The following is a 144,179-nucleotide window of genomic DNA, read 5'->3' as shown; positions in this document are numbered from 1 at the left end:
ACCAACCTGGTCTTCTAAGCCTTGCTTCCCGTATTTCCTTCTGTCTGCTTCCTAGCCTCCTAGATCTGGTGATATATTAGGACTCCCTTCTTTGGCTTCCTCATTTCTGCTTCATTCTTTCAACAGTACAACCTCCCTCGACTTTGGCATTCCCTGCAGCTCTGACATAACACTCTCCAAGCCCCAACCATGCGGATCTAGGAGAGTGAGATTTAGACACATTCCCCCAGCAGGTATATTAATTTTGCTTGCTCAAATTATCTGCTGTTATCTTTTGCTCACTTAATCTACAGATCCACTTTAAATTTTTAAAAAAATTTTTTTTTTCCAGCCAACTCAAAGCCAAAAAATTTAATAGTCATTATGCAAGGGGAGGGGAAGCAAAAGGAGCACAGGTGGTCCACAGAACAGGACACAGGAAACCTCAAGCTATGAGGTCAATTTGTGATTAAGTGGAAAACTGAGGTGATCGGACAAACGTGACACTAATGGATAGCTCGGAAATACTTAGAAGGGCTGAAAGAGGGAGGAACAGATGGTAAGGAAACAAATTAAGGCTGCTGGGGAACCTGAGTCCATGTTAAGCTTAAGTTGACTGTAAAGAAAGTTTTTTTTTTTTAAATTTTTAAAATGCAAGTTAGACATGGGGTGGAGGGTCAGACAGGTGAAGACGAGAATTAAGTGATAGAAAGCTCTAAGGATACTAGCTCCTGGGCACCCAGGGTGCAAACTGATTTGTGGCCGTATAATACTAATGAAGCCACGCTGCTACTTGTCACTTAAGGCAGGAAGCGCACAAAGGAAGTGATGGAAATTGTAAGCCTGCATCCTTATTTACAACATGAAAGCCTCTCCCTCTGGTTCTCAATCATCAGTAGGCACTACTGTGATCTAGTGATGGTTGCAACCCACTCTTTAAAGGCAAAAGCATAAGATTTATAGGGAAAAGCTTCAGCTTTTATAAATTCACTATCAAACACACATCAAGTTGGTTAAAAAAAAACAACTCGTAATATTTTTGCATGAGAATCACTGCAAGGTACAATGTGGCAACCAACCACTTTGGGTCACAAAAGGCCAATCCACATATTGTAAAGGCTTACACAGCATTAGGTTCCAAAGTGTTGGTGTAGACAAAAAGGCTGAAAAGGAAGTTCCAAGTACTTCTCTTTTCAAACAGCAAAGAATAAAAGACATTTTACCTTTCATGCTTACACTTTTACAGGAATACTTAAGGGTAAGGAACAATACACAATTACTCAAAACGATACTGATGGGGTTCAAATAATGCACAATAAGTCTTTCTCAGAATCTAAGATACTTAGAAATATATTCTAATTTGTTGCTCTCTTCCTCCTCCAAAAAAGAAAAAAAAAAATCAGAGTACCAGGTAAGGTACTTCTGCACAGTAAACTGTAACTGTATATCATATCAAATCCAAATATATGTGATTACTGTTTTGCTATGATATGCTATTTTATATACATTGCAGGGAACATTATATATAGGTTATAGAAGTGTCATTTACATCTGACTGGGCAATTTCTGTAATCTCAAAAACTTCTAGGATTTTCCCTCAATAGATTACTCAGATGAAAGGTATGTGCTATAGCTTTCCCACATGCATACACTGATGTGTGATGGAGGAGAGCTAAAACCAAAGGAGTTTCCACCTTCGGTCTCCTTTTAGTCTGAGTTGTCTGATATTAAAAATCAGGTGTGTACATGCCAAGGTAAGTTTTCTTCTGACATTATTATGGGTTGAAGTCTCTGGTTTAGTAGGGGTCAAGTTCTAAATGAAGATTTTCTAAACTTTATACTCGTGTTCTCAGCCGGTATGAGTATTCTGGTGTCTAGCAAGGGAAAGGCGATCACTGAAAAGCTGCCCACAGACATCACATTTGAAGTACTTGTCATCAGCCCTATCGTTGCCACTAGTGCTGGTGCTGGCATGTTCAGTGTAGCGTGAGCTTTCCCCATAGACATTTCCAGGCTCAAATATTATCACCCTGGCATGGGTTTTCAGATGCTCACCATAAGCTGAGTTGGAAGTGAAGGTTTCTCCACATTCCCTACAGTCATAGTATGGTTCTTCAACCTGAATCTCTTGATCTTCACCTTCTTCTTCTGGGTCTTCGATCCCTGCCCCATCTGGCTCATCAGCATCTCCCTCTGGCTCTTCAGCCTTTCCCTCTGGCTCTTCAGCTCTTTCTTCTGGGTCTTCTATCCCTGCACCATCTGGTTCATCAGCATCTCCATTGGGCTGTTCAGCCTCTCCGTTGGGCTGTTCAGCCTCCCCATTTGGCTCCGCAGCCTCCCCATCTGGCCCTTCGGCCTCTCCATTGGGCTCAGCAGCCTCCACATTAGGCTCAGCAGCCTCCACCTCTGGTTCAGCAGCCTCCACCTCTGGCTCAGCAGCTTCTACGTTTGATCCCTGGATCCGAAGAACTTCTCGTGGAACAAGGACATTGGCTTCAACCTCCTGGGCTCCTTCTTCTTCTTCCTCTTCAAGATGAAGCTTCTGATGTTTAGTGAGAACTGTGTTATGAATGAAGGACTTCCCACAGTCCTTGCATTCATAGAATGGTGAATCTCTTTTAGGGGGCTCAGTAAGAAATGAGGTGTGAACGAAGGAGGCCCCATAATCATAGGGCTCATCTTTCTCATGAATTCTCATGTGCTCCCTAAGGTCTGACTGATTGAGGAAGGATTCTCCACATGTTTTACATTCATAGTGTTTCTCTTCGGTTTGACTTCTCTGAAACTCAGTAAGGGCTAAGCCTGGACTGACTGCATCTTCACTTCCCTGGCCCTGCTCCGGTAAATCCTCTCCAGTATGAATTCTCATATGTTCACTAAGGACAGAGCCATGAATGAAGTCTTGTCCACACACGTGGCATTGAAGGGATGTTCCTGCAGGAGGATTCTTCTGTGGGGCACGAGGCCTCCGTGGGTTAATGACCAAGGGTTGCATAAAAGGCTCCTCATACCTTCTATGGCCAAAGAATTGATCTTGCTCATGGATTTTCTGATGCTCAAAAAGGAATGAGCTATGAACAAAAGATTCCCCACATGCAGGGCATTCATAGAGCTGCTCTCCAATATAATCTTTCTGATATTCACTGACAGAATGGGTATGGATTACAGAATGCGTGTACTCACGACTGTCGATGAGATACTCTCTGCCATGAACCTTCTGATGATCCTTAAGGTCTGCGCGATCTGCAAAGCCCAGCCCACAATCCTTACATCCATAGATTGTGTCTTCAGGCTCATCCTGCTCATCCTGCTCGTCCTGTTCATCTGGCTCATCCTGCTGAGGCTCTTCCTGCCGAGGCTCTACCTGCCGAGGCCCATCAAGGCCTATGCCCTGAATAACAGAGTTTCCAAAGAGCTTCCGACCATGGAATTCTTCTCGGGCATAGATTTTCTGATGTGCACCAAGCTCTTCAATGGTGGCAAAGCATTCCCCACACTCTTTACATTTATTGCGCACTTGCTGTTGAGCATAACTCGTCTGTGCTTGCTCTTCGGCGTAACTCATCAGTGATGGTTGTTTAGTGTAACTCATCTGTACTGGTTGTTTAGTGTAACTCATCTGTGGTGGTTGTTTAGTATAACTCATCTGCATTGGGTGTTCAGAGTAACTTATCTGCACTGGGTGTGCAATGTAATTTGTCTGCGCTGGTTGTTTAGCATAACTCGCCTGCACTGCTTGTTTAGTATAACTCGCCTGCGCTGGTTGTTTAGTATAACTCGCCTGTGCTGGTTGTTTAGTATAACTCGCCTGTGCTGGTTGTTTAGCGTAACTTGTCTGTGCTGGCTGTTCAGAGTATCTCATCTGCCCTGGGTGTTCAGCATAACTTGTCTGTGCTTGTTCAGCATAACTTGTCTGAGGGTCAGTAGAGGCTAAGCTGCGAATTACAGATCTTTCATAGTTTTTACTTCCAGAGGGCTTCTTTCTATCGTGAATCTTCTGATGCTCACTGAGGTCGGAGCTACGAACAAAGGATTCTCCACACTCTGGACATTCATAGAATTTCTCTCTAGGGCGAAATGTTTGAGGTTCGCCAAAACGTAGGGAGTGAATTACAGAGGTCTCATAGTTCCTACGCTCAATGTTTTTTTTCTTAGCACGAGCCTTCTGATGTTCGCGGACATTTGAGCCGGGAACAGACGATTCACTGGACCCGGGACTAGTAAGACTTTTCTGAGGTTCGATACGGGATACACTTTGTATAACGGAGTCCTTGTAGTTGTTACTCTTAGCCCCTTCATAAGGGTTCTCTCTGGCAGGAGTTTTCTGTTGCTTATCATGAAGGTCTGAGATGTAAGTAGAGGATTCTCCCTTTTCATCACATTCAACGACTTCATTTCCGTTGTAATTTTTGGGAGGTTTGAAAGCAGCTAAGCTATGGATGACAGACCTCTCATATTTCTTTCCTTCGGAATTCTCTCCGGCATGGACTTTCTGATGTTCGATAACACCTGAGGTCTGGGTAGACTCTGCAATCACTTGTGATTTACTGGGCCCCACTGCACTGTGACTTTTCTGAGCTTTAGCAAAGGCTAAGCTATGAATAACAGACCTCTCATATGGTTTCCTCTCACACGCATTTTCTTTAGTAGGAATCTTCTGGTTGTCATCAGGGTTAGAGCTGATGGTGAACGCCTTCTCGTCCTCGTTTTCAGGTGGTCTTGTTATAGTATGACTCTTCTGAGATTCAGTGAAGGGCACGCTATGAATGACAGACTTCTCGTACCCTCTGCCTTCATAGTGGTTCTTTCGAGAATGAATTTTCTGATGCTCACTGAGGTCTGAGCTTTGCCTAAAGGCATCCCCACCATCTTTAAAGTCATAGAGCTTCTCTTTTGAGTAAGATTTCTGACGCCTTTTAAGGGACTGACCAGGAATAAAGGTTTCCTCACACATTTTACCCTTATTTTCAAATAGGTTTCCTCTAGTATGGATCTTCTGATGTTCTTTCAGGGATGAGCTATGATGGAAGGTCTCCCCGCACACCTTACATTCATACATTTTCTCTTTACCATACATTTTCTGAACCTCATTAAGGGGTGGGCTGGGTTTAAAGGCTTCCCCACGCTCATTATCTTTGTCATCTCTACCATGGGTTTTCTGGTGGTCAATCAGGGCAGAACTATGAAGGAAGGTTTCCTTACACACCTTACATTCATAGAATTTATCCTTTCCATATATTTTCTGAAGCTCACTGAAGGTTGGGCTAGGCATGAAGGGCTCCTCATACTCCTCGTCATTACATTCTGCAAGATGCTCTCTAGCATGAATTTTCCGATGTTCGGCAAGAGCGGCACTCTTATTGAAGGTTTCCCCACACTCTTTACATTCAAAGCGTTTCCCCCCAGCCTGACTTTTCTGGACCTCACTGACAGCCACACTATGAATAAACGATTCACCATACTCATAGAGATTCTCTCTAGTATGCATGATCTGATGTTCGACAAATTCTGAAATCACACTGAAAGACCTCCCACACTCATCACACACATAAGGCATTGCCCCAAAATCAAGTGGGTGTGACTCAGTGAAGGAGGGGGCGCTAAGGCTGCTCATGCTCATGGCTTTTCTCATTTCACTACATTCAAAAGGTCTCTTCCTTGCATAGCCTTTCTGCTCATGAACGGAGCCCTTCCCATCTGTGTCAAACTGATAGCGCCTTTTTCTTTCAAGAACTCTCTTTTTGGAAACAAGACTCGAGTTAAAATTATAGCTTCCCCCAAAGGCATTCCCTTCATAGCCCCTCTCCTGAATCACCGACTCCCTCTTGTTGAATGAAACTTCTTTCCAATCATTGTCTGGTCTTCTGGGGAACCTCTGTGACCGATCATTAGATTCCCTGGCCCGTCCCGATTTGGAGTTGCGCGAAACATCCTTGATGAATTTTTCCATTATCACCCCGTGGGAAGATTCATCTTCACAAATTCCCCGCCGATGGGTTGACTTTTTGGTTTCAGGCATGGTTTTCAGACCTTAAAAGAAACCCCAAATGTAAATACTCCCTAGTCCCTGTGTGAAGTAAGAGTGGGACTTCTGAGATGATGGTGTGAATATAAAATGTAAGAGATTTACCAATATGTACGTACAGCTCCCATCTCACTACCTAAAGTGGCCACTAGCTGCGATCTGCCTAGTGCTTACCTCGACTGGTGCTCGGGTAGGCACTACTTCTCTTTGACCTCGATGAGTGGCCTTGTGTCATGTGGGAGTGGCCATCGTCTTCGGCAAGCTGAACCCCTGTTCACAAGAATAATATGATTTATCACTTATATAGCTATAGTCAAGTTAGGTACAAGACTCATCACCATAAGATGGTGCCTACCTTCCTACAATCCACTAAGCAGGAGGTAGCCCATACCCAACTCCTTGAACGTCTTCTATGTGCAGTCCCACATCCTTACTGTCCACTTCTCAGCCCATTCTAGCCTGAATTTTAATTAATTCTCCTGACTCCACCTAGAAGTCTGTACAGAGACCACCTGTGTCCTTAAATCCAGTGCATCCTTTTTAGTCTTCACCCTTCTGTAACCACCTTTTAAATCCTGACACCCTCTTTTTCACTGGCTTCCATGGTTCTCTTCTTCCTTGACTCTTTTCTCCAGCTGTTCTCTGAACTCCACTGCCTTGCACGTGTCTCTCCTCAGCATCAGACCTGCATAGCCAATTGCCTGCTATGAATGGAGCTAGATGACTTCGAGGACAGTCCAGACGGGAACTCAGGATCCCATTCTACATGTGTATTTGAAAATCTTCACTGCCACCTCTCTAGAAAAAAGTACCAACTCTTGTGGCAAGACACATCTCCCCATTCTCTTCCACCTTGTACAATACATTCTTCACCCAAAGCCAGAATGATTTCTCAAAAATAGAAATCTCATCATTTACTTCTCTCCTTGAAATATTTCAAAGGCTTCTTATTACCCTTAAAGCCCAAATATATTAACATCAACTCTAATATCCCACGCAGCTTTAAAAATAAGGTGACAAAAAGCTTCAATGACTAGGTCTGGAGTAACTGACAGAAGCAGCTGCTTACCCAGAGAGAGCAGCTTCCTATAGTTCTCCATGTTGTCCTGAATCGGGTTCTGAGGCTTCCTGTCCTCAGTCAGGTTCACAACGTCCTGGTATGACACTGCATCCTAAAATACCAAACACAGACCTCTCAATGGAGTCTTTCCGCGGGCATCCAAGAGAGAAGAAATCTGGCAACATGGGCGCTACACACACAAAGATACGTAGAAAGTGCTCACAGTGTTTGGGGTTCTGAGTGATCCAAGGCAAGTTTTACTACGGACCTACTTTGTACCTACCTTGGCGCTATACTCTGAGGAAGATCCAAAAGACGTATGACACATATTCCTTGCCCTCATGCAGCTTATAATTTGGTTGGAGAGAAAAGACTCATGAAACAATTAGAGAACAATAAACAATAAAGTGGGGTACAGATAATCAGTGCTAAATAGGTTTGGTAGAGGGACAGCTCAGGGTTTTGTAGAAGGACTTGGGTGGGACCTTAAGTGGTAAGACTTTGACACAGAGAAAAGAGATTGGTGGGAGAGCTTCAACAGGCCAAACACCAATTATGCGTGGCATACGCAAGGACAGAAGGAAAATGTGTTTCAGCAGACATCTCGTCAGGAACTGTGACTTAAACCTCCCTCCATGGTCCCACTGTGTCCTGTGCTCACCTTCACTGTACAACATGGATACATGGTGGGCTCTTCTAGGTGTGGACAAGTTCCAAATAACCCAGATGTAACTTTAAGTACTGAAAGCCTCCATTTTTTAAGCCTCTTCCACTTTAACGGCTATGTCTCTAAAAATAATTTTAAAATTCCCTGCATTACTCAGAAGAGTCTTTTATGCAGGATCTTACAGGACCTTTTCTTACTGTGCACTAGAATGTCACTGGTTTCAGGGAAGTGTGGTCCCAGGGAGTACCACACCAAGGCCTGGAGACAGACTTAAGGATGGACACAGCACCATGGGAAGCCCGCAGGTTTTGGAGCCAGAGAAAACTCAAGGGTCAAAGGAAAACTGTACCATTTATGAGCCATGCAACCTTGGGAACAGAAATCTTTCTGAGCCTCAGGTTCTTCATCTGTAAAATGGAGAGTTAGGCATCAACCTGCCTTGCAATATTGTGGGTGAGGATTTTCTGCAAAGTGATGTGTTGTTTAAACATCAAGAAAAACTACATAAAGAAAGTGTAAATCACTAAATTACTATGTAAAGATATTTTGATATTAAATTTATTACACTTCCTTTCTGGGAAGTGGCATTATAGCCATATGAAATGTAGCAAAAAAAAAAAAGTGAATTAGATGTATCTCCTATGGAGAAAGATAAATAGGCAAATACACTGGGAGTTAAGATGGAAGCTCATTTATGCAACTGCCAACATCCAGTGATAAAAAGCAAAAACCACAACCAAAACTAAGCAGAGTTTCAAAAATGAAACTCTTTCTAGGTCCAGGCTGAGAATTCCTAGAACAACGAACTAGCACTGCAAACTCGGTACAACTGCCACCCCATAAAGCTAACTTGCATTGTTTTTGCTGGGTGCCAATCTCCTGTCCGACAGCAAGTTCAAGAGCAAGAGCCGTGCTATGCTCAGCTTTGTGACAGTGCTTCCTAAGTCCCAGCACCGATTTATTATACTACGAAGGAAAGTATGGGTGGGAACATAGATGCATTTCTGGTAAGAGGAAGGAAACCAGGGCTCCTAACTTGGGGGATTAGGAGAGAAACAGATGCGGTTAAGAACTTGGGGGGCACAGGGAGTCAGAAGGGTCACCACCCCTGGTGTTGACAGACCCCCAAGGACAATGGCAAAAAGGAATGACTGTTTTTCATATTCTTCTCTCCATTTGCCTGAGTAAAATAAATGCATGTTAAATTTTGAACTACATTGTTCCTATGAAAGAAAAATGATGCTCTGATTTCAAATGAAGTTAATCTATGTAAGTGGGCTTCTCTAAAGCAGTTGGTCACTTTGTATCTGTAACCAAAATGGCATCTAAATTTGCACAAGCTGCAATCAAGTTCCACTCGAATGGGTGCCACCCAGAGAGCATCGTGGCACCACTTCACTTTCACGGCAGGACCCACACGCGTAAGTGATTCAGAGATTTACACACAATGCTAAAAGATGATGAGGATTTTCTGTTGTGTATACCCTCAAGATACAATTTACATCTGCTGCAGCTGCTATTCCTACCACACTGAGTTAGTAGCAATCAGTGGCTTCTAAACTTTTAGACGACACAGACATGGAGCCAACTCTTCCCAGTGTCAAGGAAGGGCATTTTTTTTTAAAGTAGGCCCCACACCCAGCATGGAGCCCAACTCGGGGACTGAACTTAAGACCCTGAGATCAAGCTCTGAGCTGATATCAAGAGTGGGACTCTTCACCAACTGTGCCATCCAGGCGCCCCTCAAGGAAGGGCATTTAAAAAGCAAAATAAGACAAAAGCCAATTACAAATCTCCTATCATCTTCATTTCATAAGAGTATTCTAACACCCCCAAAATAAGGACACTGAAATTTTTCATTTCCCCACATATCAGTGAACACTTAGCTACCGTCTGGCACAGCAGTGCTCGGGAGCCACTGATATTCATCGCAGACCACCTTCGTGGGTGGCAAATGCGTATCAGTGAGACTTTTTTTTTTTTTTCCAAAATCAAGCTTAAGAAAGAGTCTATGATTTAGTATTTTGCCTAGATTCCTACAATTTTGGTCACTTTGGTTTCTTCAACTAAGGCATCAAAATTAGTGACAAACTAAATGTGTCACAAACTTAGATTGTTTTCCTGGCACAAGGACATTTGGGCTGGAGAAACTGAGTCACCTCTGACCCCACCCACCTTCTTCCACATCCCTTCAGCTGCTGCAGGAGCTCTGCTTTCAAGATCTGGACACTACCCATCCTTCCTTCTCATACATACTTGTGGATCCTTGCTTGCCTTCAGGACAGAGGACAAATGACAGACCTCTCAGGGTAGGATACAAAGCCCTCCGTCAGCTGATCCCAACTCATAAATCTCACTGCAGGCACCATTACTAATATATCTCAGTGCACTGGGGTAGACCTGAGCTCTCTGCTTGGCTACAGGACACCGGTGACCAGGCCTACTCATGCCTCAGGCTGTCTTGCGTCTCTTGACCTCTGTGTTCTGGCCAACCTGGCCTTTGTTCGGTTCCTGCCTTGGGGCCTTCACCTGGGATCTCCTGACCCTGACACTTCACCTAACCAACTGTTCCTGCCCTTCAGCTGTCAAATGTTACTGCCTTCAAGATATTTCCTATCCAAACCAAGACCCCCATGACAATTTCTTGTTATAAAAACTCCCAATTTTTCCTTAACGGCACTCTGTATAAGAAGCAGTTACATATGGTATTTATGTGGAATTTTATTTGTGGGATTGTTGAATGCCCTTCTCTGTTGTAAGGCTCAAAGTTTCCAGGGCATCCAGGGGCCTTAATTATCTCAGTCACTACTGTACTCCCTGACCTGGGGGGAACGTCCTTAATAGTAAGAGGAGATGCAGGCTCCATGCACTCAGCTACCCCCCTTCCTCTCAAGCCCTTTCCATGCTGTGGCCCCCCTTCACAATGCCATGTTTTAAGTGACCCTCCTCCTTAAAGGTCAGCTCAAATCCCAAGTCTTTCTCCTGTCACCAATTTCCCCAGCACACTGCCTCTTAAGATGACTGCCATTAACAGCTGAGAGGTAGGCTGTGCCTACCACATGCCCGGCGTCACGTTAAGCACTTCACATATACATATCGCACTCACTCCTCCCAGCAGCCCTGCTGAGCCAATCGCCACATCCATCCTGCAGATGAGGAAACTGAGGTTCAGCTTGCTTAAGTAAACGGTCCAAGGCTGCACACCCAACAGGTGGCAGAGCTGGGCTTAAAACCCAGCTCTCGTGGCTCCAGAGCCTCTGCTCGCACTTGCCAGTCTACTGTATGGCTTTGCCACTTCCCTGGCTCCCCACAGTGGGTCGGCCGGAAAGATCTCCAGAATAGTTCTGTTTCCCTGGCCCAATAAGGAACAACCGACGTGACCAAAGCACGACCCAGATGCTGAGTGGAAAACCCTCTACGTGGATAAATGAGAAAACAGGCAGGAGTCACCCCAGCCACTTGCCACCTCTGGGGACAGGCCTGGGCTCCTTGCAGAGAGTAACTGCCCCCTCCCTACACCCAGCTGGGATTCTAGGGAGATGAACACACCCTCTTGGGAAAGAAAGGCATCTCTGCCATGAAAAGAAGATGGCCTTTCCAGAAAGAGAGGAGACCTAAGCATACCTGGGATCTTGACTCATAATCCATCACAGAGTCCCTACGCTTGCGCTCTCTTTCCATCGCAAAAGTTGTTTTCTCCATCAGAGGAAGGGAAAGATCCCGTTGAGGAAGTCCTGGGAAGAGAAAAGGCATCGTGAAGGAACGAGGCCCATCTAACCCTGCACGCTCATCAGGGATGTCAGAGCTTGTGACTTACTGTTTCTGGGATTCCTGGTGTATGGCCAGCGGTCTCGAGACTCCAGGTCTCTGCTTCTGCCTCTCCGCTCCCGCTCCCGGTCCCAATCTAGCTCCCAATCCCGATTCCGGTCCCGGTCCCAGTCCTGGTCCCATTCCCGGTCCCGGTCACCTGAGAAAGCCAGACATTCAAGGAGTTAACAAAATGCTCTGACACATGTGTTCTCCCTTCATGTGTACACATACCACTTGGGAAAGGAACACTATTCTTGCTCCTCCCTGGAGGAAATGGATCCCACACTGAGGTCCCCAGACTCCTAAGCATGATCTGGGCTCTTCCTATTACCCTAGACCTGGAACACCATTACTGCGGGCTTTGCTTAAGTGGGGCATACTGCAAAGCAAGTTCCAAAGGTTGGTTTAGAGGTTAGAGGTTGGCTTCCCTTCAAACACTTCTGTTGGTTCTCCAGTTCCTACACAGTTGAGCCCACACTCAGGACAATGACTTCAGACCCTCTACTATTGGGCTTACGCCTGACAATCTTAATGGATACATGATGCTACTCCAAAGAAACAAAACACATGCCCTCCCCAAAAGCAAACCTTTTAAAAAGTTCACCGAAGAACCTTTAACAAATAAAATAACTTTTAGAGACAAAGTAGTAATGAACTTTGCCCCTCTTGGGGAGGCTGTGGGCATACCTTCAAACAGCCTGCTGCAAATTTCCAACAGCTTTAAATACTATCTCATTACTTAAAATTGTAGGGGCGCCTGGGTGGCTCAGTCGGCTGAGCGACTGCTTTTGGCTCAGGTCATGATCCCAGGATCCTGGGATCGAGTCCCGCATTGGGCTCCCTGCTCAGCAGGTAAGTGTTTCTCCCTCTCTCTCCTCTCACTCACTCTCTCAGATAAATGAATAAAATCTTAAAAAAAAAAAAAAAAAGAAAATTGTATTTCATGCCATATACTGGTGTCTTCTTTGATATTAAAAATGTCTCATTATGTCATCAATTAATTTACTTTCCCTCAGATCTGTGAGTAGCAGCAGTTGCCCTGGGGAAGGCGCTGCTGTCTTCACTGAAGGCTTCATGCCCACCGTGCACTTTTATGCCATGTGGCAGGCTTGGTGAAAGGGGAAGCTAGGCTGAAGTCTGGAAGCACGCCCCGACGGGGGGCATAACTGGACAGGGTTACTACTCACTGCAGAAAGAAGAGGCGGAGCGTGGTGGCGGGGACTCTGCTCCCTTCCGGCTCATGCTGTCTTCGCTGCGGAGGTCACTGTTGTCGTCTGAGAGGACACCAGACACTGACTTAATGCTTTATCACGTCTTGCCTGTGTTCTCGAAACAGCTCCCCCAGTGGAGTCTGCCCTTGCCCCTACTGCACTACCGGCACCTCAACAGGAAGCTGCAGTGATCAGATCCTCTCATTCCTCAGCCTCCTCCTGCTCCTGGGCCAGCAAGCGGCTGCGACTGCTCCCCCACCTCACCCCTAAACAGCGGCCACCGACAGCTTCCTGGGGTAATACACCCTCTGTTTCACAAAAGGGAGCCTGGACCAGGGTTGTGAGGCCCACAGAGGCTCACCAGTTCCTCACGGAGGCCCTCAATGAAGTGTTGCTTTTCCTTCCCCCACCACCCTAGGGTGGTGGTCCTTAACCAGGGCATTCTACTCCCCAGGCGACATTTGTCAACATCATGTTGTGGTTGTCACAGCTGGGGAGGGAGTGCAACTGGTATCCGTGGTAGAGAGGGACCAGAAGTGTCACTGAATGTCCCACAACAAGCCAGCCCCCCCCACGAAAAAACGATCCAGCCTCGAACACCAACAATGCTGAGGCCATGAACCCCAGGGAGCTCACAGCTCCCCGACGGCCTTCACCACGCTTCTACAAAGTCTCACCTCCTGGCTCATACATCCCCTTGTAATTTTCCAGCAGAGTAACTAGCTTCTCACAGTTCTCTGGCTTTTTTGCCCGCACCCAAGGCTTTATCTTTTCTGGAAGGATGGTCAGGTACTGCTCAAGGACCAAGAGCTCGATAATCTCCTCCTTGGTGCGAGTCTCCGGCTGCAACCAATCGAGGCAGAGGTTTCGGAGTTTGAACAGCGTCTTCCGAGGCCCAACAAATTCCACGTAGAGGAAATTCCGAAACCTCTGATGAAAGAATTCAGGGTCAGTTGCACCTTCTCTTATGGTGGCATCCGGCTCCTTATTCAAGTCACTGTCTAGCTCATACAGATCTGGGGCCCAAGACTTCTTGGGTTTGGTGGCAGACAAGTACTTTGGAGGCAGCATTTTTCTAAGTAAAATTTTCACTGGAGGAACCAAACATGAGTCAACAGGAAAGACGCAGCAGCCTGTGACAGTCAGTACTCAGGGACCTGTAGATCGTAAGGAGATATACACATGTCCCAGAAATTGAGGATCAGGCAGCAGTGTGGGGCTGCCCTACATGGGGCATCAACAATGCTTTGTGAATAGGCCAAGGAGGCAGAGATGCATAAATCCACAATACACAGACACACACACACACAGCACACAAAGTTGGCCTCACACGGGAGCTACAAGCATGACCTCTGGGCACCACTAAGACCTGTTTGAGAGTTAGCTCTGCTACTAACTGGTTTTGTGACCGTGGGCAACTATTCAATGTCCTGGAGCGGAGTCTGTCCCCTTATCTACACAAGAGGAACAAAAGCCCTCAGCCCTTTTAAAACTGTGAGATTAAATAAGTTAATATTCCTAAAGGCCTAACTATCCAATGTCCACACGTGGGAAATGCTCAAGGTGCTAGCCATTACTGTAACTGGAGGTCAATTTTTTTCTCAGCAAAAATGGAAAAGGGGGTACAAGGGAATGAGGACCAAACCTGCCATTTCTGATTATTTCTGAACATCTCGATCATTGCCGAAGGTTCTACTGGCCAGAGTGGCAGAGTTTGCAGGTACGCTCAGGACCCCTTCCCCTCAGCACTGCACATGCTTCTGATGAGTGCCTGTCCCAGAACCCAGCCTCAGGCTCTGCTAACATCACTTCCTCAGGTTTCCTGAGCTGTATTTTATCTCTTAGGTGTTGCAAGTACTTGTCACATTTATTTTTAAATACTGGAATTTATGTGCTCCTCTTCCCACAGCCAACCGTAAAATCTATTAAATGGATCAGAGATTAACTTTTCTATCCCTTATCCTCTAGTGCCAGCCTGACACAAAGTCAGGTATCCACAGTGAAATAATGTATTGAAAATAATGCACACAAACCCATCTTAGAATTGATTTTAGACACAGGCATGTGTTACTACATGCCTGCAGAAGCACAGCAAAGTTTCTGGGGAGAGAGAACATCCTGGGTTAACCTGTATGCCACTGCTTCCGAAAGAGCATTCTGGTGTGTGACACCCCTCACCTGCCCACTTTTCTACCAGCCCCTTCTCAGTATACCCAGACAACTGGGTGGGAACCCTGGTGGGTATATGTGAAGCTCTCTTACAGTGCTGCCTAGTACACTGGGGGGAAATTAAACGCAATACTGGTGAAGCCACAGAAACCCTATACAGGTGATAAACACACATTATTCACATAAACAGTAAGAATATGATAAAGTCGCCATCAGGCTTCTTCATGCTATTACACATTGTTTTCACATTCTTTTGCCTTGATCAATCTTGCCAAAGTTTGTCTCAAAAGAACCATCTTTGATAAACTACCGTACTGTTTATTTCCCTAGTTGTCTTTATTTTTTTTATTATCTGCCCCCTCTTTTTAGAAAAACCCTCTAGACTGAGTATAAAAGCTGACGTTCATCTTTTTTCTAATGTAACCAATTAAGGCTACACACTTCTCCTTGTGGACAGCCACAAATGGTACTAGGAAATAGGCACCATGGGAACAAAATCTAGGTTTGGGTGGGTCAATTAACTCACCTGATAGTTTTGTACTTCTGGCTTTACTTCCAGAGAAGAACAAAACCACATGCAGCAAAAATTCTCTGCTTTTGTTTTAAAAGGAAATCAGTATGTTTAAAATTAAGGTTTTTTTTAAATGTCTAAAGAGAAAACAAGGTGTTTAATTTATTATTTGGGAATAAATGTAGCAAACTCTGCCGTGCTGGGTTCCCCTGGCAGTGATGGGCTTGCACTCTACTCATGCACAAACTTCCCTCCCATGCCCTCTCCCACCACTGTCCTTGGGAGCACCAACCCTCACAAACACACATCCATCATGAAGACCCTCGTGAATGAAGCACTGCCCCCTGACTGCCCTGCCCTCCTTGAAGAGGACAGGCAGCAACAGAGAGGAAGGCTCTAGGTAATTAATACCCCTCCGGACAGAAGACTTCCAAAGCAGGGAAAGGAAAAGGGCAAGTGTCCAGGCTCTGGGGAACTGGTGTGATACTCTAGATGAAAGAACAGTCCTGGCTAAGAGGGACTGCCTCTGACAAGAGCAGAGTTCTCAAAAAGCAGCATGCCTGAATGGCAAAGACGAAAGGGCAGAAAGCCCAAGTCTGCTCTTCGGCATCCAGATTCCAGAGAAAACTCCAGTCCCCTAGAAAACACTAGTCCAACTCCTCAGAGGCAACAGGATACCTGTTTGGGAATAGGATCCTTCCTGAACTTCAGAACAAGCAGCTATCCACAGGAACAGAGTCAAAATGCCAGGGACCTGCAGACATTTTAAGGAAAAAAAAAATACATGGACAAATAAACATTGAAGAAATGTAAAAAGAGTGTCAGAGAATTAATTCTCCAAATGGCTGTGAATTCAGATTGCATTAGAGGTGAGGCCTTTATATATCATATTCAAGAAAAGGCCAATTCCCATGTCATATAAACCAACCAAAGAGAAATAGCTTACAAATTGTCTTATGAAACCAGAATAATTCAAAACCCAAGACAAAGCTAGCACTAACAAACCACAGACCAAACTCAGTTATAAAAGCAGACACAAAAGTCTTTAACACTGTCACTGTAGAACATGCTTCTACAGAGTTCTAGCCAGTTACAACAAGGCAAGAAAAATCTGAGGCATAAAGAAAAAAAGAGCTAAAACTATCATTCACTTATATAAGACTACCCACTCAGATACTGTGAATCAATGCAAAGAGACCTTACAATAATTTAATAAGGAAATCACTTATAACAGACTCCCTAAAAATGTATCAGCAATTATAAATTTTAAAAAATGGGAAGAGAACTCCCATTATAAAGATAAAAAAGACTTAATAAAAGACAACAGCAACCATGTGAATAGAATTACAAATTATATTATAATAATAAAAGACAATAACTGGAGAGACACAATATAATCATGGGAGCTGTATGGATCTGGTGTATCAAAGTTCTAAAACCTCCCCCAAATTAATCTATACTATATGGAACTTCAAAGAATATTAACGTTGGGGAACTTGGTGATGATTCTAAAGTTGACCTGGATCAATATTTTAAAAATTCATATATCAAAAGGCCAACAAACCATACACAACATTTAAAAAATATTTTAACATAATCTCAGGGTAAGAAAATTCTTTTATAATATGCCTAAAGACAGAAAGACTACATAAAAATAACAAATGATGGTTTCGTTTATACCATCAAAGCCAAAGAAATAGAACAAGAAAAAAGATACACTTGGAACCTATGACAAAAAAAATGGATTCATTTAGGAATCTTAGTCTCAGTTGACCATATATAGTCGAGTATCCAGTAGTGGCATGAAAAGTGGCATTTACAAACTAGTAAGGAATGTAGGAATTACTTTGGTGAATGGTATACAGGAAAACTACCCATCATTCACTTAGGGGAAAAGGTCATACTATATATAAAAATGCTAAAACTACAATCAAAATAAAATAAATAAAAGATTACTTTTTAGAATCATGTAACAGGGAAGGGCTCTTTGAACCTGACAATAAAATCAGGAGATATAAAGGATAACTTTGACTTCATATATGTACTTCTTTACTATGTTAACTTTTCTTCCCAGTAGGCACGTATTTGAAACATAAAGCACCAATAAGTAAAAACTATATACATAAGAACTATAGTGTTAAAAAGTTTGATAGGGAATCAACAATTTTTCTAAGAACATATAAATAGGCAAACCTGATCAGAAAGCAGAGGAAAATCTAAGGAAGAAATTTAAAAAGATGAACTGAGGGGCGCCTGGGTGGCTCAGTCGTTAAGCGTCTGCCTTTGGCTCAGGTCATGGTCCCAGGGTCCTGGGATCGAGCCCCACATCGGGCTCCCTGCTTGGCGGGAAACCTGCTTCTCCCTCTCCCACTCCCCCTGCTGTGTTCCCTCTCTCACTGTGTCTCTCTCTGTCAAATAAATAAATAAAATCTTAAAAAAAAAAAAAAAAAAAGATGAACTGATTTAAGGAGCAACCTCCCATAAAATTTCCATGAGCAATGAATTTACCATGTTATAAAAACCTTTCCAGAACACAGAAAAGAGATGGAGGACTTTCTATTCATTAATAATATGACCATTTAAATGCCCTTAAGAATCCTGTCACAAGGTAGAAGCCAAGTTCTACACCAAAAATTCACTCATTTCTTTTCTCAAGAAATTCAGGACTAGAGTAAACAAATTTCATTAAACGTGCTCGTAGATTTTTCTAACCAGGGCAACAAAACAGCCCTTGGTCGGCAAGAGCATTAAAAAAATTAAAAAAATTTTTAACAGGAAAACTTTAAGAAAAGAATCAGACACTAACAACTCCTTCCCACCATGGCAGAGAAAATTCATTTGAGATCTGAGAGTAAAAAAGGGCCTTGAGAACAGAGTAATCATAAAGATGGACTATAAATATGTCTGTACGAAGAAACTGGTATACTCACATAGTGCTTGTGGCAGTGTAGATTCTATAGAGGGCAATTTGGATAACTTATCAAAATTTTAAATATACATACCCTTAGTCCTATAAATTCTATTTCCATAAATTTATCCCAGAGATATGTAATGACATATGTGCAAAATATATTCATTGAAGCATTGCTGACAATGCACAAAATATGGTACATATTCATGTAATGATTATGAAACCTTTTAAAATAATGAGGCATTTGTAAATAAAGAGATATGAGATGATCTCTAAAGTAGTTAAGTGCAAAATGGAACACAACAATGTGTATAGCATTCTAAAAAACTATAAAAACAGATGCATTTGCTTAAACAGATATTTTCTGTATGGATATATATGAAACTATTAATAGTGATTAATAGTGATTGCCTCTGGGGAAGGGAACTGGGGGCCAGGGAGAGAATGGAAACTTACTTTTTCACTGTATATTCTCCTTTTGTTTTTTGTTTTTATTTATTTATTTTTACCATGAGCATGTATTACCTAGTCAAAAAAATAAATTCAAAGTTAAAACAATAAACAAAAGCACTAGTAGAGGCCTTAGAGACTGTGCTGCCCACTGAGTGGGTGCACACAACACTCACACCTAACGCTGAGGGAGTCTTCTCCCTTCCCCTGTCCATCCCACCCTGCTGGAGTCCAAGGTCACACCCTAAATCAGATGGCAGTCAATTTAGAAAAACCCCAAGGAATCAACTTTGGAACTTCTGATACCCAAGAATGACATATGGAAATTGCAGCTATAAGCTAAATATACTCCTCAGGTCTCCAGCAATTATTTGTACATAAATGCAATGCCATCCCCTATCCTAGGGATTCTGCCTCTGAAACCCAACTGACAGACCTATCTGTCCATGTGCACAAAGATACAGTTCTCAAGTGTGTTCACAGAGGCACCGTTGACAACAGCGAAGAACGGGTACAGGGAGGAGAATGCTCAAGCAGAATTCCAACGGCAGAGACCACGGAAAGACCACTACTCAGCAGACGTCAAAATAAAAATGGGTAACAAATTTTCTGCAGCACTATAAAAAGCAACCAAAATAAAGACAAACCAGAAGAGGAGGGGAAAAAATATTTTGCAACATAGATGATAGTTAATATTTGAAACATGAAAAGCTCTTAGAAAGCAGTAAAAAAAAAGATAAATGTCTCAACATGAAAATAAAAATACACAGTTCATAAAGTCAGTGATAAGATCCAACAGTTACATCAGAAATCAAAGAAATGTGAAATATTACAGTGAACATTTTTTTGGCCTATCAAATGGGCAAATATTTCAAAAATAAAAATCAAAAAGAAAAACTGATGTTGGTGAGAAGCTGACTGGTGCAGACATGAACCATGTTTCTGGATGCCGTATTAGCATATGGTTTAAAAACATTAAAAATGCCCATTCCTTTTGAACCAGCAAGTCTCCATCTAAGGACAGTCAAGTAAATAAAATATTAGTAAGAAAAAAATAAGAGCTAAAAAGTTGGCTGCCCACTACAATTAAGTCCTTATATGTGTATCTAATTTCTTTATAAAAGCCAACACCTGCAGCGCTAAAAAGCTGCTGGAGTAAATGACGGCAGGTGACACCATTTTACACATGGAGCCACGGGAAGGGACTAGCACATGTCAGAGAAGTATTACGCTGTCAAGGTGTTACTGCAGAACTGCAGTCCTACCAGAGTCACCAAGGATCAAACTCAGGAAAAGGAAACACGGGTCAACGTCCTCCTACAGGGGTACCTGATGGCAGGTGAGCCCTGTGAGATGAGGTTAGGTGCCCTGCTGGCCCGGTAACCCAACCCTTACCCCTGACTCACTCTATCCTCCACTTGCAGTCCAAAGGGCAACTAAGAGTGGGGCCAGATATGCTGAGTTAGTACCTGCCAGGGCCCCATACTCACCTTACCCTCAGGAAGACCCAGATCCCAGGTGAACTCGTCCTGTGACAGCGCCTCTGGCCAATCAAAAGCATAACTGCTCTACCCACTTCGCCCCCACTTCCCCAGTCCAGCTTCTGCCTCCATGGCAACAGCCACGCCTACCGTTGAAGAAAACAGAAGATACAGGTTTGGAGGTGGCTGAGATGAAAGCATCAAAAAGGTGTCGGCTAAAGGTCTGCCTGATACGATCACATGAAATGTTGAGGACGGGGGGGAACCCCTCCAAGGACAGCCCAGAAAGGCCAACAATACAATTTACCCATACAATGAGAGATGTGCTTGAAGATGCATGAACCCAGTAGAAATGAGAGTGCCCGCACTTATACCCAAAGTCCCTGAGGGCAAGGCCTCTGTTGCCTTTTCCATCATCGTATTTTATCTTCACAGGACTGGCACCAAGAAGGTGTTCAATAAACATTTGTTTGCACTTATACGCAAAAATGTTTAATAAAGCCAATCTAGAAAAGTCTAAATAGCCCATGACCATGAAAGCCTATTCCAGGAATACAAGGAAGATACCCCTATTCCAGTGGACTGTTCTATATGATCGATTAAAGGGGGAAGGGAGGGGACCCCGTGAGCATTGTTGTACGTTGGAAAGCATTTGCAAGCTTCAACAGCCTCTCCTTATACATTCTTAGCAAAAGTAAAACTAGAAGACCATTTAAGAATAAAGATTTATCTCAAATAAATGCAAGGAAGCACATTAAACACTAAAACTATTCCAACTAAAGATGGGGACAAGGAAGGGAAGTCCTCCATCACAACTACTATTCAACACTGTTCTGCAAAAAACCTAGCAAACACAACTGAAGAAAAAGAAATGAAAGGCATCATGTGGAAAAAGCATTATTTTGAGATGAAAAACCTTGTCAATAAATACAAGAAAAGAATCCCATTAATAATAAAATAAATTCCCATAAATAAATTCAACAAAGTATATGCAAGTCCAAATAAAAATGTTTAAATGTACACGAGAACATAAAACAAGTCCTAAATAAATGAAAACATATGCTTTCAGATGGGAATGTGGAAATTGTTGTCAATCCTTCCTTGAACATAAATTAAAATCCAATAACAGGGTGGGGAGCTTTGACGAAATGAGAATCCAATTTTTCTAGATGAATAAATGTACAAAAATATCAGGAGAATTTTGAATAACGTATGTGTGTGGTGGGAGCAGGGGGTTGTCTGTAAAATGACCCAAACATATGAAAACAAAGTATTCTTTCCAACACGATGCGAGTGTTAGGACAAATAGACTAACAGAGCTAATGCAGCCCAAAAACTGACTTGCATCAAAGTATATACACATGTGAGATTTAGTTTATAATAAATAAAGGTCTTTCAGTCAAGAAAGGCATAAACTGTTTAAATACAAACTACGAACTTTCTGAGGACTAAGTAGTAAAATAATTTTAACAAAAGTGGTAAGAGGAGATGGCCAACACTTTAATTTCTGAACAGTTATTCAAGTATGCTTTCCAAGAAGGTTGGAGACAGCCTTTGACATTAAGAAAGAATAATAAAACCAGTGTTGGTGTCTGGCCTCCTGACAAATTCTGTATTTCAACACATCACTGGAAGGCTACGGCCACTAAGGCCAATAACAAACATACTTTGTTCACACCAAAATAAATCAGTGCACTCAAAACACAACATTCCTCCAAAATTTTCAAACAGGAAGGAATGAAAACAGATAAAATCTTTAATAGAATGTTATGTAGCCATTAAGTCATGTTTTCAAAAAGTTCTATCATTTTATTTTCTGATTATAAACAGAAGATAGTACAATGTTCAATTACAGAGTATTTAATGTAGAAACTACAAGCCATACCCATTGATCAAATTTGTTGCTATACTAAACCTTCTAACATCCATATATAGAGTAGCATCTCATTTTTACCCGAATGAGATCACATTAGGAGTTCTGCGTGAGTATGCTTTTTATTTTTTATTTTTATTTTTTTAAGTAAACTTTCTGCCCAATGTGGGGCTCGAATCCACAACCCCAAGATCAAAAGTCGCATGCTCTGCCCACTGTGCCAGCCAGGTGCCCCTTTGTGTGCACGGTAAAACCTAGTAAGTTATGATGGTTACCTTTCTGTACTAGTACATACAGATCTACATCATTCTTTCTAAAGGCCACATAGTATTCCATTCTACAGACACAGTGGTTTATTTACACTTGATGGAAACCACTAACGTAAAAAAACTTTTGAAGCATTAAATTAAAATAATAAGGTATAAAATCGTACAGCACACGTGGCATTTATATGTACGTAAAACAAACGATGAAAACGTCCACACAAAGGAATATAGACAGCAAATATAGCAAATACAGAAAATGTCCACACAAAGGAATATAGACAGTTTTTAGACAGCAAAGCTACAGGTGGAAATGTATTGATATGGAAATTCCTGTAGACACTGGTGAACAGCTACAAAGTAGTACCTGCATACACACAAAGACACACACCCATGTAAGTGGGGACTGGAAGTGGTGGACACGTTCTATGAGCTCTCCCCGCAGCCACCCGTCTCACATCCTACGGACTGCACTCTTGTAGCTTGAGTTTGAAACATTAATCAACTGGGAATGATCTCACTTGTGTTAAAATAAAAGCACACACTAAAACAAACAACTACATGGATATTTAAACATATGGAAGTATGTATAAATTAAACCAGAAGAAAACTTCCATATAAAACTTATATAAAGACTTCATTAACTGGGGAAAATAAAAAAAATAGTAGTAAAAGATACTTCCATTTCTTTTTGTATTTTAGTTTAAATGTTATCCTAACATTTATTATTAACTGGGGAAAATAAAAAAAATTCATTAACTGGGGAAAATAAAAAAAAAATAGTAGTAAAAGATACTTCCATTTCTTTTTGTATTTTAGTTTAAATGTTATCCTAAGTTCACAATTGAAAAAAATTTTTTGAATATAAAATTTGGAAGTAAATTCAATTGCTGTTTGTCTTGCCTTTTCGTTTCTGCTTGTTACTGTTTATCAGCACTCCCTCTGCTGTGGTTGTCCTCAGGACATGGCCCCTGCTTACTGTGACACTTCATTTCCCCCTCAGGCCACCTCACATTGCTCCCATGGAGTCCTCTACTCACTACCTGTATACCACCCTCAAGCCTGGGCACCACTTGGTGGCACTCCACATGCATGCCCTCCCCTCTGTCCTACAGTTCAAACTAAATTCTGGCCACATGGCACACCCGTCACCTTCATTTTCTGACTTGGGGGAGGACCCTCGCACAGCCCTAGTTACTGAAGCTTCTGCATTTCCCTCTGCTCTCTGGAGTAGTACGTGGGTTAAGCAGTAGCCAAGGGCAGGGTCTTAAAAGGTCTGACCACATTTGGCAGACAGGGGCAAAGGTGGAGACACAAAGGGACCAGGCCTGACTCTGGTCCTAGGGGCCAAGGGAGACCACTAATTCCAAGAGAAGGCAAAGAGAGCAGACAAATGATGGAAACCAGTCTCATTCTCCACCCTGGGCGGAAGGGTTTATGGATTTCTAGCTGTTCTTTAACCTCCAAATATCTGTTCTTACACACACCGGACATCTAACCATGAAACGTTACATGCATTATAAGCATTTCACGTGGAGTAAATTTCAGACATGAGCTTGACCACCTAAAACCACAGGACAGCGGTGCTGCCGGGACAACAGTGTTGCCATTGTGGTTTATACGGAAGTTTTAGTGCTATTCTTTAAATGTTTTAAAGCACTTTACTTCTCCATTTCATGAATAGAAAACAAAAATATGGGTCTCACAGTTAATGTAACTGAAACAAAGATGGAATTCATCAGGAATCCCTGCTGTAAGTGTGGTGTCTTTGGCCTCAATCAAAGGATGAATGGGTCAAGTGTTCAACTGAACTGGGAAGAACTCAATTAAAGAACACATATCACAGGCTTGGAAACGTGAGTGGGACATGTAAGGAGAGATAAAGAAATCCTGTGACCCCACTGTTCGACCTCAGGCTCCCCACATCCCATCAGTTGAGACAGAAGCTCCATGAGAGCTTCTACAACCCCATCTCTACTTACTTACTTTGGTCCCTCATCACGGTGCACCTAGATTCAGCCCCCTCACTCATTCTACCTACCTCATCCAAGGGGGCTGGAATTGAGAACTTTAAAGTCAGGAAGCGAGGAAGTTACTTTCTTCATTTCTCAGGGACAGCATGGTGTGCGGTCTCCTCTCTCTTCTCGTTTGCTCCATTCTCCTGCCTCTTTCTGCAGACCGACATTCTCTACTTCAGCATGCACATGGGTAAATGCTGCCCCCGTCCCAGTCCTACCTCACCTCCCGGTGAAGTGCCCAGTGCCGACAGACTAAGCAACCCAAGCTCTCCGAATCTGCAAGTGCACACCACGGCTCAAGTTCTTCTAGGATAGTGGTTCTCAAACTTGGGGGTGCCAAAAGCCATCTGAGGTACTTATGAAATATGTACCTGCTTTTCCAGGTGTGATGATTTAGGAGGTCTGTGGTTCTCCAGGAAAGAGGCATTCAAATAAGCACTCCAGGAGCTATACTTTGAGAACCACTGCTCTAGGCTTAGGTGTCCGGTCTTGTCCAATTGACCATGAGCAGGAGCATACGGACAACAGGGGCTGCTGGGGGACCAATTTTACATGGGAATATCAGCAAAGAGTAAATGACTACTCTCCCTACCACACTGGCTGCGATCTCCACCCTCTGGTCTTTTACATGGCTCCTCTCAGGTAATCTCCACATCACCCTGGGCTTACTCTCTCACATAAGCTCAGCACTTACCACACTGCCGCCAAATTTCCTTGTTGTTGTCCATTCTTGTGGGGTTTCCCCAAAAATTTCAGAAGAGAGGAAGTAGTATCTAAGAGTTTAGTTTAATGATCAGATCCCAAATAGTTCAAGATGAATAAAGCTATTTTAAAGAGAATGTCTTCTGAGCCAGTATGACTTATCTGACCATATTTTAATGTCAATAATTAGCTGATCAGATTTTTTTTTTCCCCCCAAAAGAGGAAGGACATGGAAAGGCAGGCCACAAAGCATGGTTCATCTAACCATGCACAGGAAAGGGCTACTCTAGTCAGACCTAATTTGAATGGAAATTGGGGAGGAAGGGGAGTGTAGACGGGGGCTTCTGGTGTCCTAGTAATCCTACCAAGAGCTTCACTGCAACCAAAAGCTACCTTAGAGGCCAGTGCTATTAAACCTTTTCTGTATCCTCTCATTTGGATTCCATACTCACCAAGCAACCTTCTCATTATGGTTTCGTTTCCCATGTAGGTCTGCCTACAGGGAGAGAATTTGCTGATCATACAAACTTTTGAGGATTTGGGCCCCTGCTGTAGTTATCTCCCACCATAAATTGATAAACCAAAATTGAGAAAACAGGAACATTGTACTTTAGTCACACTATTTTTCAACATAAACTAATACGTCAGTAGGATTTCTGTAAGTCTCCTGAGCTTCAGTCATGTGTACCTACTAACATGAGTCCTTAGCTGAAATAAGGTTTCTGAGTCTCCACAGGCTTCAGCACCAGACACTGGATACTTGGAGCATTCACTGAGGCCAGGAATAAACAATCCATTCCCAGGGGCCCACCTGGGACAGCATGTGAGCTTTTCTCCGGATGATAACACACCATCAGCATAGCCACCTATCTTGAGTTCTCATTTAGCAGATACTGAAGCCAGTGATTATGCTACCCATTTCCAGACACACAAAGTCTAGCATGGTCCTGTCCCAGATTGGGCATAGTGTCCATGTTTGCTGATGGAATGAATAACTTTTGCTATTTTTCTCACTTCCTCACATAATGTGATTCGCTGCACCTTATCTGAAACAGTCAGCAACCCATGAAAGAAGAGTACAGGTCTTACTGAGTCTCTTAGTACCTCTCTCAAATCCATCCACTTCACGTATGCCCCTGCTCTGACCCGAATCCAAGCCATCATCTCTCACCCAGACCTGAGGTGGTCTCCCTGCAACCAGTTTCCACCCTCCCCTTCTGAACCCCACAACCAGATGGTATGTTTAAAACACAAATCTGACTCCCATGTTACTTTCATGACTAAAACAAATGAATGGTTTCCCCCACTATGCTTCATATCAAGCCCATATACTTACCACTAACTGCAAGGCCTTTCACAACACAGCTCCAATTGACCTTTAAAATCCCCACCTTGCTCAAATGCCACTCAATTCTTTCCTTTGCTCCAGGTATCCTAGGCTTTTGGCTCTTATCTCTGGGTCCCTCAGGAATGCCCCTGTCCCCTCTGCTTAGGACTACTCTTCCCAAAACAACTACCATCCTCCTTTCTTCAGAACTCAGCCTTAACCTCAATGACCTTCTCAGGAAGGCCCTATGTGGCCTTTTTCAGGTTAACTGTTGTTCATAGTGAATATTCTCTGTCAAAAACATGAATGATACAATTATTTTTTTCAACGTTTTCATTACCCAATAGACTATGAGCTCCAGGAAAACACTTCCTTTCCCACTCAGGGCCATGTCTGATAGACGAACCGATGAATCTCTCATGTTTCTTTAATCACCCAACAAGAGAGAAAGAGCAGGCCTGAAGGTGCAGCTGAGTGTTGGAAAAAGAAGTAGGAAACTGAAAAGGATAGCATGAGGCCAAGGAGAATTTCTGGCGAACACACAATTCACCAGAAGAGTGAGTTTTCAGAGCACAAACGGCACTTACATGGCTATATGGAACACATATGCAATAGAAAAGTGTCAGGATGAGGAAGAATGTGTTCACTCAAAGGATGAGTGTGGCACTGCGAGAAGGGAATTCAGCTCACCTGGACCTGGCCACCTAGTGTTTGGACCTAGTCCCTCTTCGTCTTGCCAGCTGTCTGTGAGAAGGGTAGAGGCTCGAGAAGGCAAAGCTGGAGAAGGAAAAGAAAACATGAGACACTAAACTTACTTTGTATATACATTCCTCAGGCTGAAAACGACTGCATAACAGGTGCATCTCCACTTCCCCCAGTGACAGAGGTCAAACCAGCCCAGGAAGAAGAGTTCTCCCCCCCCCCCCCCCAGGATGGAGGGGCCCATGGGCATTGCTCCCTGAGGCACCTGTTGTACCTTGGACTGTAATCACAGCCTTTTCCCAATGAGGTTACGTCAGTGGGTGTGTAAGTCTGACTATCTCAGAACCCTTTCTAACAAGCAGAGCAAAATAGTAAAGACACGGGGCTTTGGATTAAGAAATCAATTCAAGAATCCAACTTCCCACTTATTAGCTATGTGACATTGGCTGTCCCTCTAAAAGCAAAGGATTCATGTTGTAGGCAAAGACTGGGAGGAAAAAATAGCTATAAAGTAGTACCATTATTTACTAATTACATGCCCCATATAGTGCTTAACATCTTACTTTTATTGTCTCTGTCACTCCTCCTCACCACAACACTATTAATTTTCTAGTTCCCACTTTACAGAAAAGCAGATGTTCAGAGAACTCAATCTCAGACCTCATGGCAGACTGTTATAGATCATTGTAATGTCATTTTGAAAAACAGAACATCTACTGACATTTTCCATGAAGAACACATGGAGTAGCAACAATATGTACCCCTTAGAAAAGTGAATTAAAACTCCAGTTTTTCCATTTAGTAGCCAGTGATGCAGGGCCAGAAATTTAACCCTACCGTAAATTTAAGTAATCCGAAGAGATTAACTTATATTTGAACCTTAGTACTACTATTATTAAGTAATAACATCATTCCTTAACCTTATATAACATTTTAGGAATTATCAACATGCTCCCAGTGGATTAATACTTCCTATTCCAAGTCCCACTGTGCCTCAGAGCATGCATGCAGTCAATTAGAAGCACCCGAGGGAAGTATCTTCACGATTACAGCTCTACTATATATTAAAACATTGTTCACCAGTGGATGTACGTTCTTAATATTCTCTCACCACCTGGTTGGGAAGGAAGGATCCAACGTGTTACCTTCCCTACTACCTCAGAAAAAAAAAAAAGGTAGGGACTTATAAGCTGCTTTGTTGGAGCTAGGACTCGAAGCAGCCTCCGTGCAGTCCAGCGTACACTTAAAGAACACGGTGAGAGCTAATCCAGTGTTGGAAGCATCTCTGTCCTCCAGAGGACGCTGTGGCAGTGCCACAAGGAGTTCTGCGCACGCGCAGCGCCACCTCACCGCTCCAAGCAGTAGGCCCCGCCCTTCCAGCTCTGCAACGCCCTCCGCCCCCCAAGCACGCCGGACTTGCCTGGAGAGCCTCCTCCCCATAAGCTCCCGTACCACGCCCCTCTCCTAACGGTCTGTAGCTCTGAACTGTCCAGTTCACAGGCTTTCAGACCTTCTCTGCATAAACTCTAGTGCCCTCAGAGCCTCCAAACCCAAGCCGTACGTCCACAGCCTGCCTCCTCCGTTTTCTTGAGACCCTGCCCTTCCCCAAACCTATTACAGCATCTAAATCTGAAGCCCAGGTTTTCAGCCTGACCCTCAGAGCTGTGCAGGTGAGCCCTGCCCCCACATTGCCCCGAGAGCTGGCTCTGGTGTCCTTCCAAGGAAACGCTGAGCCTGCTGCCATGCTGCATGGCCGCTGCGGCAAACACTCTGGGCCTGCCAGCTGGCGCCTGCCCAGCAGCCCTCAGGCTCCTCTTGGCCAGCAAAGGTAGGCCGGGCTCCACAGGTGCCCTTAGTCACTCAAGACACGGCAACGCCACCCTCAGGCCCACCCTGCAACTCCACGGGCATTCATGATGGCGCCTGCGCAGTAAGCCTCGGCAGCCACCTGCCGGCCAACAAACCTACCGCTAGGGTGGGTGTGGGTCTGCGGACCCTGTCTGTCCTTCAGGACAAGACAGCCTCTCCCTCAGGTCACCCTCCCCCGCAGCTCTGGCATCATTCAAGATGGTGCCCGTGCAGTAAGCCTCAGGGGGCCACCCCAGGCCAACATACCTAGCCACCCAGTGGATAGGAGTCTAGTCTCCCGTCAGTCACTCAAAACATGAAAGCCCTCCCTTAGGTGTGCTCCCAGCAATAAAATCACTGATGATGACATCTGCGCACTAAGCTTTAGCTGTCACCTGTTGATCAAGATAGCACTCGAGTGGGTGGGGCTCCACAGGCCCTCTCCTTGGGCCCGCCCCTGCAGCCAGCCCCACTGTCACTCAAGATGGCGCCTGCGCAGTGAGTCTCGGCTGCCACCTGTCGGCCAACAGTGCTGAAGCAAGCCAAGCTCTGTAGCCCCTCCCCTTGGATCGCCTCCCGTGGCCAGCCCCACTACCACTCAAGATGGTGCCTSCGCAGTCTCGGGTGCCACCTGTCGGCCAACAGTGCTAGAGCGAGCCGCGCTCTGCAGCCCCTCCCCTTAGGCCCGCCCCACCCCTCCGCGGCCAGCCCCACTGTCACTCAAGATGGCGCCTGCGCAGTAAGTCTCGGCTGCCACCTGTTGGCCAATGAACAGTACTAGAGTGGGCCGAGCTCTGCAGCCCCTCCCCTTGGGCCCGCCCCCCGCGACCAGCCCCAATGTCACTCAAGGTGGCGCCTGCGCAGTAAGTCTCGGCTGCCACCTGTCGGCCAATGACAGTACTAGAGTGGGCTGAGTTCTGCAGGCCCTCCCCTTGGATCCTCCCCCTGCAGCTCTGCAGGCCTTCAAGATGGCGCCTGCATAGTAAGTCTCGGCCGCCACCTGTCGACCAACAAAAATAGTGCCAGAGTGGGCGGCGCCCCGGAGGCCAGTCCCCGCCCCCCAAGCCGCGCCGACAGGGCCTGCGCAACACACCTCGCTGCTCCTGCGCCCCCAGCACTTCCTCCAGCCAAATGATGGGGCCAGACACACCCAGGGTGCAAACTGTCCCCAGACAACAGGGGAAGGGTGGCCCAGGAGAAAGCACGGGCACGCCGACTGCCTGTAGCCCTGTCCCTCAGGACTAATGGTTCCATGATGGCGGTGGCCGCCGCGGCAAATTTCAGACACAATGCCTGGCTTCAACAGACGCTGATTCTCCAGACCACACACATGGGCCGAGCCAATGGCACGGCCCCCCAGTCACTAGCCACGGTCCATTCTCTGAAGTCAGAGTCCAGACCCCACGCTAGTCGGGGTGGCACCATCAGGGCAAGCCTCTGCAGCCAGACCCTTAACTAGCAAAGAAGGTGCGAAGTAGTGAAGACTCCGCAGCCTTCAATCACTGCATAGAACACGGTCGCCTCAGCAACGGCAGCCCCTGGCCCCGACCGCCGCGGCGGCCACCCAGCCACCATCAGCTTGCGCGGCAAAGCTCAGCCACCCCCCCAAAATGGCGCCAAGGTAGGCGGGGCTCAGCAAGACCGCCGGAGCCAGGCGAGCCGCAGTCTCCACAGCCCCGGCCCCGCCCCAACCCACAGCCAACCAATCAGGACAGCGCCTGTGCAGCCAGCCTCACCGCCCACTCCGAAGGAGGCGCCAGGGCCGGCGGGGCGGGGCGGGGCGGGGGAGGTGGGCCGGCCTCTCACAGCCCAGAGAGCCTACCCCACAGGCACGAACCCTTGGCCCGCCCCTTGCGGCCCGTAGCTCCTCCCGCCGCCACTGCGGCAAAACAGGCCCCGCCCCCAAGGACTGGCAGGGATGCAGGGACGGCCCGAGGGACCCAGCCTGTCAGGGACACCGTGGGATGGACGCAGTGGTCTGCAGCCCCCAGACCCAGCTCTGAAACCTGCCAGCCCGCCACTTCCCCGGCGCCCACCCCGGCTGGCTCGCCTGACAGGAGTCCGCGGGCAACCCGCCCCGTCCCCCACGCAAGATGGCGCGGCCGTCCCCCAGCTCCGAGGCCACCTCAAAGGGACGGCCCGTCCCCGGGACCCCGGCGGGCCACACAAGATGGCGCCTGCGGCAAGCGCGGCAACCCGTGTCCCGGACCCGCTGAGGGAGGACCCTGCCAGGCGACGTCCACCGGCCGCCCCCCTTCCCCAGCTGACCAGGGCCCCGGACTGCGGCGTGTGACCGCCGTGCGCCTCACGCTGCATCCTGACACCGTCCTGATGTGGATGTGCAGGGAGGGCACCAGCCCAACTCACCTCCCCTCACCACACCGCCTCGGGCCTGACCAAGGCGCGGCCCGCGTGCACAGCCTAGCACGCCCACAGGGCCCCTGGCGCCCGGCGGCGCCACCAGCCCAGGGTGGACATGCCCGTTCCTCGGTCCCGACCTCGTCCTCCTGCAGCTCCCCGCGTCTGCACCGAGCCTCTGCGCGCGACTCCTTGTCAGGCTCTCCGCAGAGGCGGGGCTCCAGCGCAGGCCAATCAGCAGCCGAGTTTCCCTCCCCGGGCCCCCCTCGCCACGCCTCTGAGCCCTGCCAATCAGGCTGCGGTTGCCATGCCGACGGCTTGGCGCGAAGGCTGGAGGTTGACGTCAACTGAGCTGACACTAGGGGCCCCTGAGAGGGGTCTGGTAAAGGGGGAGGGGGCGGTGGGCGGGGGTGTGTGACCCCCACACAAAGAAAGGGGGTGACACGGAGAAGGGCCAACTAATGACACCCAACACAAAGCCAACGAAGGAAAAGAAAAATAACGTACATTTGTCCAAAAAGTGAAAATCCAGCGGGCAAAACCGTGTATGTTGAAGTGTAAAGACAAACGAGAAAGTGGGAGGCGACACTTTTCCGCCTGGGACACAGGAAAGACGCGGGACTCACTCCCTCAGTAAATGCGGAGCTCTCGGAAACCAGGACGAGAAAGACCAAGCACGCCAGAAACCTGGGCAGCCAGGGAGGACGCTGGAACTTCGCGGGAAGCACAAATGGCTGACAGACCCGCGGCAGAAGATCCAGCGCTGCCTCAAAGCCGGGAGAGGCGGACGCCGCGGATCCCCGCACGGATCCCCGCCAGCGCCCGGCACAGACCTGCACAGATGCCCGCAGATCCCGCCAGCGCCCTGCACAGACTGCACAGACCCCCGTACAGACCTGCACAGATCCCTGCCGAGACCCCCGCCAGCGTCCCGCACAGACCTGCACAGATCCGTGCAGATCCCGCCAGCGCCCCGCACAGATCCCCGCAGATCCCGCCAGCGCCCCACACAGACTGCACAGATCCCCGCAGACCCTGCCAGCGCCCCACACAGATCTGCACAGATCCCCGCAGACCCTGCCAGCGCCCTGCACAGACTGCACAGATCCCCGCAGAGACCCCCGCCAGCGTCCCGCACAGATCTGCACAGATCCCCGCAGACCCCGCCAATGCCCCACACAGATCCCTGCAGAGACCCCCGCAAACCCCGCCGATACCCGGTACAGACCCCTGGCAGACCCCACAGCATTAGCACAAATCCCCGAACAGACCGCCCCACCCCGAAGACCCCGCCAGCGCCCAGCACAGACCCCGCAGCACCCTGCAGTGCTCCGCAAGCCGCTCCGCAGACCCCTGCCACGCTGGGCAGCAGACCACCGACCCGCAGATGACACCAGGGAGGGGATCAGTAGCTCGGGACAACAGTGAGGGGCAGCTGTCTGGGACTAGGAAAGACCAAGGACTCCCAGAGTTAGGTAAACACATAAGTTGTTCAAGTTTGTAGGAATGAGCTGGTAAGTGTTTTCATTTGTTTGTTTGTTAAGGATGAACCCATCTACAGATAAAACTTGCACAAAAGAATACAAGAAATCCTTAACTGGTTACCTGGAGGGAAAAGGAATGGAGGGGGGCAGGGGAGAAGGATGAAGGAAGGATTTTTTTTCCCTTCTCCAACCCATACTGTTTGAATATCCTTGATAGAAATATGAATTTCTTCTCTAGCAATAAAATCAATGAATTATATGAAATTCACTAATGTACCCTTTGATCCAACTATTCTACTCTCAAAAGACTAAAGCAAAGAAGATAAGCAACGATGTATGAAAGATCATAAGCAAGCATATTCACGGAGCATCATTTCTTATTAGAAAAGTGTACTCTGCCGAAGAATTAAATTGTATTCTGGTAAATCCATACATTGCAATTTTATGTGGCCAATAAAAATGTAGGATTTTAATTTTAAAGGTAAAAATTCATAAGATAATTATAAAAAGCAGGTTACCTACAAGCACATAGAATATGATGCCCAAAATTAAATTTTCTACTTATACTTAGTAAGTATAAATAGAAATCAGTGGTTGCTTTGTTACATTAAGAAGCTCCTGGCTTGGGATGGGGGATGTTTTAAACTCCCCATGTCTTCAACAGTCTCTCCACAGACAGCCACGCCACAGTAAACATAAAAACTGAATGAAAACACTGTGTTTGCTATGCACCTTTGAAACATATTCCCGAGTAACCTCTACAGAAATTCTAGTGGCACCACTGCAAGTGAATGTGGTACTACCCTTAGGTCAGAGGTTTTCACATCTGGTTACCCATTAGGATCACCTGGGGAGCTGTTTAACACTGTAGCTGTTTTGGAGCTTCCGAGGTGATGCTAATGTCTGGTTAAGGTTTTGGAGGTGATTTTAACACATTCTACGGACCCCATCCTCTCTCTCCGCAAAGGCCTCTATCTGCAATACAAGTGTCTCTCTGCATCCTGGACCATTCATTTCCTTCAGATACCACATGCCCTCTGAGCTCCTCCAGCTACTACCCCTTTCCTCAGCACTCCCCCAAAACCTCTCTTGATTGAGTGGTCTTCTGTCACTAACTCAAAGGCCTTACTGCACATTCTCTCCCTCTACTATGCCATATGAGCTTCCATCCCGTCCACACCAAAGAAATTGCTGAGCAATTCCCTATGCAGCTAGGAAACTTGATCTTAATCTCCCTTGATCTTTCAGTAACATTCAACATCCTCATTAAAAGAAACAATAACAAACAAAAACACACACTATCTTATTTTTGGTGACACTGTACCACCCTGATTTTCAACAGCCTCTTCTCCATCATCTTAGCTGGCTTTTGCTCTGTTCAACCTATAAAAGCTCAGAACTCAGTCACTAGACTTCTCCATCAACATCCACTCCCTAGGCAGCAATTTCAGCTAGTGGCATGGTTTAAATATCACCTAGATGCCAAGAGCTCCCACATTTAAATCCCCTGCCACAGAACTTTCCACAGATGCTCAATCTCCTATATCTGTCTGAACAGCTGACTGCTCCACCTGGATATCTAATAGGAACTGAAAGCATTTAAAACAAATATTTAATTTTCCTTTTCCTCATTCTATAATTCTATATATTTCTATAAACAGCACCAGTTGTGGTAGCCAAAAATCTCACAGTTGTTCTTGAGTCTTTTTTCCTTAATATTAGTCACCATCTAATTCATCAGCAAGTCCTGCTGACCCTACTTCCAAGCCATCTCAAATCTGTCCAATGTTTTCCCTCTTCGTGACAATCCTAATTACCATGAATTCCCCTGGTCATTAGCCTACCCACTTGGATCACCTGCTTCCACTCCAAACTCTTCCCTCCCAATATTCTCTACATAACATCCAGGGTGATCTTTAAAGGCGAATAAGATGTCATGTTCCGGCTTGAATTACCTCCCATTTCTTACCCCAGTCGCACTTAAATGTAAGTCTAAAATATGTACCATAAACAAGTTAAAAGAAAAGGCATCAACATCCTTTGCTATGGAAGTGTTAAATACCGATGCTGTAAAATTTAACAATCTCTTCCTTCATATTTCTGCTTTTTATACCTTAAGAAATCCCTCCCCACACTGAAGTCATAAAGATATTCTAATAACCTGAAGTCTTTATGTTTAATTTTCTGTGTGTTTTGTGATAGGGATCTAATTTTTCTCCTGACACGTTTTTGTAGACGGGTAGGCCTGTTCCTAAACTCTCCAGTCTGTCCCACTGGCCCATTTGTCTATCTCTGTGTGTTAACACATCATAGTAATTACTATAGCTTTCAATATCTTGATATCTGAAAGGGCATCTGCCCTACCTTGCTTTTCAAGTGTCTTTGACTATTCTTAGCCCTCCATCTTCAAATGACTTTTAGAATTAGCTTGTCAAGTTTGATGAAATACGCTATTGTGAGGGTGCCTAGCTGGCTCAGTCAGTGGAGCATGCAATTCTTGATCACTCAGGGTTATGAGTTCGAGCCCCATGTTGGGTACAGATACTACTTAAAAAAAAAAAAAAACCTGAAAAAAAATATATCCTATTGAAATTTCAATTTGATTTTAGGAGGTCTTTTTCCCTATTACTCAGCTAATCGGTTATTTTGGGGTTACAATGTGGTATAGCTTTTTTTTTTTTTTTTAAATAATTTCAGGTTTATAGGAAAGTTGCAAAGATAAAGATTCCTCACCCAGTTTCCCCTGATGTTAACATCTTACATAACCTCGGAACATGTGAAAATGAAAAAATTAACATTAGTACAGAACTATTAATTAAACTACAGACTTTATTTGGATTTTACTGGTTTTTCTATAAATGTCTTTCTTCTGTTCCAGGATCTTATCCAGGACACACTGTTACTTCTCCTTAGGCAACTCTGGGCTGTGACGGCCTCTCAGTACTCCCTTGTTTTTCATGACTTCGGCAGTTTTGAGGTATTAGTAAGGTATTTTATAGATCGTCTCTCAATGAGTTTATCTAATATTTTCTCATGACTTGCCTTGGATTATGAGTTTTTTTTTTTTTTTTAAGATTTTATTTATTTATTTGAGAGAGAGAGTGAGAGAGAGAAAGAGCACAAGAGGGGGGAGCGGGAGAGGGAGAAGCAGACTCCCTGCTGAGCAGGTAGCCTGATGCGGGACTCGATCCTGGGACTCCAGGATCATGACCTGAGCCGAAGGCAGTCGCTTAACCAACTGAGCCACCCAGGCGCCCGGATTATGAGTTTTTGAGAAGAATTATCTGCTATTGCTTTTTTGATTTCATATCCAGTGAATTTGCTTACCAGTCCTGTTAGCTCTAATACTTATTAGTCTATAGATTCTCCTGGTTTTTTTGGTAATGTCAATATTTTTATTAATGACAATTTTTTACTCTGACAATCGTAACTCATTCCATTATCATAAGGCATTGGCTAGGACCTCTGAGGTGGGGATACTTCTTACCTTTCACCGTCAAGTAAAAACGTTCACAAGCTTTTTTGTAGAGCCATGTTATTGGGGTTTAAGGAAATTCCCTTAAGCTCTAGTTTTCTAAAAACTTTACCATGAATAAGTTTTAATTTCATACAATGACTTTTCTATATTTACTGGGAAGATTATACTTTATTTTATATAATCTGTTAATGTGGAGAATTAAGGCTAATTTTCTGATGTCAAAACATGTTTGCATTCCTAAACCCTACTTGAGCATGATTACGAGAGTCTGACTTATATACACATACAGCTGGATACTACTGGCTTATATTTCACGTTTGTTTTTTGCATCTAAGTTCTTAATTATACTACCCTTGCCTGGTTTCAGTATCAAGGTTTTACCAGCCTTATAAAATGACTTGTATTGTTATCTTGCTGCTTATATTCTCCACAACAGTCTTTAAAAAAATAAGGTTCTCTGCTTTTTGAAAGCTTAGTATAACTCACTATAGAATTATCTAGATCTGATGTTTTCTTGCATGGAATATTTTGGACTTTGTTTCCTCATAAGTTTGGGACTTATATTTCTGCTTTGTCTTGAGTCATTTTGGTCGTTTATATTCTACAAGAAAACTGTCCATTTCACTTAAATTTATTAGTGTAGAACTATTCACAGTATTCTCTTTGATTTATAATCTCTTCTGCATTGGTAATATGTCACCTTTTCTAGCACTAGTATCATTTAATCTATTCTGATGTTCTTTATCAGTTTTATTAAAGATTTGACAATTTTATAAAAGTTTTTAAAGTGACTTTTGGTTCTTTAACCATATTCCTCTTTTGAATTTAATTAATTTCTATTCATTTTATTATTTCCTATCTCCTACTTACTTGGGTTTCTCTTCCTAGGTCTTGAGTTGCGTATTTAACTCATACACTTTTAATCTTTAATTTTTAACAGATACACTTAACGCTGTAACTTTCCCTCCAAGTACCACTTGACCGGCTTTGCATGTATTTCACTGCTGTTCAGTACTGGGTTATATTGTTTCCATTACGCTTCATCTTCATGACATTAAAGAATGCCTTTAGGTTTCCAAGTTCTGCAAAAGTCTTTTGATTACAGATTCCTAATTTAACTGCATTATAGCCAAATGACATCGCCTATATGTTATTATTTGATATTTGTTAAAACTTGCTTTGTGATCTTAGTATATAATCAATTTTTAGTTGTTCAATGCATTAGAAAAGAATGAGTATTCTGTAAATGTTAGGCTACCAATTTCTATTTGTGTTCATAGGATCAAGCTTATTAACTATGTGTTCACATTTTCAGGATTCTTACTAACTTTCTCTCTGCTTAATATATCAGTTCTAAGTACTTATAATAAAATCACCCATTATGCCTATGGTTTTAGTCCACTGCTCCTGATTAATCCTTTACCTTTGCTTTATGTTTCAAGGCTGTATGTTTAGGTAGAAACAAGTCCATGATTTCCTCTGTTAAGTTGGATATCAAAGAAATTACTCTGGCAGTTTACTCTTAACAGAGGAGTTAATCTGTTTGCATTTTTAATTTCTGATATATTTGCTTGTTGAATGTGCCTTTTCCTTTGCTTATTTTTTCCTTTCTTACTTTCTACTGAGTAGATCAAATTTTCTTTACTCCCCTTTTTTCTAATACGGAAGCTCTCAATTATATTTCGGTTATTTTATTGTCTACCTTAAATTCCTAATTTGTACACAAGTATATATTTAACAGTATAAATAATAAAGGATATCCTGGAATACCTTAGCAATTTATTGAATTTCCTATTCCCCTGTTCTAGTTATTGTCTAGAATTTTAGCTGTATTTTTTAAACATACCAAGATTTTTATATTCAATGATTAATTTTATATTTATTGATATTTTAATAATTTATTAATTCATTGTTTCTTAAATTTCACTCCTCTCTAGATTCATCTTTTTGTTTTCTCATTGAAATAAATCCTTAAATAAGTCTTTTAGTTAGTGTATAAGGTGGTCTATTTAGCTTTCTAAAATTGGCTTTAGAAGACATTTCTAAATGACAGTTTATCTAGGTATGGAATTCCAAGGTGACCCTTATCTTCTCTCCTTATTTTGAAGATATTATTCCGTTGTCTTCAGACACTGCTGAGGAGAAGGTCTGCTATCAATCTAAATGTCCCCCTGGAGCTTTTAGAATAGATGGTATGTATGGATTTATTTTTGTTTATCCTGCTCAGGACTTGTGTGCTTGATGAAGGTCTTTCTTCCCTTTTGGAGAATTCATGCCAGTATGTCTTGGTCAGAATAGCTTTTCTGCCATTCCAATTCTATTCTCTTCTCAACCAACCGGAGTATACTGGCCCTTCTTCATCTATCCTCCATTTATGTTCTCTATTTTTTATATTATTTTCTGGGTTGCTAATTCCTTTTTTTTTTTTTAAAGACACACACACACACATATATTTTTTAATTAAGTCAATTCTATACCCAATGTGGGACTTGAACTCATGACCCTAGATCAAGAGTTGGCATGCTCTACAGACTGAGCCAGCCAGGCGCTTAATTCCTCTTTTTAACTGCATCCAATATAGGGTTTCCCTAGATGTGTTTTACAATGGCTATATATTTTTTTACATCTAAGATTTTTAATTGGTACTTTTCTATAACCACCTTTCTCAAATGGATGAATATTTTATGAATATTATCCTTCATCTTTTAAGAATCTTAAAGTCACACCAAAACTATTTGATTTGAATTGCATTTTGTCAGGAGTGAATTCATGTCCTAGTTGTTGATTTTATTGTCTTGCTTATTACAGGTTTTCCCAAGTTTAACTCAGTGTTTTCCAATTTTAGTTTCTAAGTGTTTCTTCTATGGGTTATCTTTTCCCCCTCCTCTCAGAACTTCTCTTCCCTCCACAGATATCTAACTTTTTGGGGGGTGGGGGGCGGTTATCTCTACCTGCCTGTGAGAAACTTAGTCCCGAGACAAGTTTTATATTATCAACTAGGGACTTTGTGCCATGTGATAAGAGTATATTATTCACTGAACAAGATTTAAGCTTAGGTTGGGTCCTCTCTACATGGTCATGTTTTTCCCTACTGCTACTACTCACAATATAAGCTGGAGCCCTGAGTAACCATCACTAGTTTTTTTTCCAGTCTCATTTTTTGTCAGGACAACTCCACCCCAACCTGTTTGACACAATGAACCTGGGACCTCAATAGGCATTGGGTGCTCCTGGACCTCATTACTCCACAGCAGTCGAATTGTTAACTTCCTCTGCCTATTTTAAGAGCGAAAGTCCTACAGGTTTTTGTCTTTGAACCCCACATATCCTTGTGTCTTTCTCTTCAGTTTTTGATCCACAAAGATGTCATAAATATCTCTATCATTGCAAGTTCATATTAAAAAAAGTTGAAGTGTGAATGCAAAAACTCCCAGCACCATCTCAAAAATAGTATCTTCTAAATTATCTACAGCAGTAATCTCATTTCTTTCCCAAGTGTATAGTGGAGTTCTCCTGAGGCTGACAGACGGAATGCTGAAGCAGATGAGGATTTAGCTATTTTCATTTAAGCCAGATGTTAAAGAGATTTGCAAAGATGTTAAACAATGCTGCTCTCCTCAGTAATCTTTTGTTTTGGGAATTAAGACATTTTCAGTAAAAAAAAAAAAAAAAATGTTGCTTATATTAACATGTAATGGATTTACTACTGTTATCTTTAAATGAATTAATATACATTTATAATTTTTCTGTTTTAATTTCTAAACCCATACATAGTGACAGGTACAACCCACATAAACAGAATTCTTTGGAATCCTCAATCATTTTCAAGAGTGTAAATGGGTGTTAAGACCAAAAAGTTTGAGAACCTCTGGTCTACAATAAATAGATTGGACTAACTGGGTGTTATGATCCCATGGCTTATACAGATCTTAAATACATGGAAGTCTCTCAGTAAATACTCATTCATCCATTCTTTCAACAAATATTTGAGTGCATACTACACATAAGGGCCAATGCTAAGGCTAGGTTCATGGTTCATTGTGAGTGCCACTGAAATGGCCCCTGTCCTCATTCATTTGATAAATATGTCTTCAAGCTTCTGTCTAGCTAGGAAGATACATACAGTAAGTAAGTTGGCAAAATAAACCTTTAAAAATTGTGGTGAGGGGTTTGAAGAAAAAAAAAAACAGGATGTGGAAATGAGCAGGGGTGTGTTTGTATGGCAGTTACAGAGTAGTCAGGGAAGGCTTCTCTGAGGAAGAGAAGCAAAGAATAAATTATAGGAAAGAGCCAGCCAGAAAAGCAAGGGGAATGACATTCTAAACAGACAAAATAGCAATATACAAAGACATAAAGGAAAACAATAGAAAGACATTAGAATGGGTGGGGGATAGTGAGAATGGGGTTGAGGGGCATAAAATGAGGTTGTATAGGTGTGCAAGAGTCAGCTCTTTAGAACTGTGGACCAAGATGATCTTGAACTTAATCCTAAATTAGGATTAATACTTAAACATAAGGTCTGACTTAATCCATTGTAAGAAGACCCATGTTGCTGTATGGAGAACTAGAGATGGGGAAGAGAGGAGGTAGCTGTCTAGGCAAAAGATGATGGTGCTCTGAACTAACATGGTGGTAGTGGAGATAGGGAGAGGTGAACAAATACAATGTATTTTGGAGATGTCCTGACAAAAAATGAAACTGGAAAAGAGATCTTGCTGATAATCTGTGTGCCACTGGCAAGGAAAAAAAGTATCAGAAATGATTCCTATGTTTCTCATTTGGGCAACTTGGTAAATGGAAGTGTAATTTAGTGAGTCTTTGAATTACATGTTTACGGCAGAGCCTAAAATCAAGAGCTCTCTTTTGGACATATTACATTTGAAATGCTTATACTATCAAGTGGAGAGGTTAAGTAGGGATTCTCGAGAGGTCTTTGCTGGAGCTCTAGCTCTGCAAGTCCTCTGCACGGAGCTAGGCTGTTACACGAATAGCCAGGTTAAAACAAACACTACTTTACAAAAGAAAGAAAGAAGTCGGTTCTTCAGTATTTAGGACTCTCATGTATATATTCAGTGGTGAATGGGTAAATATCTTAGTATACAAATTTGTATAAAATTCCTCAGTAATGCAAATCTAACCAGTTTTCCTTAAGGGTAAACTTACTTTTATTTTTTAACCCTCTCAAAGGATGTCAGGACAACTGAAAACGGAACATTTATGTTCAAGGCAAACAACTCTTTAACAAAAACTGCTCCGAAATTCAAATATTAAAATAATAGCTCCCTCAAACAATTAATTATACATAAGATTAAACCTAAACAAAGGGCAACCCTGTCAGAAATCAGTGGTTATAAAAGGAAAATATGTCAAGTCTGGCAGACAGGGCTAAGGTTCAGAACCACCAGAGTTCCTGTATGCCAAGAAGGCTCACCTGCCTACCCAATGTTCTGCTCACATGTTCCCGTCCAAGAGGGCATTGGGCACCTTCTCTCATTGGAAGCAAAAACATTCAGAAGTCAAATTTTCACACGCTAATCAAAATACTTATTTAGAAAGCACGAGGTTATTCACATACTTTTTTCTCAAATTGGTTTATCAGCCAGAAAGCTCTAATCCTGAACTGGCAAAATTCTAGATGCTTATTTATTCAATCATTCAATAAACAGGTATGGAACATCAACAACATCCAGACACTTGGGATACAATGAACAAGGAAACACAGTCTCTGCCTTCATGGGACATATGGTCCATGGATGAAGCCAAACAAATAACCACACAATGTGAGTGACAAGCAGTAAATGTGATAAAGATACACATGTACAATGAGAGAGTCTGACCTGGATCAGGTGCTGAGAAAAGACAGCCTATGCCTAATTAACAGTGTGTACAAAGGTTAGGAGGCTGAGAGGAATATGGAGAGCTATAGAACTAGAATACAGACTGGCATAAGACAAATGCTAGAGAGAGAAGTCAGACCTTATAGGGTCCTGTAGGCCATTTAAGGACTGGAGATCCCTGGCAATCACAACCTGCAGCACACTACAGGAATTCCTCCTAGGGGCAACCAACACTCAAATCTCACCCAAGTCTCCTGAAAAATGGCATGATTTCCACACATACTCACATGTCAGTGCCTCAGATGTGACTAAAATGATATGGAGAAGTGATATGGCTTCCACAGTGAGGTCATCAGGCTAAGCAGGACCGGTTGGTTTTGCTAAAGGCCCATCACAAGATACACCTAAAGAGAACAAGAAAAAGACAATCAGGGCACCTGTGTGGCTCAGTCGGTTAAATGTCTGCCTCCGGCTCAGGTCATGATCCCAGGGTCCTGGGATTGAGTCCCGCATCAGGCTCCTTGCTCAGTGGGGAGCCTGCTTCTCCTTCTCCCTCTGCCACCCCCACTCCCTTGTGCTCTCTGGCTCTCTCTAATTAATAAATGAAATCTTTAAAAAAAAGAAAGAGGGGCGCCTGGGTGGCTCAGTCATTAAGCGTCTGCCTTCGGCTCAGGTCATGATCCCAGGGTCCTGAGATCGAGCCCCGCATCGGGCTCCCTGCTCCGCGGGAAGCCCGCTTCTCCCTCTCCCACTCCCCCTGCTTGTGTTCCCTCTCTCACTGTGTCTCTGTCACATAAATAAATAAAATCTTAAAAAAAAAGAAAAGAAAAGAAAAGAAAAAGACAACCATTGAGATAAAAGTAGAAAATGACTCAGAAAGCAGAAAAACAGCTGGAGAGATACAGATTTTACAAATTCTGTATGTAATAGAATATCCCATATTCTATTACATATAAAATGCCCAAAGGAGAAATATCTTATGGAATGATGTCCAAGATACATTGTTAAGTGAAAAGCCAAGGAGTTGAACACTTCATTTGTTAAATTAAAAGGGAAACATATATCTATATTTGCTACTATATACATGGAATAACTTTGGAAAGACTATTCAGAAAACTAGTGACACTGGCTATCTATAGGGATAGAAACTGGTGACTGGAGATTGCATGTGGGAAGGAAACTTTCACTATATACCCTTTTCTCCTTTTTGAATTTTGAATCACACAAATATATTACTTATTAAAAGTTAAAGCAAACACATTAATATTAAATAAGACTTTAAACTGATACTTATGAAAATTTAATGAAAAGGAACATTTTCAAGGAAAATAAAAATGACCCAAACTGACTACCAAAAGGATAGGAAAAAAAATTAGGAAAAATCTTCTTACAAAGAATTCCTGTGTTAAGATGCTCTCCAATACATTTTAATAAACTAGCACAGGGATTTTCAACTGCGTAAGTTCTATGAGATTAAAAACTAACATTTATTAGCACTTCTTGTGTGCTACATACTGCATCCAGCATTACATGTTCTGCAGCTCATCCTTAAAATAGGTGAGACAGGTGCCTCATCTGTTTTACATAAAAGGAAACTGAACCTCACAGTCTCACTCAAACTTGCATACCTCGTAAATGACTCCAGAGGTCAGGCTCTTCAACCACTATGCTATGTAATTCTATGCTAACACACCGGAAAACCTTAAAGAAATGCATCATTTTCTAGGGAAGCAGAAATTACTTGAAATCTCAGTTTGACTGGAAGTGTCTTTCAAATGCCCAAGAAAGTAATTATTCTTGGTCTGCACAAATTGTTACAGGGCATTAAAAAAGGCAGAAGGCTTGCCAATTCATTTAACTAAATTAGGAGAGTGGCTTTCAAGAACATTTTTCTCACAATGAAAATATGTCACCAGAATAGCTATCTTGTTAAAGTACTTGCTCTGTGGCAGGTACTGGGTTAAGTGCTTTAAAAACGATCTTGGTACCACTTGGAAAACAGTCTTGACAGTTCCCTAAAAGGTTAAACAGTTACCACAGGACCCAGCAATTCCATTTCTAGATGAAATGGAGACATATGTCCACATGAAAACTTATACGTGAATGTTCACAACAGCATTTTCAGAATAGCTAAAAAGTAGAAACAACCCAAATGCCCATCAGCTGATGAATGGATAAATAAACTGTGGTATATCTATACAATAAGAGTATTTGGGGTAAAAAAGAATGAAGTTCTGATACATGCCACAACACGGATCAATTCTGAAAACACTACGCTTAGCAAAGGAGCCAGTCAGAACAGCTCGCTTCCGTTCATATGAACTGTCCAGAACAGACACACCTGTAGAAATAGAAAGTAGATTAATGGTTGCCTAGGGCTGAGGAAGAGAGGAATGGAGAGTGAGGATTTCTTTGCAGGGTACTGCAAACGTTCTAAAATTGCTTGTGGTGATGGTTGCACAATTCTGTGACTGTATTAAACACTACTGATTTGTACACTTTAAATGGGTAATTAGATCTAGATAAAGTTATTGGCAAACATATATATCTGGGTGAATTCTCCCAATAATCATAATGAAACTAGAACGAACATATTTGTTTTATAGATGAGAAATCTGCAGCTCAGAGAGGATGTCATCTCCTCAAAGTCATAATCTAATTGGTTGAGAAAGCCAGAATTCAAACCTAGGTCTTTTGTCTACACTGCTTACTACTTCCCAATACAATCCTATGCAAATACAATGAAAATCTTGAAGAAATGGCCCCCTTTGTTAAGAAAAGATAAACTGGTGACTAATGGGTTCATGAAGGCAATCTCCTAAAAACAAATAATTCCTATGTAGTACTAAGCATTCCAAACCTAGAATAAGAGGGAAGGCTGCCCATTTAAGAACCTAGCAAATGGTTTTCAATCTCAAATGGGTCTTACTTTAAGAGTGCCCTGGAGGATAAAAGTAATAGCTATCATTTATTAAATTCTTACAATGGGCAAAGCCTGGCACCAAGCCTTTAAGTGCATTATGATGGTTAATCCGCATCACAACTCTGTGAAGCAGATACTATTATTATCCAAGTTTTATAGATCAGAGGCAAGGCTTAAGAGGTTAGTTATCTCATCCCAGGTATATGCCAGTGGGTGGTAGAGTCAGGAAATCAAACCCAAATCTGTGAGACGCCTGAGCTCTCAACCACCACTGAGTACATGTCTAGGCTATTAAATTTGAAAGCCATAATGAAATGTATCATTCTTGAAAGGAAGGCAGATAATAAAAAACTTGACAAATGTCAGGGGAGTACTTTCTTGAAATACTTCTCTAGCCCTTGTCTTTTTCTGGCAACTTTCTTCACACTTCTGAGGAACAAATAATTCCTCTGCTTTATAAACTGTACTTCAGTGAAATAAAAAATCTTACATTTTAACAACACAGTTTAACAACACACCACAGGGGTTTTCAACCCCAAATATATCATATTGTGAAATAATAATAGCTAGGGGCGCCTGGGTGACTCAGTCGTGAAGCGTCTGCCTTCGGCTCAGGTCATGATCCCAGGGTCCTGGGATCGAGCCCCACATCGGGCTCCCTGCTCAGTGGGAAGCCTGCTTCTCCCTCTCCCACTCCCCCTGCTTGTGTTCCCTCTCTCGCTATATCTCTCTGTCAAATAAATAAATAAATAATCTTAAAAAAGGGGGAGGTGCTCCAAAAAAATAATAATAATAATAGCTAATGCTAATTGAGAATTTATATGTGCCAGGGATTTTTCTAAGCACTTTATAAAGTGTTAGCTTATTTAATCTTTAAGACAACTGTCTGAAGTGGGTACAATTATAATTTCTATTTTAGGGATGAGGAAAAGGAGGGAGAGTGGTTGAGTGACCAGCCCACAGTCACATGGCTAGTAAGTGGCCAGATTTATTTATTTTTTTTATTTTTATTTTTTAGATTTTATTTATTTGACAGAGAGACACAGTGAGAGAGGGAACACAAGCAGGGGGAGTGGGAGAGGGAGAAGGAGGCTTCCTGCGGAGCAGGGAGCCCGATGCGGGGCTCGATCCCAGGACCCTGGGATCATGACCTGAGCCGAAGGCAGACGCTTAACGACTGAGCCACCCAGGCGCCCCGTAAGTGGCCAGATTTATTAAACCCAAGTCATCTAGTGTCAACCTCTAACACTTAATTCTATTCAACTAACTTTCAGAAATGTGAGATAACTAAAATGTGATTCACTAGACTCCCAACACTGCGCAAGACCTTTCATATATATTATCTCAATCTAACAGCCCAAAGAGAGAGGTATGTTAGTATACAGCCTATCTGCAAGAAAGAATATGATGCTCAGAGTGCTGGGTAGCTTACCCAAATGCATACAATGAATACATATCAGAACCGGCACTTTCTGACTCCAGATCACACCCCTAGTCACTATGCCATGAAATCCTATGGTGGGGTCAGCAAACTACACCCTGCAGGCCAAATCCAGCCCTTTGTTTTTCTACAGTCCACATACAACATGTTGAATTAAAAAGTGGTTAAATGGCTGAAAAAATAATCAAATTAATAGTATTTCTTGACACACAAAAATTACATTAAATTCAAATTTCAATGTCTATAAATAAAGTCTTATTGGACACAGCCACACCCACGTTTACATACTATCTATGGCTGCTTTCATACTACAGTGGCTGAGTTGAGTAATTTCAACAAACATCACATACCCCACAAAGCCTAAAATATTTACTATTTGGCCCTTTACAGAAACGGTTTACTGACCCCCGTTCTCTAGTATTAAATTTAAAACTCTTGGCAAAATGGAAGGGGAGAATATAAAAAGTACCTCCCAAAAGTAAGAAAAAGCATGACTTTGAAGGGTGACTGGAGTAGGAACGGAAACTTCCTTCCAACTTTCAAGGAACAAGCAATTTCTCTGTTCCATGATGTGTTCCAAGGCCTAGAAAACAGTGGAGGGCTTCCCAGCTCCTTTTAATTAACTAGTTCACAGAGGTTTACAATCCCTAAGCTGTTTTAAGTGGAAAGAATTCTGCATAATGAAAATAACAACAGCTGATAGTTATGGAACTTTATGCTGCCAGGTGCTGTGTTAAGTCAAAGACTTCCATTTAATCCTCTTGACAGCAAGAGAAGGTAGGGTGCTATTGTTGTCCACTTCCGAGCATGGAACTGGAGCCTCAGGAGGTCAAGCACGTTGCTCAAGTCACCCAAGTGGGTAAGAGCTCAGGCCTCTAACCCTTGTTTCTGCCTTCAGAGACTACACTCTTAACACCAAACCGTTTAATTTTAACCTAATAAATCTACAAATATTAAGGAAGTGCACAATTTCCTGAGAAAGTATAAAGTACCCAAACTATCAAAATAATACTGGTGGTTGGGGGGAGATGGTTATAAACTTCCTACCAACTCCCAGGGAGAAAATAATTATGAGCCACAAAACGGTCTCAGTCATAAAAAAGAAGTTTCTCAATGAACTTTATGCCCTAGCTCAAGGGTTGCAGTAGCATCCATTTCTTGACCCATCACCCCGCTGTCCCAAAAAAGAATCCCTAAAAGTTAGTTAACAGCTAGCATTTTTACCTGGAGTCTGCACCAACGCACTAAGACTTTCCACGCGATAACTCCCACCTAGGAACAATGACCTCCTGCAAACAGAGACCCAGGAAGGTGAGGGGTCGTCCAGTCTCACCAGTAGCGAGTGAGAGCACCTGGAGCCAAAGCCAAGCCAGGCAGTAAACAAGGTCAGCATCTTTAATAACTCCCCATGATTCTATGGTAATAAAGCTGAAAAAAAAAAAAAATCCTAATTAAATATGCTTGACCCAGGGAAAACAGAAATTGGCAAAACTGAGCCAAACTCACAGCGGGGGCCGGTGCGGCAGCATCCCCACCACGCCCGAGCAAGTCTCGGCAATTCCCCTCAACTCCCGCAGAGGCTTCTGAACCGGAGGCACCTTCCTCGAAGGGAGGCGGGCCCCGCGCCGGGGAAGCGCTGCGGCACGAGGCCCCAAGAGCGGTACCTGAGGAGGGGAAGCCGGCCGCAGAGACCACACACTGTACGACCCCACTGTCGTGAGAGGCCCAGAGAAGGGACGTCCGAAGAGACATCTGGGCACGGGTGGCTGCTGGGGTGGGAGCCCCGCCGAGGGAGGGCAAACCGGGGGGGCGGGGCTGCACAACTCCACACACGTGCTTCAGAAAACCGCGGCTCTGTGCACTTACAGCGGCTGAGTTTTCGAGGATGGGCGCGCCCATCTTAGGGAAGCGGCTCAACGCTCCGACGGTCCTCGTCCGAGACGCCCCCGGGCCCAGGCGTGCTCTCCTTCGGGTCCGCGGCGGCCCCGCACATGCCGGGCTCGGAGAGCGCGCACCGCTGCTGACCGCGGGAACCAGGCTGTGACGCCGGCGGGGGACGCCTGGGGAGTCGCCGCGAGGGAGGGGAAGCCCTCATCCCCACGAGGCCTCGCGGGCCCGCCAGCGACCGCCCAACATGGCGCGGCCCCCAGCCCGGCGGTCCGCACATGCGCCGGCCCGGCCTTCCGGTTGAGCCCCAGTCAGGCCCGCAGAATGCTCGGAGAGCAGTCGGTAGAGCCACGGCGTCGGCGTGCCACGATCTCACAGCCGCAGCTCTCTAGGCCGTCCCCTGCTCCCGGTGGAGGACCGGGTGGGGCCCGAGAACAAGCACTTCCCGCGGGGAGCGTGGGTGCTGCGTGCGCACGCGCGCCCTGGGGCCCCTGCGCAAGGGCGCCTGGGAAAGCCGCGGTGGAGCCCGGGCCTGCGGTCGAGGGGCTCGCGGGTGGGACCGAGGGACGGCCCTTCCCTGTACCCGGGCGCCCAGGGTAGGGCTTGGGCTCTCTGGGGAGCCAGGCAGCGTGTTAGCTAGCCCGGGAGTAAATTCCGGCTTTAGAATTCCATCGGGTCACATTTCCCCTGGGTCGGATGTATTCTGGGGGGAGAGAACTGATTGCATCCGCCCTAGAACGACGGCCCCGCGGGGGCAGGCACGTGTCGGGGTCGAGGGTCCACGCTGCCTGGCGCGGAGGGCATGCTCCGCGCTGCTCTCCCAAGGACTGCATGGCGTCGCTGGAGAGGGCGTGCGGTGTTCCGACTCAGAGTCGCTGGTAAGGGAACCATCCGAGTAGCCCGGTGTGAGAAGGAGGGTTGGCCGGTTTAGCAAATGCAAGTACCGGCCAACCCAGTTACATCTGAATTTCCGGTAAATGACCATCTTTTTAGCATTAGATAGGTCCCATTTGGGCACCCTGGGTTTCCTCTATTTTATCTGGAGCCCTAGTGACGAAGCAGCATGGTAATGTGGGGAGGGAAGATGACTGCGTTCCTCTTAGAAGAAGAAAAAAATGGTATCTGGAATTTATAGATAATGACTGAGCAGATCTGAAGACCGTCCTGGAGAAGCTTTGATTTATAAAGTGCTTGGCCCTCTGCTAAGGGTGGTATTTACGTTATCTTAACTGAAACCTCCGATGCAGTGGGATGATCATTCTTACTTTACAAACGAGGAAAGAGGCTCAGAGATGGGAAGTCCCTTGTCCAAGTTCCCACATTTTTATTCAGTCATCCCAAGAATATTTATTGAGAACTGACTGTGTACTGATTCTGCGTTTTGATTCCACACACAGTCAGCCTCCTGAGCTGGAAAATTCCAGTCCGTGCCCACTCCTCAATCTCCCTCCCTTTCCCCACTCCAGCTGCAGTTTCCATGGTAACAGACTGAACCTGCCTCTCTAGCTAGCAAGAGCTAAGAGCTCTTGAAGGAGAACAAGCCAGAACCGTTGACGTCAACCTAGCCTGGCTGGGGGATGGGGAGGACTGCCTGAAGCCCTAAAGCCTCCTCCATCGGTGGTTTATGCAAGACTTCTGTATGTGTTAAAATCTGTTGTTGAGTGGGGGTCTCCGCGGAAGAACAAAATGTCGACTGTGTGAACCTCTGCAGAGTCCACAAAGTCATAGCTTTTCAGTTCAGAAGCTGCTGCAAGCAGCAGTGACATTAACATCATGCATATTTACCGTTTATTAATTCATTTAGTCTGTCATTCAGCGAATAGTATTTGGATGGGCGGTGGCATTCTGTGTGTCAGACACTTCTAGATTCTAAAGATATAATTGCTGTTCAGACATTCATGGTTCTACCTTTCTGTTCTTTAGAGTCCAGCAGGAGAAACGTGTACTTATTCGTTCATTCTTCAGTATCTTCTGAGAGACCATGATGTGTGAGACGTATACTGGAATCTAGAGGATACAGAGGTGAGTTTTGAAAACAAAACACTTTGCTGCATGGAAATGCTTTTAGTGGGATCGAGGTCAGATGTTAAACAAGATAATCACAAACACAGCAAATATTTACTGAGTACCAACTTTGGTGTCAGGCACTGTTTTAGGCAAAGGAACTACAGCAGTGAACAAGATAGACTTGGTATCTATTCTTATGGAGCTTACATTCTGGCAGAAAAAGAGAAAAATATGTAAATGATTCAGTGTTCTTTCTTACAAGAAATAGTATATTCAACTTACATGGACTTAAAAAAAGAGAATTTATTGGCCAATTTAATTGAAAATGCCAGAGGCATAGTTGGTCTATTTAATATTTATGAACATAATTTATATTATGGCAGACATCTATAGTTTTTCTGCCCAATACTCTTTCCCCCTAATTCTTGCCACAGCCCTCTTTTGTATGGGGAACTGATTCGCATCTGACCCGGGCTTGGTCAGTCACTCTGTCTGTTGCCGTACCCATGGTGATTGGTTCAGGGATGAGCACATGACTCCAGATGAGCCACTCAGAGAATTACCTGGAACTTTTCCCTGGGGGCTATGAGGAATGACATTCTCTTTGCTGGGTGCTCAACTGGTTGGAAGTGTGCCTGAGCTAGGACCATCTTGTCTGCCTACCAGGGAATAAAGCAAGAGAGTTAGAGTCCCCTAGTCTCTCTCCTGCTGCTTAGATTAGATAATGTACCTAATGGGCTTAGCACAAAGTAAGCTCTCAGTAAACATTAACCAGTGTTGTTAGTGATTTACAAAGGGAGCCGTGGGAAGAAATTCTTTGTAGGACTGGAAGACTTGTGGGTTTGTTGACCACTTCAAAGTCCATGTAAATCAGGAGGTTTCTTGGAGGTCATGGAATGAAAACAAATGGAGGTACACAGTGTAGAAGAATGTGTCCTCCAGGCCATGGTGAAGTTTGATGAGCTATCCTGGATTCACTTCAGAACCTAATTCCCTGGATTCAGAACGCTTGGACCGACCCATTCAAACGTTCACTGACACGGTCCTAATACATCCGGGCTGCTATAACGGAACTGTCATAAATTGGATGGCTTATAAACAACAGATATTTCTTTCTCACAGTTCTGGAGGCCAGGAAGTCCAAGATCATGGTGGTGGCAAATTTGGTGTCTGGCCCCAACGCAGGGCGGGGGGGTGCAGTTTGACCCCCAGTACCAAGTGTACCACCTTCTTTGCTGGTTTACCTGCTTCCACTTTTCCTTCCTTCCATTCATTCCCCAACCTAGGCCAGGGTGACCTTCCTAAAATGCAGATAGGACCAGAGGCCTGCTGTAAATTTTGGGGCTCATCTGGGCCTGGTTTTTTTCCTGTATTTCAGGAAAAAGGCAGAGCCACCTCAGTCCCCCTCTGCCTTCTTTCTGGATGGTGAACATGGAAGCCTTGAGAAGGATGGAGCTGGGAGGGTGAGTCAGGATGTTTTAGTCAATGCTTGTTCTTATCTGTCTCCTTTCTCCTCCCCTAGCTTTTCTTTCTCAAGGACCCAGTTTTTCTTGGAGAGGGGAGAACAAGGGAAGAGGGGAGGAGATGTATTCCCAACACTATCTGACTGAGTCTGCCTTTTTCTCTTTCAGGTAGGGCTAGTGTAGAGGGTGTAATGGTGGCCCCCAGAAAGATACATCCTCTTCCAAATCCACAGAACCTGTGAATGGTATCTTATTTGGAAAAAGGGTATTTGCTGATGTGATTAAGAGTTTTGACATGAGATCATCATGGATTACTTGAGTGGACCCTAAATCCAATGACAAGTGTCCTTTTAAGAGTGAGGCAGAGAGATTAGGTAGGAGAGGACGTGGAGGCCGGTGCATTCAGTGGGCAATTTGACGGGGGCAGGACTCTCACCCACCCCTGATTCAGACCTTCGGAAATCGCTCATCCCCCCATGTTGGGATGTGGTGGGGAAATACTTGGATTGCGTCCCTGCCCTGACCAGGGCATGTTGCTTCACTCTGGGTCAGATGGGAGGACGAACCTAGCAGCTAGTGGGCTCTGCACACACCCCTGAATCAATTGCCTGGGAGGGTCTGCACTCACCACGCAGCTGTTCTTCTACAAGGAAGCATGCATTAATTAGCAAAGGAAAAACACCAGGACAGGTCATGAGGGGGACCTTGGAAAGAAGAACGAGGCGTTACATATTCGGGCCTTCGATGCACACTTTTTCCTGTGTTTTGAGCAATTTTCATTTTGCACTGGGCCCTGCAAACTACATAGCCAGGCCTGCTTTCGGGAGTTAACCTCTCTCCTCCCAGAGGGTGGACACAATTGGCTCTGCCTCCTTCTAGAACTCCTCTGCTCAGAAATGTCCACTTAAACATGATCCCGGTCTTGCAGAGGACTTGCTACGCGCCTGCACTGAAGCACAGCTCTTCTCAGAGGCCAGGGCAGAAACTTGGCTGCTGTCCTTGGTCAGTCTCCTCTGCCCACCTGGTGTATCCCATCAGTCACCAGCCCTGCCAACTCCGCCTCCTGAAATAGCTCTCTCCTCAGGCCTGATCTCATTTCCGACACGGTGAAGGCCACTACTACCATGGCTTGCTTCCTACAATCGAGTACGAACTCCCTTGCATTTTTACCCCTTTCGAATCCATTCTCCATGCCTTTTAAAAATGGAAATCAGACTGTCATACCTCTACCTAAAATCCTTCAAAAGATTCCTGCAGTTCTTTCACTGAAGACCTAAGCCCCCACCAAAGCTCGCGTAGAGCGGAGACTTCCAAGTTCCGTTTGGAAGGTCCAAGGAGTGGCAGTTGGCTTAGAAAACAGAATGTGTCTGGAAGCTATGTTTGTACCACCTTATGAACAACTACATCGTATTACTATCCAAAAAACAATGTTCATCAATATGTACTTGCATTGTGTGTGTGTGTGTGTGTGTGTGTGTGTGTGTGTGTGTGTACACCTTGGTAGAGATACAGGGAGGTGGCAAAAGTGACAGTAAAAATATTCCCACTCTCTTATGGTTTCATTCAGGATGTATTTTGGAGTTTTGGAATTTAGTTCAATGGACAATAATCAGGCCGTTTCTCTGTACTGGTCATTGTAAAAGGGATTCAGGACACTAAACTGTTTTATTAGGACATGAAGGGGAATAGACTATCAGCCCCTGAAAATGGGACTCACACGGATGAAAACAAGGATCCAGGGATAACCAGTGGGAAAGACTATTACCAGGGACATCTTTTTCTGGTTTGGAAATGTGGCTGGAATGTTGGACATGTGCCCTTTCTCAGAAGGACTTCCGTCCCCTGTCCTCCCCACCCACACATCCCATACACTGCGCTGCATGCATCGCTTGGTCCCTGCCTGGCATTTGGCTCAGGGGTCGAAGGAACAGTCTGAGCCGGGGCGTTGGCGGGAGGCCCCTGTGGACACTAAACCTGTGTGAACTTTCTGAAGCTCACTTTCCTCAGGGAGGACAAGCTTCAGCCAGAATGTTCCCTCTCACCTGCCTCCAAAGTTCTATACCTGTGCAGAGGTCGATCATCTCTCACCATCTCAAAACCTCTCACCTGGGCCCTTCTGTACCTGGTCCGTCTCCGTGTCTGCGTTGCCACCATGTCTCTCCAGGCAACTGTCTCCTAAATGTGCTTCCGTGGCCCTTTCGATAAATTCCAAGTCCCTCAACCTGGATCGTGTGAACACCTGAGACCGGGCTCTCTGTCCCAGACTTCGCCGTCATACTTGTCTCCTAGCTCCCACGCCTCAGCTGTGATGACTTCTCTCCCTGTTCTCCGTGGAGCCCACGTCCTCCCTCAGGATTTGTCTGTGCTCATTTCCCACGCTTCGTGCCTCGCCTTCTATTTTGTATTAACTGTGTTTCTAGCTTCTGTAAACGTGTTGCTTTGATATCTGCTCTACAGGCCGATAGGGACACACCTTTTCTGGACAACCCAACAATATGCCGGTGTCACCTTGCTTGGCCTCCTGCCTCCCTCGCAGCACCCCCACCACCCCCAGGAGAAGTCCTCTTTCTGGGGGTGTGCTTTTCAAATGCAAATTCATCAATTCAGAGTCTGCACATTCCTCACCACACCCTTACCAGCCTTTCACACTCCGGACCACCATCCCTCTGCTCTACTCACCCCAGAGCCAGGTACTAGAGGACTAGGGACATCCCCTATGCCCCAGGACCCACTGAAATTATTAAAACTAGCCAATCCTACCCTGGCTTACTCTACCTCATCTGTTCCTTCTCTCAGAAACCAGAGTAAAGGATCTTACCCACGTTTTCCCCCTACTCTCTGCCTCCTGACTGGCCCGTGTAGACCTGCATAGCATGGTGGACCCTTCTTGGGAATTGTGAACAATGTCGTTAATGACAGTCATCTTCTGATCTGTTGGCCTTGCTATACCTTAAGTTTTTTATTAATACGCTATATTTTAGAGCACATTCTGATCAGTTCCTTTTAAATAGGTTTACATTCACCCCACACCCCCTGAAATTGCTCTGCTCAAAACTTACTATGTTGTTAGATGCAACGGTCATGTCTCTGTCCTCATGTTATATGGCCATCAACACAACTGACCTCTTTGTCCTTCTTAAAAACACTTTCTTCTAGCGCCTTCTTTGAACCTCTGTTCTCTTGGCTTCCTGGCCCCACCTCATTCCAGCTTTTATCAAAGCTGAAGATGTGCACATCCTTTGACTTTTGCTTTTATCAAAGCTGAAGATGTGCACATCCTTTGACCAGGCCATTCTCCCATTCTCATTCAAGGAGCCTGGATGATGACTCCCAGGAAGGCACACTGAGCAAGGAATGGTAATAGTTTCCAACATTTATTGAGTGCTTAATCGATACCAGTCATGTTCTTAGGCCCCGGGATACATATAGATGAGCAATTCAGGTCATGTTCCTCTTTTCACGGGGCTGACAGTCTTGAGGGGCCAGAGTCCCAAACAAGTTGAGAATAAGGAAGTTCCCACAAGCTTGGGAAAAGACGCACTGGTCTCCAGCCAGGGGAACAAACAGCCATCGGAATCAGTTTTAAACCCATTCAACCGATCAGTGACAACTCGCCTCAGAGAATGCACTTTTTGCAAGCCAAACAATCAGTGTCAGCACTTTCCTTTGGAAAGTCAGCCACTGAAAGAGCCCATCAAGGATGGACTCACTCCGATAAACACGCCTCTAAGTGCCAACCAATCAACAGGGGTCTCACTTGAGAGGCCGCAGTCCTATCGATGATGTCAACCTGTTTGTGTCCCAGAAGGCCTGCCAACCCCTGAACTCCAGATTCTGTATAAAATCAGTCCATCCTGCGCAGAGATGACCCAACTAGTATCGCTCTCCCTTCCTGTGGTAAAAAATCAGTTCAGCAATGTCCGTTGATTTCAGATATTGAGTTGTATTAGTCTGCTAGGGCTGCCATAACACGGCACCACTACAATAGAAATTTATTTTTGCGCAATTCCGCAGACCACAAGTCCAAGATCAAGGTGTCTTCCGGGTTGGTTTCTCTTGAGTCCTCCTCTCTTTTTGGCTAGTAGACAGTTGTCTTCCCCCTTTGTCTTCACATGGGTTTTCCTCTGTCCCCATACATATGCAAATGTCCTCTTCTTCTTTTTTTTTTTTAAGATTTTATTTATTTGACAGAGACACAGCGAGAGAGGCAACACAAGCAGGAGGAGTGGGAGAAGGAGAAGCAGGCTTCCCACGGAGCAGGGAGCCTGATGTGGGGATCGATCCCAGGACCCTGGGATCGTGACCTGAGCTGAAGGCAAACGCTTAACGACTGAGCCACCCAGGTGCCCCAGCAAATGTCCTCTTCTTATAAGGATGCCAGGCGGATTGGATTAGGACCTACTCTAATGACCTCATTTTACCTTAACTATCTCTTGAAAGGTCCTATCTCCAAATACAGTTTCATTCTGAGGTACCAGGGTTAGGACTTCAGCATATGAATTTGGGGGGCGGGGCGGTGTGTATAATTCAGCCCATCACAGAATAGTAGTCTCATTGTGTTTTGACAAAGTAAATGCAGAGCTCCATATATAATTACAGGTTGTTCCTACATTTCTAAGCTTTCCATACTTTCCTGGGAATGTGTCTCCTTCCTCCAGTAGGAGCAACAACGTCCTTATTATCCCTGGTTTTTGGTCACATGCCACGAGTTCTCCATATGAGCAAAATTCGCATAAATTCTCTATATTCTGGATTGCCCATTTATTGCTTGCCTGCCCCTCCTACCAGGGACAATATCAACTTGGGGAATTTAGTGTTCCTTGAGCAGAGGTGGAGTGGAGAATAGTGAAGCTGGGGATGAATCATGCTCTAGCTTTCGCCTCCGGGTGTTTATTAGCCCCAGAGAGTTAGTGTCATTTCTCCCTAGGTGTCCTATCCTCCCACTTGGAAGGTAAACACCTATATGGTGAATTGGGCAGAGCCAGGACCAGTGCACTCCACTTCTCATGGCCTCAGGGTCTAGGCTGGGGTGACGTAAGTGTCCCAGAGTTTAAGGAGGCACCAAAAAACTCAGTGCTAAAGATAAATAATATTTGAATGCAATGTTTTAAAGAATCAAAATGAATGCGAAACAATCCATGATGAATAGTACCAACATTTTAAACGAAGCCAGTCAGTATTGCTGATTTTTCCTTTACCCTCAAGCTCTGACATGATGTGGCATGGCACCGTTACTCATCTGTCTTTAGAATTCTTAAAAAATTTAAATTAGATTTTAAAATCACAAATCAAAAATTTTAATTAAACATTAAAATCTAAAATTTAAATGAGATTAAAAATTTTAAACCCAAAATTTTAGTGAAATTAAGATTTTAAAAATCTAAAATCTAAAAGTTTGATATTTTGGGCACCTGGGTGGCTCAGGTCATGATCTCAGGGTCCTGAGATCAAGCCCCGCGCTGGGCTCTCTGTTAAGGGGGGAGTCTGCTTCTCCCTCTCCTTCTGCCCCTCTCCCCCCACCCTCACTCATGCACTCGCTCACATGCTCTCTCTCTCAAATAAATAAAATCTTAAAAAAATAAAAAAAAATAAAATTTGGATATTTTGTTCACCATGGATTCTTTTGCATTCATTTTGATTTTTAAAAAAACAATCCGCTAAAACGTTCTTTATCTCGATTCCTGAGCTTTTGGCATGCCCTTAAATTTTGCATATGAGGGGAATGCTTCACTCACCTCACCCTGATCCTGGCTTTGCTCATCCTTTCCCATGGCCTCCTTCTTCTCCAGCCCAGACCTCTGATGAGAGTTCTAGAAGCTGACTTCTGGGCCTTCTTGCTTAGAAGGCGTTGAGCACCTAAAGTGCAGCAAAGCTTAGAAGAAGTCCAACCAGGTGTTTTTTGGACAGGACCTTCTTCTTATAGCAATCTCCAACTCAGCAAATGGGCTACCATCCACCCAGTTTCCAAGCCACAGAACCTGGAAACATCCCTGACTATCTCTCACACCTCCCACTTATGGGCTGTACCTTCAAATACACCTTCTTCCATCTGACCTCCTCCCCTCTACTTCTCTCTCAGCCTTCCCATTTTCTTCATCCCCAGCACTGCTCATCCCTTGTCAACTCTTTTTTCTTTAATACTTTTTTTTTTTTCCAGTTTTGTTGAGGTATCTTAAAAATCCTAAGACTCCACCAAAAAAACTGTGAGATCAATGAAGTCAGTAAAGTTGCAGGATGCAGAATCTACATATAAAAATCAGTGTCATTTCTGTACACTAATGAGGAATTATCTGAAAAAGGAAGAAAACAATCCCATTTATGATAGCATTAAAACCAATAAAATACTTAGGAATACATTTAACCAGGGAGGTGAAACATCTCTATGCTGAAAACTATAAGACACTAATGAAGGAAATTGTAGACACAAATAAATGGGAATAATCCTGTGTCCATGGATCCAAAGAATTAATATCGTAAAAATGTCCATATGACCCAGAGCAATCTACAGCTTCAATGCAATCCTTTTGTCAACTCTTACCTCCTTGACAAGGCTTATCCTGCCCTCCCTATTTAAAAATGCAACACCTTTTTTCCTTCCACTGACAAAGACCCCTTCCTTGACCTAACTCTACTCAGACTTTCTGATAAGGCCCCCCCAACCTCAGGCTCTGTCCTTGGCCTGAGTCAGTTTGGCAAAAATTCCCTGCCCTTTGTCTGATCACTTTCAGCCTCTTGTCACCCTGGTCTGCCTTCTGCAAGAATCACCTCTCTCTCTGCCCCTCTCCCTGCTCACACTCTAAATTAATTAATTAACTAATTAATTAAATATTTTTTAAATAAAAAAATAGTTAACCTACCTCAATAATTTTTAACCAACTGACATCCACCCGACTCCTTGGCTATAAATTTCTGCTTTTCCTTATTTTATTCAGAGGTGATCCTGATCTCTCTACCCTACTGCAAAACCCCATTGTAGTAGCTCTCTTGAATAAAATCTTCTCTACCATCTTGGACAAGAGTCCTGAAGGGATGAATGGAGGTGTTAGCTATGGTGGTAATCATTTTGCAACATGTGAGTGTGTCAAATCAACACATTGTACACGTTACACTTACACAATGTTTTATGTCACTTACATCTCAATAAAGCTGGAAAAAAGTGTCACAAGTAAGTTTTTCTTTAACACTGCCTAGCATTCTCTACCCTCTTTAAGGTGATTACATATCACTTGCTAGAACACTGTATAATTTCCTTAATGATTCTGTTTATCTTTTCTGGCTGTCCTCTCCTATTAGAACAGTGATTTTCAGCTTGAGGCAATGTTACGCCCACAGAACATTTGACAGTGTCTGGAGATGTTTTTAGTTGTCATAACTGAGGGGGAGGGGTGTTATTGGCATCTAGTAGGCAGAGACTAGGGATGCTGCTAAACTGCCTACAAAACACAGAGCAGACCCCTACAACAAAAATTATCCAGCCCAGAGTGTCAATCCTGCCCGGTTGAGAAAACCTGCACTAGAACTGAATTCCATGAGGGCAGAAATTTTGGTGTGTTTTCTTCACAAGTTAGAACAGTGCAAGGAGAACCTTCTCCATTTGTGAATTGCCTCCCTGATGGCCTCCCTGCCTCCATATTGCCTCCTTCCAACCCACTCTTCAACAGCAGCTAGGATGTCCTGGTGCAGACTGGAACAGGGGCATGCCAGAAGTCCCCACGTAATTCAAGCCCAGGTGGCTTGGCAGCAGGAACTTGGCCCCTTTTGTGACCCAGAGAATGGAGTGGCAGCCCTGGCTCACACTTCCAGGAGAGAGTGGTTCTTGCCCATTTCCAATTCCATTTCCCCAAAGGGGCCTCCTGGAGGCCCCAGTCCTTCCTCAGGAAAGGAGTTTAGGGGAAGTAGAGGAGTGGAAATGGCCTCGCGCCACTCCCGAACCTACCCTGGCTGTTCTGGTCTTCCTTCCCTGTGAGAAATTAATTTTTTGTTCTCAGGGAGTAAAATCTTGGCTGGGTCATTAGCCTGCACATCTCTTGGGAAGGGAAATGCCTATCATAGTTGTAAGGCAGAAGCGTAGATGTCAATGCAACCCTCCCCTGATCACAGTCCCCATATACCACAAGCCACAAAGTCCTGTCCTTTACGCTTCAAAAGCACCTCCTTCTTCAGACAAGATCTCTCCACCTCCTTTGCTGGCCCCTGGACCTATCCCACCCTTATCCTTCCCCTGGAATACTCCATTGGTCTCCTGATGGTATCCCTGCTTCCATTCCTGCCCACCCTCCAATCAGTTCCCCACACAAATAAGATTTTACCACTCCCTTACTTCAAACCAACTAATAACCCCCACCACCACTACCAACTGCTATTAGAAAAAGAATTGAAGCTCCTTTATTAAAAACCATTAGGCTTTTAAGCAGTGGAAGCCCTAGAATTTCCATTACGAGGGTTTAGGGGAACCATTTCGTTACATAGTATGGGGTGAGGAGAGGCAAATCCTCCACTTTCCTTGAAGCTGTGTTTGTACATTTTTTTCAACTATGTTGCAGTATAAGATGTGAGAACAGGGGGTTATGAATATTGTGAGGCCTGGGGGTGGGGGTACATGTGTATGTTTAAGTATCTACAGAACTGGGTTTCTCAACCTCAGCACTACAACATTGACATCTGATTTTCCTTTGGGGGGTGTGTGTGTGTGTGTGTGTGTATGTAGGGCTGTCCTGTGGATGACAGATGTTGAGCAGTGTCCCTGGCCTCTACCCATCTTCAGTCATGTAACCAAATTTTTCTCCAGACATTGATTGCCAAATGTCCCCTGGGGGCCTGGATTGCCACCCCCCCCCCCAACCAGTTGGGAACCACTGCTATATGAGGTGATAAAGGAATGAAAGTGACATTTTTTCATTGCTTTATAGTAAAACATGGCTTTTATTCAGCTTGAGAAGCATCTTCTATAAACCTTTTGTGGGGTGATAGGAAATGCACTCAGAGGTAGAAGACATGAAAGATGATCAGTATCCTGGGTGTTAGGGGACACTCACTAAAACCAGGAACCAGGGATATATTTGCAAAACAGACAGCTGGTCTTTCACCTTTTTCCATTTTGGAAATGGGCATTCTCTGGAATACGGGCACACTGTGCCCTTCCAAGAAAACGGGTCCCTCCGTTGACTATTAGACACTGATGTGTACATAGCTTGGACTCCAGCAGCTGTTCAGCTCATGAATCGGGGAAATTCCTTGGAAGCCTGTTGACTTGAAATTTTCATCTGGACTCTGGGCCTTGTGTTAATGTTCTGGTGAGATTTCCAGACATAAATTTCTCTCCTAACTGCCATCTTTTTTCTATCCCCGCCATTAACATCACTTTCAGATCTCTCCACTTTTCTGCATCCCCCTTGTTCTGTTCCAAAGCCAGCTGCAATCTTCCCCGCAGTGACGGCCACAGTAGATTCCTATTGCAGCAACTTCTCTTATCCCTCACAGCCGTTCTCCAAAACGCAATCAGACAAATGTAAAAACGCAGACTGTGTCTCTCCCGGCTTGGAACCCTTCCACAGCACAGCACTGTTCCGACGGCTCACACCATCGGGATGGCCACCGTCGACACAAAACAAAGCAGACACAAGTGTTGACAAAGATATGGAGAAATTGGAATCCTTAAAAAAAAAAAAAAAAGAAAAAAGAAATTGGAACCCTTGTGTCCAAAAGACAGAACTTTATCATTCCATTTTTATGGAGTATTTAAAGTGGTCAGATTCATAGAGACAGGAAGTAGAATGATGGTCTCCAGGGCCTGGGGAGGGAAGAATGGGGCATTATTATTTAATGGGGACAGAGTTTGAGTTATATAAGATGAAAAGAGTTTTGGGGGTGGATGGTGGTGATGGTTGTACAACATTATGAATGTATTTAATACCACCAAACTGTACATTAAAAATGGCTAAGCTGGTAGATTTTGTTATGTGTATTTTACCACAATAAAAAAAATTGGAAAGAAAAAAAAAAGAAAAGATAGAGCTTTCAGTCACTCTGAAGGCTTGACTAGGTGGGAAGATCCACTTCTAGGACGGCTCGCTCAAGTGCCTGGCAAGTAGATGCTGGCTGTTGTATGGAAGCCCCAGTCCCTCCCACCCTTATAGGACCACCTGAGTCTCTAACAACATGGTGGCCTACTTCCTCCAGAGTCCATCTTATCCAAGAAAGAACAAGGCAGAAATCGCAATGTCTTTAATGATCTAGCCTGAGCCGTCACACATCACATCTGCAATATGCTATTGGTGACACGGGTCATCGTCCCTGCTCAGTGTGGGAGAGCTTTCACAAAGAGGTGAGGATCACTGAGCGCCATCCTGGAGACTGGCTACTACAATCCGTAATGTCAAAAGAGGGGTGTGGAAGTGAATTCTTAGAAGTGGATTCTTCCCCAAAGCCTCCAGATAAGAGCACAGCCCAGCCCACACCTTGATTTTGGTCTCCTGAGATCCTAAGCAAAGAACCCAGTAGAGCCTGCCTCGAGTTCAGACCTATAGAATTTTAAGCCACTAAGTTTGTGGTAATTTGTTACACAGTAATAGAACACTAATACAGAGTTATTGTCAGAATGGACCATGGACTGTAAATTCGACAAGAAGGAACATGAAGTCAGGTGTAACAGACTGAATGTACCAATAATGCTACAGAATTGTGTGTGTGTCAGGGGAAAGGAAGAAGACCAAAGGAACAGGGGCTAGTGATGAGAACAAGGACTGTCTGATAACAAGATTTCAAACATGATGCAGTTTCCAATGATGATAAAGTCTAGATCGATAGGTAGAGAGGTAGAGGGTTGGAGGGAGGGAGGGTAGAGATGGATGGGTAGATAGATGGATGGACGGACAGAAGGAAGGATGGCTGGCTGGCTGAGTGGATGGGTGGATGGATGGATAGATAGACAGACAGACAGACAGACAGATAATGTATGCATAGAAAAAAGAATGAAGTTAATACCCCTAAACCTTAACAGTAGTTATCCTCATGTTATCTGATGATGGAGAAGAATTTTTAAACTTCTGTAGAGAATTCTGTAGAAAATCTTCAACTCTTTGTTCCCACTGACCAAATACTTCTACTCCGGGGGATTTTCCATTAGGAAGGAAGCAGCAAGGCACAAAAGAATGTGTGTACAGGGATTTTCATTACAATTTTATTTACATTTACACAAAAAAACTGGAAATGAACTGGAAGTCCAATAATTTCTGAAGGGCAAATGTATTTTGGTATGTCCATATAATGAAAATTTAAGTTTTCATGATAAGGCATGTCTCTAAAAATTGTTCGATGAGAATAGGGGCTTATGTTCCTGGAAAAGGAAAGAGTAAGAAAAGCAAAGTGCACACCGTGTAGGTTGTCAAGCTCACAAGGCAGGGAATCAGTTTTGTCTGTTTTGAGGGCCACTATATCCCCAGCACCTGGAACAATGCTTTGCACATAACAGGCACTCAGTTAAAAATTGTCAAATGAATAGTATCCTCACAATTTCATTAAAAGTGGCTTTCATGAGTATATTTTCATGGGGAAAAAATGTGTGAAAATATTCCACAGTGTTTCTAGAATTCGTCTTTCATTGGTCTTGTGGATAATTTTAATTTTTTAATTAATTTTTTTGTAATTTCAAAAGTAGCCACAACGGGCACATACTCCTTTTAGCATGGGAAAAATGAAACAATCTTGTGTGAAAGAGAGAACTAGGGGAGAGGCCATCCTGGACAACATATTCCTTTCAAAGCCAAAACAACTGTGGCGGATTAAGTGCGGGCTCTGTTCTTCCTGCTTCTTCCTGCCGCTAGCCCTCTCCACCCCCACAGCTGTCATTTGATCCAAGGACACATCTGCGGGCTCAGCAAAGGGGGAGACACTGGCTGCCCTCCCTTGAGGAGATCCCTGCCCAGCAACTACTAACCATTTCTATTTAAACATTGTCCCATTTTTAGGGAAGGGTTATCAGTCAGCCACATGATATGCAAGGCGGGAACTGGGGAGCCCATGTCTCGCACATTACGTCGTGCCCAACTATCCCTGTAGATGTCTTCCAAACCTTTCCTCTTTTCCCCCATCTCTATGACCAGACATTAGCTCCAGGTCACTTTGGATTTGAGTGGCTTCAGATGCACTCTGCTTACAGTCGGAAGGATCTCCGCTAGAGAAAAATCTGGTCACATCACCCTCCCTGCTAAAAACCAGTCAGACCCCTTCGGATGAAGACCACCCCCACCCCTTAGCACTGATTGGAAATTCCAGTAGACCCAAGGCTCTGCCCACAAATATTGCTTCTCTTGCAGCTCCTCCCACTCAAGTGGTTTCACTTCTCCACCCCTGTGAAATGGGTATTATAATAGATCCTACCTTAAATGAAATAGCTTGTATGGAGTTCTTCGTAGATGCTGGGCATACAGTACCAAGATAGTAGGATTCTGCCCAAGACCTTTTCCTAGGCACAGTTCAGTATTTCCCAAAACCCTTGTTAGTGCCAGACATTATGCTGGGGCAAGAGGAATCTGCAAAACAGGCTGGGTCTGTACACAGCAATCCCACTTCTGGCTATATCCCCAGCAGAATTAGAAGTAGGATCTCAGAGAGATATTTGCACACCAGTGTCTCAGCAACATTATTCACAATGGCCGAGTGTCAGAAGCAGTCCACTGTCCATCGATGAGTGGACAGATAAACAAAATGTGGTCTGTCCATCCCATGAAATGCTATTCGGCCTTCCAAAGGAAGGACAGTCTGACTCGGGCTCCATAAGTGGACCCTGAGGACATCATGCTAAGAGAAATAAGCCAGTCACAGGAAGACAAATGCGGTATGATTCCACTTCTCTGAGGTCCCTAGAGGAGTCAGAGTCGTAGAGACAGAAGGTGGAAGGGTGGGTGCCGGGGCCTGGGGAGATGATGTCTCACAACGGGGACCGAGTATTTCAGTTTCGCAAGATGAAAAGAGGTTGGAGATGGATGGTGGGGTTGGCCACACAACAGTGGGAATATACTGAACACTACTGAACTGTACACTTAAAAATCATTAAGACGGTAAATTTTGTGCTACATGCATTTCATCACAGTTACCAAAGAAAGCCAGACTGGGTCTGCCCTCTCCATGCTTGTCACGCCGCCCTTCTCGGAGGCCCCGCTCTTGAGGGCCAGACTTGGAGCGGCAGATCTCTTGGCCTGAAACACCTTCCTTCCCGTGGCCTCTCCTTCCTGATTCTGTCTCCACTTTTCAGGACACTTCCTCCAGGAGCCCTTCTCTGATCCCGCCCAGAAGAAGGGAAGTCCCAGCGGTGGGCTGGTAGTGGCCTTCACAGGCTCACAAGCGCCAGTCGCGGTCCTCTCTTCCCAGCTCCACCACATCCAGTGACGTGACCTTGTTAGCTTGCCATCAGCCTCAGTGGGAGTATTTGCACAGTGGAAATCGGCAAATGCTACAGACTATGGTTTTGTTCCCCTGAAGGGCTGCTTGCGAAACGCTCGCCTGCCTACCACGGGGTGGTTTCCCCTTCTGTTGCTGCTCAGCATCCTAGCCCCGCCTGATGGCAACCTCCAGCTCATTCACATGTTGTCGTTATGGACTGCAGTGTCCCTGCGGCCTCTTGCCCCTACAAGACCCTTTCCCCAGCCCAGAATGACCTCCCGTCACCTTGCACGGCACATGCACTGCTCCAGCCACACCAGGGTCCTCCCAAGCCTCTCTCCAGGGGTTCACACTTGTTCTCCTTCTTTTCTGTGTGTTCTTCACACAGACCTTCCCTTGACTTCTCATTTAGGCTGGGGCTTCAGTGTTGTCTCATTAGAGACAGCTAGAAGAGTCCCTTACACCCTCCAAAAATGCCTGTCACCTCCTGGGTGGCCCTAGCTCCACGGTTGACACCCCTTCTTTGATGTGCATAACTGTCTTCTCTAGGTGATTTATAAGGTGATGCACAAACCCGCATCAGGGTCCCTCCTCCTCACCCTTCTGAAGCCTCTCCTCTGTAGAAATTCCTGAGGAACCAGCAGATTACCCTGTTTTCTTCTCTCCAGTCTTTAAATTGAGGTAAAATACACAAAACATGAAATTTACCGTCTTCACCATTTTTAAGTGTACAATTCAGTCGCCTTAAATTACATAAACACTATTGGGAAACAGATCTCCAGACCTTTTTTTATCTTGCAAATCTGGAATTCTGTTCCAGTTAAAACAACAACACCCCACTTCCCCCAGCTCTTTGTCCTTTGATTTCTCTGAATGTGAATACTCTAGGAACCTCACAGAAGTGGAACCACACAATATTTGTCTTTTTGGTGATAGCCTCTTTTTCAGTTAGCATAATATCCTCAGGGTTCATTCATGTTGTAACATGTGGCAGGATTTCCTTGCCTTTTAAGGCTGCACAATATTCAATCGTATGGATACCATTGTGTTTATGTACTTATCCACTGATGGACACTTGTGTTGTTTCCATCTCTTGGCTATTGTGAATCACGTTGCTGAGAATATGGGTGTATTTCTCCGAGACTCTGCTGTCAACTTTTTTGCATGTGTACCCAGAAGTGGGATTACTGGATCCCAGGGTAGTTCTATTTTTAATTTTTTGAGGGCTGTTTTCCATGGCAGTTCCACCATTTTGTAATCCCACCAGCAGGGTGCAAGTATTCCCATTTCTCCCCGCCGTTATAACACTGGGTATTTTCTGTTTCTGTTTTGTTTTGTTTTGTTCTAATAACCACCCTAGTGGGTGTAAGATGCTATCTCATTGTGGGTTTGGTTTGCATTCTCTGATGATTAATGAGGCAGAGCACCTTTTTATGTACTTGTTGACCATTTGCGTATCGTCTTCAGAGAAACGTCTGTTGAAGTCCTTTGCCCATTTTCAAATTGGGTTTATTTACTTGTTGAATTTAGTAGGAGTTCTTTATATATATAATTTGAATATTAACCCATTGTTAGCTCTACCATTTGCAAATATTTTCTCCCATCTCGTAGGTCGCCCTTTCATTTTGTTGATTATTTCCTTCGATGCGCAGAAGTTTTGAAGTTAGTTGTAATCCCGTGTACTTGTGCCTTTGCTCCTGCGTTTTTGGTTGTCACACCCAAGAAATCATTGCCCATTGCCATTCATTTTTTTTAATTTTATTTTTTTAAGATTTTATTTATGTATTTGAGAGAGAGACGGAGAAAGCACCAGCAGAGGAGGAGCAGAGGGAGAGGGAGAAGCAGACTCCCCGCTGAGTGGGGAGCCCCACACCACACGGGGCTCGATCCCAGGACCTCAAGATCATGACCTGAGCAGAAGGCAGGCACATAACCTACTGCACCACTCAGGCGCCCCACCATTAATTTTAAAAGGTATCTTGACTTTGTCAGAGTCCCTGTCCCCTTCTCCGCATCACCACGAGCTCCTGTGACTGCCCAGAATTTAGCCCAGCGCCTGGGACACAGTGTATGTAAGGTACTTGTTGAACAAGTGAATGCTGCACTGTGGGCGTCTGATAGAATTTTATTTATAGTTTACACCTGACTGTCCCAGGCAGGGTCTCTGAATTCCTCTCCTGGGCACCAGGGAGGGAGAGCAGGGGCTCCCAGAGGGGAACCACCTGTCACTGTCCTGTAATATGGTATCGAAGGGATAGACCGTAGCTCCTGGTGCCCCAGAGCCTCCGTGCCAGGGCTGGAAGCTGGGAGCCTTCTCGCTCTTGGATTTGCACAGTGGATGGGGTGAGCCCCTTCTGCCCCTCCCTCCCTGCTCCCCTCCTTAGGGAAGGTTGAGGCTGAGCAGGGCTGGAAAGGAGGGTGCAGGACATTCTGGTTCTTCCTGAATCCTCACTGCGGCTGGAGACAAGCTTTACTGGGTCACCTGCCCCCTGGATATGGAAATATTTATAGGGTCTGTGCTTACCTCCTTCCTGAGTATGGAAACATGAAGAGAGTCAAGGCCTCCCCCATTCCTGGATATGAAAACAGTAACACTTTGTTTCCCTTCCGAACCGATTGCATCCCCTAGATCTTACTGGTATACAAATCCTGTCACTTGGGGGGGTCAGGCAGGGGCTCAGGCAGGCCCCCTGTGCTGAGGTGCAGGCCTCTTCCTGGCCGTGGCCAGGGCATCCAGCCCCAGCCCGAGGGATTAAGGAAAGGAGGCTCCTGGCGTCCCTCAGTCTGGTGTGCCTTGCCTGGGAGCGTCCCAGGAGACACTGAGTGGCCCAGAAGGCTGGAGGCTCCACATCAGTCGGCGACCTGAAGGTCATCAGAGCTGTGGCCTTCAAATTAGGTTACTTGTAACCCCGGAGAAATGCACGCCCTGCAGGGCAGGGAAGAAAGGCGGAAGAAAGGCTGATTGTTTAAGGGAAGCGATTTCCCAGAGAGGCGCCGTGCGGTTCCCCTTTCTGCACTTTACAAATGAATAGCATACCTCTCCCCTGCCCCCCAGTCTTACCGAGGCCCATTGTCCAGGGCGAAGAAAGCCCTTGGGATCCCAAACCGAGCGACAATTAGAAAGACTGTTTAAAGCAGGAGGGAGTAAAATGACCAGGATTTGCTCTGACAAATCAAGGTTAATGCACGAAGTAAAAGGAATATGTTGGAAATAATGCGGTGCCTTCTGTTTTCCAGGACACTTATCCAGGCTTGTGGGAGAAAGGCTTTCATTAGCTTTTGCTGAAAGATGATTGCATATTGCAGCTGCATCTTTGATAGCCAATAAATACTCAACTCACCGTTAATCATTCCTCTGCTAGTTTATTCCTAACAAGCCGCATTTCAGAGGGTATAAATAAATAAACTTAAAAAAAAAAGTGGGGGACATAGTCCTTTTGTAAGCCCTGCACTTTCCTGATACCTTTCTTCTTGAATTTCATTGAATACTGTCTCATTCTCAGCAATAAGTAACATTCAGCAAAGATAAGTTTGTGAGCTAAGCTTTGTTACAGTGGATGCTCACAATAACCTTTTGGCTGGATACTTTCAGAGATTTTTTTTTTCTTCGTGTAGGGAAACTGAATCGGGAAAGGGGGAGGTGGTTTGTCCAATAGCCAAGATTTAAACCGGGTGGTTTGGGAGGAATCGGGCGGCTCTTGAGCTCTGCTCGCGCTCCTTCATTCCTGGAGACTTGCACGAGGAGCAGCCAAGGTCAGGGCGTGGCTGTCTGGTGCTGCACTTGGTGCCACAACTTTCTGATGAAATGTTAGCATCAAAAGGAAACTGCCACCTCCTTCCAGCACTGCCTTCACACCTGGATCTGGGCCCCATGGTCTTCCTTCCCCTGTCGCTGTGTCTGGATGGCTGTGCTCCTCCCCGAGGCCTGCCTCCCCACTTGGTCCCATTCCGCTCTCCAGTCAAGGGCACCGTTTTCACGTTCTCCCCCTCAGCATGACCTCTGCAGCCCCCTGGATGGCCTGACCTCCACGATGATGCTCTCTTCAGACTTTCTTCCCTCCTCGCTGGCTCCAGGATGGTCCCTGGAATCCTCACCTTCTGCTGTTCATTCCCTGGTGACCTTCCTTGGGTGATACGCCCATCCCTGAACCAGTCACTGAGGCCAAGGGGATATACCACTCTCCGGGCCGGACGGGGTCCTCGGCCCCCTCCTGGAGTCAGCGGGGTGGGGATCAGCCCCACCTGAACCGTATGACAGGAGAGTGAGAGAAGGGGCAGTCTCAGAAGAGATGTAGCGAGTGCCTGGGGGGCAAACACAGCACCTGGGGTGGGATGCGTAGTGGCTATTATAAGAAAAGCGAGGAATGCACGTGTGTTCACACAGATTCATGTTTTCCTTCTTCACTCACATGTTTCTGGTGGACTCGCAGATATTTCTGCTTGCTTCTTTCTATGCAACGTTCAGCGAGTGGGTCTATTCATATTTCACACTTATTTGGGGCTGCCTAAATGTGAGGCGCAGTTTGTGTACTTGGTATAGATTTTCTTACTTTATCCTCTATGATCCTATGAGGTCATACTTATTTTTTTTAAATCATCACCTCTGCTTCACAGATGAAGGAACAGGTACAGAGAGGTTAAGTAACTTGTTTCCAGGCACGTGGCAAGTAATGGGTGGAGTTCAGGAAGCATGACCTCCCTTACCCACCATATATTACCCTGTGTCTCGGGAACTCAATTCGTTTTGAATGGAATTCTCATCCAGCATGGCACCCTAGGCACAAATGTCCCTTCGTAGGTGATTCCCCCAAAGAGCAGCAAGTCTTACAGGAGCATCCATTTGTTAAGTGTGTCTGAGAGCGCATCACTGGGATGGCGCCTCCCTCTGCGTGGCCCCATGGGACCGTCTTGGTTGCAAGGGAAAGGAGCCCAGTCTAGTTCACCTTCGGCCCTCTCCTCTGGCACATGGGGCCACTCCGTAGAATGGCAGGGGTGCAGCTGGTCTGAGAGGGTTGCCAATGACAGAAACAACTCAAACTAGTTTAGGCAAAGAGGGGGACTTTCTTGGCTCCGGTAACCAAATCCCAGGGAGGCAAGAGGTGTAGCCATCCTCAGGGTAGTGGAATGCAGCCAGCAGCTGTCTTTCTACCACTTGAATCTGCATGTTGGCAGCACACTGTCACACAAGTCTTCCCCATGAGGTCAGAATGGTGCTATTCCTAGGTTATCCATCTGCGAGGAGGAGTCTTGCTTGCCTTGTCCTTAGAAGGCTCTTCACAGGCCTGGGTTGGGCCACGCAGAGAATGCTCTAATAGGTCACCTGCAATGGGGTTGTGGGTAGAGGAGAAACAGTCCCCAAAATGAGGGGCAGGGTTAATATCCTCAAAGAAACAAGGAGGACTGCTACATACAGTAATATCCACACTGGGCACCAAATCTCATTCGTGGGGCTCAGGGCCTCCTTCTGGGAGGAAGTAACCTTTGAGGCCTCAGCGCTGAGCAGGAAATTGTTGAAAAGAGAGTGGGAGGGACGAGTGTTGGGACTGAGTGGTTGTGTGCCGAAGTCTAGGGATGAGAAAGTTGAGGGAACACAAAGTGGTTTATTCTAACTAGTGTGTGGAGGTGGTAGTGGTGGGGGAAGGTGAAGTGTGGGTACGGAGGAGAACACAGGGAGCCTCACGGAGCTTGCAGTTGATCTCTAAGGTACTGGAGTGCTTTGGGGGGATGTAAGATAGTGCTTACCGACAAAACCCCCTTCTCCTTTTGAAGAACCCTCTCCTCCAACCCTCTCAGTGTATGGGGCTCCTGTGACCTCCACCTGGTCAACAGAAGCCACTTGTAATTGGCTCCAGGACAGACATGTTACTCAGTCTGGGCCAATGAGGGATAGCCCTAAAAGCTCTGTGGGAGGGGTCAGGGAAATCAGAGCCTAGGGACGGAGAGAGACGGATCTCCAATGAAAGGTTTTGAGGACCTTGTTCTGTTTATGCTCGAATCCAACCACCCCTGGGCTTTTCAGTGACCTGATTCAGTACACAACTTTTATTTCCATTTGTTTGGTTTTGCTTTAGCAATTGATATTTCTTTCTCTTGTCACTGAAGAGGCGTTGCTAAGCAGGAGAGAGAGTTAGATTGGTGTTTTGGAAGGATGTCCTTTTTGAGATTAGACAGTGGAATGGAGGGAGCCAACATGGAGGCAAGCAAGCAGTGGGGAATTAACGGTGGAGCGGACTAGAGACTTGGGACCTGTGTCCGTGTGAAGGGTGGTAAAGGGAGGCATAAGCGTGGAGAGTGATGGGAGACGCATTTATGCGGGAGACGTCACAGGACGTGGCAGCTCTTCAAATGTGGGGAATGGAGAAGAGGGAGTCAGGGATGACTCTAATGTTTTTAACCTGAGGGGTGACAGGGCTTAGGATAGGGGTTTTATCTGTCACACGTATTTCAGATGTAAGTGACAGAAAAATGAACTTTTTAAAAAAGATTTTATTTATTTGACAGAGAGAGAGACACAGCGAGAGAGGGAACACAAGCAGAGGGAGTGGGAGAGGGAGAAGCAGGCTTCCCGCTGAGCAGGGAGCCCAACGTGGGGCTCGATCCCAGGACCCCAGGATCATGACCTGAGCTGAAGGCAGACGCTTAACCAACTGAGCCACCTAGGTGCCCCCAGAAAATGAACTCTTAAAGTGAGTGGGAATGTATTGCCTTGACATCTGTAAAGTTCGGCGTACTTCAGGTATAGTTGGATCCAGCATTTCAAATGATGTCGTCAAGATGTGAGCTTTATGTCTCGGGCTCTGGGGCCTGCTTTCCCCTGACCTTGTTCATTCCGCCATAGGCTCTCCCCTCATGGTGGTAAAGATGCTGCCAACAGCTCTAGGCACGGGTGCTGCCAGCCTAGCTGTGGAGAAAGCGTCTCTCTTAAGAGTTCACCCAAGTCCCAAGCCCATCCATGAGTCAGTCCCTAAGATGCTAGTTGCCCAGACCTGAGACATGGATCCATTCCTGGATCAGAAAGTAATGTCATTTCCACTCTGAGAGCGGGGGTGGCTGGGCTCCCTAAATGAAATAGAAAACATTATGACCAAAATAAAGGAGAGTGTTTGTTGGGTGGCTGTTGGGTGGTTTGTTTGTTGGCAAACCAATAAGCACCCGATTCAGTGAGTACGAGATAATTCTGAGTAACCCGGCGTCGGGGTCGGACTGGACTTGGGGATCTACAGAGTGTATGGGAGGAGGTAGGGTGGCATCTTCAGGGAGCCCAGTGGCATTGAGGGTCTGGGGTTGAGGGCAGGATTGAGAGGCCTAGATGTCACTGCCATTCTAGATGGAGCAGTTGGGGAAAGCCTGTGTGAGGAGATGGTATTTGATGTGAGCCCCGCGGCAGGGGAAGCAGCCTGCCCTGATCTGAGCAGAGGGCAGCTTGGACGTGGGAATTACCGTGGTATGATCAAAGAACTAGACGAAGACCAGTGAGGCCGGAGCGCGTAAGTGGTGGGAGCTGGGAGGCAGACCCTTGCAGGCCTGGTAAGTTCCTCGTTGAACACTCGTCCTGGAAGCCATAGCAAAGCTGGAAGCAGAATCGGCCCAGTGTGGTGTCACTGAAGCTATGAGAATTGCCAGAAGGAGGGCAGAGCAGTCATAAATACGCTAAAGAGAAGTGAAGGAGGGAACAGCAGCAAGAAATTTCTGCCATCACCTTCCATGAGTTGAACGTTCAACACAACCCAACCCTACCCAGCCCAGCCCAACCAAGCCGTCGGTTTACTGACGAGAAACCTGTGCTTGGAGTTCTTAAGCCAGCATCTCAAAGCCACAGAACTTCGGGGCTCAGTGAGTGTCAGACCCTCTTCCAGATGCTGCGTCCTGGAAGTGGCAGGTGGGTTAGGAATCTTATGGATTCTAGTAGCCTGCCTCCAAGTTGGGTCTCGCTAAGGCCATTCTGCAAAGAAGAAAATCAAAGATCCTGGAAATCTGACCACCTGGCCGAGGTTACCTGGGCCCAGAAGGCCCCTCAGCTTGAGCTCTCTGAAAAGAAGGGGTTAAACCTTTCGGCCCATTTGTCCTTGGAACCTCAGCTTGCATCCCACCCTGGAACTTTCCTCTGAGCTACAAAGCCAGGACTGCTGCCAAGTCATATATACATTGCCGGGTAGCCAGGCAACGCGGCGCTTTTTCTGGGAAGGCTCACAATGTGGTCACTGTTTTGTAGACGCCAGGTTCCAGATGGAAGAAAGACTTTAATCCCCAGCTTCGCGGCTGTTTGGCACATTTCACTCCTGAGATCCTGCTCAGGCCAGTTTTCGCTCTGACTCTCCAGCTTGGCCATTTTGTCCCATTCCGTTTCTGATGTTTAAATTTTAATCCTTTGCAAGTTGGTTTGTGTCGAGTGGGGAATTGGAGAGGACATTGGAGGGAAGTTTACGCACAAAGAGGGGCAGCAGCTGCCTGGTAAGGTGAAGACTGGAGAGCTAAATAATCAATAGGCGGAATGACAGAAGGAAGAGAAAAGGCCAGGGAAGTTAGTGCAAGAGGCTCAACTTCTTGGTTGATGAGGAAATGCAAATCAAAACAAACAAACAAACAAACACAATGCCAGACTTAACTTTCAGACAAATCCAAAAATTAAAATATTGATAAAGGCCAGGGCTCTCCTACACAGTGATGAGGGTTTTAAGGACATGACCTCTTGAAGGGTGATTTGGTCAGACTTACTAACATTTTGAATATGGGGCACCCTTCTGGGTCAGTCAGTGGAACATGCGACTCTTGATCTCAGCGTTGTGAGTTCAAGTCCCACGTTGGGTGTGCGATTACTTAAAAATAAAATCTTTTGGGGGGGGCCTGGGTGGCTCAGTCGGTTAAGCATCTGCTTTCAGCTCAGGTCATGATCTCAGGGTCCTGGGGATTGAGCCCCACATCAGCCCCCACATCTGCTCAGTGGGGAGTCTGCTTCTCCCTCTCCTTCTCTCTCAAATAAATGAATAAAATCTTTAAAATAAAATAAAATAAAATCTTTAAAAAAAAAACAAAACATTTTGAATATGCATAACCCCTGACACAAAAAACTTATTTCCAGTAATTAATCCTACAGAAGGATTCACAGAAGTGCACACTGGAGTTGGGAATAGTGTTGCAAAATAGTGGATTAGTTTGAATTTGAGTACTTTAGATCTCTCATATAAATAGTTTGCAAAATAGGGGGATACTCTTGTCTGTCGGTCGATAAGGGATGGCAAAACAAGTTGTTTTAAGCAGTTGTCCAAAAGTTTAATGCAGAGCTTGCATTTGGGTACAACTTTGGGTCAAAAAGAGAAAAATACACTCAGGTTGGTAAATAATATGTAGAGCATGTATGTGTATATCTGTATTTACTAACATTTTTGTACACACAAAGAAAATCGCTGGAAGGAAAAAAGTATTTGTCGTGGTTAGCATTGTGGGATGAAAAGTTGTCTGGGATAGACTGTTGGTTCCAAAAAAAGAAAGGTAAAGTGGCTGTACAATGTATAGAATGTAATTTCATTCCTACAAGATAGAAACCATGTGTACGTGCACACACACACACATACTCCTTTTGTGCAAAAAAATTCAAGAGGAAAAAAACCAAGAAAACACTGTGATTGGCCTGTGGAATTGGGTGTGGGGGGCTATTTTCAGTTTTTCTTTCTACATTTCTGTATAGTTTGAAGTTTCTCGAAGATTTTGTACTATCTTTTTAATTTAAAAATATCTTGGGGCACCTGGCTGGCTCAGTCGGAAGAGCATGGGACTTTTTGATCTCAGGGGCGTGTGTTCAAACCCTACATTGGGTGTAGAGATTACTAAAAAAATGAATAAATAAACTTAAAAAAAAAAACTTTAAAAATACCTTTAAGAAACTATCATAATCATATCACCCTAACACAAGTGTTTTTAAGCAGTTTTCTATATGAATCTCTCTCTTTCTCTCTCTTCACACACCTATGTCACACACATATATGTTTATGGATATTATATATTTATCTATATAAAAGATATATATGCACACACGTGTAATGTTTGATAGATGATAGGTGGTTAGAGAGGTATAAGTGCTAATATTTTTGAAGGCTCGTTCTGTGCGAGGGCCATCTTGAGTATCCAAGGGGAGAATGGATTGGTGTTTGTAACTGGAGATTCAGGAAGCTTTGGGGAGCGAATGGATGTCACGGCTATCCGAAAGCTAGGGGCAGGTGGGCTAGCCTAAACTGGGAGCCGTGGCAATGGGAAGACATGGATCGATCTGAGAGAAATTCAGAAATTCAGCTCTGAAAAGGCTGAGATGAAAGGGGGCAGGAGGAGGAGACGCTTGTGGCCAGAAGGAAGGGGGCTTGGTTGCTTGCTGGACGAGGGAGGAAGGGAAGGAGGGAGCAGGGGTGATCCTGAGGTTGAAGGGATGGTGACTCTGGGGTGGGGTGAAGGGAGGCGGGGCTGCTATTGGTCTGGAGCTTGTTGAGTGCGAGGGCAACCAGGCTAAGAATTGAGAAGGAAACAGTATGGCAGTTCCTCAAAAAGTCAAACATAGAATTACCATATGACCCAAGTGGTTCACTTCTGGCATGTGTCCAAAAGAGTAGGAAGCTGGGATTCAAAGAGAAATCTGCACCCCTACGTTCCTAGGAGTAGTATTTGCAAAGGCAAAATGTGGAAGCAGCCAAAGTGTCCATCGGCAGATGAATGGATAAACAACGTGTGGTATGTATGTACAAGGGAACATCATTCAGCCTTGAAAAGAAGTCCTGACATGTGTTAGTTACTACACGGATGAACCTTGAGGATGTTACGCTCAGTGAAGTCAGCCAGCCCACAGAAGACTCATACCGTGTGATTCCGTTTATAGGAGAGATCTCCAGTACTCAAACTCATAGAGACAGAAAGAGGAAGGGTGGTTGCCAGGGCCCAGAGAGGGAAGAATGCGGCATTATTGTTTAATGGGGACAGAGTCTCCATTTTGTAAGACATTCTGGAGACGGACGGTGGTGCTGGTTGTAGAACAGTGTGAATGTGTTTAATACCACTGAGCTGTATCCTTAAAAATGGCTAAGATGGTAAGTTTTGTGTTAGGTGTATTTTGCCACTTTTAAAATGAAATAAAAAGGGCGCCTGGGTGGCTCAGTCGTTAAGCGTCTGCGTTCGGCTCAGGTCATGATCCTGGAGTGCCGGGATTGAGCCCCGCATCGGGCTCTGGGAGCCAGCTTCTCCCTCTCCCACTCCCCCTGCTTGTGTTCCCTCTCTCGCTGTCTCTCTCTCTGTCAAATAAATAAATAAAATCTTGAAAAATAATAATAATAAAGTGAAATAAAAAAAGAGTTGAGGAAAGAGGTCTGGCCACAGTGGAGGTTTGGGGCTGTTACAAAGCTGCCCTGAACGCGTACAAGTCTTTGTATGGACATAAGTTTCCTTGTGTCTTGGGTGAAAACCCGGATTTCACTCAGGCGGAATGGCTCCTGTGAGGTGTGTATGTTATGCCCTTCCTTAATGGTTCATGGGACCCTGGTAGCGTGGGTGGCAACGTAGCAAATAATTTAGTAGTTTTAACGTGCCCCAAATAGTGCATGTCTTTGTTTATCTGAAATTCAGCTTGGACTGGCCGTCCTATATTTTTATTTGCCGAGTCCGGGGCTTCTGTCCTTCTCTCACTTCTCTGAGGTCTCTGCCCAAAGCCCGTCTCCCCAGAGAGCTCTTCCCTGACTCTCTCCCCTAGCCTGACTTACGGAGGAGCCCCTTCACTGTTCTCTGGCACCCTCTCCAGCTCCGTTTGCTCCCCTCAGCCTCACCCTGGGCCTCAATTTGTTTGCTCACTCTCTGTTTCCCCCACTACAGCATCGAGGCATGAAGTTAGGGATCTTGACTGCTGTTCACTGTTTTATCTTCAATGCTTAGAACAGTGCCTGGCACATAGTAGGCATTCAAATGGTATGTTGAGTAAAACTAAACCCCAGCTTCCTCTTGCTACATCAAAGCCCACAGCCCTGCTGATAGTTTTAAACTAAGAACAACGCAAGTCTGCCAAGATCATGTGCACACACGTGTGTCCAGGCAGCTGCATCCAAGGACATGATTAACTGCTAAGCCCCTCTGGATCGATGCATCGCTTGGTCAGCACATTCTCTTCCCAGTAAAGCGGCTGGAAGCCCAATGATGTTATATAATTCTCACCACACCCCATGTGAAGCTAGTCCTCCAATCATTCCAGTTTACAGATGAAGGATTTGAAGCACAGAGCTGTTAAGGACAGATCAAGGTTGAACGTGAGGTTGGCTTTGTTTTGTGGAGTGAATGGTAACCAGGACCCAAAATAGGGATGGAGAGAAGTCCATCTGTGGTGGAGGGATGGAGGTGGTGGCCTGAGTGTACGGAGTCTGAGATCCATCAGTCCGTGGTATGTGGGGCTGGGGTTGAGGAGAGAGATCTGGGATAGGGTCTGCCCACACTGTGGTGGCCAGGCTGTGGCCTGAGTTGAGTACCTTGGAAGGAAGGTAGGTAAGGAAGACAGATGAGGACCCCGCTCCTTTGTGGAACACTTGGCCTCTGCTGGAAGCAATATCAGTTCAGGCTGATCTCAAATGTGCATGTGAAATAAACCTACCACGATAATGGAAACAAGGAAGGGCTTTATTCTTCTTCCATGACTGAGGGTGGACTGTCAATGCCTTCCTCAAAGACCTGGGCTCATTTTCTTCTTCTTCCTCACCTTTCACAGTGTTAAGGTTGTCTTCTTGTGGTCACAACGGCTGCTGCACTTCCAGACATCACGTCCATGTTCCAGGCAGAAAGAAGGGGGAAAGGCAAAATGCCTTCTCCTCCCAAAGCTTTGCTTTTTTTCAGGAACGGGTGCCAAGGTGGGTTTCGCCTGTATCTCATCGACCAGAACTGACTCCCCTGCCCCATTCACGCATCTGCAAGGGATTTCTGGGGAAGCAGGTATTTTTAACCAAGCCACATTGCTGAACAAAATTAGAATTTGTTATTATTTAAAGAGAGAGAGAGAGTAGGATGGATATTGAGTAGGCAAGCCGAGCACCTGGCACAGTTAGAAAAGAGTGGGTGTATGAAAAGCGTCACAGAAAACAGGCAGGTCTCTAGAAGGAAAGCTGAAGACTTTTCACCTTAGGGGTCAAGATGTGGGGGAGAATGGGGAAAGGAATTTAAATACCCCTCTTCTTTACCAAGTGCCTATTACAGGCCAGACGCCATGCCAAGCCTTTTCCTAAATGGTCTTCTTGATGTAGACCGATGGACTACCATCCATTGATGTAGGCATTATCATCCCCTTTTTACAGATGGCAGAAGGAAGTCTTACAGGCACTAAGTCTTGTCGCTGTTGGAATTTCTTGAAACCATTCCTTTATTTATTTGAATATATAGTAAATACACCCAACACAAAGATCAAGAAAGTAGACAAGAATATCCATTAGACAGTGAATTTTCCTTCCCATCCGTGTCTCCCCTACCTGGCTCCTCTCCCCAGAGACAAGCACTGGTCCATTTCGTTGCTCGCTGATTCCGTGTTTGCGGATTCGCCCACTCCCTAAGGTGTATTTTAACCCCCACATCAACACTCACGGAGTTTTCCATCACTCATGGACATGGCAGAGTAGCGCAAAGTGGAGGAACGTCCGTGACCATTCCCAGCTGAGGCTGCACGAGGCGGCTACGCTGGCTTCTTGCGTCAGCTCGGGTGCCCTAAACAGTGTCCCCTCCACAGCCCCGTTAGTGCCCGTTACAGGCCCTGGGGACCAGGGATGAGCGCGGCCGACACAGTGTGCGATGTTGGTGCTTCGTCTGCCTGCCTGCCGAGCGGGAAATGGTACATTGAGGTTGGATTTGGGGTTTCTTTCCCCATGGCTGATGTTGGCCCTTTTCTCACGTGGAGAAAAGCCACTCCTGCTTCTTTTCCGGGGACATTTGGTACTGAAATTTGCTTGAAGAGTTAGTTGTTTGTTAGCCATTTGAATTAGACCCTAGGAGGAGAAGGGCTGTGCCTGGTTCTGCCCCGCTGTGGCGCCCTGGCATCTAGATCAGCGCCTGGCGCAGCGCGGGGTGATTGCAGACAGACCTCACAGCTGCTGCACTGCACTGCTCGAAATCAGACCCACTTTGCTGGACCCCCAGACGGCTGCCTTTGATATGATGAACTCACTCCCGCGCTCGAGGCCCTACGAGGTGGTCTCTATCAAACATGCCCTCCGTCTGTCACGGCCTCTGCTCGGACCTTTCCCCCATCTCATCAATGACAAGACTACGGCTCCAAGGGTAATGAGGAACATCAACCTCAATATCGCATGACTCCTGAGTGGAGGGAAACGGGTTTGAGCTGAGGATGGGCGGACTGGAAAGTTGGTGCGAGTCAAGACAGAGCTGTTTGATTCTTAACACATGGCTCAGTTTCCAGAGGCAAATCAGCTCATCAGCCTACCATGGGACTTTTCCCTCTAGGCTGCAAGGCCAGGTTTGATTCCAAGAAATATATACATCGTGGTGTAATTAAGCAAGGGAACAGTGTTTTTGGAGCCAGGGTGCCATGTGGTCAGTATTCGGGAGACATCTACTTCCTGACGGTAAACAGATCGAAATACACCATCTGTTTTGTAGTTATTTCCTTGGACCTGCTTTTAGTCAGTTTCTCTAATTTTGAGGTTCTGACAACCTTGTTTTCTTTTTCTTTCCTTCTTAGAAAATGACATAAAGCAGTATTTGCTTTTATTTTTTCATGTGCCAGGTTTGATTATTTTGAGTTAATTTACATGCCTTCATTTTTTCCCTAAAAGTAAAAAGCAAATCTTTTTTTCTGTTTTGTCATCAGTGACAACGAATAACAACTTACAAAAGTATTTGGTTTTGTCCTTCAACTGTCAAAGGGTACTTTTTTTTAATTTTTAGCTAGATAGGGAAAAGAAAATTGGTAAGCAAAAGATATGTAAGGTGTGATACTTTTTTCTTAAAATTCTGTTAACTTTGGATCATTCCATTTCTGTTCTTCTTCAGAACATCAGTATATCCCTCTGGGCAGATTCTTATAGGACAGACATGGATTCTAGGGTCTGCTGAAGGAGTTTGCAGTTTCTCACCACCATTCCAGGCTTTAGGGCAGAGATAAGGAGGCCTCGGAAATCTCTTCTTGTTCGTACTGTGAACTCTTGGGTGTGTGCTAACAAATTCCAAATGAGGATGGAATAAATTAGCTCAATCTTGGGATGCCATTCAAAGTGGCTTTATAAAACTCGAAAAGTTGATTTTTTTTTAAGATTTTTTTTTTTAATTTGACAGAGAGAGGGAACACAAGCAGGGGGAGTGGGAGAGAGAGAAGCAGGCTTCCCGCTGAGCAGGGAGCCCGATGTGGGGCTTGATCCCAGGACCCTGGGACCATGACCTGAGCCAAAGGCAGATGCTTAATGACTGAGCCACCCAGGCGTCCCTCAAAAAGTTGATTTAAAAAAAAAAGTTTCTCTTTTATTTTTATTTTTAATTATAAAGGTATTAGGTATTTTTTTTAACAAGGAAAATTAATTTCCCTTTAACGTTCCAAGTCGGTGTTAAGAGACTGGCTGGGTGTTCTTTGACATCTTTCTTTTTCCACTTCTTTAGCTGTCTTGTGGCCTGGTATTTCTAATTATTTACTTAAAACTGCTCTTAATCCTCTCTGCCTGACCTGTTTTTAATTTTGCACAGCCCTTGCTGATCTCTACCCAACTGCTATCAGGGTACACAGAGTTTGATCAGCCTGTGTCTTTCATAGGTACCACGAGCAGGTTTCCACCAACCTCTTTCATTTATGCCAGCAGTCAATTTTTATTCCATGCCTACTATGTTTCAGGCCAATGTCTCCCAAATTTCTGGAGGATTACATCCCCTGAATGTCAGTTCTGACCTGCCAAATCAATTCCATCCTCAATCATTCGGTTGGAAATTTCTGCAGGGTGGATCGGATCACAACCCACATTGGCATCTGATATCTGTTATAACCCCAACCAAAACTTTTCCTTTAACACTCCTTTTGGGGAAACCATTGCCTCCCCAAATTAATAAGTGTCTATTCGCTGAGAGCCAGTTCTCCAAATGATCACATTTTTAAAACTTCCCAATTTGCTGTTTTACCCCAAGGTTTTTCTTAGAAAATCAGTTTGATGCATTTCACTTACTGGAATCAGTTTCCCTTAAAACAATATTTTTGGGCATTTACTATTGACCAGGTGCAGTTCTGGTGTTGAGATTAAAATAGTAAGAAAGCAGAAGGTCTCGTCTGTATGGGGCTTCCAGCTGAGTGGAGGAAACATGCAAGAAGCATACAAATGAACATATAATGCATTAGTAGTATTAAGTAGTCATACAAACGTGGTGTGAAGTAGTGAGAAAAGGCAAATAGTATAACATAACATAATAAAATATATAATATGGTATAATATATGATATAGTATATACTATAGTAATATGTAATAAAATATATAATACAATATATAATGTGGTATAGTATGTAATATAACAATATAATGTTATACATGATATAATGTTATATATAATGTAATAATATGTAATATTGTATATCGTATAATGTGATATGATATAATATGCAATATAACATATAATGTAATACATTATATGATAGTATACAATAACAGTATGTAATCATACAGTATAAATGCACTGTGATGCATGTAATATAATAACACAACATGATACAGAGCAACATGGCATCACACAGTAGACGACAGCAATGTAATAATGGAACATGTCAGATAGTGAGAGCCGCGAAGCAGGTTGGGGGGAGACTGGGAGAGCTGTTTATGTGCGTAGTCAGGAGGCCTCCTCTAAGGGGGCAGCAACCCAGCTGAGACCTGAAGGAGGCCATCAGTTCTGCCACAGCAACATTTGGGGCAAGAGCAGAGGAAACAGAAGTGCAAAGCTGTATGTGGAGACGTACAGTGTGTTCTAGAAATGGAAGGCAGTTTGGTGTGGCGGGAATGGAGGGAGCCAGCAAACAGTGGGTGAGGTCCGTGCAGATCGGAGACCAGCAACAGCTCCCGTCGTGCTTCATACGCACATGTGGGGAGCACAGAGATCTTGTTCTCGTGTAAGTGACATCCTACTTGCGTTTTGGAAAGGCAGCTCTGGCCAGTGTGGAGAATCACCTGCGCAGGGGGAGAATGGAAGCAGGGAGGGTGGTCGTGAAGCTCTGGTGGTGGCCTGGGTGAGACACGGGGGACCTTGAGCTAGGATGGCGTCTCCTCCTTGGAGGAGGTGAGCACTGGTTGGAGCCTTGATATATTTAAAAGGAAAAGTCAACAGGATGGGCTATTGATTGCACTTGGGAGTGAGAAGGAAAGAAGTCAAGGATGACTTCTGGGCAGGGGACCCAACAACTGGATGCGTGAGGCTGCTATTTACTAAGGTGGGAATACTGAGGGGGGCGGGGGAAGCAGGGCATATTGTCACCTGGAGCTGCTAAAACAAAATACCACAGACTGGGTCCCTCAAACAATAGATGTTTATTTCTCATGGTTCTGGAGGCTGGAAGTCCTAGATCAGGGTGCCAGCAGATTTGGCTCCTGTGAGAGCTCTCCTCCTGGCTTTCAGAAGGCCTCCTTCTTGCTGGGTCCACACGTGGCGGACAGAGGGAGCAAGGCCTGGTCTCTGTTCCTCTTCTTACAAGCCGCCAACCCCATCGCGGGGGCCCTACTCTCATAACCTCATCTCAACCCAATCACTTCCCACAGGCCCCAGCTCCCAGCCCCAACACACTGGGGATTAGGGCTTCAACATCCGAATTTTGTGGGGACACAAACATTCAGTCCACAACACAGGGCTAGGAGGACGTCAGGAGTCCTGTGTTAGTAATACCAATTTTGAGGTGTCTGTGTGATGCCCAAGTGCACATGGTGAGTTGCTTACATGAGTCTGGAGCTCAGCAGAGAATTGGGATAAAGATGCCAGTTTGTTAGTATATGAGTTTTCTAGGGCTGCTGTAACAAATTACCAGAACTTGATGTCTTAAAACAGCAGAAATTCATCTTCTCACAGTCCTAGAGTCCGGAAGTCCAAAATCAAGGTGCTAGCAGGTGTGGGTCCTCCTGGAGGCTGTGCCTCATGCTTCTCTCCCGGCTTCCGCTGTTGTCCATCAATCCGTGCTGTTCCTTGGCTCTCGGCTGCTCTGCTCCAGCCCCTGCCTCAGTCATCACAAGGCATTCATCCCGGGGTGTCTCTGGGTGTCCTCTCCTTTTCCTGTAAGGCCATCGGCCCTTGCATTCAGGGCCTGCTCTAATTCAGCATGATCTCCTCTTAGTGAATTACACCTGCAGGAACCATAGTTCCAGCTAAGGTCACATTCTGAGGTTCTGAGGGGACATGAATTTGGGGTTCTGTCCGACCTGGAACCGTGGGTCATTGGCACAGGCATCATACTGAAAATGGTGAGGCTGGACGTCACCCAGGGAGTGCGGGCAGGTAGGGACGTGGCTGAGGGTGGAGGGTGAGCTCTACGGCTGCCCAGCAGGTCAGGTGGTGACAGGAAGGAGGTGCTCACTGCCATGGGAGGAAAACCCAGATCGTGCAAGGTGTGGAAACCAAGTGGAGAAAGGGCTGCCGAGGGCAGGGTTCCACATGTCCATGCTGTCGAGAGATTGGATCAGGTGGACACTGAGAACCAGCGCTGGTTTGGGCAGAGTGGGGGATCCTGGAGAACCGGACAGGAGTGGGTCAGTGTGGGTCGGGGGCAGGAGCCCGATACCAGTGGGTTCAGGAGAGAATATACACGGGAGGAACCGGGGCAGGAGTGAAAAAGTGCTCTGGGTATGTGCTTCCTGTAAAGAGGCAGAGAGACGGGGCAGTTTGCCGAATTACCGATTCACTGTAAACTAATCTCTGTTAAACATTTGCAAGTGTGACAACAGATCCTGCCATGTGGCGGGGTGTTATCGGACTTCAAGTGTAATTTTTTTCTTAAGATTTTATTTATGTATTTGTCAGAAAGAGAGAGGGAACACAAGCAGGGGGAGTGGGAGAGGGAGAAGCAGGCTTCCCGCCGAGCAAGGAGCCCGATGCGGGGCTCGATTCCAGGACCCTGGGATCATGACCTGAGCTGAAGGCAGACGCTTAACCGACTGAGCCACCCAGGCGCCCCAAGGGTAATCTTTTTTTTTTTTGACGTTTTGGTTTCGTTTCAGTTGAAACTAATTTTGGTTTTGCTTTAGCTTTTGTTTCCCATGGGGCAGGTTTATCTCAGCTTCGTAGCCTGGTTTGCAAATCCAGCTTGATTGAACGTCAGATTGTGTGTAATTCTCATTTTAGGCACGGAACATCTCTTACACATTTAAAACATGTCAAAATAGTTATGTGATCGTGGTGGGTAACATAATCTGTCAGTTAAGAGAACTTCAAAAGGCAAAACACAGTCACGAAAAGGGGTTATTGATAGAAATCTGTTCTATCGTTTGTAACGTCCCTGACTTTCCAGACCGACAGAATACTCTTCGTTGAAACACCCAGAAATTCTCATTTTAATATATAAAAATCCGCAGAACACACCAAACTTCAGTTTGGCCCCAGCGAAACAGCTGCAGCCAAACGTGAGTCTAAACAAAAGTAAACCGCCCTAAACCGAAACTAAAACCTCAAGCACAATCATTCTAATGTCCCAGATGTCTCCAGAAGCTCTCTTCCAAGTGGGATTGCTGTAACTGTCAGAAAAAGTTAAAACAAACACATTTTTTGTTGTGGTGGTGATTAACTAGATGAATCGGGTAAATTTGGCCATTTAGGGAATTAACCAGGCAGCAAAAAATGGCCATTTGGAGAATTTAATTTCAGTGAATCAACTTGGAGCTGGTAATGTCTAAAAATCACAGGTCCCATGACTGGGTGTGGGTTTTCAAATTATCTTTAAAATGTTCAGATGCATTCTTCTCCATGGGTGACTTATTTCACTGTACGATAAGGAAAGAAATTCCAAGGAGCAGAGACCAGATTTGAATTCATTTGTTTGGAAAAAGACATTGATAAGCACCGAAACAAGGTCTAGGCACCAGATGCTGTCTCAGCACATCTCTCCGCCGAGGCATGTTGCCGTAGGATGAAAGCAAGCTGCCACCCCAACAACCCGCACTCAGGCAAAGGAGTGATGTTTTTGAATACACAGCCTAGTGCCAGTGCTCCGGGGTCCCCCTTTTGTCTCGCAAAAAACAGACTTAAATCCACTATCCGTTTGCACACCCTATCTGTGCAACCTTTTTTTTCTTCCAATTTTTTGCTTGCAATTTTCACATTCTGACAAACTTATCCCTTCTTTCTTTCTTTCTTTCTTTAAAAAAAAAAAAAAAGCCACAAAACACAGAAACCTGTATTTGTTTTTATTTCTTCAGGGGATATCTTCAGTGGTTCTCAAATTAATTCATATACATTCGTGTGTTCCATTAAAATAAAAAGCATCATCTATTGTTTCTTCTGGTTACAGTCACAGAGGTTAAGAACTTTCTAGATAGAATTTGACTTTATTCTTTGATAGGGAGACGTCTCGTCTTGTTCCCCAGTGTTTCCGATGGATGGACCCAGAAAAGACAGTATGCTGAAGTCAGTAGAATTTGATTATTTATCCTTAAAATCTGACAAACAGAAAACCATCTGATAACTGCAGTTGTTTCCCTGTTTAGGACTTCTGATGGTATGCATTCCCTTGAGTTTTTATTTTATTTTATTTTATTTTATTTTATTTTTTCTCTTAATTTTTTTCAAGATTTTATTTATTTATTTGAGAGAAAGAGAGAGCACGAGCCAGGGGGAGAGTCAGGCAGAGAAGCAGGCTCCCTGCCGAGCAAGGAGCCTTACCTGGGACTCGATCCTGGGACCCTGGGATCATGACCTGAGCCAAAGGCAGATGCTTAACTGACTCAACCAGGCGGCCCTGCCCTTGAGTTTCTAGCTTTCATGACCATTCAAATATGTTGGGACCTAAGTATTAGGAATAGAGACAGGACTTTCAAGGGTCTTCATGCCTGTGCCGTGGGGCTCCCTGCAAACTGCACAAACAAATTCCAAATGAAGCATGTGGAAAACACCAGAAGAAATCAGCTCCGTGTTTTTATTCACAACCATTTGGCTCTATGCATCAATACGTTTATTCAAAACTTTTTTTTCCCCGGTTTTAGTTCAGAATCAGTGTGTGCTTGTTGTAACAGAACGACCAGACAGAGATCTCTGAAGACGGTGATGCAGCCCAGCCTCCTCCATACCAGGCCTGCTGTGAAACTACGAAAAATGCTATGGGTGCACTTCCCCTTCCCGGAGAATCTCACAGCAGCCTCATTTCTGATCAGCTTTTTTTCCCCATAATTCCTTGTTTTTATCACTTACACCTAATTTTGTAGCGATTAAAACTCCTAAGAATTTTGGGGGGTGTATAAGTAATCACTATCAGCCCAGCATACACGTTTTCCATTTTAAATGTTTCCTTCCAGTTTTAACTTGTCTGTGTACCCAGTTGCAGTCAGTGCTGACTTCACTGAATGATTTTTGCGAACCAGGCGCTGTGCTGAGTGCTAAAAGACCTTCTATTTATCAATCCGAGGAGAGGGAGGGCTGCAAGTAGATCTCCTTCTCCTTTCCTAGGTGAGGAAGGTGAAGTTCGGGGCCATGACTTGACGTACCTCGCACCCCACAGAGTGGGGACTCAAACCCTGGTTTGCATATACAAACATAAAACTCGGATGTTTTGCCAGGTTGTTGCAGTTTGTTTCAATTTTTGTTTTGCTTAATGATACCTTGTATTCTGGGCCCCTGGCTGGCTCAGCCTGTGGAGCATGAGAGGATCAATCTCAAGGTCGTAATTCGAGCCCCGCGTTGGGCATAGTAGAGATGACTTAAAAAAACTAACAAACAGGGCGCCTGGGTGGCTCAGTCGGTTAAGCGACTGCCTTCAGCTCAGGTCATGATCCCAGGGTCCTGGGATCGAGCCCCGCATCGGGCTCCTTGCTCCGCGGGGAGCCTGCTTCTCCCTCTCCAACTCCCCCTGCTTGTGTTCCCTCTCTTGCTGTCTCTCTCTCTGTCAAATAAATAAATAAAATCTTAAAAAAAAAAAAAAGCTTTAAAAAAAAAACTAACAAAAGCCCTCATAAGCATGTTTCTAGTTTTTACTAATTAATTTCTTCATTAAAAAATGTTGATGACAGGACTACCGTGTGCAAGGTATGGGGGGGGCCATAAGGGGGACCAGAACATGCCCCCCAAAATATATGTCTCAGGCACACGGATTCTTTTGAGCTAAAGGCCATTGAGAACTGGCAGATTCAGGAAAAGCTCTAAAATCAGGGCACGAGTTTACTGCCTCCCTCTTACTAGCTCTTCTCAAGAGGGAAGGCATTGACCAAACCAGCACAACAGACCTCTCTAAGCCACCCCTGTTTGCCATACCTCTGCTCGTCGCCTTTCCATAACTTGCTTCCCCAGCCCAGAAGCTATAAGCCCTTGTCCTTTGTTAATTTATTCTTAAAGATTTTACTTACCTATTTGAGAGAGAGAAGCAGCAGAGGGGAGAGGCAGAGGGAGGGGGAGAAGCAGGCTTCCCTCTGAGCAGGGAGCCTAACTCAGGGCTCGATCCCAGGATGCTAGATCATGACCTGACCTGAAGACAGACGCTTAGCCGACTGAGCCACCCAGGTGCCTCTCCTTTAATATTTAAACCCAAGTTCTAGGGGCGCCTGCGTGGCTCAGTCAGTTAAGCGTCTGCCTTCGGCTCAGGTCATGATCCCAGGGTCCTGGGATCGAGCCCCACATCGGGCTCCCTGCTCTGAGGGAAGCCTGCTTCTCCCTCTCCCTCTCCCCCTGCTTGTGTTCCCTCTCTCGCTGTGTCTCTCTCCGTCAAATAAATAAATAAAATCTTTTAAAAAATAAAATAAATAAATAAATAAATAAACCCAAGTTCTAATCAGCCTTCTGGGCTCCTCATCCATCACTGGATGCTTCCATGTGAACGTACGTGCGAGGCGCATGGTTCATAAACTTTGTTTCTTTTTCTCTTGTGAATCTGTCTTTGGTCCATGTCATTCGCAAGGCCCCAGCGGGACAACCTAAGATGGGTAGAGAAAGAGACTTCTTTCCTTGCCTTTACTACAGTGCCCCTGAGCCCTTGAAATGTGGTTTATCAGACTCAAAATGGGCTCAACTATAAGTGTGAAGTGCACCCTAGATTTCAGACTGAGAATGACAAAAATAATGTAAAATATATCAGCGCTACCTTTTATATGGAGGACGTACTGAAATGAGACTACTTTGGAGACATTGGGTTCTATAAAATACAGTATTAAAATTAATCTGACCTGTTTCTTTGAATTCTTTTTTTTTTTTTAATTTTATTTATTTGAGAGAGAGCAAGGGAGAGAGAGAGAGAGCGCACAGAGTGAGAGGGAGAAGCAGACTCCGCACTGAGCAGAGAGCCCAATGCAGGGCTCAGTTCCAGGCTCCTGGGATCAGGACCTGGGCCAAAAGCAGATGCTTAACTGACTGAGCCACCCAGACACCCCTCTTTGAATTCTTTTAAATATAGCTGCTGGGAAACTGAAAATCAGATACGCAGTTGGCGCTGTGCTTCCTTTGGACGCCGCTGCTCTGGCCTCTGACTCCTGCCGTATTTTTCTCCTCTGCCCTGGGCGGGCTTGCTGTGCTGACGTGCGGAGTGTTGGGCCCATCACCGCACACCCAGGACAGGTCACCAGCACACTCGCTGGGAGACGTCGTTTGCCAGGCTGTACCACTGAGCACCGTGGGTGAGAACACCAGCTTCACAGCCTTCCTGCTTTCATAAGGCTTCTTACCTTTTTCTGGTTTGCGTTGGCTCAATGTAATTCCAGCGAGAGAGAGAGGTGAGTTCGTGGAAAACGGTGCGGTGGTGGTTCGTGTACCTGCAGGGCTGTGTGACCGTCTCCACCGGTGGTGTGAGAGCGTGTTTATCACCCCAGGGAGAAACTCCATATCCAGCTACGACCTCCCATCGTTCCTTCTCTCCAACCCTGAGCAATCACCCGTCTACTTTCTGTGTCTATAGATGTGCCGATTCTGGACCTTCCCTACAAACGGAAGCATACCACGTGTGGTCTGTGTTGACTGGCTCCCCTCACTTAGCATGATGGTGTTGAGGGCTACCCGTGTCGTGGTTTGTATCAGTCATGCACTCCTCTGTATGGCTGATGGTATTCTGCTGTGTGGACAGACCCCATTTTGTTCATCCGCTCCTCCTTGATGGGCGTTGGGTGGTTTCCACCTTTTGGTTACTGTGAACAGTGCTGCCAGGAGCACACATGTACAGATTTTTGTTTGAACACCTGTTTTCAATTATTTTAGATTTTAACATTTTAGAGAAAGAGAAGTGAAGGGCGCACGTGCACATGCGCCTTGTCTGTGAGAGCTAGGATCCGAAAATCAAGCAGATGGGGTTCGGGCGGGTGATATCGTGCATGCACCCACTGATTCACGCAGCATTTGCCAGCTGAGCACCCACTGTACCGTGCCACGGAGGTGACAGGGAACCAGACAAAAGGGCCCCAGCCCCAGGAGCGTACCCTCCGGGGGGGAAGGCCAAAGAGAACCCTGCAGTGAGGCATGAGCAGTGTGATTTCAGATGATGGTGGGGTCCGTGCAGGACCTGACACAGTGGACGAGGGAGGCCCAGGGGTTCGGTTGTCCTTCTGGGCGGGAGCTGGCCTCTGGGGGGAGGCTCGGATGCTCAGGAGACCGGAGTGTGTGTGTGTCCATGAGTGTGTGTCTGTGCCAGGGGAGAGCACTTCCCCCGGCGTGTCCTGCAGACGCTTAACGACTGAGCCACGCAGGCGCCCTCACAACATTCATTTTTAAGGGAAGACTGTGCCTTTTTCTGACAGTGAATGCCACCTCATCTTCACCCTCAGTGTTTGCATCAAATACTCCCCCCAACCCCCACCCGCAACTGCAACCCAGTTTTCTTGAGCACCTGTTGCAGTGGTGGACCTGTGTTCTTGCAGACCAGAAGTGGACTTGCATGTGTTCAGTTCTGCTTTAGCTCCGATAGCTCTTGCTGTGTGTTCTCCGGAAAAGCTGCGCTGACCACCCTTGCCACCCGCTCTATACCGTGAGCCTGGGGCAGTGCCCTGTCCTCCACGTCTTTAACAACCCTGGATATTATTGCTCTCCTCACCATTCTGTCTGACGGGAGTAACAACCTCTCATTCTGGTTTTGATGTCCAGTTTTTTGGATCCCAAATGAGGTGCTTTTCAACATTCAAGTTTTCTCCTCTCCTCTGCTCTCTCTCTCTCTCTGAGTGCATATCCTTTGCATTTTTATTTTGAGGGTTTTTTCCCTTTTTTTCACCTCTTGGCACTCTGTGGGCTTAGTGTCTAAGTATGTATGTTTTGAATGTATGTTTTGTGATATTTTGACTCATTCTTACTCATGATGGGCTTTTCCCTGCATCTAATTTTTCAGTGTTTGTGGAGACAGATTTATTAATGTTTTCTTTCATATCCATTGGCTTCTTTGTTAAGTTGAATGGGACACTTCCCATCCCACGATTATAAAAGTATTCACTATGCTGTCTTGTAGTGAAATGAGCAAAGGAGCTCTCTACCTGCTCCGGACGCTTCCTCCCATCCTCAGCTCAGACATATACTCGGTGTCCTTCAGCAAACAGCCCCTAAACACAAGATCTGGACCAAAAACTGAACACAAAGGAGGATTTTGTTGGAGCTGATTATTCCTGAGGGAAGAACTAAACCATCTCTGAAAACTGTTAGGATGTCAGCTTGGCCCCAGTTGCCAAATAAAACCCTAGGGCAGTCACCTACCATGGACTTCCCCCCTGATTAATGACCTCCGAATGCCAGGCTTGAGTCCAAGTTCCGTAGACTTTGACATCCAACTCAGGAAGGGAACGGTTTTCCCAGAAACGGCACAACACGGCCAGTATTCTGGGGACATCCATTTCTAAACCATAGCAAGATTGAATACTAGCCATCTGTGTATAGATAATATCCCTGGGTCACATTCGTAGCTCTGGTGTTCTGGGGGGGAAATCTTGTGTCCCCGTTTTGAGATGAGTTGAGTGCTTGTTCCAAATGCCCATTATGGCCTACGGTCCAGTTTTCCCTATGAATGAAGGGTTTAAGTGTTGGCACATCATGGCAATCTACTTCCAGGCGTGTTTGTTGAACTAAGTACACAAACACTGGAATAATAACTCAAACAGTGAGTACATTTTCACTCTTACTCCTCTGCACCTAACTCTGTAAGTCCCTAAATACGTGCATTCAAGGGAGTGTGTGCTTCTTTCCAATACCTGCCTTGTGTGATGGGGTATGATTGCACAATCATGGCTTCGAGGCAAGTCCCATAAGCCTTCCAACCTCCAGCCAGACTGTCCCTGTCAAGGCCCTCTGTGTGGAAATTCTGGAGTCCATCTGCTTGTAGATCCTCATAAAGAACTCGGTATATATCTAAAAAGCAATATCATCTGCTGACCAAATTTCCCTTTGCTAAATCTACCCTGATGCTTGTCAGGAAAATTAACTGAAGACCAGAGATGGTACACAGGAGACCAGTGAAGAAATGTCTGCAGCACACGGGAGAGAGAGGATGGAGAGGTGGCAGAGACGCAGCAGTCAGGGAGATGGAGAAATGTGTCCATAAATAAAGTTTTATTGGAACGCGGCCATGCTCATTCGTTACTATCGCCTGCATTTGCTTTCGCGATCCAGTGGCAGAGTTGAAAAGTTGAGTCAGAGTCTGCATGGCCCTGCAAAGCCCCAAACATTTACTATCTGGTTCTTTACAGAAAAAGGTGCACTCCAGGTATAGGGCCTAATGGTTCAGGACTTTGTGTGGACCCAGCTTCAAGGAAAATTCCACAGAGCCCCTTCCAATGTAGCTGGCGCCCCCAAATTCCTCTAGAAAGAAAATCTGGGGTCACTGTGGTGGTTTGTAGGCTGTCATGAGGAGGGTGGAATTTTTTCTAAGACCAACAGGGATTTCGTGAAAAGGCATCAGCAGGAGGTGGCTTGACCATGTTTTTGCTGTGATCTGAAGAAGAGATCAATAGGGCAGGCGGATGGAAAACCTGTTTCTGAGGCAGAATCAACAAGACTTGGGAATCGATGGACTGGTGGGCTCTGGAGACGGAAAGTTCGCATTGACGTTCATGTTTTATCCAGGACAGACAAAGGACAGTTTTCAGGCGTGGTGAGTGAGATAAAACATTTTGTGTTATTCGGACTAATTGTAACTGTTTCTTTGTTTCCTGGAAAATTTCCTGTTTACTAGAAAGTTTTCGATTATATACATGAGTTGGACTATATTTTCTATTGGGTAGCACTGGTTTAAAGAGAATCGTGACCCAACTTTCTGATTGACTAGGTTTTTTGTAAATGATGTGACCGAATTTGAAATGTGATGAATTCGAAGTGGGTTTTTTTTTAATAAATTTATGGAGGTGAAATTCAGATATTGTAATATTAACTATTTTAAAGAACGATTCAGTGGCATTTAGTGTTACAAGGTTGGGCGACCATCACCTCCACGTAGTTGCAAAGTCTTTTTTCATCACCCCAAAAGGACCCCCCCCCCAGAACCAACTAAGCAGTCCCTCCCTCCCCAGTACCCCTTCCTGGCACTTGAGTGTGTGAGGGGCTTAGAAGCTGGTTGGAGATGGGGAGAGAAAGGAGAGACGTCAGGAGGCAGATGTGAGTGTGGCAGGGAGTGTGGGGAGGGGGGGTATCTCAGGATTTAATGGGGAGAGAATATCCAGAGACCCGAGGGCTACATGGGAAGGTCTTTCTTATCCGATGGGAAATAATGGGGGGAACATGGTCAACCCTGATAAGGCGTTAATCAGGTTGATCAGCCGTGCAGACCAGTGGTTCTCAAGCTGGACAAGTGCCAGACGCACCTGGAGGGTTCATTAAAGTCACAATTCCCCGGGTGCTGCCCCTACTGCTGCATGGAGGGGCCACATTATGCACCACTGTTTGCAGGTGCCCGCTGGCCAGGGCTGCTCAGCCTCCCCACGTACTCCTTCCTCTCCATCCCCAGGGGAATTAGATTCTCCAGATCATACTTTTGTCACGGGGTGTGTGTGTGTGTGTGTGTGTGTGTGTAAGATTTTCAATCACAAGAAGCTGCTCTGAAATTAAGAGCCACAGTTAGGGGGGAGGGGAGGCGTCAGTCCTGCCGAAATCCTCCCCATCCCCCCCACCGGGCAATTTTATTATCAGCAACACCGCTTTGTTCATGCTGGTACCTGCTGGCTTACCCGTTGCCACGGAAACTGCAGCCCCGCGTGGGAGGGGAGGGAACAGTGGAACTGACTGGAATTTTCCAGGCTGTAGAGGTAAATAGGTATGGGTTAGGAAAAAAAAAAAATTCCCAGCATGTAGTTGTCATGTCTGTATGCTTCTTGAAAGAGAGATCAGCAAGTCTAATGATACTCGCAGAACAGTCTTCACTGAGGGGCAGGAATCCAGGCAGTGGGCATTTGATTCCAGCGGACCCCCCACTCATTTAGCTGCTCTCACTAATTGAATTATGGAAGGTAGAAGCCAAAACAGCACCTAAGAGCTGTAAACAAGCAAAGAAAAAAGATCATTTCAGACAACTGCCGAGCAGAGCGTATCTCTCGTATCTCTCGGGGAGATGTGATTGGCAGCTTGGAGGTGTTGAATGCCTGGCATCCTTTTGTGCCTTCCTTCCATTATGCAGCGGTCGTGTTCTTGAGACATGTTCGTGTTGAAACTCGGGGCTCTGATTAGTCTCTTACATGGCTACAGTGTGCTCTGATGTGCATACCCTCTCTTTCATGTGTCCATTCTCTCTCGTTGGGGAAGAGTTGGATTCTGCGCTCCCACCGCAGGTGTTTGCTCTTACAAAGCAACATTCGGGAAGTTGGCCCACAACAAGTATTTGTCAGATAATCACCGTTGCTCTGTCCGCTCTGGCATTTGTCTCCTTGCTCACAGATGGAGAGTTTCTCCAGGGTATTTGTCCGGGAACGAAATTAGCAGCTGCTACGGAATGCATCGTTTCAAACTATCTGTATTCCTCTGTCGCTTTCCGGATGGGTAGTTTGTTTTCTGTGTCTCCCACTAAGAGGAAGCCCCACGAGGGCAGAGACGTGTTCTATCTTTGGTCTCCAAAGCCTTCGGAGTGTCTAGCAGATAGAAAATGCTCAGTACAGTTTGTAGGTGATCATATATAAATAATGAGTGAGTGGATTATTTTTGCAGAGAAGTGGGTTTGTGGCCCATATGTGAGTTTTTATCCTTTTTCATGTAACATGCTCTCAGGACATTAAAGATTCTTCTAAAAATAGCCTTTGTTTTTAAAGAATTGGCTCCGGACATACTTGGGGATATGTTTCATGAACTTGTTTTTCGTTTCTTGCGTTCGTAGACAATGTTATCCTATCCTAACCCCCATGTAGGTGAGTGGCTGGTGTGTGGGTTCAAATGGGCAGGAGTAGATTCCCAGATGTGAAATTATTGCATCAAAGGACACGTGCATTTTAAACTTTTGCAATCATTGCCAGAATGTTTGCCAGAAAGGATGAACCACTGTGTTATCCCACAGCCGGCTGTGAAGATGTCCAGTTTTTCACCCTCTTGTCAACCTTGGGTGGTATCAGGACTTCCATCTTCGTCTGCCTGCTGGGGGTAATGACATTTCATTTCGGTTTCAAAGTCTGGGTTTTGGAACACAGGCAGGTGTTATTTAACATTGGACTAGGAGTAGATCCAGGTTCTGTGGGGCCTGAAGCTTTACAATTTGGGGGACCCTCTTTGAGGAAAAGAATACAAAATGACAAATATGAAAACTTGGTACAGATGTGAAAATTTATTTAGAATCTGTACAGAAATCACAACAAATCCCTCACATCACCACCGCAAGTTGCTCAAATACTATAATGTATCACAAAATAAAACACGACATAAAATGTTTTATTAATTAGCTGATTGATACATCTCTGATACTTTTTCTCCTATGTGGGTTTTATTTTATTTTATTTTATTTTAACTGCACACTCATCTGTTACTTCCTCATACGAAAATAATTTTGTTAACAGAATTCTTCTTAGAAAAATGTAGCCTTTGGTCTAGGATTGTCATACAAAAAGACTTTTATGAGGTACCTAAAGTAGTCAGATTCAGAGACAGAGTAGCATGGTCGTGACCCTGGGGTGGAGGCCGAGGGGAAATGGGGAGTTAGTGTTTAAAGGGGACAGAGTTTTAGTTTTGCAAGATGAGAAAGTTCTGGAGGGGGGTTGCAACAATGTGAACGTAATTACGACTGACACGTACACTAAAAAATGGTTAGGATGGTAAATTTTATATTATGTATATCGTACCAGTTAATTTTTTTTTTTTAAATGAGATGAACCTAAAGAGAGAATGTGTCACTGTTGCAGAATGCAGAGACGGGGGTCAATGACCTCAGAACCCGAGAGGTGGCTCTTTCACTGCCGAGATTAAGGGAATGAGTGGCATATGGTACATTCCTGCAGATTTATCAGTGTTTGTGAAGAGAGTTGTTCAAATTTCACAACAGCTGCATTGTCATATGCTGACCAAGAATGTTGTTCATGGTGCATTACAGTCATTTAGAATTTGTTTCACTTTGTTGAATAACCTCTCAGATAGATGGTTTTCAAGACCCAGAAAAGTACCCCCTCCGGCCCCCCAAAATCTCTCATGGATTTTTATATTATGACAAACCAAGTAAATCCCCATCTCATCAGTCCCTGTCACATTCCTGCAGAATCCTAAAGCTGGAGTTACATTTGGCGTCTGGCTTAGAGTGCTTGATTTGCCACTCCTTTTGTGAGCGGTTCCCCCATTATTTTAATGTGTTCTTTATATACAGTTTTGTTTAAATAAGGCACATTTGTTTTCTCACTTTGACTTTTTTCCCCCTAAGTGCGCATGATGAGTATAGTAATAACACCCATGAAATTTTTGTTAGCTGGAGAATAAATATTCCTTCTTGTCGGGTCTAGTGCATCTTTATTTGAATAATGAATCATCTGAGTAAACGCAGCCTGCTGCACTCGATGCAAAATCTCCATCATCTGTGTATATTTACCCAGTTTGAAAACCTGTCTGATGCAAGTGATGCTATCCCAGTTGAAAACCTTTTAGAAACAAAACAGTGATAGGAAAACTTCAGTGCTCAAAAGGACTAGGCTGGATCTTGTGACGGACTGTGTATTGTCATTGTTCGGTGGACTTTTTGCAAATACCACCGAGCTCACACTTTGGGGGAGAAACACGCAAACACCAGTTTTTCAACAGTGTTGAATACTGCTCATCACCACAGAGCACAGGGAAAGCTCGCGGTCCTTATTAAACACAGCAGATGAAACAAAGCTAGTGCGCACCTCCTTACAGGTTTCTTTTCTTTTTTTTTTTTTTGGTGACCTGAAAGTTGTGTTTTTTTATTTGCTATTGTTTCCATGTTTCTTTCTGCTTTTAATTTCCTATTTGGAAGAGGTCTGGTTCTTATAACAAGAAAAAAATGCCTTGTGCAGTTGTTTTCATGATCTGCATCTCTTTGGCTGTCATGATTCTTTTCCTTATCATTTGATTCTAACAGCGTTTTTAGTTACTTCCATATTTTGAAGCCCCTGCCAGCCTTCTTTCTTTCAGACTGAAATTTGGCGTCCACCAGCATACTTCCTTTTTTGGCACCTTTGAAATCCGATGTGACTGAGAAAGAAACCTAGACAAGTTTGATCTGGAATTCAGTCATACACAAGATCAGGTGCCACGCTTTTTAAAATTGCCGTTACGTTGCATTGGGACGTGCGGGACGACTGTGCAGATAACTGTTTCGCTGTCGCGACCAATGAGTTGACGGGTTGATGAATGTGGGCGGGAATCGTGTCATTGAGGCGTCTGCTTCCTTGGGTAACTTCTCTGTACCGCAGGGAATGTTATGTGACGCTTTGGCCGGAGCCACGGCCTCCCTGAGGATCAGACGCCTCAGACATACATCTACGCGGCTTCACGACCAGCCTCACGTGCTGTTTGTCCATTCCAAGTACGACGGGGATTCTGCTAAAACTTTTCCAGGATGTCCTAATGTAAACACTGCCCTGATGAGTTAATTGCTTATGGAGAAGAATGTGTCTTGACCAGGCATTAATGATAAGAGGTCCTCCACTTACAGATTTTATACTTCTCGTGGTTAGAAAAATTTCCCAGACCTTTGTGCATCAGTGTACGGTTAGCGTGGTATGGAATTTCTGGAGTGATTCTTATCCCAGCATAGCTTCTAAAAACTTTATAGTTATTGATAGATGTGTATATATTATTATACATGATACTGTGTAACTATGTTATAGTTACATAGATATAACCTGATCTATATCTACATATATACATATATCCATACATATATAACCTTATAATAACTAATAACACAGAAATAGGGTTGCCAGATAAAATTTGAATTTCAAATAAACAGTGAACACCTTTTCATTATAGATATATACTATATGTCTTAAATATTCCATGGGACATATTTGTACTAAAAGTTATTTATTGTTTATCTGAAATCCAAATTTAACTGGGTATCCTGTATTTCTACTTGCTAAATCTTGCAACCCTATACATGCATATATTCCACAAAATCTACCCCCCCACTCAACTTGCCTTTAGCTAGGTCCTGAAAATGCTCATCACCACTTCAGTATGGTCAAATGTAAGGTTTTGTTGTTGTTGTTTTAAGGAAGGAGATATCAAAGTAGAAACAGATGGTGATTTCAACCAATTGCATTTAAAATATCTCACTTTTGGGGCACCTGGGTGGCTCAGATGGTTAAGCATCTGCCTTCGGCTCAGGCCATGATCTCCAGGTCCAGGGATCAAGCCCCACATCGGGCTCCCTGCTCAGCGGGGAGCCTGCTTCTCCCTCTCCCTCTGCCTCTCCCCCTGCTTGTGTTCTCTCTGTCTCTCTCTCTCTCTCAAATGGATAAATCTTAAAATAAAATATCTCACTTTTGCAAACTTTACAGAAACACCTTGCTAGACTGTTGAAAGAGGCAAGCAGGGAAGCTTGAAGTTTAGCCTTCCCTGGAAATCTACAACTGTGAACATTTTGAGTCCCCCCCACTTTTTTTTCTATTTTGGTTTTTGTGGTGAGTTGAATAATGACCCCCCCAAATTCACATCCACCCAGAGCCTCAGAATGTGACCTTATCTGGAAGCAGGGTCTTTGCAGATGTCATTAACTAAGTACCTTGAGATGAAATGATCCTGGATTTAGGGAAGACTGGTGCCCTCAGAAGAGAAAGATTTAGACACACGGAGACACAGAGGAGATGATGTGAAGATGGGGCAGAGATTGGAGTGGTGCATCTGTCAGAAAGGCAGCCAGGAGCCCCCCGAAGCCAGAGTGACTGGAAGCCTCTCCCTGAGGGCCTTCAGAGGGAGCCCCGTCCTGCTGACACCTTGGTCTTGGACTCCTGACCTCCAGACAATGAGAGAATCAACCTCTGTTATTGTAAGCAACCCAGTCTTGTTAACTTGCTACAGCAACCCTAGAAAGCTAAGTCTGTGAGAGGAAGTGACATCACTGGTGATTAGTGATGGGGATTGGACTGTCATATGTGTTGGAAGAAGTTTCACCCAGTCACTTAAGGAGTTCCCGTGGTGGGTGTGTCAGCGTGCTGGGGCCGTGTAACGGAGCACCACATGGGGGCTGGAACAACGGGAATTTATTTCCCTCGCTTCTGGGGGCTGGAAGTCTGAGGTCAGGACGTCTGCAGGGTCGGTGCCTCCTACGGACGGCGAGGCAAGGGTCTGTTCAGGCCTCTCCCCTCGACTTGTAGATGACCACCCTCCCCCTGCACGGTTCATGGTCTTCGTTCTATACCTGTGTGTGTTCAGACTTCCCTCTTCTTGCAAGGACACCAGACGTGATGGATTAGGATCCACCCTAAGGACCTCAGTTTAACTTAATTACCTCTGTAAAGGCCCTGTCTCCACATACGGTCACAGTTTGAGGTATTGGAGGTTTGCATTTTGACATGAATTTGTTGGGGGGGGGGGGGAATTGTAGGGAGGACACAATATAACCCATAACAGTAGGATTTTCAATTTTATGTTGTCGGGTTGAATGCAGGTTTTTCTTATGTCTGTTGGCTTTTCCACTGGGTTTGGTGAGATCTCCTCCATCCCATGATTTTTTTTTAAAGATTTTATTTATTTATTTGACAGAGAGCGAGAGAGCACAAGCAGCAGACGGAGAGGGAGAAGCAGGCTCCCCGCCAAGCAGGGAGAACAGGGAGAGCAGGGAGCCTGATGCGGGCTCGATCCCAAGACCCTGGGATCATGACCTGAGCCAAAGGCAGACGCTTAACGACTGAGCCACCCAGGCGCCCCCTCCTCCATCCCGTGATCATAAAACCATTTACCCATGTTTTCTTGTGCTGTGTTCCCCAAACATTGCCTTGTTCCACCCTGCAGACCTCTGAGCGCCAGGAGCTAAAGGAGGGGGTTGGGGGGAGGGCATGCAGCCCTGAAGGGAAACGAGGCTCAGATGGGAAAGGAAGCCACCATCCTGAGAAGAAGCCACTCGAAATTCCACCCTGGCCCAGGTACCAATCAAACCACCCACCCTGGAATCTCCCCCCGACTCATGAGCCACCGGCTAGACTGGAGTCCAATAGTGTACACGTCCCCATCCAAGTCAGGACGGGACTGGTGTTGTCTGATACAACTCAACCTCTGTTCTGAAGATGTCCGTTTCTAAACCTCATCAGATTTAACACCAGGCATCCCAGAGCAGGTTGGATGTCTGGACCCTCTTGGCAATGAGTTCCCTGTGATGGTGGTTCGAGCTGGTCGTGGGGCCTGGCCTGCCACAACTCCTTGGGTGTGCACATTTTAAATCCTCGTGTCTCATGGTAACCTACTCACGGTATGCCTGTTGGGCCAAGCCTAGTAATACTTTAAAATCAACAGTGAGGCACTGGGTGTTATGCACAAACAATGAATCATGGAACACTATATCTAAAACTAATGATGTAATGTATGGGGATTAACATAACAATAAAAAAAAAAGACAAAAAATAAAAAATAAAATCAACAGTGAGGATTCTACTTTCATTATACTTCTTAGATGTGTAAGTGTACACACACATATATTCTGATTTCTCTGGTTCGGGTTTTGCCCTTGGCCAGGTGAGGATTTCCTCGCCACTCTGCGGTAGGTCTGCAGGTGGGAGGGGAGAATCCTGGAGGGCAGGCGGCCAGGGCCGGGTCATTTCATTCCCAGAGGCAGCAGTGGCTGGTGACGGCTGTACCCCCACCGGAATGACTTTGTGGTTCTTGTGATTTTCATGGGGCTACAGGACCTCCCTACTGCCCCACTTTAAAATGTAGGTCTTATTATTCCTGTATGGGAAAGCAAATACATCCTTCCCGTTTGCCCAGGTGCAAAAGGCCAGTGAGAGAATAACATTTATTGAGCACCTACTGTGCGCTAGTCATTTTGCAAGCCCTAAGTGGCTCACCTAAGCCTCAAAATCATCCTAATGAGTGGGCTGCTCTAATAAGAAAGGTGTGATGCGAGTGTCACCAACCCAGAGCCGGCACACAGTAGTTGTGCAATTAATGTGAATCATATTGGCAATCTTAATAATTTTACCTCTTTTTTTTTTTTTTTTTTTAAAGATTTTTTTTTTTATTTATTTATTTGAGACAGAGAGAATGAGAGAGAGAGAGAGCACATGAGAGGGGGGAGGGTCAGAGGGAGAAGCAGACTCCCCGCCGAGCAGGGAGCCCGATGCGGGACTCGATCCAGGGACTCCAGGATCATGACCTGAGCCGAAGGCAGTCGCTTAACCAACTGAGCCACCCAGGCGCCCAATAATTTTACCTCTTAAGAGACTCCAGAGTCGGGACTGTGACCTGCGAGGCCCTGCAGCCCCTGCCTTGCATCCTCTCCATCCTCAGCTCCGGTCTTTCTCTCTAGCTGACTTCCTGCTGACTTTCCTTTCTTCCCTTGACATATGCTCCTGCCTCAGGGCCTTTGCACCTGCTGTGTGCTCTCATGGCTTCCTCCTTTTGTCCATATCTCCCCTTGGTTCTGACACCCTGCAGATATTCCCTGATTTCTTCATGTCACTCTCTCCCATGACCCCCAGTTTAGTGTTCATCTTAGGGACTCATCATCCCAACATCGTTTTATATGTTTGTTTACAGCCCACCTTCCCTGCCAGAATGCCGTTCCAAGAGATCAGAGACTTCTCTTGGTGGCTTCAGCAGAGAGACTCTGTGGAAACTAGCAAATAAGGAAGAAAATGGAACAGTGTCTCTGCAGGGCAGAGGCTCTGCCTGTTTGGGATGTTTTTGTAATTCCTGCCCCTAGCACTGAGTCTGGCAAATAAGAGGGGCTCAATCCCTTCTTATCACATGAGTAAATGCATGAATGTATGAAATGTGGAATAGATTATCCATATCACTGGAGCTTTGGGGAGACTTAGGATTTCTTTTTGTTGTTGTTGTTTTAAAGTTTTTATATAAACGCCGGTTAGTTAACACACAGTGTAATCTCAGTTTCTGGCGTACAATGTAGTGATTCAACACGTCCATACATCACCCGGTGCTCATCACAAGGGAGACTTGTGATTTCTAACAGGGTATGCTGAGACCCCAGAGAAGCCAATTTTGTTTTCTTTTGTACAGACCCTGTCTGATGATGCAATTTTTCATGCACAAATGCTGTGCAAGAGGCATCGATGGGGGGTTGTCTGATGGGCCTTGTCCTAGTCCGCCCCATCCCCCAGCCAAGCTGTTTTGTTTTAGTTGCTTTGCTCTGTTCATCCTGGAGCATTGATGCCTCACTCCGGGGCCTGGCTCTGGCTGTTGCCATGGAAACCGTAGCGTGGGCAGGGGGCCAGGCTGTGGGGATGGAGAAAGAGCCGCAGAGTCTGGAATTTTCCAAGCTCTAAAGGTGAATCCGTGTGGCTTCAAAAACATCTCAGCACCCTCTAGACCTGACCTGTCCAACACGTTACCCACTGGCTGGTCCAGATGGAGATGTGCTATCATCGCAAAACACACGCTGGATTCCCAGGAGTTAGTATTAGAAAAATTTTTTTACATACCTCATTAAAATTTTCTGTATTGATTAATTTCGTCTATTTTATTCTTTTTGCTTTTTAAAAATGAAAGTAGTAAAAAATAAAAGTGCTTACTAGAAACTGTAGTTACATATGTGACCCGAATATTTCTATTTCTATTTGGATAATGCTCTTCTAGGGTACATGTAAGTGAATAAATGAATGAATGAATGATCTCTGGTCAAAACTGGGATTATTACTCACATGCCATTTTATGTCCTACTTTCCTTCTCCACATATTTCTTAAATCGTTAATTAAATATCCTAGCTGAAGGGTGTGTAGACATCATCTCCAGTAGTGAATTAAATTGGGAATTAAGTACAAGTCGTCAGCCCCGGCATTAAAATACCGTTTCTCTCTTTTTTTTTTAAGATTTTATTTACTTATTTGACAGAGAGAGACACAGTGAGAGAGGGAACACAAGCAGGGGGAGTGGGAGAGGGAGGAGCAGGCTTCCCGCCGAACAGGGAGCCCGATGCGGGGCTCGATCCCAGGACCCTGGGATCATGACCTGAGCCGAAGGCAGACGCTTAACAACTGAGCCACCCAGGCGCCCCTAAAGTTTCTCTTTTTTAAAAGCCACCTTTTCCTGACCGTAAAATGCTGCATCATTGCTGCAGGTGAGACCTTTGTGTGTCTCTTCTACGTACGGGCTTCTCATATCCTGCTCTCGTTCACAGTGTCACGGTGGCCCCCATGGAGACAGGCCGCCCTTCCCGACTTCCACCCCGAGCAGATTCCCAGGAACCACGTCGCCGCGGCGAAGGGCATCCGTGCTCGCCTGCCGCCCTGATGGCTCTTTCTGAAATAGTTCCAGGACACTGTGCCTCCCAGATTGCCTCTGGCCTCACCCGAGGGGCCCCTTCCCTCCCACTCTTGCCAACTCCTGGGGTCACTGGTCTGTTCGTCTTTGTCAAGGCGATGACACTTCATTTTGGCCTGGGTGTCCGGGTTTCGCTTTGCTTTTTTAAATTGCAGTAGAATACACATAAAAGGTACCATCTTAACGATTTAGAAGCACACGGTTCAGGGACATGAAGCACGTTCACGCTGTGTGACCATCAGCACCATCCGTCTCCAGAACTCTCTCCAGAACTCTTTTCCTCCGGCAAAACTAAAATACCCATGAAACATGAAGTCCCCACGCCCCCTCCCCAGCCCCTGGCGACAACCTCTCTACTTTCTTCTGTCTCTGTGTGATTTGGGCTCCTCTAGGTACCTCGCATAAATGGAGTCACGCGGTCTTTGTCTTTCACGACCAGTTCATTTCACGTAGCGTAACGTCTCCAAGTGTGTATATGACACTTCTGGCTGATCCCCGCATCTGTCAACGGGCAGACACTTGGTCTGCTTCTCCCTTCGGCGGCTGCTGTGAATGCAAACTCACTTCCAGTTTTGTGGCACAAGGAAGTTGGAGCCCCTTTCGTGTTTCTCAAAACCTTTGCATTTTCTCTGTCGTGACCTGCCTGTTGCATCCCCTTTTCTACTTCCGTAATCTGACGTTCAGCTTTTCCGTGTGGACCCATTGGCACTTTTGGGGTATTATCACTAGAATTCCTTCGATTTTATGTGATGCAGTGATTTCACCCAGTTGATTACTGTGATAGGGGTTTTCATGTTCTTACATTTTTAGTGTTTATGTAATAAGGTTTAATTAATACTCTTTCCTTCTGTGTTTGGACCCTCTTAATAAGGCATCCCCCATCCCACGATTGCAAAACTGTTCTCCTGTGTTGCACTGGGCTCAGAAAAGAACTCTCTCTCTCTCTCTCTCTGCAGACACTGGCCTCCCCGTGCCCAGAAACTCTGGTCCTCATTAAGGCCCCAGACCTCAGTGTTACAGGAGGGATTGGGGCCAGATCTGAAATCAGTTAAGAGACACATGTCTAATTGGAAACTTGTGGTCCTGGAAAAGAAGTAGTTTGGATGTTGCTTCCTGGCCCAATCACCAGATTATATTTTAGTTCAAGGACTCACCGTGGTTCATTAGCTCAGTGCTCGGCTGGAAACCAAACAATACATACATTTCCTCCCTAGCAGGAAGCGGTTGGATTTCTTGGAAACAACTCAGTGTTGACCTCTGTTTCGAAGACATGGGTTTCCAAATCATGAAAATATTTAACACTAGCTATCCTTTTCCCAGACTCCATCCTTCTGTGTTCTTCTTTCTTAGCTTCTCTGTCACCCAGGCCTCATCATCTTCTGATGGACCGAGTGCCTGGCCCCAGACTGGTGCTCGTGTGTGCACATTGCAGATTTTTATACACAATAGCCATCTGGTTCCAGATATGCCTGGTTAAACCGCATTACACAGAGCACTGAAGTCATGGCCGCGTCAATGAGACGGATTTCACTCCGATTCCTCTGTGTACACACACACACACACACACACACACAAACATATGCACATCTGTTCAAAGAAATCATTTGCATTTTCCTAAAGACAGCTTGTGGGAGTCAAAGCATCATGCAAATGGGTCTTAGCGGCAGGGCCTAGAGGCAGCCCCTCCCCAGGCGCTGCCTTTGTAGAAATCCTGGAGTACCTACAGCCTGCCCGCCTCGGGAGGGAACCAGGCCTTTGCGCACAGAACAAAGGGAATCCGCTGAAGTGATTTAAGCGGGGGAGAGATGCATACTTTCCTTTGGGGCCTGTTAGGACTTGGGGCAGGGAAGAGGCAGGAAATATTTATATTTATTATTAACAAATATTAATATTTATGTAGACATGGATATACATCCATATACATATAACCAATAGTTGGTTCTTAGGGCTCCAGACTTCAATGACCGACTTTTCTTCCCTAACCAGACAGTCCAGTAAAAAGCACTCGTTATATTTTGCTGCATTTTCCAGTCTTTTTTTACCGTGTCCACCTCCACATAAAGTTTTACATGAAATTGGCATGATTCTTTGCAGTCTAACATCTTTTTCATGTAATGCATGAGCATTTCCACATGTCATGAGATATGCTTTAAAATGTGACTTTATTTTGAGAGAGAAAAAGAGTTTGACTATTCGTCTCCTCCCTTTATATTGTATTATTTTATTTTATTGGTGTAAGGACACTTAACATGAGATCTACCCTCTTAATGCATTTATAAGTGCACAGCACAGTATTGCGGACTACAAGCTTTTTTCTTCTTGCTTGACTGAAATGGACTATTTGCTTCTGATTAGAAAAACGCTCTGTGCTCATCCTGGTGGGGATATTTTATCGACCTGACTGCAGTTTGTTATTTTAGAAACAAGGCTGCCCTAATCTCCTAGCACATTTGGGCCGGTTTCCATTGAGGATAAATTCCTAGATATGGAATTGAGGGGTGGGTCAAGGAAATGAAATTTTGTACAAATTGACAGATGGCTCACCACCTCCCAGCAGGTGAGGACTAGGATTCAGTCTGTTTGCTGGAGAAGGGTCTTGAAGGCGAAGAGTGGGAGCATCGAAGCCAAGGTGGAGGCCGGTCCAGATGGCAGTGGCCTAGACCATGGTAGATGCCGACTATGAGCAGTGACCTGTGGGAGGGGACAGAGCTTTAAGTGGGACTAGACCGAGGGACAGCTGGGAGGGCTCCTGTTCCTGAGTCCCTTGGAGGGCTCACTGGAGGGACCCCGGGTCCCGATGAGCCCTCAGGCCAGCATCCCACCCTAGGATGTCCCCTGATACATGAGCTAAACATCTGGCCGGTGTCCAAATGCGTCCAATTAAACAATTAGGTAAGAGAACCCCTGACTTTGAATCAGCCCAACACCAATGCAGATCTGGGGGTTCCCATTTCTAAACCATACAAATAATCCTATTTTAAACTTTTTTATTAGAAAAATTTTGAGTCCTGACGGGGCCCCTGGGTGGCTCAGTCAGTTAAGCGTCTGCCTTCGGCTCAGGACATGACCCCAGGGTCCTGGGATCGAGCCCCACATCGGGCTCCCTGCTCAGTGGGGAGTCTGCTTCTCCCTCTCCCACTCCCCCTGCTTGTGTTCCCTCTCTTGCTGTCTCTCTCTCTGTCAAATAAATAAATAAAAAATCTTTAAAAAAAAGAAAAAAAAAGAAAAATTTTGAGTCCTGGGGCACCTGGGTGGCTCAGTTGGTTCAATGTCTGCCTTCGGCTCAGGTCCTGATCTCAGGGTCCTGGGATCAAGTCCCGCATCGGGCTCCCTGCTCAGTGGGGAGTCTGCTTCTCCTTCACCCTCTGTGATCTCTCTCGTTCTCATTCTCTCTCAAATAAATAAAAATCTTAAAAAAAAAAGAAAAAACTTTTGAGTCCCATAGCAGCAGGAAGAGTACAATGAACACCTACCTATCTGCTCAACACCTTGCTTCAACATCTTCAGCCCTATGTAATGAGCATGTAATGAACCACAGATGTGTCTGTCTCGAAGCTCAGCACTTTACGCCCAGGCGTCGCCGCTTCTCCTCCTGATGACATCAGCTGCGTCTTCAGAGACTAAGAACATCCTCCCGTGTCACCCCAACACCATTTCCTCACCTATGAAACAGAGCCACGCCCTTTGTGAATGAATGAATGAATGAATGAATGAATGATTGAATACTTTTAATGTTATTCTGCATCATTAAGAGATGACCTATCTGGATGCTGGCTTTTACTTAAAGTTTTTATTTTGAGATAATTATCGATTCACATGCGGTTTCAAGATCCACGTACTCTTCACCCACATTCCCCCGGTGGTGACATCGTGCAAAACTGTATCACAACCAGGATACTGACATGGACACTGCCCACCCATCTCGTTCAGATTTCCTCACTCTTACGTGTGTGTGCGCACGGGCACACGCGCGTATGTCTTAGGCTCTTTGAAGTTTATCGCACGTGTAGGCTCGTACATCTCCTGCCTCCTGTGAGATCTAGGTCACAGTTAACTTTTTTTGGCCTGTGGATGCCCAGCTGCTCCAGCACCATCTCTTGAAAAAGCGACGCTTCCTCCACTGCATTGCTTTTGCACTTTTGTCAAAAATCAGTTGGGATCCAGACCATGGACTATTATTCAATGCTAAATAGAAATGAGCTCTCAAGCCATGAAGAGGCATGGAGGAAGCGTGAATGTCTGTTACTAAGTGAGAGAAGCCAATCTGAAAAGGCTGCACCGTGTGATTGCACCTGTGGGGTGTTCTGGAAAATGTGCAACTATGGGACAGTGAACAGATGAGTGGAACTGGGGGCAGGAGGGATGCACAGGTGGGGCATGAGCGTTTTTAGGGCAGTTAAACTACCCCGTATGATCCTGCAGTGGTGGATGCAGGTCATTATGTATTCGTCCAAGCCCAGAGAGTGCTGAACAGCAGGATGAACCCTAGTGCACGCTGCGGACTGTGGGCGACCGCGATGTCAGCCCAGGTTCACCCACTGTAGCATATGTCGCCTCCGGTGGGGGTGTTGATAGTGGGGGAGCCTGTGTATGTGTCAGGACGGGGGTGCCTGGGAAGTCTCTGTACCTTCTCCTCAAGTTTGCTGTGAACCTAAAACCGCTCCAAAAGACACACGCTCTTAGAAGAATCGGTTGGGCTTATTTATGTGGGGGATGTTTGTTGTGGTTTTTCTTTCTTTTTTTTTTCAAAGTAGGCTCTACGCCCAACATGAGGCTCTCTACCTCATGACCCCGAGATCAGGAGCCACATGCTCTTTAGACTCAGCCAGCCAGGTACCCGGTCTTTTTTAAGGATGGTTTTTTATGCATATTTCTAGAGTATATACTTGAGTGGCTGTCCCAGGTCTGGCTCACAGTAAAAACTTAATACCTATTTTCCTTTTGATTTTTTTTCCTCTTATCTGTTACTTGAAAGTTGTGGTTGTCAGGAATGTTCCTTAGGCCAGCAACCTTGGTATCACTTGGGAACTTGTCAGAAATGCGTGTTCTCTGGCCCCATCCCAGACCTACTGATTCAGAAATTCTGGGAGTGGGGCCCATCACTTTCAGCTCGAACAAGCCCCCTGTGGGTTCTGATATCCGTCAAGTTTGAGAACCTCTGGTCTGGATGAGAGCCTTTCTCTACTGGGATTCCTCATGTGAACTATATAACTAGGAAAGTGGTATTGCTCACACTCACTATTTCTCAATCTCAAGGATGCTACAACTCAGAAACCGTTCTAGGTGCAGAGAACAAAGGCCCATTGATTATAATCCGGGGGACACCTTAGGACAGAGAGTCAGAGAGTCAGAGAGCAGAAGAAAGCAAAGGAGAATCACCCATGGTGTAGGCGGAGATGCGTTCTGGAGAGAAGACTCGCTTTGCTGTCGACAAAGAGATCAATTTTGAAATTTGTGGAGTCGGAGGTCCAAACACACATCTGGTATGGAACATGGGTGGGATTCGGGAGGGAGATCTGGGCTGGGGATAGAGACGTGGGGTCTCCGGGAGGAGCGGAGCCAAGGCGAGGATGGCATTGCTCAGCCAGAATGAAGGGAGAGCCAAGCAGTTGTCGAAGTTTTGAGGAACTCAACAAGAAGGGCTTTCCCACCTGCTAGGAAGGTGTGATATAATCAGGGACTATTATTAACCCGAGGTCACTACCCAGCAGAACACAGCAGTGCTCCCCAAACTTTACTGTGTCCATGAAGCATCTGGAAATTGCGCCGAAATGCAGATTCTGACTCAGTAGGTGTATTCGCCCGCTCCAACTGCCATCACGAAATACCGCAGACTGGGGGCTTAAACAACGGTTCCAGTTGTTTTAAATTTCTCCCAGTTCCAGAGGCTGGAGGTCCAAGCTGGTCTGTGGAGTGCAACTCAGCGGTAAGCGTAAGACCAATCATTCCTAAAGTGTTATAAGTGGACCAGCTAAGCGTCACCTGGGAACCCGTTAGAAATGCAGATTCCTGGGTGCCACCCAGGTGTATGGCATCCGAAAGACCATACGATCCTGATGCCCCCTCCAGCCTTGTGTCTCCCACCCTCCCCACTCATCCTGCCTTCGTCATGATTTTCTCCAGGCAGAGGGCGTTTGCCGTCAACGAGAAGCTGCAAATGAGGATGTAGAGACCCCGGTTTGGAGGACATTGATTCTGAAGAGGGGAGTTGGGCATGAACCCCTGTTGGGGGGACAGTGGGCTTCAGCCCACCCTGAAGTCCCCGCCTTCTCCCCACCAGGGCACTTGATGGTCAGGAGCTCTGCTCTGCTCTCCCCCTTCCCCTGCCGGTGAGCGTGAGCGGGAGAGGTGGCTCAGGCTGTTGTCATGGAAACCTCAGCTCAGGGGCCCAGTTTGGGGGGCTGGTGCTGAGGAAAGAGCTTTCGAGACTGGAATTTTCCATGGCCTGCGAAGGCTAATACGTGTGGGTTCAAAACCACATCCTGGCACACAGTGGTCTTTCTGAAGGAACGGATAGGTATACCCCCACCCCCACCACACATCTACGTGTCAGAGAAAGTTCTCATTGTAGGGCGCACACGGGTTAAGCATCAGATTCTAGGAAATGTGCTCATTCGGTCTCCTTATTTTTCGGGGACGTTAGCGGAGGAGGAAGGAATGTGAAGGAAGGGAGAGCACGTGCTTGCAGTGAAGGAGATTAAAACGCAGCGGGTGTCGCCCCAGCAGAGTCGCGGGCGTGAGGTCAAGGCCTCACCGAGCCGTTTGCTGCCGTTGTGAAGACCGCATTCCTGAGGCGTATGTATCCCTGCTGACTGGGGAACATTTGTGTGTGTGCACACACATCCGTATTCATGCTCCCCTCAATGGGCCTTAGAGCTGTTCCCCGTGCCGATCTTTAAATTCTCTGTGCTATCACTGTGAATGTCTCCTTCGGTGCCTGGCACGTTGTTGGGGATTAGTAACCATTTATCGAACAGAAGAAGGTTGCAGGGACCGTTCTTGTTCCGTCGTCTTGCCCACGTGGTGGGGAATTTCTCCTGGTCATCTTCCTGAGGGTGTTACCGGAGGAACGAGTTTATTTCATTTGATGGCTGCACGTGACATCACGAGTGGTTAGTACGTTTTTGGGCGCGCGTTGTATACACTCGTCGCCCACTGCTTGCTCTGGCGGACAAAGATGTGATAACCACTCCGTGGGTTCCTGGATATCTGTGAGTGTTCACGGACAGCAGGTTTCCCACAAACGGACTTGCTAGGCCCAAAGCACACGCACACTTTAAGCTTTGGTGCCGATCACCAAACCCACACCCAGCTACCTGCACTTGAGAATGTCCGTTCCCGACAACCTTCCCAACGTCATGGGCAGTTTTTTTTTAAGTGGGCCCCATGCCCAATGTGGCGCTTAAACCCATGACCCTGAGGTCCAGAGTCACACACTCCACCGACTAAGGCAGCCAAATGCCCCAACCTGCCTCACTTTAGAATGATTTTTTTTTCGACTTCGCATCACTGTAGAGTGACAGCTACTTTTTGGTTTGGATGTCTTTTGATATTAAAGGTGTGGTGGAATAAGTCTTTTTTATGTTTATCGCACACACAGACATCTTCTTGTCAATAGTCAGTTCGCATCCTTTGCCCGCTTTTCTATTTCGATATGCAGCATTTCCCCTGACTTGACTCTCTGTACGTTGACTTGACTGTCATTTCTGTTTCTGCAGATTTGACCTGGGGCAGCCACTCTAGTCTTGCTTACGGCTCTCCTGCACAGATGTTTTCAAGTGTTGTGAAGTCAGATTGATACATTTGTTATTTTATGTTCGTTGACTTTTGTGTCATGTTTAGGAAATCCTTCTTCATCTCATAGCTTCAGAAATATTCTCGGGGCACCTGGCTGGCTCAGCCCGTAGAGCGTGAGACTCTGATCTCGGGGTTGTGAGTTCGAGCCCCACGTCGGGTGTAGAGATTACTTAATAAAAAAAACAACAACAAAAATTTTTTTTAATTCTCTTCAGTTTCCTTGTCCTGCCTGTGAAATGGAGGCCCTGCCCCGAACACTGTTTTTCCTGCTCAGACTAAACTCTAGGACCGAACTATCCAGTGGAATAGCCAGCAGTCCCACGTGGCTAGTAAGCCTTTCAAACGTGGTCAGTCTGAATTGAGATGTGCCACACAGTGAGTTTCAAAAACTAGATATAAACAAAGGATGCAAAATATCTCACCCACAATCTTTGTATGGATTACACGTTGAAAAGGTAATGTTGTCGACATACTAAGTTAAATGGAAAGTATCATTAAAGTTCATCCCATCTATTTCTTTTTATGGCTAACAGAAAATTAAGATCAGGAAGAACAGTGACTAATAGAAACTTAAAATTAGACACGTGGCTCACAGTATAACCCTACAGTGTTGCTGTAGGGTCTTTGAAGACAGCAGGAAGGACGTGGGCCCAACCTAAATAAATAGAAAAGAGGTTTAGATGACAAACCTTTCTGACTGGAGACTCTTAGTCCTTGAGAAGGAGTTTGAATGTCAACATTGGGCCCAGTTGCCAGATAAAACCTCAGTTCAACAACCCACCATGGAATTTTTCCCTGATTAATGAGCTAAATGCTGGACTGGAATCCAAGCAATATATATGTTGCCATCCAACTCAGGAAGGGACTGGCTTTCTCGGAAGGAGTACAACCCAGCCAGTGTTCTGAAGACCTCTATTTCCAAACCATAAAAATATTAAATACTAGCCATCTGTTTTGCAGATTGTGTTCCTGATTTCCATCATTCATCAGTTCCCCCCCACCTACCCACCCACCCACCACACACTTTCTGGGGTGAATGTCCTGCCCCCTCATTTTCTGGATTCCCATCAGAAGGCTTTATCTGGGGTCCTGGTGTGCAAATAGCAGTGGTGTGTGGACATTCCACATTGTGATATATAATGCCAGCCTACTCTCATGGAATAAAATTCCGTAATGCCTTCAGAGCAAAACTAAATAAATAAGAATTTGCTTTTCAGTTTTTTAATAATAGCTTTATTGAGATATCATGCACATACTCTACAATTCACCCATTTAAAGTGTATAATTCAATGGTTTTTATTTGCAGGGTTGTGTGACCATCACCACAGTTCAATTTTAGGACATTTTTATCTCCCCGTGTTCATTAGCAATCACCCTGCATTTAGCTTTAGTGCCCCCTGCCCTAGACAACACACTAAAATCTACTTTCTGTCTCTAGAGATTTTCCTATTCTGAATCCTACAATACATGACTTTTGTGTATAGCTTTTCCCGTTTGGCTTAATGTTCTCAAGTTCATCCATGTTGGAACATGAATCAGTACTTCCTTCCTTTTTCTGGCTGGATAATAGTCCATTGTATGGATAAACCACATTTGATTGATCTGTTCATAAGTTGATGAACATTTGGGTTGTTTTCCCTTTGGGGCTATTATGAATAATGCTGCTGTAAACATTTATATACAAGTTTGTGTTTGTGGACTTACGTTTTCATTTTTCTTTTTAAATTTTTTTAAAGATTTTATTTATTTATTTGACAGAGAGAGACACAGCGAGAGAGGGAACACAAGCAGGGGGAGTGGGAGAGTTAGAAGCAGGCTTCCCGCGGAGCAGGGAGCCCGATGCAGGGCTTGATCCCAGGACCCTGGGATCACGACCTGAGCCAAAGGCAGACGCTTAATGACTGAGCCACCCAGGCTCCCCTGTTTTCATTTTTCTTAAGCGTATACTGAAGAATGGAATTGCTGGGTCATATTGTAAGTCCATATTTAAACCTTTTGAGGACTTTCCAGACTGTTTTCCAATGGAGCTGAATTATTTCATATCCCCACCAGCATTTATGAGTATCCCAATTTCTCTACATTCTTACCAATGACTGTCTGTCTTTTTTATTATAGCCATCCCAGTGGGTGCAAAGTAGTATATCATTGTAGTTACGAGTTGAATTTTCTCAATGGCTAATGACATTGACTGTCTTTTCATGTGCTTCTTGGCTATTTGTATATCTTCTCTGCAAAAATATCCATTGAGAACCTCTCACAGGCCCATCCAGTTTTTGGAACAACTGGTCTACCCATGATGGGTTGAATTTTCAGTTTCTGTGGGTGCAATGGAATCAAAGAAAACAGAAAGGATACAAGAGTGATTTGGGTTGGTAACTGGAGAAATTGTGCCCAAACTAATGCAGCTCTGAAAGGCTCTGCTTAAGGATGCGATATGGAAGACTCACTCTCGCCTCAGGGAAGGAGGCAGGAGGAGGGAAAGGGGAGGCAGGGAGATGCCAGGGGAGCTGGCCGTGGCATGCCTAGAAAGAAAGATTTTGTTAATTCTTTTAATGTACTTTTAATAATTTATGTTTAGTGTTATGTGCAAGATAAAACTTGGAAAATTTCCAGAGGATAAGATTTAAAAAAAAAAAAAAAAAAAAGGAAGTTCCAGTAATTTATTTATGTATATGACCACTTTTGAGACCACCGATCTAAGTGCCACACTATGGGGTTAGGCCAGGCAGGGTCATGGCAGGGTTTTAGGAGAGGATGGGAGGATTTGGGAGGCATTTGGGAGTGAGTAGAATGGCTGAGGTCTATCTTGAAGAGCGATTTGATCTGATGTGCTGATGGGCCTCACTTTTCATTGCGAATGAGGCCCGTGCTGAAAGTGGTTGAGATGGAAGTGCCAAACCTTGTGGGATTTGGGATGTACGCACAGCTCCAGAGGGAGGTCTGGGCCTGGGCCTGGGGAACCAGGGTGGGGATCTTGGAGAAGCAAATCGTTAGCGTATCCAGGGGACTGGACGAGATGGCAGTGAGCAGAGAGGACAGCCAGGAGCCAACACAAATTTCCAAAAACTCACCCTGAAGACAGGGGTCTGGCTACAGAGCCTCCCCGCCTGGGTGTGTGGGCTTCCTCGGGAGTCCGGGACCCACCCCGTGTTCTTGCCACAGCTTCTGTTCTTGTCGAAGCCAGCCAGCCAGTTTCTTACTCAAGCAAAAGCAGGGGCTCACATACCCTACTGCAGCCCCCTTCTTAAGAACCTCAGCTAAGAGCATATTTTTAAGGTGTTTAAAAACCAATGTGCAAGCAAGCATTGATGGAGAAAACTTGAGCCTCCCCGAGCCTCCCTCTGCCTCTCTGTCCACCTCAAGAGCACTGACCTGCTGCCATCAGCAGAGGCAAGCTCCAGCCATTGCCATGGCAACCGAGGCTGCAGAGAATGGCATTTTCTAGGCTCTCAGGTCAGCTCTATGTGGGTTCAAGATCCCAGCCAAGCATACAAAAGGCGGTTAATCAATGTCTGTAGAAGGAGGGAATATTTGTCTCCCCTGCTCCCACCACACCCCAGGGTTCTGTGCTGTAAGAATGATCTTCTCAACGTGGAACAAAGGTTGGCAAAGTTGAAATTAAAAAAAAAACCCTTCAGGTTTATTGAAGTATAATTTATATATACTATGATTTGCCCATTTTTTGTGTACAGTTTGGTACATTTTAGTAATGGTGTACAGTCCTGTAACAACCATCACAATCAAGATACAGAACATTTAATTTCTCCAAAAAGGTCCCCGTGCCCTTTGCCTGAGTCCCCTCCGTAGGCCCACCACCAAGCAACCTTTGATTTGCTCTCAGTCACTGTACTTTTGCCTTTCTAAAATTTCATGTAAAGGAAATCATTCAGTATTTTGCCTTGACCTTTTTTTTCACCCAACATAATGTTTTTGAGTTCATCCGTGTTGCTCTGTGTATTGGTGTTTTGTTTAGTAATATTAATTATCCAATAATTAATATTTTGTTCCTTCTTATTGCTCAGTAGTATTCCATGATATGCATATGCCTCTTTTCATGGTGATGGATTGCCCAAATAGGTTGCTTCCAATTTTTGACCATTATGAATAATGATGTTATTAACATCCACCTTTTCTACCAACATTTCGAGATTTTTCTCCACTATTTGCAAACCTAAAATATTGTACTTTTTTTTCATTCTTGTCATTTGGATAGAGAGGAAATAAACTCTTCCTTTTGGTTTTGCTATCCAGTTTTTTTTTTTTTTTAAGTTTATTTATTTTTTTTTTTAGTAATCTCTACACCCAAGGTGGGGCTCAAACTCACAACCCTGAGATCAAGAGTCGAAGCTCTTCAGGCTGAGCCAGTCAGGCACCCCATTATGTGTAAGTTTTCAGTTGTTAGGGAATCACACATATCAACATTTTCTGTGTTTTGGTTTTAGCATTATGGTTGCTGCTGCCTCTTCTACCCCAAGATTATAAAAATATTCACCCACGCTCTCTTGTCATGAGTGAGAAAAGGAGTCCTTTGACCCGGGGAGGAATTTGGGTCGAACCTGAATAGAAAAGCAGGTCAGAAGGGAATGACATTTCTGACTGGATACCCTGAGAAGAAGCAGTTAGAGAAAACTTCAGTTCAATGACCCACCGTGGAATTTCTCCCTTGATTCAAACGCTAAATGCCTGGCTGGGATCCAAGCAGTAGAGATGTTGCCATCTGAACTCAGGAAGAGAGCCGTTTTCTCAGAAACAGCACAGACCTGGCCAGTGTTTTAGCGATCTCTACTTCCAAACCACAAAAATACTTCATTCTGGTTGTCATTTTGCATATTTTCTCCCCTGGTCCTGTCAGTAATCATTCTGGGGTGGGTTTTTTGGGGGGAGGTAGGGGAGTGGAAATCCTTTCTCTTAGTTATTTTCTGGTTCGACTGATGTTCAGCTGTGAATCCAGCCTGATTCTAAATATGCTTATGTAACTAAAATCTCTGTAATTGGTTCAATTTGAAACCAAATCAATAAGAAGAACTAACTTTTATTGCTTCACCTGTGTGTGTCTAAGTTAAGTTCGCATACATCCCTGTCTCTTCACAGGGTTTGTCTTTTGGCATAAAGCTGTTGTGCATCCTTTGCACTATAACCATATGCCCGTTTTGCATGATAGTTCATCACTTTGTGCAAACACAGCCTCACAGCAAGGAACTGCTTGCTTCTTGTTACGTCTGCCCTGGGAGTTTGTCTGTTGAGGTCCTAACTCCCAGGGCCCCAGAATGTGACCACATTTGGAGACAGGGTCTTTCCAGAGGTAATCAACTTAGAATGAGATCACTAGGGTGGACCCTAGTCCAGTATGACTGATGTCCTTACAAGAAGACGAAATGTGGGCACAGACACACACAGAATGAAGACCGGGTGAGGACCAGGGAGAAGACAGCTGTCTACAAGCCGAGGAGAGAAGCCGCAGGAGAAACCACCCCTGCCCACACCTGGATCTCGGCCTTCTCCCCTCCAGAACCGTGAGACAATACATTTCTGTTGTGTGAGCCCTCACTGCGGAGCTTTGTTACAATAGTCCTCGCAAATCAATATACTTCCCCAACCAGGGCGCCTCCAAACCTCCTTCCCCTATAGAAATTCTGGAGTTTGAACAGCTTTTGCATTGTGGTAAGGAATGGAGTCTTTGGGATGCCTGGGTGGCTCAGTCGGTTAAGCGTCTGCCTTCTGCTCAGGTCATGATCCTGGGGTCCTGGGATTGAACCCCGCATTGGGCTCCCTGTTCAGCAGGGAGTCTGCCTCTCCCTCTGCCCCTCCCCCCTGCTTGCTTGCACTCTCTCCCTCACAATGAAATAAATAAAATCTTTAAAAAAAAAAAAGTAATGGAGTCTTTATCTAAAGAGCAATGTGAGGATCCACAGATGTGTTTTAACCCAAGATGTATACACAGGTGCCTTTTCTTTTAAGAAAGTCCATGTTGGGGGCACTCAGGGGGCTCAATCAGTTAAGCATCTGCCTTCAGCTCGGGTCATGATCCCGGGGCCCTGGGATCGAGCCCGTTGGGCTCCCTGCTCAGCGGGGAGTCTGCTTCTCCCTCTCGCTCTGCCCCTACCCCCTGCTTGCGTGCATTCTCTCTCTCATAAATTAATTAATTAATTTGCTAATTAATTAATTTTAAAAATCTTAAAAAATAAAAAAAGAAAGTCCATGTTGGCACCATTGTGGATGAAAAGCCAGGACTGGTGGATGGAGGGGACCATTGGAGGGACAATGCTGGTTTTGTGTCCGCTTGGCCAGGCTCTCATCCCCAGTTACTCAGTCAAACTTGAATCCGGGTGTTGCTGTGAGGTATTTGGTAGATGTGGTCAGCATCTACAATCAGTTGACTTGCAGTAAGGAGACTTTCCTAGAGAATGTGGGTGGGCCTCCTCCGATCAGTTGAAAGGCCTGAAGAGCAAACACTGAGGTTTCCCGAGGAAGAATTCTGCCTCAAGACTGCAGCCTCAGCTCCTGCCTGAGTCTCCAGCCTGCCAGCCAGTCCCACGCATCTCAGACTTGCCAGACCCACAGCCATGTGAGCCAATTCCTTGAAATGAGTCCCTTAAAAAAAACCCAAACATGGTTATAGGTAGGTCTGTCTGTATCTGTATGTACTAAGAAACGTATCTATACGTGCAAACATACACCTGTACCTCCATATACGTACGCACGTACATACACATATATACATGCAAATACACGTACACACATACATACACATGCGTACATGCAAATACGTGGACACACTCACATACGTACATGCAAATACGTGTACGCACTCACGTACGTACATGCAAATACGTGTACGCACTCACGTACGTACATGCAAATACGTGTACGCACTCACGTACGTACATGCAAATACACGTGTACACACATACACACACACACACATATGCATGTACGTATATGTCCTACCTCTACCAGTTTGCTTGGGCTGCGTGATAAAGCCCCATAGGCTGAGCCGTCTAAACAACAGAAATGTGTTCTCTCCCAGTCCTGGAGGCTGGAAGTCTGAGATCCAGGTGTGTGCAGGGCTGGGTTTCCTGAGGCCTCTCTCCCTGGCCTGCAGACGGCCGCCTTCTCCCCGTTTCCCCCCATGGCTTTCCCGTGTGCGTGTCCGTGTCCTGATCTCTTCTTACGAGGACACCAGTCACATTGGATTAGGGCCCACCCTGACGACCTTAGTTTACCTTAATTACTTCTTTAAAGGCCTGTGTGCAAGTACACTCACACTCGGAGGTGCTGGGGGCTGGGACGTCAGCTTATGAGTCTGGGGCGACACAATTCGGCTTGTAACACCACCGGTTATTTCTCTGGTAGAACTCTGACGATTCTTGAACCTACACCGTTTCTGCGTTAGGGAGCTGGTGGCCTCCCTCCCTGGGAAAGGGGAGGATTTGGAAGTGTGAGGGGCTCCACACAGCTGGGTGGAGACCTCCGGGACTGCGGGGGACCCTCAACTGCCTCTGGGAAGGGAGAACGTTGTCCTAACATTTCTCTCTCCCAGACAACAGCGGCATGGCCAACCTGCGCTCAGATCGGCCTCCATGTGCCGCATTCGCTCCCCGGGGGAGATTTCCACAGGTCGAGCTATGGGTCAGAGAGCAGGAAGGGTCCTCGAGATTTGCTGTGTCTCTGAATTTTATCCCAAATCAGGCGGCGGCTCCGCCGTGGTGCCTGTTTTTTGGAGGCTGTTTCTGTTTCTCTGTGCTCGCTGCCCAGATAAGCCTGTCAGTGTTTACTCGAGATCGGGGCTGTGTTTCTGCAGCTTGTCATCCGATTTTCTTCCCTCGTGACGATGTCCCCTGATATAAAATATTTCTCCAGAATTTTGATTGTGTTTTCAAAGGGAGAGGAATTTGTTTTTATCTTTTAATTAAAACAGTGTGAAGTTCTCATTTTTGTGCGCCATTCCTGTGTTCTATAGTCTTGTTTCCAATCATTTTGTCTCACAGACACGCTGTGAGAGTCCCCTTCGGTCTGTGTCTCTGGGCACTTCGGCTGCATTCATTAAGAATCTACCGGTTGTGTTGGATTCATGGGAAGACCAAAGCGGATGCAGTATGAACTCCGTACAGTACTGACCCCCTGCCTGTCAGAAACCGCACCCTGGCTGAGGCGCGGAGTCCGTGGTGGAGGGAGCGGAGGAGGAGGCTGGGCTAGCCATCTGGGACTCCGGCGGGGGACGCTTGGGCCAGCATGGTGGCCGGGAGGGGATAACGGGACAGGCCAACATTTTAAGTGGGAGCCGAATAGTGATGGAGGATCCTCCTCCCTGGGTGAAGCTGTTAGAAGTTATCCCGGGGGCCGGATGAAGCCTTGTGAAGACCCCACCCTGGAACGGTCCCTGATCTAGAGAATTTCCTTCCGAAAGATGCACCTTGTGGACACCGTGCTGGAGGGATCCATTTCTAAAGCACAAACATAGTTTCTTTTGCAACCACGTCTCTCGTAACTGTTCCAAAGTTTTAATCACAGAGAAAAGGAAAGAATGGCAGCATAGCTCGACCTGTGGTTCCCACATTTGTGGGAAGGGTCACAGGCCAGCTGCGTAGTAAACGCTCAGTGAACACTTGCCATCTGAGCTCTGCGATGCTCACCGCACACGCTCAGGCCACGTGAAGAGTGTCCGTGTGTTAATTTGTGCTCTGACACGTCGCACGTGGTAACGTACGTGCACCCACCTCTCCACACTCACACACCAGCTTGCAGGCAGTGCGGAGCCTGGCGCGCTAGGGTTCAGAACTTCGCAAACCAACCCGCCGGAGAAGTCCTGGACCCCCTTCTCCCCAGCAGCCTGCCTCCCGCCAGGCCTCCTCTGGGAAAGCTCTGATGCGTCCAGCTGTGGGGCTCAGTATGGAGGGGGGCTTTCATCCCCAGAGCAACTGGAGCGTGAATCAGGGAGGGACAGGGCCATTTTACTGGGGGAAGGAAGCAGAACAATGAGGAGGTTACTGCAGGAAATGAGAAAGATGGTCAGTAACGAAACACGGAGCATTTTGAGGCAGAACTGGTAGATCTCTGTGTCTGGAAAGGGTGCCTCCAAGGCCCCGTGCCCAGGGTTCCTGCCCAGCCCCGCCGTGACCGAGTATTTTAAAATACAGGCTTCATTATGACTTAGGCGTGGCCAGGTCAACACAGATCAGGAGATGAGTGCCTCTGAAAACGTCAGTGGCTACTCACCATTCTCGAGAGGAGAGGGCACGCCCGGTCAGGCAGGGGCCACGCAGGGAAGCGGCGCGTCGGCCAGGAGGCAGAGGGCGCGAGGGGGACCCGCAGCAAGAGCCTGGGCCGTGGCTTCTGTGGGAAGGAGCAGGCAAGGCCGAGGAAGCAGGCTTAGGGTCGGCTCGCCTGGATCGTTTCCCGAGCGGTGGGGCGCAGGGGCTGCCCCTGGTTGTCGGGCGCCTGAGGGCGGGTGGACAGCGGCCCAGAGGGTGAGCGCCCCCCGGAGCAGGTGGGGGGTGGGCTCTGGATCTGGCGTGCGTACAAGAGGCACGCTCCGCTGGTTTCCCGTCTCTCGGAATTAGCTGTCCCTCGAGGGCGGTCCCTGCAGGGTTAGCTAGGCCCCGAGAGGTCACAGCGTCAGAAGCACAGACAGTGAGAGGCCTGGTTAATACGGCCAGGAGGGGGTGTGGCAGCTCCAGGTCCCTCTGTCCTGCTCCTGGTGGTGAGGGTGGGGGACCCAGGCTGCAGAGAGCCGCATGGTGAGGTCGGATGCCGCCAGGCCAGCCTCGTTCCCACGTCTCCTCTGTCCGCGGCTCTGCCTCCTAAAGCAGCGCTTCTCAGATTTTTCTGTGCTTTTGAATCACCTGGCAGCTGACTGAGTAGGTCTGGTGGGGCCTGTTATTCCTGCATTTCTAACAACGGTCTAGCAGCCCCAGGCACACCAGGAGTGCCGGTCACCCCACTGGCCAGGCCCAGGCTCTGCGCAGAGAAGTCCGGCTGAGCCCACCCCTTCCCAAGACGGCTTCTCAGTGAGGCAGGCCTTCTACACGCTGCCCTTGGCACCCTCTGGCCAGGTTGACCTTCCGCTGTTGGCGTCCTCTCCTTCCGGAGTGTGAATGCGCTTGGATTTGGTTCTGCTGCCCATCCAGACAATCTCACGTCATCTGTCTCCGGGGCAGGACTCCGTCTGTGCCCATGCGAACTCATCTGCCATCTTCCGCTGCTCGAGGCCTGGTCTTTGGCGGCCTGCTGTCCACACCCCGAGCGACGGCGAGACATTAGCCACTGGAGCCCTCTTTTCTGTGACGCTGAGCCCCAAACTCCGTCTGTGGCCACCGGAGCTGGGCACTGTCCGCTCGGGCAGAAAGGGGGTGACTGTTTAGTGGCCGCGCGGTGTGAAGCATCGGGGTGAAGAAGCAACAACCAACACACAGAATAGAGAAGAGGGGCGAACGTGGCTTCATCCAGACGGAACCCACAGGTGCCAAGGGAAGGGGAGCAAGAAGCTGGCAAAGACAGAGGCAGCACAGTCCGAACCTCGTGGTTCGTATACAAAGGGTGCAGACGTGTCCAAAAGACCGAAGCTGAAGACCAGAAAGAAAGGGCGAGCAAAGGGCTGGCAAGAAGCTGCGCGTGGAAGAGAACATTCGGAGAGATATCCCACCTCTCCCACCTGGCAGAGTGGACATGGAAGTCAAAGTGAGGCGCCACTTTCCACGCTAGATGGAAATACGGGGAGCGTGCGAGGGTGTGGCTGGAGACACGGGTTCATCAGTGGCCCGTGTGAGGCGTGGTCTGGTGCTGCCTTTCGGGTCCACGTTTTAGCCATTGGTCCGAACACCCTTCGACCCAGCGATCCCCCCATTTGGGAACTGGGTCCTCAGTCGACAGGGAGGCTGCACCCAGCAACAGGGGCTATGTAACCTGGGGGACAGTCTCTGCTTCTCCCGCCCGAGGGGATATTTGGCAGCGAGTACAACTACGTTTGGTTGTCACAACGGGCGGGGGGCAGGGCATCTAGTGAATAGACCAGGGATGATGTTGCACATCCTAAAATGCACAGGACAGCCTCCCCCCCAAAAAAAGAATAACTGGCCCCAAATGTCAGCCACGCTGGGTTGAGGAAGCCGCCCTGAGCCCAGCAGTTCTGCTCCCGGTGTGTGCCCCGGACAGGGGGCTCCCCTCGATCCCCACAAGGACTCAGGTACAAGAATGCCCACTGCAATGCGTAGGCAACACCGTGTGTGCCAGGCACCGTGCTAGGGACGGGGGCCGTTCTCTTATTCTTTGTGGTGGAAAAAAAAAGGGAAAGGGAAACAAGCGTCTGTCGACAGAGAACAGGCAAGCAGGTTGCCTTAGTATCTCAAGTTCCTGTAACAATCCAATCCACCAGGAGCACTGCGCGTGGACTGGGGCGGCGGGGGGGACATTCCTTCTGTCAGTGGACTTGTATGACGCACTAAGGTGCACTCACCAGCACTGGGAACATCCCCCACAACACGCGCGCACACACACACACACACACACACTGATGGGGGGGACAACTTCCAGTCTCTCTCCTCCCCCCTCCCCCAGCTGCAGTTTCCATGGCAACAGCTGAGCCCACCTCCTTCTGGAGACAGGTAATTGCTCTAGGAGGGGAGGGCAGCTGGGGGTTCAGGCCCACAGTCTTGCAGCAGTGGTCTGAGCCGGACTCTCGTGCCCCTCGAAATACATCCTTGAATGGGAGCTCGGCAAAAGATCACAAAACCCGCTGTGAGGGCCTCCCAGGACCCAGTCGGAAATCACACGTGTCTTTAAAGTACCAGTAACATCAGCATTATGGTTTCTTCTCCTTGTTCATTCGTTCATTCATTTATTCGACAAACATGGGTCGACTGTCCTGGGAGCGGGGATACAAGGAAAGGCATGCTCTTGGCTCGGAGAGCTGAGCTGTGAGGGGCTTCTGTTCCTTCCAAGGAGGTTCTCTTAGAGTCATTCAGCAGAAGCTGATGGAGGGACCACTGCGGGCGAGGGTCACGCGAGGCAGAGGGGGTGCATGAGGAAGAAAGCACACCAAACTCCCTGCCCTCGGTGAGCATGTAGTCCAGTGGCGGGGGGAGATGTTAAACCAACATATGTATTTGGGTTCTCTACTGTCTACCTGGCCTGTGGGAGGGTCTCCAAACGTTTTCAGAATGTGAACAAATGAGTGGATTCTGTTCAGCTCACAATCGGGATTCTGGTGCCTTTATTCGTTTAACGTGGTGTCATAGCATTAAGCTTCCTTCCTTGGATGGACGGGCGGTTGGTCGGATATTGGAGACCCTAGAATTGTCTGAGTAGGAGGAAGGAGGACCACACGGGACAGGGAGAGAGCCGATGGCCTTCAGCTTTCTGCTCAGCACAGAGAGCTTGGGTGAATGTTTTCATATTTGGATGGAGAAGAGCTCAGGAAAGACAACTCTAGAACTTTTACTGCCTTAAGAAAAGACAAGAGCTGAAAAAGTAGGTACAGAAGAAAAAAAAAAAGTAAAGCAAAGAGACAAAATGGGTGAAACTACTTTGCAACCTAATGAAGATCAAAGAAATTCTATCTTTTATCTGCCAGTTGTGTTTGTGACAAATGAATTTAAAATATGAGGGGGGCAGAAATGAGCCTCAAATTATATATATGGACAGGAAGGCTTTAAAGAAGAAAATTGAGGGAAGCCTGGGTGGCTCAGTTGGTTAATCGTCTGCCTTTGGCTCAGGTGGTGATCTCAGGGTCCTGGGATCGAGTCCCTCATTGGGGAGGCTGCCACTCCCCCTGCTTGTGCTCTCTTTCTTTTTTTTTTTTTAATTTTTTATTGTTATGTTAATCCCCATACATTACATCATTAGTTTTAGATATAGTGTTCCATGATTCATTGTTTGTGCATATTGTGCTCTCTTTCTGACAAATAAATAAATAAAATATTTTTTAAAAATTAAAAAATAAGAAAATTGAAATGATCAAAAAATACAAAATGATATTCCAACCTCTTTGTACTCAAAAACAACAACAACAACAGAACCCTGGATGTGAAAAGCAAACTGGCAAGCCGTTTTTCCCATTGTCAGAGGGACAGAGATGAAAACGTCATCCAACAGAGTTGGCAGTTGTGTGGAAAACGGATACCTTCCCGGGCTGGTGTTGAGAAGGCAGCTTGCTATAACCTTTCTGGCAAGTTCTTTTAGCGGTGGGCCTTAGCTTGTAAAACGCGTATGCCCCTTGACCCGGCAAACCCACCTCCGGGAGCCTGGGCCCCGCAGACGTTCACAGAAACACCCACAGCCACACCGAGGTCGAGGCGGTCCCAGGGACAAGTGCACAGAATGTGCGCACGGGATGTGAAGTGCCCTTTGCTGCAGGACTTACAGCCCAAAGACACGAATTCTTCGCTTGATCAAGAAACTGTGTTTTGAAGGATATTTAATGTTAGAATTTTATGTTAAATCAACAAGAGCTGGACTAAAAACTTGTATAGGCATCAATTATCCAAATTTGAGCAAATATAACCCATTTACTTGTCCATTCATTCACCCGCCATGTGCCAGACACTCACTCCACCCCAGACCGAGGTGAGGACACAGCAGAGATGAAAAACACAATGTGTCTATTCCCAGAGGGCGTCCATTTCTGCAGGTGACGAAGACAGAAGTCCAAGACCATTTCGGGGAGCAGTGTGACAATATCTAGAAAAGCTGGTGAGGTGCATTTCCCTACCACTCAGAAAACCCAGTTTGAGATTCGAGCCCTGCAGGAAACTCTCACACGGATGTGTTTGTTCAAACTCTGTGCTGGGTACTGCTCTGTGCCCTGGAGAGCAGCGTAGCAAAGAAGAGAAACGGATACCATCCTAAATGTCCACCAACAAGCAGTGTGCACATTCACTGAGGTCTGTCCAGACAACGGAATATGACGGACATTTTTCGAGCAAGAGAGAATGGACACGAGCTGCAGAATGATTCGTCGATGTAAGACCACCCCGTCTCTCTCAGCTCCCTGCTTCATGTTCTCTGTTGCCCTCGGAATTCCCTGAGATTATTTCTCTCCTGTCTCTCTGCTCGCCACTTTTAGCTGGCATTATTTTGGATTCGGGGAACGCAATTCATGTCGGTGAGGTGGGCCGCCTGTGTGTGTGTGATTCTCCTGGGAACGCACAGCAGTGAGGAGAAAACACTCTTGGTTCAGAGACACGGAGAGGGGGTGCCGAGCCCTTTACTTTTGCAGCAGACTTTTAGTAAGCACCTGCTTTGGGGTAGCCAGACATTTTGATCCCAGCACAGTCTGACTCCAGAGCTGGAAATTTCCAGTACTCCTGAGGCTCTAGCTCTCTGGCCCCCTCCCCTCTCCTTCCAGGAGCCCGCTGCGGTTTCCATGGCAACGGCCTGAGCCCGCCTCTGCGGCTCAGTCAGGTGACAGCTCTTGAGAGAAAACAGATGACGAGGTGCCCCCTGACAGAGACCCAGCCTGGGTGGGGGCGGGGGGTGGTCTCACACCTGCAGCCCCTCCCCACTGCTGGTCGGGCCCATCCTTTGTGCACATTCATGCACATCATTAGATGGGGGTCAGTGAGTAGGAACACAAAGCCGGCTCTTTGGGTCCCAGCAGGCCTTATAAGAACTCACAAACCCCCCACAAGAAGCGGGGATGTTGGTCTTAGCCTTTCAACACTCACTGACTCATTCTACATATTGATTAAGCCCCACTCTTTTCATGAAGCCAGGGATGCGATGGGGAGAAAAACAAGCAGTCTCCACCCTGAGACCCTAATATCTGAGACATCTGTTCCTCTGAAATAGGCATTTAATCATCAGACAAATAGGTACCGAGGCCCCCCGGCCATGTACCGGGTGACAGAGCAGGGGGGCAGACGCGGCAGAAACCAGACAGTGGAAAGCCCCTGCTTCTGGGGCTTCTCTTCTAGTGGGGTCGCGGACAGTGGACAGGAGAACCCAGAACGCAGCACCGTGATTAGAGCAGTGAAGAAAAAAAGCTTAGGCAGAGGCTGGGGAGAGGGCCCAGGAGAGGATGGGCATTGAGCAGATGTGTAAGGGAAGGGAGTGAACAGGGATGAAGGAAGAGGGGCCCAGGCTGTCTGGGGGCTTGTTGGGACATCCTAGGAAGGAAGCAGCTCCCCAGCAGCGTGAGATAACAGAGCGTAAGAGGTGAAGTCAGCGATGGAGGAAGGTCAGGTCACGATGGAAGGCACTTTGGATTGTATTAATTAGCCCCTGTAAGTATTAATCTAGAGAGTGTTATTTGTATTAAGTGTGTCCATCACTCAGTGACACAAGGATGGAGGTGTCCACGTGGCTCAGAGTCCGTGGAAGGGAGAGGAATCACGCTGACAAACACACGGAGGTGACATCAGAAGGACGAGTGGTTTACTTGGTGACCACCCTGGTGCCAGGTCCCGCCTCCGGGAAAGGGACGCGGAGAGAGGCATTTCGGCATCGGTTTGGGGTTTGGCGTCTGGGGTGGGTGCCTCGTGGGCGGGGCTGTGAATACCAGGGTTGGGAAGGGGTCAAAGGCAGCAATAGTGATGGTGATGTTAGTCACAAGGACACATTGCGCCCGAGCGACTGATTCCCCTGGGCTGTGTGAGCTCCAGGTGCTGTGTGCCTTCCATTCACCCTCACAGCACTGAAAGGCAGTTGCTACCGTTCCCCGTTTTACAGATGAGGTCCCTGAGGCAGAGAGGATGAGGAAGGCCGCTCCGCGTTGCGGTTAAATGTGGCGGCACTGGTTCCAATCCATCATGCCGTCTCTGTCATCTCTTCGAGCCTCAGTTTCCTTGTCTGGTTAAGAGAACCCTGTTAGGCCCTGGACAGCACTTTGGGTTTTATTAATTAGCCATTGTAAGTATAAATATACATAATATTGTTTATCAGCTCTGACAGGGCTTGTAAGAAAAATGGGGCCAAAAGAACACCTTGACTCACAGATGTGTCTGAGATTAAATTTCACATGCGAGTTTAGGTTTGCATACAGTAGGTGCTCAATAAACATGAGTGACACATTTTCAGTAGGAGTAGGAGGACTTTCCTTTCCTACCTAAAGATTGGAAAATGAGTAGGCAGGCCATGGGGCTTCGGTGTAGGGTTGTGCAGGCTGTTCACTGCACAAGGGTGATAATCAAGGCGGCTGGTAAAAGGGTTGAAATCCAAACCATCCTGTCCCACCAAGCTGGGCATGGAGCTGTGAGGCTGCACCCCCCCGGGGAAGGGGCATCCTTTGCTACTTCAGGTAAGGTCTGGGCAAGCCGTGGTCCTGTCGCCTCCCCGCACCAGGCCTTTTGGACACCAGATCAAGGAGACGCTGGTGTAACAGCCAGCATCCTTGGCAGCGACAGAAGCCAGCATGACACCAGCCATTGAGAGAGGCACGGGGGGACAGCAGGTAGATCTTTGGAGAGGCAGGACAGCTTTAGATCCCTGTGGAGGTTCTGGAGGCAGACTCGTAGAGGCCGGCCGCAGACTGGTCTGGGGAGGACACAGTCACTGCTGCCCAGACTCAAGGGTCCCCTGCGGCCCCTGGGAATGAACGTTCACTGTCCAGAAGGCGTTCTCTGCCATCCCACTAACCTGCGTGCCTCGACGACAAATAAGGGGAGTCCTTACTCGGAGGAAGTGGAGGAAGAGATTAAACAGATTCTTTTTTGATCTGTTTCTGTATGTGAATTTACAAACACATCCACAAAGTCGGGCCACAGAATCATAAAGACTTCTCACTTAGTACATCCCGAGCATTTTACAATACCACTCTGTTATTATAATCACTCCCATCGATTTTTACTTTAATTCAATGTAACACAGGATTTTAGAAGTGGGCTCGAAATGCGTGATGCCTACGGAGTCCCAGGGAAGTCACCCGGCACTGGAACTAAAGCCAGGAGAAAATCAGAGTCAAGATTTTCACGCCAGAAAAGTGGAGAGAAACTCATCTGCAGCTGGCTCCAGGGATGACATCCACAGAACAGACGACTAGTCTTCAACATGTTTGGGAATGAATCTCCAGAACACTGGCTATGTTTTACTGTTTCCGAGAAAGCCTTTCCCTTCCTGAGTTAGAAGGCAATACATAGAGAGCTTGGACTCCAGTCTGGCACTCAGTTCATTAATCAGGGAAAATTCTGAGGTCGGTTGATTTATCTGGCACGCAGACTGAATGTTGACATTCTTCGAGCCTCGTCCAGAGGGCCATGAAACTCCGGACGAACTCCTCTCCCATATGAGCCATCTTTTCAGTTTAATTCTGGCTCAGACTCCGCGGTGAGCAGCTGGGGCCAGCACCTCGTTGAGGGACACGGTTTCTCTTGGGCCTTTCCTCTGCTCAGTATGAGACTCGACGTGTCGGCGTTCTCACCATCACAGAGAGGGAAGGATGCACGAACGAGTCCCAAAAGCACAGAAGCACGAGCACAAAGACACATAAAGCTGACCACATAAAACCAGTGAGATGCCACCTCGCCCACCAGGATGGTTACTATTAAAAACAAACAAACAAAACCCAGCAGGTATCAAGTATTGGGGAGGATGTGGAGAAGCAGGAACCCTCGTGCACCGTTGGTGGGCATGCAAGCTGGTGCAGCCACTCTGGAAAACAGTATGGCGGTTCCTCAGAAGATTACAGATAGAGCTACCCTACGACCCAGCAATTGCTCTTCTGGCTACACACGCAAAAGAACTGAAAGCAGGGTCTTAAAGAGGTATGTGTACACCCGTGTTCAGAGAGGCATTATTCACAGGAGCCGAAACGTGGAAGCAACCCAAGTGTCCATCAGTGAATGAATAGATGGACAAAATGCGGTCTGTCCGCACAAGGGAATACTATTCAGCTTAAAAAGAAAGGAGGGATGCCTGGGTGGCTCAGTCGGTTAGGCGTCCGAGTCTTGATTTCGGCTCAGGTCATGATCTCAGGGTCCTGGGATCAAGCCCCACATTGGGCTCTGTGCTCAGCATGGAGTCTGCTTGAGATTCTCTCTCTCTCTCCCTCTGCCCCTCCCCACTCAAAATAAATAAATCTTAAAAAAAAAAAAAAAAGAAAGGAAGGAAATCCTAATGTGCATGGACCTTGAGGACGTTTTGCTAAGTGGCTTAAGCTAGTCACAAAAAGACAGTGTTATGGTTCCATTTATATGAGGTACTTAGAATAGAAAGTAGATGGTGGCGCCAGGGGTTGGGGGAGGGGGAAGGGGAGTTGTCATTTCGTGAGGACGGAGTCTCAGTTTCACAAGATGGAAAGTCCTGGAGACGGATGGTGGGGACGGTTGTGGAACAATGTGAATGAACCTAAACTGGACCATATCCTTAAAAATGGTTAAGATGGTACATTTTATGTTGTTATATGTATTTTAGCACAATTTTTAAAAAGAGTGTATATGTATATGTATCAGGGAAAGCCACAAGTTAAGAGAGATTGAAAACGCAACCGGCTGACGTCATTGCAGCCGACGTGGTAGTCAAAGGAACGTATGTCACTTACGTGTATGAATTGTGTTTCAGGCCAGTAAGAGACTGTAAAACAGGACGAAGGATCTGAAAAGGTGTTCACAGAGCAGAACTCCCAGCGTGCAAGCAACAGTCACAGAGGTCTCGTCCCACCTGTGACCCACAAACCGGATGCCGAGCCAAACCGAGACGCGGTTTCCACCACATCAGGTAGGCAAGGATGACCACACGCCGTCAACGGGGGATTGGGGAGGCAGGCCCGTTCCTAGTGCGGGCGGTGGGCATACGTGGGATACGGCCTCTCTGTCTGGTATTTTTGGCAAAGTTTAAAATACGTTCGCCCAACGACCCAGCAGTTCTGCTTCCAGAGATCACAAGCACGTGAATGCCCACCTTGTGGTCATGGTAGCGGCCGTGATTAACTAAAACCAGCGAGGTAGGGGCTTGCAGTGAAAACGAGAAAGTGCTTTCCTACAAAGCAACTTGCGTTTTTGAAGAGTACTTAACGCCATGGGTGTTGGGGTCCCCGAGACGACCCGCAGTTTCCATGATTCACTGGAAGGACCTTGGGACGCGGCTCGAACTTGTCCTCACACCTGGGTCCACAGCACCCGCACGTTTTCGTCATGCGCGCGCGCCTGGCATCATTTCCTTCCTCCGTTTAGTGAAAGCACTTGGTTATTTATTTGGGTTTCGCTCACCAAAATTCACTTAGCAGGGAGGAATAGGCAAGTGCAATTCTCCCTAGAATCAAATACAGACCACTTCTATTTTTCCCTCGCAAGGAGGACGCGTTCCTCACATCACAGATAGAACAGATAGTGTGTGTGTTGGGGTGGGGGGGCGGCAAACGAATTTTGTTCTTTCCACAAACTCCTGTTGTGTGGCATGTGTGCGAGGACGTCCTCAAACTCACGTTTGCCTCTGGAGCCTGGATGTTTCGGCGCCCTGAGCCTCTCTCTCTCTGTGTCTCCACGATTCTGCAGCCCCCTCCCCTCCCCTCTCCCCTCGCCCTCGGCTGCGGTTCCCATGGCAACAGGCAAGAGTGGCCTTTGTCCTGCAAAGGTCTTGAGGGAGAACAGCAAACAGCAGTGGACAACAAAATTAACGGGGTGGGGAGGGCGTCTACCAGAGGCCCCAGCATGTTCTTTCCTGGAATTAAAATGCACCGCAGGGCGTTTGTAGAATGTCACCTAATCAGTGCCTTAGACATGGCAAGTCTCCCAGGAGCACCGCGATGCAAGCATTATCAACTATAATTATTCGTTCGTAGACTATGGATCTCACACCAACAATAATGGCAGATACTGTTCTAGGATATGGGATTAGAACAGTGCTTTTCAACTGGGGGCGATTTTGCCTCCGCGAGGAGGCATTTGGAAACATTCTGGCTGCCACAAGCAGAGGGGCAGGTGCTGTTAGCATCTGGTACACAGAGGCGGGGGTGCTGCTAAACACCCTACAGTACACAGGACGCCAGCCCCCGACAAGGACCGACCCAGCCCCTAACGTCAGTAGTGCCAAGATTGAGAAACCCTGGGTACAGTGATGTGGAAGAACCTGCCTTGAAAATTCTCGTGGTGCTTACTTTCTGAGGGGGAAGACAGACCACAAACTAAATTTGATTTGTGTGCTCTGATAAAGAGTGAAGGGGTTAGTGGACGAGAGGGTGACTGGGTCAAAGTGATGGGGTAGTCAAAGACGGCCTTTCTTGGGTTGTGATAAATGAAGAGAGAGATGAATAAAGCCAGGGAGCAAGTCATGGGAAAAGAACATTCCAGGGAGAGGGTACAGTACGTGCAAAGGCCCTGGGGTAGAAACACATTGAGCACATTCAAGGAAGAGAAATGAGACCACAGTGGTTGAAGTGCTGTTAGTCAGGGTAAGGAAGAGGAGGGGGTGGGGGTGGATCAAGAAGGGCCTTGTCGATGGTAAGAACTGTGGGATTTGCAATTTAGCTATTAGAAATTTTAATATTGTTAGCATCACCAATAATTAATTGAACGTTTCCTGTATGTCGGGCTTTCTCCGGGACACTGGAGATCACCAGGGCATGGAGCAGGCTTCTCACTACCTTCTTGCAGCAACAAGGACACTGAGAGAAAGAGATCAAACAGTCACATGAAAGTAAACTGCCAGAAGAACAAATACGTACTTAGTGACTTCTCTGGGCTGTGTGGCCACTGGGCCGGAGGCTGGGCCCACAAATGATGGGGGGGCCCTATTAGGTAGCCAAGAGAGAGGAAGAAATGCACTTAGATGTCTTAGATGGTGGAGCTAGTCACTGAGATGAAGAAGCCTGGTGTTTTTAGAATCAAGCAGTTTCAAATCTGGCTGGGGCCCCTGATTGCCAACACATCACCATCATCATCATCACAGTTACTGTCATTATTATACAATAACTAACATGTGCCAGGCACGCCCTGATGCACTATTCCCAGGACGTAGCTGCAAGGTGAGTGACATGACCTTCCCACCTTACCGACGAGCTCCCGAGCACAGAGAAGAGAAAGGTGGTCCTGTCCGGTTCTAATTGCAGAGTTAGGCCGCCCTAGATGGAGCCCATCACACCACAGCCCCTACACCCTCTGAGCCACTTGCTTCATTTGAGAAAAAGAGGACCTGCCTCTCAGGGCTCATGTGAGCATTACATGAACAAAGGCACGACGCCCACTCAGCAAACGCAATCAGTAACAGCACACAACACTCAGTCCTCAAGATAAACAGCATTTTAATGCAATATTAAAAAAAAAAAAAAAACATTAATGAAAACCCCCTCATGATGAACCAGATATTAACATTTTATGTATGTGTTTATTAAAGGGGGGTTAGTTATTTATTTAATTTTTTAAAAATAGTCTCTACACCCAACATGGGGCTTGAACTCATGACCTCAAGATTAAGAGTTACACGCTCTACCAACTTAGCCAGCCAGGTGCCCCGCTTTTATGTATTTTTAAATATATTTTTTTAATTTCCTCACGGTATCTATCACTTCTATTTTTTTCCCCAAAGATTTTATTGATTGATTGATTGATTTGAGAGAGAGAGAGAACACGAGCAGAGGGGAGAGGCAGAGGGAGAGGGGGAGGGAGAAGCAGGCTCCCAGCTCAGGGATGTGGGGCTCGATCCCAGGATCCCGGGATCATGACCTGAGCCAAAGGCAGGCGCTTAACTGACTCAGCCACCCAGGCGCCTCTTAAATTTATTTTTAAGAGACAATTTTTTTTCAGAAATAGATTTTGAAAATATTATTGATGAATTTGCTTCCATTAAATCCAGGAAAGTAAAATTATAATAAAATATGGTTTTTTTTCTTTTGTATAAATAAGCTATTTAGACATACGATAATGTAAGTTTTAATATATTTACTTTTCAGTTTTACAATATTTTTTCAATGAGTTTAATGTTCTAGAGGAAAAAAATCAACCATTAAAATTTTACATAAAAACACATATATAGGGACGCCTGGGTGGCTCAGTCGGTTAAGCATCTGCCTTCGGCTCAGGTTATGATCCCAGGGTCCTGGGATTGAGTCCCGCATTGGGCTCCCTGCTTGGCAGGAGCCTGCTTCTCCCTCTACCTGCCACTCCCCCAGCTTGTGCTCTCTCTCTGGCAAATAAATAAATAAAATCTTAAAAAATAAATAAATCTTTAAAAAAAAAACACACATATATAGGAACTCACATTTTTTCCTTAGCCCCACACTTCAATATGGCTCAACACACACTGGACTTTATTTAAATTTTTGACATTCCATCCTTCCATCATGGCTTTTTATTTTTGGCATTCATTTTGATTTTTAGCTTACAATGCCAGTTTAACGTTCATGGAGAGATGTCACAGAGGCAAGAATTCAAACCGAAAATCAGGGCTGGAGATGGTTTTTGTGAACGTGGCTCTGGATAAGGGCAGCTCAGAGGGAGCAGAAAGGATGTGGAAGCTGGCCGCCAAGGTGGGCCCTAGTGATTCAGAGTCCTGGTCCTCGAGCCTCTGTGCGGTCCCCTCCCACAGAGGAGACAGCTAGCTGACCTGTGTGACCAGCAGGATATTACAGAACTGTCCATGTGTGGTTTCCAAGGCGGGGTTATGAAAGGCATGGCTGCTTCCTGCACGCTCTCCGCTGGCTCACTTGCTCTGGGGGAAACCACGTCGTGTGGGCACTCAGGCGGCTCCCCTAGAGAGCTACTCTAGGCCAGGAACTGAGGCTTCCTGCCACCAGGCAGCATAACTTGCCAGGACTGTGAGGAAGCACCTTGAACATGCACCATCCGGCCCCAGTCAAGCCTTCGCGTGACTGCAGCCCTGGTCAGCATCTTACTAGCAACCTCAGGAGAGACTCTGAGCCAGAACCACTCAGCTGAGCTGCTCCTGCTTCCCAGGATCACAGGCATTGTTGCTTTCGGTCCTAAATGTTGGGGTAACTTGTTAGCAACCGTAGGTGACCAGTGCTGATGAGAAAGGTGGACCTGGACCGAGTCCTGGAGCCTTGGCTACTTAGAGGAGCACCTGGGGAAGGAAGACAAAGACCATAGGGAGGTTAGTGTCCCTGTGAGTCGGTCAAGCTCTGTGAGCTGAGGGACCCAGACGGACATAGCCATCGGATTTAGGATGGGCAAGAGCAGCTTCTTGGAGTAGAGTGCTGGGCACCTGGCTGGTGATGGGTGGAGAGGGAGCGGGGAAGAAGGGGTGCAGAGCTGCCCACCACGAGTGTAGATGTTTCCACAGGGAGCGTGCATGCTCAGCACACATGCACGCATGCCGCCCCAGGCCACAGGCCCAGAGTCAAATTCTCCTAAATACGTTCCAGTCACAGAGGGGACCTGTTTGGGGAATTCTGTCTGACAGGAATTTGCTGAGCACGTACTGTAGCTGTTCTGTGAGAGCGTGTGGAGGAGGCCACAGACTCCAGCCTCAAGTACAAGACTTGGCTGTTTATAGGTTCGGTGCAGGAAGGAAGGAGAGGGCTGAGAGGCTGGATGCCCCATACCCCACCCTTCAACACAGCAGAAAGAGAGGCTTTCTTCTGGGGCTCTGCTCACACATGCTCCTTCACACACACACACACAGCCAGTTCCAGGAACTGCCGTGCTATCCGCGGGCCAGAGAGGGCCTTGAACTCCCAAATCAACAAACTTTGAAAGTATGAACTGAAAACAGACGCTCGCAAAGAGGCCATGTGTACGTCTGGAAACAAGAGAACTCACAGTAATTCTTTTTTCGTGAGACGGAGCATGGCATCGAAGAGCTGAAAGGGGGGAAGGAGGTTCAAGGTCATGTTTGTTCTCTGAGACTCGTTCAAACATGGGACGTGAGGTTTTGTGGGTCGAGAAGGGTTGATTTCCTTGTCGGTGGATGTGTTGGAGACAGTCTGTCCATGCAGCAGAGCTTCCTGGGCACGTGGCGTAGGACCACAAAGTGCCGCAGTGCACACACGCACACGTTAGTACTTCTTAGTATTGTTGTTATTACTTACAACAGGCGGCTCTGCACAAGGGTTGAGGTGCGGGGTGAAGACACACCCCTAGCCTGCAATGAGGTCACCTCCCAGGTAGGAGTTCAGAATGTGGTATTCACCCTGTTAGTGGTGGGAATTCCTCAAGGGACGGTCCTAGAAAAAGCACGGGCCATCCTGGGGCCACCTAAAATGCGGTGGCAGCGTTCCGAGCCCAGCGATGAGGAGGGAGCCAGGTCGGCTTCTGGGGATGTTCCGGAGCCCATCTTGTCAGGACTCTGCGATGGCTGCGTGGGGAGCATGGGAGGGAAAGCTGAGGTGGACGCCGTGGTCCTGCCTTGCACGAGTGGGTCCTGAGACAGGTGTCCTGCTCGCTCATGCACACCCCAGCTGTACTCCAGAGGGGAGGGTCCACTCCTTCCACCGTGGCCAGCACAGGGCCAGGCCAGATGATGGTTCACGCGCACCAGGCTGTGCCCTATCGCTTTACAAATATGAGTCATCTAGTCTTCGCTGACCCCTATGGGGGCAGAATCTGTGTCGTGCCCATTTTACAGATGAGGAAACTCAAGTACAGACAGGTAGAGCTCCACAAAAGCAGAGACTGGGTCTGTTCTTGTGCACCGTTTACCTTCCAGTGCCTAGCAGACTGTAGACGCTTGGAAAATAGTGTTGAGGGAGTGAGCATACAAACAAATAATTGAACTAATGAACACTGGGGGCGCCTGGCTGGCTCAGTTGGTGTAGCATGCAACGCTCGATCTCGAGTCGTGAGTTCGAGCCCCACGTTGGGTGTGGAGGTGACGTAAAAATAAATAAATAAATAAATAAACTTAAAAAAAAAAAAACCCTAATGAAGACCGGATGGTAGGAGATGGTGTTTGGGCTACCGGCACCCACGACCACTACTGAACTAAACACTTGCAATGGTGTAGAGTCGGCAGAAGCTCCAGAGCCATCTCGATGCCCGTCTGCAGGGACTCCATCAAAAGGAGCAGTTGTGGCAAGTGAGGAAGACATGCACGGTCACTGGTGGGAAAGCAAAGTCGAGCAGCCGCTGTGGAAAACAGTATGGCGGCCCCTCAAAACGTTAAGCCAGGAATTACCGTGTGGTCCAGCAATTCCACCTCTGGGTCCACATCCAAAAGAACTGCACGTAGGGTCTCAAAGAGATGTCTGCACACCCGTGTTCATAGCAGCGTTATTCACAGTAGCCAAAACATGGAAGCAACCCAGTGTCCTTTGAGGAATGAATGGATGAGCAAAATGTGGCACATCCATACGCAGGAATATTATTCAGCCTTAAAAGGGAAGAAACTCCTGTCACTCGCCACAGCCTAGAGCTGTCGAATCCAGAGAGACCGAGGTAGGATGGTGGCTATCAGGGCTGGGGGAGGACGGGGTCGGGGGTTGTGGTTTAATGGGGACAGTTTCAGTTTGGGAAGAAGCTCAGAGACCGATGGTGGGGATGGTGCACAACAGTGTGAATGCACTCAGTCCCACAGAACTACGTGCCTAAAAAATGGTGAAAAGGGTAAATTTTATCACATGTGTGCTTTACCACCATAAAACCTTTTTTAAATGCGCATGGAGTGTTGGCGAGATGTCTGCGCCTTTAAGGGTCTCCTCCCCTCCGAGGCGCCCTGGCTGGTGGGGTGTCAGCAGCTCCTTTCCCCAGGAGCCTTCACCAGCCTCTGCATCAGGAGCGGGCTCCCGGCTGTTGCCATGGAAACCACAGCACAGGGAGGGAGGGGCTGCAAAGGAGGGGAGAGAGCCTTGGAGCCTGGAATTTTCCAGGCTCTGAAATGGCAACAAATGAATCAATAAAAATATGGGTCTTTGTCCCCAGTAAGACCGCTGCCCCTACTTCCTCACTAGGGAGTGGACACCGTGCCCGCCCGGGCCAGATCCGGTCCAGGCAGGTGTCCCCCGTGGGTGGTCCTCAGCTGGTCATTTGCGTATGGAGCTTGTGAAACAGATTCTCATTTTAAGGCAGACTCTCTCCAGTTACTTTTCCTGAAGTAAAAATCTTTGGAAAAGATAAGAATCACGATGGCTTTCCTCTTTAGCATGTTGACTTCTGAAGACAGGTTTTGCGCTACTGGAATTCTAATCAGACACAGGTCTTGGCTCACTGATTCAGTTAGTTTACTTAACCGGGAGCCTAACTGTGGGCCAAGAGAGCGCCTCTTTTTAAAGATACCGTCCACCCATTCAGTCAGCTGACGGATCCGGTGTTTGCCGCTGCATAACAAACCATCAGGAACTGAGCCACTTGAAACTCTGCGTATTATCTGGGCTTGCTGGGGCGGGAGTGGGGGGCAGGGGTCTCGCAGGCTGGGTTATTTTCCCTTCTGGGTCTCGAGGTCCTTTTCCAACACCATGCAGTTGTTGGTAGAATTCAGTTCCCTGAGGCTGAAGGCTGAGGTCCCTGCTCGTCCGCAGGCGCCCTGTTGTTTTCTGCTGCGTGGCCCTGTCACATATATGGTGGCTTCCTTCTACACGTGCAGGTCACTGCCTTTGTGGAGATCCTTTGAGGCTCAGGATGAAGCTGCCTTTTCATTTGTGTTCCGCTTCATATTTGCGTTGGCGGGTGAGGACGACTCCCAAACCAAATTCAGGACTGAGTTTTCCTGGTCCCCCCAAGGTACCCATATGGGCTGAATTGCATCCCCCCCAAAACTCATGTTGAAGCCCTAACCCCCCAAGTGTGCTGGTACTGGGACGTGGGCTTTGAGGGGGTGATTAGGTTTAGATGAGGTCATGAGGGTGGGATCAGTGGTGTTTGGAAGAAGAGGAGGGGACCCCAGAGCACTCTCTCCCCATGGAGCGAGGACACAGCCCGAAGGCGATCATGGGCAAGCCGGGAAGAGGGTCCTCACTTGGACTTCCAGCCTCCCCTGCTCTCCTATTTCAAGTCCGCTCAGACACTACTTCAGCAGGGTCCTCCCTCCTCCGCCCCCCTCCCCCCACGCCCTTCCCTGTTCCCACCCTCCACCCTTGCTCTGTTCCTGATGTTTCTCACCCCTGGCTCTCTTCCTGTGTCTCCCGCTAGATGAAGCTCTGGGAGGGTATGGCTTCTGTGCCATCCCACACACTCGACTCCCTTTGCGTTGTGATGGGCAGCCTCCCGAGTTTATGCTACTTCTCCCATCCCTGGGGACCCTGGCTGGAGGTCGGCAAGCCAGCTTCTTCTCCTTCAGCGGTGATTGGCCGAGGCTGTTGCCATGAAAACGGCTGCAGTGGGGAGGAGGGGACAGAAGGGATCCAGAGAACCTGGAATGTTCCAGAAGGTGGCTAAAGACTGTGTGTGATCTAGTAATCGTGGCCCAGCAGGAACTTAATAAATGTTTTGAATGAAGGAGTACCTGGGCCGCAAGGAGTCACCCTGTGCTGGGGGAGGGATGTCACGTACCTCATTTCTACTTGTACTTGCAATTTTCTTCCCATTTTGGGGGTGGAAATCTATACAGTTGGCATTTGAACTCATCCGTCCATCCACTTACCCACCCACCTGCTTGCCCACTGACCCGTCGATCCACCTGCATTAATTATGGTTTTTACCTTTCGGTGTCTTAGGATGTTTTGGTATCTGGGGGGTGCGGGGGCTGGGACTTAGAGGAGAGACAGCCTTCCCCAGAGACCCAATTCTGAAGGAGAATAACAGCCTGCCATATGCAAACCGACTGATTCCACTCATGTCCTTCATCTGACTCACCAAGCCCCCGTCTCCCCTGAAGTCATCCTGGGGCAGGTACGATGCACAGAAGTCCGTCCCTAGAGCCAAAGGGCTCCTCCCAGTCCGCGGATGAGTGGTCAGAAGATGCTGCTTCTATCAGCGGCTTTTTTTTTTTTTTTTTTTTTTTGACACTTGGGATTTCTTTGGAGTCCACAGAGACCCAAATAGTAAAATTCTGACCCTGCCCCAAAATGCATTTTTTAAAAAAATCAGCTTATCGGTGTGTAATGTACATACAACAAAAGGCACCTGTTGTAAGCATGCAGCTAATGGGTTTTGGTGAACGTGGGCACCTGGGTACAACACCACAATCAAGCTGTAGAACATTCCAAGGATGCATTCTAATAAAAAAATAAGGTCTGTGAGGGACTGCACTGGCTACTTGACTAAGGATGACCCCACCCCATAGCTGCCATCTCCGGGGAGGCTCGTGTTTCTTTCTCTTCTTGCTAACATAGCCTAGCACAGGGTGGACCTGCAGTGAACATCTGTAGGATAAATTACCGAATGGAAGCATCTCCAAGCAGGCTCTTGTAGAAAAAAACAAAACAAACAAACGAACGAAGACATTGCAGGGAGGAAAGATAATTTTCTCTCTACCCTTCTGAGTTCTTGGCTGAGATCCCTGTAGCGAAGGACAGATTAACAAGCATAAGACAGAAGTTATTAAGGTGTACATCTCACGTATACATGGGAGACGCCCAGGCAGAAAGCAGCTCCCAGAGTGGCCTAGGATGCAGGTTTGCATACCGTGCCCATAGGGAGAGGGACAGGGGATGTGGGCCTTTTGGGGAGAATAAATGATTTTTGGGAAAGGAGGTATGATGGTTTGTGACGGTCTTTCTGGGTGTGGTGTCTGCTTCTGGTCACCCCTCCTGTGACAAGAGCCAGTCTTTCCGGGCGGATGAAACTCCCCAGAGGGACTGATGACGTTGAGCTCCTGTCATGACGTTGAGGACCTGTCCTGCAGGTGGCTGAGGGGCCCAGAGAAAGCCCCTCCCTGCATTTGCTCTTTTCCAAGGGCCTGCAGCAAAAAATAACCCACGTCCCAAAGTGACGTATTTTGGGGGCAGCACATTCTGCTATCCATCAACATCGTATCTGTGTCTTTCTCATCATGGTGGTCCCAGGGTCTGGCACATTGACTTACCAGAGCAGGCTCTCAATACATGTTTGTTGAGTGAATAAGTAAAAGGGAGGAGAATATGGTGAGGACACTGAATGTTTAGGTCCCCGGCCACTTCTGGTGTGAAGATGTGGGGTTTTCTAGATCCTGTGAGGCTCAGAGCCAACTTTGTGCCCTTGCGCAAAGACATGTCGCGGGACAAGCACAGAGGATGTGCATGAGCCGCTGATGAGGGCCCCCCAGCCTCCCCACCCTCACCTAGGCTGGCTGCACACTGGAGCTCCAGCCTGTCCCTCCTCAGGGCTCTTTGGTTCCTTAGCAACCCAGACAAACTCAATCTGTTACCATGGAAACTGCTGCTGGGCTGAGGAGGTGTTAGCAGCTGAAAATCAGCAGAGAGAACCTCAGAGGATGGAATATTCTGGAATCTGGTATTAAACTGAGTGTACGTTCAAAATCCCAGCCTGGAATTCGCTAGTTTCTCACTCATTATTTGTGAATAACTAAAAATATGGGTCCTTCCCCTGTGCACTGCTGATGGGAACACAAAATGGTGCAACTGGTGTGGAGAGCGGTCTAGCGGTTCCTCAAAAAAAACCAAGCGTGGAATTAGGATCCAGCAACTTTGCTTCTAGGTACATTGCCCAAAGAGTCGAAAGCAGGGCCTCGAAGACATATGTGTACACCGATGTTCATGCAGCCTTATTTACAGCAGCCCAAGGTGGGAGCAGCCCAGTGTCCACTGACAGGTGATGGATAAGTGAAACGGGGGTGTATGCACACAGTGGGATATCGTTCAGCCTCCAAAAGGAGGGAGGAGGCTCTGTCTGGCACATGCCACGGTGTGGATGAACCTGAGGACATGATGATGTGTGGAAGAAGCCAGTCACAAAAAGCCAAGTACTGTAGGAGTCCCCTTACAGGAGGAACTTGGAGTGGTCAGAGTTGGAGAGACAGCCCGCAGGATGGTGGGGGCCCGGGCTGGGGGGAGCGGCAACAGGGACACAATTTCAGTTTTGCAAGATGAAGAGAATTCTACGAACGAATGGTGGTGATGGTACTTAACTCCACTGAACTGCACGCTTGAAGTGGTCAGGATGGCAACTTTTATGTTACATGCGTTTCACCCCAATTTAAAAAATAAATATGAAAAAATGTAGGTTTTGGGGCAGGTGTTTCCATCTCTCTCTCTGAGACGTGGCTAGTCAAACTTACGGGTAAAATCGGAATATTAATTGGCCCTACCTCGTAAGACAATAGTAACGGTACTGAACACACGGTCCAGCATCTTATAAGCTATAATTTGACAAAAGGTGGTTGGTGGACTAGCTACGGCGGGCTTTCTTTGGAGAATTTTCCCTAAAGATGACGTGTCCACCCATCACAGACTGTTTCTCTTTCGACACCGGGTATCCCTCCCCCCAGTCACTTTCTTCAGCGATGGCGTCCCCCCGCCGAGTTAGCACATCGTCTTCCAACCCTGGGGTCGAGCCAGCCGTCTGTGTACCTGCCCTGTATACTTGGGACTAGAACATGGTTGCAAGGAGCACCCCTACCAGGTGAAATCATGGGTCCGGAAGCCACATGGCTTCCGTTCAAACCCCAGCCCTGCCGCCGGCTAGCGGCAGAATGTTCCAGAGATTGTCCAACCTCTCTGCGCCTCCATCCCCTCATGGCTAAATTTGGGATGGTAATATCATCCACCTTACGGGGCTGATACTTGTCTGTGGGCGCCCAGCACAAGCAGACACCACAAGCCGAGCGAAGGCACTAAATGCGAACTCGATATTCTTGAAAGGCGTCTGTTTTTTGATGATCTGATTAATATCAGGATCCCCGAATAACTGTGAGCTCCGCGAAGGCAGGGAGCGTGTCAGTTCTGATGCATCTGCGTAAACCCAGCCCCTGGCCCTGGGTCTGACTCATAGGAGAAACTCCATCAGCAGCACTAGGATCAATATTAACAATTTGTTAACAAAGGCCCATGTTTTATGAGGCCTTGCATGATGTGGCTACGTCGGACTCCCTTGCACATGCACAGTACGTTTTTGCCTCCGGACCTGCTATTCCCTCTGCCTAGATTTCTCTCCCCCAGAGAGTCTCATGTTTACCATTTGGCCTTCTGCTCGGATAGCCCCACGGCCTTAGCACGCATCGAAGACCGTCCTTGCCTTCCGTATTAACACCTTCCAGTTCTCCGCTTGGTTTTTCTTCACAGGCCTGGTGAACTCCCGAGGTTGTGTTAGCCCTGTTGTTCATCGTCTGTCTCCCTTGCACCAGGGGAGGGAGGCTCACTGTATTCCCTGCCGTTACCCCGAGGTCTAGCACGATCCCGCCTCCCAGAAGACACTCGACATCTTTCTTAAGGCAAGGGCCAAACTTTGGGAACCGACGAATGTGTCTCCCACGAGAACAAAGCACAGGGTTGCCTGACGTTTATTCTCTGCCCCCAGACGAGGGCCTGGCACCCGGAAAAGCTCCATCAGTATTTACCAGACAGACGACCTGATGGACCCTGAGGACAGATAATGCTGTTGGAACCGGAGGCTGCAGGAGACGCATGATTTCTACCTGACTCTCAGAGCCCCTCCCCTGTGTGTTTTCGTTCTTGTGCAGACCCCATTCAGAGGCACCCAAAGATGTGCCTGGACCAGTGTGGGGGTGGTTGCAGAGCTGAGCCCCTTCTGCATCCCTGTCCCCACCCCTCCTGTGCCCACCACGAGTCTCAGTGAGATGAGTCAATGGCCTGCTCCCTCTCCAGATTGCTTATCGCCCTTAGCAACAAAGGGAGGCTCAGACCGTCGCCATGGAAACCGCAGCGGAGTGGAGAAGGGCGGGTGGGGAAGGGGCCCAGAGCACCCCGGAAACTGGAACGCTGAGCTGACACTCAGTAGGCCTTCCTTTACAGGATGAAAGAGGCTGGAGGCAACCCCGCCCCCACTGCGCATTTTCATCTCCAGTGAAAGAATAAACCCCGTTGCTGGGCACATACTCTCAGTTAGTTCACTTTTCGTCTTCAGTGAAATCCAGAACCTGTTAAGTGTTCACATTTCCCCGAGCACCGACCCTGAGCTAGGAGCTTCCTAGGGACTGCACGTTTGTGACGGTGTTCGGGGTGAGACCTTTGGGGGGTGATTAGGTCACGAGCGCAGAGCCCCTCCGGTGGGATCAGTGCCCTCATGAGAAGAGACAGGAGAGATGCCCTCTCTCCCCGCCACGTGAGGACACAGGCAGAGGGTGGCAAAATAGAGTCCTCACCAGGACCAGTCCGTCGCGGTCCCTGATCTGGGACTTTCCAGCGCCCAGAATTGCGGGGAATGCACTCCTGCTGCGGAAGCCCCCCGACCCCAGCCTGGGGTACTTGGGAGGACAGCCCACGCTCCACTGGGCAGCACGTCAGCTGGGGCCGCTTCCCACAATCCGCCCCCCACCTGCACAGCCCAGCCACTCCGCGCTGTTGCCACGTTGCTGAGGAAGAGAATGGTTGCCATGGACACAGCACAGCATGGTCAGGGTCCCAGAGACCCATCCATTTGCAAACCGTAGACTATTTAAATGCTAGCCATCTGTTTTGCAAATTATTTCCTGGGATGGCATCTTTCCCTAGTGTCCCTAGCTTTCTTCCCAAGCGTCGCGTCCTGCGTGGGGCTCCCCCCATCAACCGTTCAAAGCAGGCCTTTTGGGGAGACTCTTTATTTCTGCCCCTTTTACCACAAAGAAGTCTAAAGTGCCCTGGCTTTTCTCCCCCTAACAGTAAGAGATCTGTTTGAATGAACTGAATGCATATGTTAACTATCTCGCTGATGTGTTGTTTTTATGTTGGTGAGGCTGTGGATTTTAAGGGGCAGATTATTTCAGGCACCGTTATAAGACAAAAATGCTGCCTCCTAAATTATGGCAAAAATGCTAAAATCTGAAAAAATGTCTCAAATTAATGAGATTCATTCCTTTTTTTTTTTGCACACTTTTTACTCTGCTCTTGTCTAGGATCTCACTATGATTTCCGCTGTCACTGTGATTTTGGGTTTTGCCTGCCAGCCTCTCAAAGCTCACCGCAGTGCCTGACGCATAGTAGGAAGTCAACAGCTTAAATGAATGAAGGAATGACTTTTGCTTTTGAAAAACTAGAGTCGTGATGTTTTATATTGTTTGGCTTTCTGTCTCTGTCTCTCTTTTTCAAAACCTGAATTATAACATAAACATGTCGCAGATCATTAGCTGGCCTGGTACTCACATCACTTACACATTGCTAAGATGAACACATAGATGATGCAGAACTTTAAAAAAATCAAAACTTACACAAGGATTTTGGCAAAAGACCAGTGCCTAAAATCACAGTGATGTCCTTTTGTTTATTCTAAAACGTCTTTTTTTTTTTTTTGGATTTTAA

The 144,179-nt window shown here is 46.4% G+C and overlaps 1 protein-coding gene and 1 long non-coding RNA gene across 12 annotated transcripts in view; one reads left to right on the top strand and one right to left on the bottom strand.

The window, feature by feature from the left end:
* Positions 1–31,563, bottom strand: part of PEG3 (paternally expressed 3) — a 33,244-nt gene extending 1,681 nt beyond the window's left edge. The window contains exons 1-13 of one of the 9 annotated variants that reach the window (XM_032388103.1): positions 31,375–31,563; positions 27,148–27,234; positions 25,583–25,626; positions 24,452–24,962; positions 20,284–20,420; positions 16,111–16,186; positions 13,430–13,909; positions 12,729–12,815; positions 11,549–11,698; positions 11,356–11,465; positions 7,074–7,176; positions 6,179–6,274; positions 1–6,009 (exon numbers count right to left, since the gene is read on the bottom strand). The exon at positions 1–6,009 is cut by the window's left edge and continues 1,681 nt beyond it. In XM_032388103.1, coding sequence (XP_032243994.1) covers positions 1,829–6,009; positions 6,179–6,274; positions 7,074–7,176; positions 11,356–11,465; positions 11,549–11,698; positions 12,729–12,815; positions 13,430–13,823 — 5,121 coding nt within the window. In that variant the 5' untranslated portion in view covers positions 13,824–13,909; positions 16,111–16,186; positions 20,284–20,420; ... (2 more) ...; positions 27,148–27,234; positions 31,375–31,563 and the 3' untranslated portion in view covers positions 1–1,828. Of the gene's footprint in view, positions 6,010–6,178; positions 6,275–7,073; positions 7,177–11,355; positions 11,466–11,548; positions 11,699–12,728; positions 12,816–13,429; positions 13,910–16,110; positions 16,187–18,799; positions 18,822–20,283; positions 20,421–24,451; positions 24,963–25,582; positions 25,627–27,147; positions 27,235–31,374 lie in introns of those variants that run through there. The other 8 variants (XM_032388107.1, XM_032388106.1, XM_032388105.1 and 5 more) reach the window with 8 other exon arrangements.
* Positions 31,564–49,946: 18,383 nt separating this feature from the next.
* LOC116622060 lies at positions 49,947–129,755 on the top strand. 3 transcript variants are annotated; one of them, XR_004297523.1, is made up of 4 exons: positions 49,947–50,052; positions 50,339–50,437; positions 51,801–51,885; positions 52,054–53,352. It is a non-coding gene; the product is annotated as an uncharacterized LOC116622060 (long non-coding RNA). The 3 variants fall into 3 exon arrangements; XR_004297524.1 differs by lacking the exons at positions 51,801–51,885; positions 52,054–53,352 and adding an exon at positions 129,524–129,755; XR_004297522.1 differs by having other exon boundaries at positions 51,801–53,352.
* The last annotated feature ends 14,424 nt before the right edge of the window (positions 129,756–144,179 follow it).

This window comes from Phoca vitulina, unplaced genomic scaffold (assembly GCF_004348235.1).
Source record: "Phoca vitulina isolate PV1807 unplaced genomic scaffold, GSC_HSeal_1.0 scaffold52, whole genome shotgun sequence".
NCBI lineage: Eukaryota > Metazoa > Chordata > Mammalia > Carnivora > Phocidae > Phoca > Phoca vitulina.
This window is presented reverse-complemented; position numbering and strand designations above follow the sequence as displayed.